Source organism: Mangifera indica, chromosome 1 (assembly GCF_011075055.1).
Source record: "Mangifera indica cultivar Alphonso chromosome 1, CATAS_Mindica_2.1, whole genome shotgun sequence".
In the NCBI taxonomy this organism is placed as follows: domain Eukaryota; kingdom Viridiplantae; phylum Streptophyta; class Magnoliopsida; order Sapindales; family Anacardiaceae; genus Mangifera; species Mangifera indica.
The window spans coordinates 11,190,618-11,334,674 of record NC_058137.1 but is presented as its reverse complement, the minus strand read 5'-3'; the positions used below and the strand labels follow the sequence as shown (position 1 = coordinate 11,334,674).

General features: G+C 30.4%; 8 protein-coding genes across 14 annotated transcripts; 4 read left to right on the top strand and 4 right to left on the bottom strand.

Moving 5' to 3' along the window:
* Window positions 1–869: 869 nt before the first annotated feature.
* On the bottom strand, window positions 870–3,970 carry LOC123213319 (probable WRKY transcription factor 13). The gene is made up of 3 exons (XM_044632727.1): window positions 3,361–3,970; window positions 3,037–3,255; window positions 870–1,211 (listed from the first exon to the last, which is right to left on the bottom strand). The coding sequence occupies exons 1-3, from the start codon at window positions 3,663–3,665 to the stop codon at window positions 1,040–1,042; spliced, it is 696 nt and encodes a 231-aa protein (XP_044488662.1). The 5' UTR covers window positions 3,666–3,970; the 3' UTR covers window positions 870–1,039.
* Window positions 3,971–35,972: 32,002 nt separating this feature from the next.
* On the bottom strand, window positions 35,973–40,140 carry LOC123224037 (protein BRASSINOSTEROID INSENSITIVE 1-like). The gene has a single exon (XM_044647517.1). The coding sequence runs from the start codon at window positions 39,862–39,864 to the stop codon at window positions 36,286–36,288; it is 3,579 nt and encodes a 1,192-aa protein (XP_044503452.1). The 5' UTR covers window positions 39,865–40,140; the 3' UTR covers window positions 35,973–36,285.
* Window positions 40,141–55,496: 15,356 nt separating this feature from the next.
* On the bottom strand, window positions 55,497–61,419 carry LOC123223305 (UDP-rhamnose/UDP-galactose transporter 4-like). Of its 2 annotated transcripts, none has more exons than XM_044646448.1 (6): window positions 61,285–61,419; window positions 60,126–60,316; window positions 59,194–59,378; window positions 58,905–59,105; window positions 58,425–58,586; window positions 55,497–56,107 (listed from the first exon to the last, which is right to left on the bottom strand). In XM_044646448.1, the coding sequence occupies exons 2-6, from the start codon at window positions 60,253–60,255 to the stop codon at window positions 55,787–55,789; spliced, it is 999 nt and encodes a 332-aa protein (XP_044502383.1). In that variant the 5' UTR covers window positions 60,256–60,316; window positions 61,285–61,419; the 3' UTR covers window positions 55,497–55,786. The 2 variants fall into 2 exon arrangements, with proteins under 2 accessions (XP_044502383.1, XP_044502390.1); XM_044646455.1 differs by lacking the exon at window positions 61,285–61,419 and adding an exon at window positions 61,145–61,261.
* A 20,332-nt stretch (window positions 61,420–81,751) lies between these two features.
* LOC123210507 lies at window positions 81,752–84,992 on the top strand. Its single transcript, XM_044628906.1, has 3 exons — window positions 81,752–82,241; window positions 83,927–84,007; window positions 84,501–84,992. Exons 1-3 carry the CDS (start codon window positions 82,083–82,085, stop codon window positions 84,870–84,872), a joined length of 612 nt encoding a protein of 203 aa, XP_044484841.1. The 5' UTR covers window positions 81,752–82,082; the 3' UTR covers window positions 84,873–84,992.
* Window positions 84,993–90,766: 5,774 nt separating this feature from the next.
* Window positions 90,767–94,022, top strand: LOC123211369. The gene is made up of 3 exons (XM_044630059.1): window positions 90,767–91,248; window positions 92,957–93,037; window positions 93,530–94,022. The coding sequence occupies exons 1-3, from the start codon at window positions 91,090–91,092 to the stop codon at window positions 93,899–93,901; spliced, it is 612 nt and encodes a 203-aa protein (XP_044485994.1). The 5' UTR covers window positions 90,767–91,089; the 3' UTR covers window positions 93,902–94,022.
* A 16,096-nt stretch (window positions 94,023–110,118) lies between these two features.
* On the top strand, window positions 110,119–113,489 carry LOC123210743. The gene is made up of 3 exons (XM_044629218.1): window positions 110,119–110,484; window positions 111,984–112,064; window positions 112,941–113,489. The coding sequence occupies exons 1-3, from the start codon at window positions 110,326–110,328 to the stop codon at window positions 113,295–113,297; spliced, it is 597 nt and encodes a 198-aa protein (XP_044485153.1). The 5' UTR covers window positions 110,119–110,325; the 3' UTR covers window positions 113,298–113,489.
* A 4,873-nt stretch (window positions 113,490–118,362) lies between these two features.
* Window positions 118,363–126,027, top strand: LOC123211006 (probable serine/threonine-protein kinase At1g54610). 6 transcript variants are annotated; one of them, XM_044629507.1, is made up of 14 exons: window positions 118,363–118,430; window positions 119,243–119,383; window positions 120,213–120,441; window positions 120,521–120,759; window positions 120,946–121,312; window positions 121,379–121,465; window positions 121,552–121,776; window positions 122,037–122,602; window positions 123,001–123,285; window positions 123,389–123,706; window positions 124,217–124,435; window positions 124,594–124,688; window positions 124,968–125,079; window positions 125,281–126,027. In XM_044629507.1, exons 8-14 carry the CDS (start codon window positions 122,252–122,254, stop codon window positions 125,692–125,694), a joined length of 1,794 nt encoding a protein of 597 aa, XP_044485442.1. In that variant the 5' UTR covers window positions 118,363–118,430; window positions 119,243–119,383; window positions 120,213–120,441; window positions 120,521–120,759; window positions 120,946–121,312; window positions 121,379–121,465; window positions 121,552–121,776; window positions 122,037–122,251; the 3' UTR covers window positions 125,695–126,027. The 6 variants fall into 6 exon arrangements, with proteins under 6 accessions (XP_044485442.1, XP_044485466.1, XP_044485481.1 ...); XM_044629531.1 differs by lacking the exon at window positions 118,363–118,430 and having other exon boundaries at window positions 118,529–119,383; window positions 121,406–121,465; XM_044629546.1 differs by lacking the exon at window positions 118,363–118,430 and having other exon boundaries at window positions 118,529–119,383; window positions 121,379–121,441.
* Window positions 126,028–140,340: 14,313 nt separating this feature from the next.
* LOC123229971 lies at window positions 140,341–141,559 on the bottom strand. The gene is made up of 2 exons (XM_044656041.1): window positions 141,245–141,559; window positions 140,341–140,772 (listed from the first exon to the last, which is right to left on the bottom strand). The coding sequence occupies exons 1-2, from the start codon at window positions 141,505–141,507 to the stop codon at window positions 140,670–140,672; spliced, it is 366 nt and encodes a 121-aa protein (XP_044511976.1). The 5' UTR covers window positions 141,508–141,559; the 3' UTR covers window positions 140,341–140,669.
* Window positions 141,560–144,057: the final 2,498 nt, after the last annotated feature.

Below are 144,057 nucleotides of genomic sequence, written 5' to 3'. Positions count from 1 at the left end.
TATACATGTGGAATAATTGGCAAACCAATTATCCTCTTTGTTTTCATTCTCATCATTTATTTCTATGTGAAATAGTTGTTGTACATTTTTCACAAAATTTTGGTTCTGTATTCATTTGTTAGAAAAATCTCTTTTAGCAAAATCTTGGAAGATGTAAATCCATTTTCTCAATAGTATTAAAAAAGATTTAAGGACTTTCAAGTGACGATATTTGAACTTCAATATACATAATTTTAGAGTGTAAATATTTACAAACCATATCTAACTATAAGCAACATATCATACCAAAGATTAATGCTTAATAAAAAATCAAAATTATCAAGCTCATAAAGTGCTAAATGCACTTAACTTTTTTTGTTTTACGATGTTCACCGGTTTATGCTGATTGCCCTAAAAAATCTCTTATTTGTGGATTTTAATTGTTTTAACCCAAAAAAAATTGTGAGATTAATATATGAAAATTAGAACGCATACTTGAAATACTAAATTTTATTTAAAAAAAAAAAAAAGTATAACTTGGTTTTCATATGCATTGATAACTTAAAATTATATTAACTATTCCTATTAGTTTCAAGAAAAAAGCTTTCAAAATTAAAATTAATAAAATCTCATTTCCCTTAACCACAAAAAAAATATATAATTTAAATATATCTTTCTGCCTATATCACAGAGATTTCAGGAAGCCTTGGCGACATCTTGGTCAAATAAAAATACTGTTATTCAACGTACGTCCAGCCACTCCACTCAGACAGAATTCTTGATAATTTTTCCGAGAGCAATAGATCTACTTAAGAAGTGCTAGTTTCGCTCTTTTCTATTGCCGGATCTATATCACCATGCAGCTATATTTACATATAAGAATTCATGCATGCAAAACAACAAGGCACTATCATTATAAAAGTTACTGTTATTTCAAGGTCTTCAACGCTACTCATATTCATAATCAACACTTACAGAAGAAAGAAAGGAGAAGAGATCGAACGAAAGTATATACGTACACAACCCAGATTGCTCTTTAAACATTACAAATATTATTGTTCTACCAGAAGAAATTATTGAGGTGTGATGGCGACTGTGAATCTTCCTGATCATGCGATGGCGAATGTACGTGTCTTCCTTCGTAGGTGGTTATCACCATCCTTGGATCCTCCGCTAATCTCTCCACCCGTTTCTTCACTCGGCAGTTATCTTGCGTACACCGATAATAGCTCCTGCGTTTTCTCCATAAAACAAGTTTATGAGAAAATTATTCATTACTTTGTCTTGCACGTAAACTATATTCAATTAGACCTATAAATATAAAAACTTGAAATGTAATATGCATGAAGAAACCCAGATCCTGAGCTCATAAATGTTTGTACTTCGATATTACAATCGCATCTGACTTCCGATAAATACTAGAAATTGAATGCCAAAAATCTGAAGATATAGATTCACAGTAGTAAGAGGACAAAAGGCTACAAGAGCTGAAAATTACAATAATGCATGAAGAAAGTGAGTTTCCAAACTCTCAAAAACAAGTATTTTTCTATCACTGACATGCAGACTAGCATTTGCAACGCTGGTTCACGGTTTACTAATACCAATAAATGTTATAAAAACAACGATTTAGATAAACTTTCTCGAATAAAGAATTGTAAGAGTTTGAATGATGGATGGACTGTGAAATGGCCAAGACAAGCATGAAATGTTCTTCTGCACAGTGTTTCCCTGAAGAAGCGACAATATTATAAGGTGCTATGATCACAAAAAACCAAAAACTCTTCTTGTTATTTGCAATTGTGAACGAAGCCAAGCCTCATTCTTCAGTGAAATTAATTAACGGTTTTGAATTCAGAAGTTACAGGAAATTTTCAGAGCACTTACCGATCATCTTAATAGAACTATAAATAATTTACAAGAACTCTGTCTTCTACTTCTTCGTTGTTTTTTTTATAAGAATTTGATCAAATCCATGGAATTCAATATTACCAATCAATTAATTTACCGTAATTTTAAAGACAAAAGCGAGCCGTCCACATGACCAGATGAACACTGTAGTTAAAGCCATATAACAGAAATTGAATTGGTTGTAAATTAAAGATGTTGAACTAATTAACTAAAGTTGAGGAAGAATTTCATTTTTTGATTTTGAAAGATTAATTTGCAAATATTTCAATGAAAACCCACAATTTCAAAGAACACATATAATTGTAAAAACAAAAGTGTATGATGAATAATGATGTGCTAAACTGAAATTATAGCACACCATAATTTTTCCTTGACTTCGAAAAAAGAAATATGTTGATTATTTTTATTTCTATCTATATATGGTCACAATATTTAACAAATATATATACTCAATAATTTTAGAGCTGATTCAAGTGCAAAATTGAAATTAAGAATTAATACAGGCATGCAAATGAACACATGCAAATATAATTCATTATAAAATCAAATTTCTATCCTTTATGGAATATAAATAAATAGATAAACATTTATAACAATATCTAGCCAAGATCATTGATTCTAGGAAAGTTAAATCAGTTTGCCAATAACTTTTATTACCTTTATATAAAGATTCAAATTTCTCTCTGGTTTCCTTGTCATAGTACATTATTATTAATCAATTGTTCTATATCTTCTTGATCATTGTATTCTGATTTTCATCTTTTAAACCTAATTATTTCTTCTTTTTGGCTTTTTCGCCGTGGATTATTATTCATACTTGGTGTTCTTCACCATTAACATTACTCACATACTTCTATATTATTTATTTATACTTTTTTTTTTACCCATTAAATTACAAAATCTTCCTCACCAAAACTGTAAAGCCTCTTAGAGCAATCATATCAACAATAATAATAATGAGAGAGAAAGATAAAAAAGAACTAAGAAAAACATAGCATGTGTATGGGGCACAACTAAGCCTAAAATCCAATGTGAAATAAACTTTTCAGAAGATTATTAACTTATATAAGCAAAACGAAGAAAACCCAGAAAATTAAAATTTCGAAAAAAATTTAAAGTTTTCAATTTCGATATAAATTAATTTACCTGGGATGTTGAGTATTTTTCACCACTTTCTGGCCATATTTCCTCCACTTATATCCATCATCAAGAACATCAACTTCGCTCATGGTTTTGAAGCAGAATCTTGGCTCTCTAACCTTCCTTCGTGCTTTTATTTTCTTCATTTTCATGGCTGTGACACCCAAATGATGATCTTGAACCATTCTCTTGTTGTTATAGCACTCGTTTACATCTCCATACGACCTAATTTTGCACGAAAACATCACAAAAATTTTTGTTGATTATTTCAAGAAAAAGTCAGGAAAAATAACAAAAAATTCATGCATGAAAGCAAATAAGTAGTTTTACCAGAGATTTGTAGATGATCTTTGCACTGAAAGGAGGTCGTCCTCTCTGTGCTTGAAGGTGGAATTAGGTGAAGACGAAGCAAGTAGGGTTTCAGAGAGATGATTATTATTGTTGTTATTATGATGAGATGAAAGTTGAGGAAGAGCAAAGGATTTGAGAGATGGATGACAATCCAATGAAGAAGAATTATTATTATTATTACTACTAAAGTTCAAGTTTGAAGGTGAAAATGGAAGAAATCCAACTTGCGCTGTAGATGCAGCTATCCCTTGATGATCCTCAAACATGCCATGGTTGTTCAACATCTCTGAAACACTGAATAATCGACAATCTAACCCTTAGAGATTGATCTTTCTATATGGCTAGCTAGCTCTCCCCCTCCAAATAATAAGACCTTACAAGTCTAGATTAAAAGAACCATACAAAGAGACTCTCTCTCTCTCTCTCTCTCTCTCTCTCTCTCTGTCTCTCTCTCTCACTCAAAGTTCTCGACAGATAAATGTATAAATAGAGAGAGAGATAGAGAAGGAGAAGGAGAGAAGAATTTGGAAAAGATCATGAAAATAACAAAACACCTATAAATTTGTAAGACATATAACTTCTTTCCACTTGGCTCCTTCTTTCACTTTCCCTTCTGTGTGAGTGTGTGTGTGTGTATATATATATATATATATATATATGTATGTATGTATGTATGTGTGTGCTCCTAAATAATAATAAAAAAAGGGGTTCAAATTTTGTAGTTGGTGATGATTTTTAAGCTAAATTGAGAAATAGGCATTGTGTGTGTCTGTGTGAGCCTCTCTCTCTATCTCTCTCTCTCTCTCTCTGTATATAAAAGAAACAAAAGAAGAATCTAAAGACGCAAAGAGGAGAAGAATTAGAAGAGGGGTAATTAATTTAAACATTCAACTGAAATATGAAATATTTTATGCATATATTTTTATATATAGAAGTAAAGAGGAATACATGGAAAACATATGTTAATATAAACTGACCTGCAAGGTAAGAAAATTTGAAGGCTCATTTTTTTTTAGTGGAATTTTCCTGTTTTTGAGAGACGGTCAACAATCGACAACGAAGAGATGAACACCTACTCTTTTTACTCTTTAGCTTCTTTGTGATTATATGTGAAAGAATTCATACACCTTTCTGTCACCAAATATAAAGGGTATACTTAAATGAGTACATAATTATAGTAGTAAATATCCACTAAATAAATAAAAATAATATTTGATAATAATGAGAAAAACTAAAAGAGGGTTTCGAAAATCTCTAGCTACTGTCACTTTCTAGAGTTATTTTCTTTTCATTTCTTTGGTTGGGATAATTATTTCTTTTAGGGTTTAATTTTGTTAAATCAGAAAAATATCATAATATATTTAATACGAATATGTTATCTTTATAAGAAATTTTTTAATATTTGTAAGAGATTTTTCAATATTTTATTAAAATATATAAAACTTTTGGAGTTGTCAAAACATTTGAGACCCAACTTACAATCTAAAAGCGAATAATGGACGAAAGAAAAAGAAAAATAAAAGAATTTATGAATAAATAAAGATAAAGGGCTAAAAGCAATGATGAGAGATCTAGGGTGCAAATCTAAATTCTGAATCGGCGGTGGAGATATCATCATCATGATTGATTGATTTAATTATTTTTATTTTTTATTTTATTTTGTATTTTATAAATGGAGGCTCTATTTGACTTTTGCGGAGAAAAAGCTTCTCACCTTTCTCATCTCTCTTTTATAATAATTAATTGTTTAAAGTTTTTAATATATTAGGCTGAATTACCATGTCCCACCCAAACTTTGATGAAATACTGTTCTATCCTTCAAGTTAACCTTTGCTAAAAACTTTTCCACCATTAAAGTTTGAAATTTCCCATCAGTTATTTTTTAATAGTTAAAAAATATTTTTTATCAATTCTCATAATAAATATAATGGGATTAATATATATACTTACACCTTTAATATTAATTATATTTTTATTATAATTATTTTATATTTTTCTTTCTTATTTATTTTTTATTTTCTTCTCTTTTTTCATCTTTTTAATTATTGAAAAACATGTAAAGAGTGTCAATAAATTTGAAAATAGAGATAGTAATTGTAGGTTAGAGGTTAGGCCTAGTGTGACATAACTAATATTTTGTGGGCAACTCAAACAACACTCCACACATGTTATTTCCCAAACACCTTATGAGCAAAACTAACACTAAACTTATTCTTATTCCATAACCACAATCAATAATCCAAACAAACAATCAAACAAAAAAGAACATCTCACAACAAACAACAAGAATCGATTGTCCAATCAACCCAACATAAACAAATCTGTGAGAAGTTGGAGGTATAGAACTGCAAGTGAAAACAAACAATGAAAGTATAATGGAATAATTGTGAGGTTGATAGAGTTAAATAATAGTAGTATAAGCGCGAATAAAGATAATGCTTGTGAAAAGTGACGAAATGGGTCATAAGAGTAAGAGATACATGACGTTTATAGAATGTACAACACAGGAGTTGCATGACTTTTTTATGCGACAAAATAGAAAAAGCAAAGTGCAATTACGCTTCTAAAGATAAATGGAAAATGACATAAAATTGAAATATTGGTCGACGAATGGGAAGGAACTGTTGTGACTGACAATTGGTGTGGAACTTTCAAAACATAAAGTCGGTGATGACGTTTGGGTTCATCTGCAATTAAAAGAAATAATGCACTAGTGTTGACAACAATTTTTTTAATTTTTAGTTTTTATAATTATTAACTAAAAATGGATAGATATTTTATAAAATTTTGAGGGCAGAGATAGATAATATTTTTATCTTTTTAATAATATTATAAAAAAAATAACAAATTTTAAAAATGGGTTAAAAATGGATTTTTCAAACTCAAAATGTGCAAAATTCTTTCATCAAAGTTTGGGTAGAAAATAGTGACTCTGCCAATAGACTATTACTTTTTCTGAAATTACCCCACAAGAACAGCCCACATCTACCCACCATTTTCTCAAATTCCAAACAAGATATTATAATTCTAAATAATAATAATATTGTTATCATTAATCTCTTCAATTAAAAGTAATAATCCTTGCTTTGTAACTTTTGAAATTAATCTTTAAAAAATAATTATATTTGGCTTTCTGGATAACTTTACTTTATGAGATTAATCATCATACTAATTACATAATTTAAGCCATTATATAAGCTAAGCTATTCTTATAATTCAATAATAATAATTTTAATAATGTTGTACTTGGTCGAATCAAATCCATGGTAAATTATATGGGTACAATTTTTATTAATCATACTGAAATTAATTTGTAAAGTTTAGAATGATAAGTAGCTAGCTAGAGAGTAGTAGGGATTCAAACAATTAGAAATAGTAACTTATAATTATTGTTGCATGAAAGATAAATAATAATAATATATATATATATATATATTATATAATATATATAATTTTTAATTCGTAATAATTTTAGATCTTTATTTATTATTATAATTTTCTTTCATAGTATTTCGTTTTACCCACTCTGATTATTTGCTATCATTTCTTCAACTTAATTAAAAAAGTTATTAATTATAATTAAGTTCCAAATATTTTTGAGTTACAAAGAATCTACACTCTTTTGTAGTAACTAATAATTAAGAAGATAATTATGGTTCTCTTTGTTTTTTTTTTTTTTTTTTATAAAAATCAAGTGGATATAGTAGAGAATCTTTATTTAAAATAATTTGTTAGGGAGATGAATTATAGGGTAAAATTATCACAATATTGATTTTGTTGTATTTATATAATATTATTTAATACTTGTAGGCATTTTCTTAGTAAAAAGGAGCTCAATAATTAAATTATTCTAACTTAATTAATAAAGATTAATTATTGTGTCTGTCAAGTAAAATTCAAGTTGGAATCAATGAAAGAGATAATTATCTAATTGACTCTCCTTGTAACAACAATACCCTTTAGCCCTTTAGTAGGTGAAATGGAGGTAGACGAGTCTTATATTAAAATATTTCCTAAAATTGAAAATAAATTGGAAATATTAATCCTCTTAATTATTTAATTATTATATTAATTTTATATTTTAAATGTTAAAAAATAATGTATACAAAATCCCATTTACAATTTTTGTTTGTTTCCTTTCTTTTTGCCCTTTTGGTATAGATATAAAATTAACACACACAATGATAAATTTAAAAAATAAAATATTTTAACTAGATATTTATAAATATTTTTAATATAATGCAACACTACTAAGTGTTTAAAGATTAAATATTATTAGAAAATTTCCCCAACCCATTTTTTCTAAATATAATAAAAAGAAGAATAAAGTGCTTTTAACTTACATATAATTTTACCAAAAATAATAGAAATTATTATTTTATTGTAAAAATATAAAACAAAATAAAAATAATAGCCCATAAAGGGAAAATAATATTATAATTATTTTTGAAATAAATCTAAAATAATTTTCTAAAAATTATAACTTCAATTAATTGCTAAACATATTTATTATTCATAAAATAAATCATTTTGATGACGTGGAGATGACGTAGAGGTGACATCAGACTAGTACGTACAAAGAGAATAATAGCTTTCATCGGGTACAGAGAGAATCGATAGCCTTTTGGTTTAAACTATTCTATTAATAATAATTAAGTAATTAAATAAAATAATTAATAATAATTATATTTTGTTTTTTATTAAAAAAATATGGGCCCTAACTTCTAAGTTGGGAAGAGATGCGGGGTGGCAAGCTTCATCATTTCTTTTTTGTCTCTGTTTTATAGGTGGCCACCCATCATGCCACTTACATTTTCTTTCTTTTTACTATTTTCGAAATTCATCAAAAAAAAAAAATTGTATGCTTTTACAAAGTTTTAAATACCATATTCCAATTGCTATAAAAATATTATTTATATAAATTAAAAATATCACGATGACGTTGTAGTCATGAATTTATACTTTAAAAAATAAGTTTCAAATTACACAAAAAATAGAATAATTAAAATAAAAATCAAGCTTGTTTTTGTCGAGGGAGTTTAAGTGACTTTTGTGTGGAATTTCTTTTAACAATTTAATACAAAATAAAATGCAATTTAAATTCCATGAAATCATTACAAGTCACTATACCCACCAGGGGCCAATTATGGTAGAGACCCAAAAATTAAAATAAAAAGTAAATAATAAATATTTAAATATAATTATAACCTGAGAAAAAATCCAGTCTCTTGCAGAAAAATTAGCATGCCATCCCCAGTTCTAAGCTGTCATTGACAAGACCTCTCTAGCCCTTTCTTAAATGTATTTATTTATTTATTTTAAAATTCTTATTATTATCATTATTATTTTTGTCCGTTTCTTTGTACTTATTGCCCAGGAATCAATAGAATTATACTCATACTTTTTAATATAATGTTAGTTAATTCTGATCTCCACACATGCTTCTGCTGCGAGTAAATCGATGCATATAAAATGTACAAACATCGATTGTTTTAAAGGAAAATGTTATTATTTATTATATCTATATATTCTCATCTCATGTCAGTATATTCTATTAATTTCAAATGTTAGGAATTTATATAATTTAATTATGAAATTTTAAGGGGTCAAAAATTTTTAATATATTAAATTTTATAAAATTTTCAATTATAAACGGTCAAAATAGCATAAAATTTCAGCAGAAAAAATTCTACTCATTCAATTGTAACAGAATCTAAAAAAATATATACATTAGCTCAACGAACGATAGCTTCAATATCTTCTGGTGCCTTTTTTCTTACTGGGTTTTGAGAAAGGAACACTTAGGGCTCTCTTAAAGTTTTCCTAATTCCGTTAACACAAGCTCATATCTTGACAATTATTATTCAATAAAAAAATTATTAATATCTACGTATAATTTGAGTTTAAATCTTATAATTACGTTACTGAAACAATGGTAGCTTTTTAAACGACAATTCAATGACTCAAATCAAATGGGTGGGTAGTGTCTTCCCTAATCATAACGTTGCGCTTATCTTCTTAAAATTCAAAGTGTATGTGCAAGAAAATGGAGATAGCAATATCACATAACCCGTGAATCACATCTATTAAAAAGTCATTGTTCAACCATGATGTGTGTGCATAATTTAAATACTCATCCCATCAAAGAATTTTTTTATTAAATTATACATCTTCCAAAAAGTTTGAAATGTAAAATGGTCCATCTTAATATTAATTTCTGCATAGTACCATAAAATTTGCCCTAACTTTCTTCATCCTGTTAACTTAATGCATCAAGTGTCGCGTCGAAATAATTATGGGAGTTTGTGTGGGTTGTGAGAATGACTCGTCAATGTAAAGGAGAAGCATAAGATGGTAATATCCTTGTGTTTTTTTTTTTTTTAAATATATATATTTTTCTCACCGATGACATGTTTTTTGAGCATTAGGTGATGATTGAAGACTGGTGGGTTTGTGAGTGAGTGATGTTGTTGTTGGGAGAGAAGACATGCGAGCACCATCACCCACCAAAACACACTTTGTCTTAGTTTCATTGGCTTACAGTCTACAATATAAGAGATGTGTAAAAACGTTTTTCCTTAAATTTTGTGAAACTAACATCAATAGATTCCTCAAAATAAAGCTTAATTAGTTCGATTCATCAGCATAAGAGATAGACCAAAAAAAAAAAAAAAAACATGGTTAATTAGTTAGGCTTAGCAGTGTACGAGATAGAAACAAAAAAACATTTAAAGTAAACTATTGACGGCTTAATTTGATTAAACAAATAATTACTTTTACATTGTAGAATTATAACAGTATCAAAATAGACAATGGTTTCATCAAAACTGCTATCTATTAGATCAAAATAATGAATCAATATTAATATCTAATTGATGAATTGACACAATAAATTTAACCCACGAGGAATATTATAACATCATTTTACCATATGTATAAAAGAAAAAGAATGGTAACACGATTCAAATTTTACTTTGTACCCAAACTCAAAGTTTTCCAACTGCTAACCCTAATTTCTAGGTGAGGTGCATGTGGGTAAGATCAAAATATAATCCTGTAATCATTAATATTAAGCTTAAAAGATTAGCTGCTAATTGCTGATTTAATTATTAAAGAGAGATATTGATATTACAACTTGGAATCTTGCACTAACTGGGTTTCTTTTTGTTTGTACTTTGGAGTGAATGTGATATATAAAGTGCTAACTTTAATAAGAGTAAAATTTTTTGTTCCAGTCTAGACAACCGACCAAGATTTAAAAGTAGATTTGCTCATTAGACGAGGTAAAAAGGCTTTGTTTTGTCATTAAGTCAGCTTTTTCAGTTAATCACTTTTTCCATCTATTGCCAACAAAGTAGTTTGATAATTAATTCACAAAATTTTGAGCGTAGTAATGTGATGAAGGATGGATAAACTTGGCCTTATAATAATCAGTAATGTATTCAAGCCCTCTGGAAAATATTGAAATCTCTTAGACATGATTAGAAATCCTCCCTTTTTAGAGTTTTTCATAGTTTTGAAAAAGTTTCGATACTTTTTATATCATTTTTCAGAAGACATAATCCCTAAATGATAATAACCCAAATGTATATATGAATAATAATTTGTAATTAACACTATTGCTAATGTCTTTAGAAGCATAAATGGTGAACTAATAATGATGCAATTTCAGACAAAATTAATTTATAATTTATCTTAATAACCAAAGTATATTCACATGAAATCATGATTAAAGTTACCTTAAATGGATTTTAGTATAGTTATTGGGAGTTGGGTAACATGCTTATGGTTGTGATTTTGTTTTTGAAATTGAATCCAAAATTCCAATAATCTTAATGTCTATTGGCTCCTTTACTTATACACCATTAAGGGTTCACTTTTGCCTCAGAAAGTTGCCTAAATTATAACTTTTCTTTTCTCTTTTCTTTGAATTTTTAAATTTGAAGTCTTAATTTCATCTTCGAATATGTTCCTAAGTCAAAATTTATGGAAAACTAACACTTGATATCAACTTTGGGACCAAATTGGCACTAACAAATGATTGGAAATCACAATGAATTGATCATTTTCTTTTAGCTTTACATCTTTTCATACATTTAATCTAGTAAGAGTCTAACATATAATCAATTTACTATATCACTTTTTATCTCAAGTCATCAAAGTTTTATTGTATAAATATAGTTTAAAGTTATTGGCATTAATCTTTAAAATGAACCATGTAATTAAATTTATTTATTAAGTAGTCGTGAGTAAATGTTTCCCAAATGTTTATATTGTATGAATCTATTTGTTTATGATTATTGTGAAATATATGTTCAAAATTGTTATTAAACAAGACGAAATATTATTTGACATATACTTGTCTTACCTCTTCTCACAGTTTGATATACTAACTAAAATATAACTTGACATACGAATGATATTCTATATATAGGGATAGACTCAAGAAGGATAAGAATGGTCACTTGACCCTTTTAGATTTTAAAAAAAATATGAATTATCTTTTTGAGTATAAAAAATAAGTATTTAATATCATTTTAAACTTAAAAAATTACTAATTTAATATATTTAAAATTTCAAAATACCTTTCTTAAATTTTATTAATTCTTAATTAACTTTTTTATATTTTTATTTTTATTCAATTTTAATTGTTTTATATTGTATCTCTAATCTATTCTTGTATATATAACAAGAATGTATATATATAAATTTATTGGGGGTATATATGCGTAATGTGATATTGTAGTTGTGCTTTAATAATATTTTTCTACTAAAAAAGGAGCTATTGAATTTGGCCCTACCTTTGAAAGAGGGAGATGAATTATGGCATAAAAGTCTTTTGCCATTATAACTAATGTATGCCATTGCAAGTTAGCATGTGCTCATTTTCTAACAACGTAATTATATATGATATAATAAGGTTTGACATTGGGGCATACACCAATATTTTATAACAAATTTTCTTATTCTTTTCTTTTTAGACTTTGGATACCATTTGAAGAATTCTAATGGGTTTTTCATAAATTTATTCCTTTTGTTTTTCTCTTTGCTTCAACTGTCTAAGTCATTGACTTGCTTGCTAGGCCTCCATGAATTGACTTCTAAGTGAACAAATTAATTTAATTTCACTATTAAAGTTATAAAATCATAACATAAAATTTATAATTTAAAACTTGTAAAATGTATTTGTATAGTGTTGTCCCATCGTTGGACTAAGATTACCCTTACTACTAAATTTTTCATGATAAAAATGAGAGTTGAATGAAAAGATTTATTGAAGAATTAATACCCTAATTAGAAATATATATGAGAAAATAATGTCCATCTCTTTATCGCAAAAATTTCAAAAATCATCTTAAACGTTTTAAAAATTATATGGGTCAAATAGGTTTCTATTCATTTAACAAATTAGGAAGCGACCCAAAATGGCTCCACCAAAGAACCTGCTTAAAAAATGTTCCATGTGCTCTAACAAAAATACCAAATGCATGCATAAAATTGATTGATGAAAATTTGGGCACACATGATTGAAACAAGATTTGTTAGTTGAAATTTGAGCATGAATTTCTACTCATTCCTTCTGATATAGATTATGTTATATTTTTACGATCTTATTCTTGAGGCTTATAATTTATTTACAAAAACTTTGTTGCACAAATGGTTTATACTTGTATAATTATTTTCAATTTCTATGAGAGATATATGAAGGATGGTGATTGAATTAGAATCACACGAATCAATTTTCTAAAAAATATTATCTTAAATTATGTGGAAATGATAATCAAAAACTAGTTTAATTAGTAATTTTTATTTTTCATTAATACGAATATTAATTTCCCCACATTATTATAAATAAGTTAAACATCAAAAGGGACCCTATAGAAAAGTGAAAATAATTAAATAAAATAGTTATTCAAATAAATTATAAGGAAAATTTAAAGCACAATAATCATATATAATTATAAGTTAAATTGTAATCATCTTCTAAAGTGTCCCACTCCATATGCCTCTAACTTTATTATCAAATTGATGGTAACACTCAAATTAATTTGTTGTGATAATAATTAATTTACTTGATTGATATTAATTAAAACTCAAACAAAAATAAATATTATTAGAAATAATTAAAATAAATTTAATTTTCATCAATCATTAATTTTCTTAATGATATGTTCCCATGTGCATTGTTGCATTTGATAGTCCTTGCATTTGAAGTGAAATCCATCAATATTTGGCCTCATCTCTCAACTCATTTTTATTAAGAAATAACACATTTCTATTGTTCTTTTTTTAAAGCAAAATGTATTAAAAAAAGGAAAAAAAATCGTATGCTCACAAAAGACAACTGACTACAATCTAAGCACGCTCTATCAAAAGATAGGATAACAAGAAAAGAATAATGACAAAACTAACAAACACCATAATCTAAAGTCAGATATCTTAGTTAACTATGAAAATCTCTTTAAAAATCAAGCTCAAAAGGGTCACAAAATGATTAATAAGACCCATAGAGCAAATGATACAAACATGCTTGCCTCAAAACAACATACCATTTCAATTGTTTCAATGTACTATATCTTCGAATTTACTTATAAATTTTATGGATATAAAAAACTAATAATAAGGGGCTACTGTTTTAAGTATTAAAAGATTATTTTGTATTATATCTTTTTAATACTGATATTATTTTATTTGATTTATCAGATAATAAAAAATTATGATAATCTTTTATTATCACTAATAATATAGTAAGTAATATAAAAAGTAATATATTACCAACTTCACTTTAGGTATTAAAAAATTATCAAGATAATCTCGATTTTATTATAATTACTTATTATTTATTATTTTTTAAAACAAAAATAATATTATTTTAAATTAATATAATAAATAACATGAAAATATTTTAGTATTATTTTGTTATGTCTAATCAAATATAATAATTATTTATACTTATCAAATTTTAAATATAATAATAATTTATACTTAATTTTTTTTTAAATCTATCTTTAAGATAATCTTTTATTTTTTATAATAAAATATTGTTGAAACTAAACCTATACTAATTATAATAATAAGGCAAGATCATTTAATTTTAACACACTCGAGCTTTTCTCCTTGTAATTATTGAAAGCCCCTAGATTGAAATTTCTTGTAATTTGGAGGCAGTTTTCAAGTCTGATATGTATAACATCAAAAGGATTTGAACTTTTATTTATTTTATTAATATGTGAATTAATTTTTTTTTTTTGGTGAATGAATCAAAAATTTTAATTTTTTATTAAAAAAACTAAATTTATATTTTATCACATAAAGAAAAAATCTAACATATAATGTCAATAAAAATTAGTTATGTGATTTTTTTTGTTTTAATTTAAAAATATTGATCGAGATAATTCATGATTGACATGGATAATCCTTTTCTTTTCAAAGGAATTGAACTTTGAAATTAGTCTATTAAATATGCATTTTTTCTGACTTTTCTATTACATATTATATTTATATGAAATTCTTTTAATTAAAATGATGTTTAATGATGCGAGACATTGCTTCTTTTTATTTGAGAAAAAAGTATGATTTGATATTTTTTGTGCCCGAGAAGTCCATGTCAACACACAAATGATCTAAATCACCACATAAATGCGAAAAACTCAATCTTTTAAATTAAAAAAAAAAAAAGATAACTTTAATTGTTTTGGTCATTTAAATCAACCCACGTTGTAACTTATAAGTTATGAAATAATAAAATTATACATACATATTTTTAATATATAATTTAAACATATTAACGATATGTTATTATATGATTTGATGATTTAAATTAAAAATAAAATAATATCTAATTATATGAAAATATATAATTTATGTACTTAAATTATATATAAAAAATGTATATATATAATATTTTTGTTATGAAAATGGGAAATTGACCCAAAAAAAAAAATTATAAAAGTGAAAATTATATAACTAATGGTAGATTACCAACTTTTATCTTTTTTCAGCAAATAAGATGTCTAGAAAAAATTATAAAAATTAAACTTGAATTTATTTTTATTTTTTTCAAAAATAAAAAAATCTAAAAAATTTCATATCATATGGTAAATGATCTAAGGTATGTTTACCAAGATTTGAACATGAATAAGGTGTTACACATTTTATTAAAATTTAATGTCAAATTAAAGATGTTTGTGAAATTGCATGTTCAAAGATTTCAAGAAAATCAAACCCTTTTTTTTGTTCACTCTTTTTCTTTTTCTGATTCAAGGTTTTACACATTTTATTTTCATTTAACGTCATATTAAAGCTAGGCGTTTCTGATTTCAAGCTTTTTTTTTTCTTCTGATTATTTCTATTTTATTTTGTTATTTTACATTCAGTAATTGAAGAAGGAACAAAAAATGAATTTGGGTTTGTTCACCGATTGGTATAATAGGCTTTTTTACTGGGCCTAAAAATGAGAGGAGGCCCAAAAAGTCTCTAATCCATTAAATTTGAGAAAAAGGCTTAATTGACGCATAAATTAATATTCTAAAATAATCTTTATCTGTAAGATAAAAGGTTAAAAATTATAACAAAATACCAAAATAATTTTTAGTTCCATCAAAATTATTAGTATCATCAATTTTTATAATTTTTTTTTATTTTTTAATTTTTATTCAGATAAGTTTAACTTTAATGAAAATTAGTAGAGTGCACATAATAATTTCTAAATACATTTATACTTTATTTTATTTTATTTTTATTGGGAAATAGGTATAAACAAAAATCTAATAAATCTTGAAATTAAAAAAAAAAATTGATGCAAACAAAAAACCTTATTTAAATCTAATTAAGCATGATTATATTAGATATCAAACAATATTTAAAGGGGTTTTATAATAATAACAATATAGTATATTTAGTTGGGAATATTAGAAATGTGTCGATATTGTATATCAATATTAACCCAATCAAGTCATTAGGTCCTTGCATTAAAGGCATTTCAAAATTCCTTCTCAACATTCAACTTTTGATCTTGTCTCAAGTGACCCAAAATGTGAAAGCATCTAATGCCAAACTTTTATATTCTATATTTACATCTTATGTAATATGGGTTCAGTGCCAAAGTCTCATTTTAAATTGTGAAAACATCTACCACCAAACCTTCATATTCTAATTTTATTCCTGTAATATATATTTTAGATAAAACACAGCTTAGAAAATTTAAGTTGATTTATATTTTGTAGCTCTGATTCTTAAATAAAAAATTGTAATAACAAACTTGTAAACTAGGTTTGATTCATGTAACTTGATCCATAAATCTGAACAAAACGTTAAACATTTAGTGTTGAGCATTCATTTCTAACTTTATATGAATTTAAAAATACTTATTCGTTCATAACAATAAGCTCAATATAAATTTCATTACTCCAATCTTCTATGCGAACTTTCTATGACAACGAATTTAAACAATGGATCTCTATATGGTAAAATAATAATTGTTGGACCACAAAAATTTTATGTGAAGATTTGACTTTGGGCTTTAATTATTGCAAGCTTCAGCCCAATTTAAGCTTAGTATGCTGCTAATTTTGAAAACATTTTGCAGCAAATTTTGAAAAACCCAGAATATATTTTGTACTATCACCACAACAAATATTCTAAGTTAGAGAGGATTTTAATTCGGTTATTTTATGAGACAGAAATCTTAATTTCGTTCCCTAGTAAGATAAAATTTACTTTTAAGGCCATTTTTAATGCCGTCCCAAAATAATTATTTTAGAAATAATTTTAATTTTGTTCAATAATGTTTCTCTTTTGGATGAAATTTTAATTTTATCCTAAAATAATTATTTTAAAGGACGAATTTTTAATTTCATCTCTAATAAGTTAAGATTTACTTTTAAAGACGTTTTTAATATTGTTCCAAAATGATAATTTTAGGGATGGTTTTTTTTTGTTCCAGAATGATAATTTTAATGAACAAAATCTTAATTTTGTCCTAAAAAATATATAATTTATTTTTAGAGGGGATTTTAATTTCATTCTAGAATGTTACTTTTAGAGATGAAATCTTAATTTCGTCTCAAAATGATTATTTTAGAGGATAAAACCTTAATTTCATTTCTAATAAGTTAAAATTTATTTTTAAAAATATTTTCAATGTCATCCTAAAATGATAATTTTAAGAATGAAATTTTTCTCCTCGATTCACAATACAATCAAGGACAAAATTTTTTGTTCTCGATTTATGACACAATTAAGGACATAAAAAATTATCTCTAATTCACTATTTAATCAAGGACAACAAATTTTGTTCCCAATTCATCATACAATCAAAAAAAATTTTCCCCAATTTTTTACACAATTAAAGACAAAAAATTTTGTTTTCAATTTATTATATAATCAAAGATGAAAAATTTTATCCCTAATTCATAATATATTCAAGGACAATAAAATTTGTCTCTAATTCAATGTATAATCAAGGATGAAAAATTTCGTCTCTAATTTATTATATATTCAATGACGAAAAAAGTTATCCCTAATTTATTGTATAATAAAGGATAAAAAATTGTCCCTCAATGTGTTGTTTTCGAGACAAAATTTAATTCATTTATGGATTAAAAATTTTATCCTAAAATATGTGTTCTTTTATGATGAAATATCATACTAATTTTCAAAGACTATTTCTCTTTTTGTAGATATTACTCTTTAGTAATGTATACTTTTTGACATTTAATTTTTTGTTATGATTAATTTTTTGGGAAGAAAATTATGATCACCTTTTATAAAATTTATTATAGTGTTTATTAAGCTAAATAAAAGAGAACTTTGTAAAATTATCACAGATTCCAAAGCTGGAAACCTCCTTAAAAGCCTAAACGTAAATTAGAATATTTTTAGATCTTTGTCATAGATTTTATGGTTTTGGGTGCTACATTAAAACAAAAGAAAGGCCAGAAGACTTTTTCCCACCCAAGGTATAGTGAATTCCCAAACTCCCACTCTCTATCTTTTAAAAATCCAAACACCTACTCATAATTTAAAAAATTAACACCTACCCTCTAAAATTAAGTTAAGCTTAAGAGTAAAATCATTATTGAACAATAATATTTAACGTTTATATCATTTTATCCTCTTAATTTGAAAAACTAATAATTTCTCTCAAAATTAAGTTTTGAAAAATGATATTTCCCCCTACCTAGGGTTTCCAATTTCATTGGTGAATTTTCGACCAATGATGGCCGATCTCTCTCCCTCCCGGTGTCGTCTCTCCCTTTGATGTTTAATATCGGATTGACAATGTCTAGATTTGACGGAATCCAAACATCCAAATGAAGAGTCGAAACTCATCATCTGGATCTGACAATCCAGATAAGGAGATCGGTCTCTTTTGAACAATCGTCATCATCTGGATAAAGTTCATTTGGACGAGGAAGATCCAAACGAAGAGTTTCAACTCTTCGTCTGAAGTTCATCTGGATTTCATTGAATCCAAATATCATCGATCTGATATTGAGCACTGGAGGGAGAGATGACACCGAGAGGGAAAGAGATAGGCCATCGTTGGCCAGAAATTCGCCTATGAAATTGGAAACCCTAGGTGGGGGGGGGGGGAATGTCACTTTTCAAAACTTAATTTTAGGAGAAATTGTTAATTTTTCAAATTAAAAGGTTAAAATGATGTAAATTTTGAATATTATTGTTAAATAACGATTTTACCTTTAATCTTAACTTAATTTAGGAGGGTAAGAGTTAGTTTTCCAAATCGTGGATGGGTGTTTGAGTCTTTAAAAGTTGAAGGGTGGAAGTTTGGGAATTCACTATACCTTGGGTGGGAATAAGTCTTTTGGCCAAAAAAAAAAAAAAAGACAAACAATTTTTGGTTGTCTATTTTGTAAATTTTATGTTTAATTTAAAAATAATTTTAATCAAATATTAAGATATAAACCAAGAGTTTAAATCGTATTTAAAATTATTTATTGACTCGGTGAATTAATTATCCCATATTGAGTCGAATCATGGACACAAAATTGATTGCTTAATATATTAGATTAAACTCGCAGACTTGAAGAGGAGATGAGTTGGTTTATTTGTCTATTTGTAGTTTTTTGTTGGTCTTCTTCCAATTAGATTGAGTTTAGTTTGTCTTCACATCTTCTTTTGGGTGTTTTTTATTTTTATTTTTTAATAATAGTACATATTTACTTCCAAATAAATAAAAAAGATTAGACCTCTTTGTAAACTATAGCTTTTTGTGTGATGTAAATCAAATGGAAGCTAATTTTCCTGCAACGTTCGGAACTATTTAACTAATTTCGTTTCTTTCTATATATCTATAAATATTCTAATTTGCTTCAGCCTTCACACCACTTACAATTACGATAAATAAATATACAAAACAAAATTAAATTGTTATAAACACATTTCACAACAGGAACCATTTAAATATTAATTAAAAGAGACGAAAAAAAATCTAATCCATTAGATTATATATTGAAATTAATATTGTTGCTTATCTTTTGTTGAATATGTGTAATAAAAACATGATGCTTCAGTTATTGTTGTTCAAGTAAAACAATAAAACACAAACTCTCACCTCTCTTTTGAGTGTCCTCTAACCTAAAATAACAGTATAATGATAGTATTTTCACAGACTTTTTATACTGATTAAGTTAGGGACCTTTCATTATATGGTTAAAAAAAAACGTTTTCTACTATTAAGAAAACATAATTGATGTATTAGGTCTTTAATTAACTATTAGTTTAATGACTATTATTAACTCTTAAAAATGTTACAAAAATAAACCTAATGCCCATTAACTCTCAAAAAAGTGTTACAAAATAATAAACATAATGGTCATTAACTCTTAAAAAAGAGTTACAAAATTTTAACATAATGACCTTCAAAAAAGAGTTATAAAAAAATAATGGTTATATTAACTCTCAAAATAGAGTTATAAGAAATTAACTTAATAACAATCTTTGATTCTTTAAAAGAGCAGTTATAAAAATTAAAATAAATTACAACGCTCAATAAGTAGCCCACTTTAAGTCTAAAGTTCTCCCACTTGGTCTACTTGAATAAATTGATAGTTGAAAATTATTATGACTATTAATTAAAACTCTAGTAATAATAACGAAATGGTCCATTCAAAATTTTGTAGACATACAAAATTTCTTTTGTGCACAAAATAATATTTTCTTTATCTTAATTTTGTTTTGCAAAATTCTTAATCTAAACATCCAAATAAGAAGCAAAATAAAATCAAAACTTGAACAAACTAACAAGTCTCATACAATCCATATGATCTTTATACTATTTAGTCGGCAATCCTTTTGTCATGGGATCTGCAATCATTAGTTATGTACTAACATATTAGATACCCACTTTGTGCTTCTTAATATGTTAGTGAACATATTAAGATAGACACACATCTCTGTCTTAACCTCGAGAGATACTGATTGACAAAAAGATTGAATTGTACGTAACCATATAGTTGACAAAGTCGAAAGTAGTTTACATGACACTCTATCAATCCAGTAGCCATCATGCCTTACTAGAGGCCAATTTTGGTTTATGTCTAAATTTAAACCACATTTAGATACTACCAATTAAATAGAGAGTTTGTGAGTCACACGTATATAAAAGTTGATTCGAATTTTAAGGGATTACGTTGTTTAGTGATAATCTTGGTGTATATGGGATGGTAAGAATTTTGGAATGAACTAAGCTTATCTGAAAGGATTAATTCTACTTGGTTTGACTTTTACTTAACCAAAAACGATTGATCATATGACATGAATGACCGTTCTTGTTAAGTAAAAGGGAATGATTATGAATACAATCAATGCACGACTATTTGTGACATTTTCTATTTTTATGAACATAATTTCAAAATTCAAAAGTGTTCGTTGCAAACCCTAGTTGTCATGCATGACTCCCAATCACATATACACTATCCACAAAGCCCTGGCAACATTTTGTGAATAGTTAAACCTATCCAAGTTTGTGTTTTACATGAATACCAAGGTGCTGCCTCATTTATGGGTTGGATAGCAATCTCAACAACTACATAAAGCTTCTGGAGGAGCCATCAAATGCATATATTGATCTTAAAACACCCTATGGTTGTTTTTGCATGTTCATGAGATTACTTATTGGACCATGATCTTGGTGAGATACTCGAGGTTTCTTTTTGTTTGTTAAAATTTTTTTAACATATTTTATTGCCTTACTAACATCTGGTGACCTCAAAACTTAACGTACAAACCTTGTAGCGTAGAGGAATAATTTGCCTACGCCATATTTCCCTAAGGATTTGTAACTTGCCTTGGAGCATACCTTTTCCTACACTCATTGGTAGTGTGATTTCGTACCCACATATTTGGCATAGTACTTTGTTCTTGCAAGATCTAGAATTATTGTCATTATTGTGTTGACTTAATGAGTGATTATGCTCTTATTTTGATAATAACAAACTAATATATCTCTAAGTATATTGACTAATGACTTTACTTGAGTGTGAGTTTAGATTCCAAGAATTTACCTAATGCACTTGAAGAAGTTTCAAGGTCAAAGGACTATTTCCTACCCAAAGTATATGTTTTTCTCAAGTTTCTCCCCATTAACTTTGAAAATACCATTTACCCACCCATGGGCTGTTAAATTTAATGGAACTCTAACCCCTGAAAAATTTATCTCATTTCCCCCCCTAAAATTTCAAAAACTAACAATTTTCTCTAGCCAAAGTTTTAAAAAACAACATTTTCCCCTTTAGGGTTTTCAATTTTTCAGAGTTAGATTTTCGACGCCATTTCTTTCTCTCTGACAACCTCCAGGCAACTCCTCTTCCTCTCTGACGCGGCCTCATTCTGGCTATTATGCTAGGCACGATCGTCAACTTGTCTTTGTCGAGATGAAGATGACTTGTCAACGAAGACAAGTCATCTTCGTCAACAACAATTCCCAAGACAACCGTCGGAAGGAGGCCACACCAAAGAGGAAGAGGAGTCGCCTAGAGGTCGTCAAAACGAAAGAAATGACGTCAAAAAACTAACTCCAAAAATTGAAAACCCTAGGGGGAAAAATGCATTTTTTAAAACTTGAGTTGAGGGAAATTGTTCGTTTTTAGGGTTTAGGGGGGAAAATAAAATCAAATTTAAGTTTATTTTTAATAATACAAACAAAATGATGATTTTACCCTTGAAACTGTTAATTTTAACCGGTCATGGGTGGATAAATGGTATTTTCAAAGTTAATAGGGGGAAACTTGAGAAAAACACATACTTTGGGTGGGAAATAGTCCTTTGGCCCCAGTTTCAATATGGAAATGAAAGACAAGACTCAAGTGAAAAATTCTTGAAAATTTGAAGAAAAACTCAAGTTTAGATAGATATGTTTGTAATTTGGAGCATTCGTTTTGATTAGAATATTTATTTGTATGTGATAGTTCACTTGAAAACTTATTCTCATATCTTTCAAATTTTGAGTTAAAATGTTGTTTTTCAAACTTATTAGGTTAAGTCAATTTTTTTATCAAAGTTTATTCACTCATTTAAAATGATAAAGTTTTGTGAACTATATTTTCATATCTTAAAGTTAGTTTTGAAAGAATTTTCAAAAATAGGTTAAATTATCACTTTTCAAAGGTTTAGGGGTTAAATTATAATTCTTAAAAATTCAAGAGGTAAAATGTAATAAAATTTGGTTGACCAAATTTGACCAATCATATTCTTCGATGACAGCTTTCAAATTATCCAGAAGCCGTGCAATTTGGCTTTTAAAAATTCGGTTGATCGAATTAAATCCGATCAACCAAATTTTGTTTTGAATTTTTTAACAGCTAGTGACACATAGACTCCATGGAAGTGCCATGTCATATTTGGTTAATCGAATTACATTCGATCAACTGAATTTTACACTTTTTGGAAAATTAAAACAGCTAGTTTTTGTGCACAACGATAACTTTTCTCATTTTTTCCTATATAAACCCAAACAAATTCTTTTGTAAAAAACTTTTGCCACCAAGAACTTTCAAATATTTGAGAGCAAATTAGTTTTGAACTATTCATTTGCAAAATCTCTTCTCTAATCAAAACCCTTGCTTATACACTTTGTAATTTCATTTGCATTGGGTTGTACTAAGCTTAAACTTTCATATACACTCTTAAGAGAGATTATATTTTGAAGTCATATCAAAATTCGTACTATAAAATAGTGAAATTCACTCTTGGAGAGATTAAAAAATTTGTAGTGAGAGAAATTGAGCTCTAACATTTGTAAAGGTTAATAGCACATTGGAAGCTATTTTATTGTGAAGAAAAGTTTGGTTGAGTTTTTGGTCAACCAAAGATTAGTGGAATACTCCAAAGGAAATAGCTCAGAGGAGTGGACGTAAGTTAGGTTGTGCCAAACCACTATATATCGCGTGTTTGATTTTCTCTTCCCTTAAACTTGTACTTTGTGTTATGTTTTTTTTTTATTGTATTGATTATTTGAAATATTCTTGTTATTTTCATAAATTGCATTAAAAATAGGCAACATTCATTGATTTGATTAAATTGGTTTAATCCTTTAATTAGGTAAAAATTATTTTAAATTGCCTTATTCACCTCCTCTTTTAGGCCATTCGATCCTTTAATTGGTATCAGAGCAAGGTTGCTCATTCTCATAAACTTAATCATTTTAAGCAATGGCCATAAACTTAGAAAAATCTCATACCGTTAGTAAAGGGTTTACCTCTAATAGACCGCTATTGTTTGATAGCATCGGATATACTTATTGGAAAAATCGTATGTCAATTTTCCTTCAAAGTGATTATGAATTGTGGGATGTAATGCAAGATAAACTTTTTGTTCCTATGAAAGAAGTAGATGGAAAACAAGTGCCCAAAACTAGGGAAGAAATGACCTCTCAAGATAAGAAAAATATCACCATTAATGTTAGAGTTATGAATGTGTTATATTGTGCATTAAATGAATATAACTTTAACAAGGTACAAGCTGATACCTGGCTAAAGAAATTTGAGAATTATTGATGGTGTCAAATGAGGGAACTTCACAAGTCAAGGAGACTAAAATTAGCATGCCCACACACTCATATAAGTTATTTAAGATGAATGCAGATGAAACTATTAGTGACATGTTTGATAGATTTATTACTATTGTGAATGAATTGAAAAATCTTGGTAAAATTTATACTAGCCAAGAAAATGTCAAGAAACTTCTTAGGTGTTTGCCTCCTTCTTGGGATCCTAAAGTGACGACAATCGAAGAAGCAAAAGATGTCAAGATTTTACCTCTTAAAGAGCTTTTAGGTTCACTTCTCACTCATGAGTTTACTATGAAGCAACAACAAATTGAAGAAGTGGAGAAAAAGAAAAAGAGCATTGCCTTCAAATCATCCATCAAAGAGAATGAAAAGTTCTTAGAAGAAGAAGAAGAGACATCAAATGATGGAGATGAAGACATTGCACTCTTGACTAGAAAGATTGGAAAGCTTATAAGAAATTGAAAACTAAGAAGAAATGGAAACTTTACAAAAAGGGTAGTTTCTAAAGGTGAAAGAGGAGAAAGACAAAGGAGAGAACAAGTTGTGTGCTATAAATGCAAGAAGCCGGGACACATCAATTATGATTGTCCTCTCTTCAAAATTGCTAGATCGAAAAAGAAAGCAATGAAGGCTACGTGGAATGATAGTGATGAAAGTGAATCCGAAAAAGAGGATAATGAAGTAGCCTACATGTGTTTCATGACAATTACAAATAATGAGGTAATTAACTCTAGCTCATCTAATACTTGTGATGATTTATATGATATAGATGATAAGATAGATGAAAACCCCTTATATGAAGAGTTATATGATACACTCGAAGAGATGAATGAGAAACTTGCTCTTTGTATGTCTAAAATGCAACTCTTAAAAAGAAAAATTTTAACTTGGAAAAGGAAAATGAGTATTTAAAGAAAGAAAATGAAACTCTTAACTAAACAATCTTTAAGCTTAAAGGAAAAGAAAATAAAGAAAACAAGTGTTCCATTTTTGAAAAGAAAAACAAAAGTTTGAAAATGATCTTTGCATAGCTAAAAAAGAAAATGAAATTATAGAAAGTGAAATTGAAGTTTTAAAAAGAAGGAGCAAAAGATTTAAGTGAAATAGTTTTAAAATTTAAAAATGAAAAGGATATTCTTGATAAAATACTTGGTATACAAAAGGGAGTTTTAAACAAAAGAGGACTTAGTTATAAACATTTTATCAAAGCAAAATACTTAAAAATTTATTTTGTTAAAGCCTCAACTTCAAGTGAATCAAATATAACTTGCAATTATTGTAAAAATAAAGGTCATATCTCATCATCTTGACCAATTCAAAAAAAACATTATATGGACACTAAGAAAGTGTAGGTTCCAAAGGGAACAAAAACTAACCACTAAGGACCTAACATGATTTGGGTACCTAAGACAAATTCTTAAATCTCTCGGTATGTTTAGGAACAAAAAACAAAAGGAAGAAAAACAAATAGTTCCTCGATAGTGCTTGCTCAAGACACATGACCAGAGATATTTCACTTTTCTCGACAATAAGCAAGAAAAATAGAGGATATATCACTTTTGGAGACAATTTGAAGGGTAAAATTATTGGCATTTGAGATATTGGTAACAACTCTCACATTATCATTGAAAATGTTCTTTTGGTGGATAGTCTTAAGCATAATCTCCTTAGCATTAGTCAACTATGTGATAAAGGATTTAGAATTATTTTTTAGTCAAATAGTTGCATTATAGAAAATATGAATTATCGAAAAACAATTTGTGTAGGAAATAGAGATAGAAATGTTTACACTATAGATATAGAAAATGCATCTCATGAAAATCTATGTTTCTTCGCATTGCATGAAAATAGTTGGTTGTGGCATAGAAGATTAGGTCATGCTAACATGGACTTGATTTCAAAAATCTCTAAAAAAGACTTTTCAAAGGTCTTCCAAAAATAGATTTTATTAAAAATAAAATTTGTGATGTATGTCAATTGAGCAAACAAACAAAAAATTCTTTTAAAAGTAAAACTCATATTTCCATATCTAGACCTTTAGAACTTCTTCATATTGATCTTTTTGGTCCTTCAAGAATCGCAAGTCTAAGTGAAAAACATTATGTTTTTTTATTGTTGATGATTTTTTAAGATTCACTTGGGTACATTTTCTTATATCAAAAGATGAAGCTCTCATGCATTTTCAAAATTTATCAAGAAAATACGAAAAAAAAAAAAGAAATGCATATTTCTTGCATTAGAAATGATCATAGAGGAGAATTTAAAAATCATTTATTTGAAAACTTTTGTGATGAGCATAGTGTTGAACATCAATTCTCTTGTCCTAGAACTCCTTAACAAAATGGTATTGTTGAAAGAAAGAATAGGATAATTTAAGAGATAGCTAGAACCATATTAAATGAAAAAACTTTACCTCAATATTTTTGGGAAGAAGCCGTAAACATCGTATGTTATGTTTTAAATCGTGTTTTAATAAAACCATCTTTAGATAAAACTCCATATGAGCTTTGGAAAAACAAAAAATCAAATATTGGTTATTTTAAAATTTTTGGATGCAGATGCTTTATTTTGAACACAAAAGAAAACTTAAAAAAAATTGATTCAAAATCAAACATTGGCATCTTTCTTAGATATTCATCATCTAGTAAAGTATATAAAGTGTTTAACAAAAGGACACTAGTAGTCGAGGAATCCATGTATGTCATTTTTGATGAATCTAATCCTTCAACTAGTGTGCAAGTTGATATTGATGATAATCAAGTTAAGAATGGAGACCAAACATAAATTCATGATTCACCAAATGATGTTAAGGATGAAACAACATAAGAGCCAAAACATGAAGAAGATAAAGATAAAGATCTTCTTAAGGCTTGGAGGTATGCAAATGCTCATTCTAAAGAATTAATTATTGGTAAGAAAAATCAAAGTGTTAAAACTAGATCATCCATTTTGCATTTCTTTCGCAATTTGAACCAAAAACATTTCATAATGTATTAAATGATGAGTTTTGGATTTTAGCCATGCAAGAGGAACTAAATCAATTCAAAAGAAATAATGTTTAGGAACTAGTCCCTCGTTCGGATCATCAATCCGTTATTAGCACAAAATGGGTTTGTAGAAACAAAATGGATGAATCCGGAGTGGTTGTTAGAAATAAAGCTAGATTAGTAGCTCAAGGCTACAACCAAGAAAAGGGAATAGATTTTGAAGAAACCTTTGCACTAGTAGGTAGATTAGAATCTATTAGGATGCTTTTGGCATTTGCATGTTTTAAAAATTTTATTTTATATCAAATGGATTTCAAAAGTGTTTTCTTAAATGGATTTATCATGGAGGAAGTTTATGTCGAACAACCTCTCGGGTTTGAAAGTCATGATTTTTCAAACCATGTTTTTGAACATCAAAAAGCTTTTTATGGTTTAAAACAAGCACCTTGAGCATGGTATGAACATTTGAGTAAATTCTTGCTTGAAAAAGGCTTTTGCATTGGAAAAGTAGATATTACATTGTTTATTAAGAAAAAAGAAAATGATATACTTTGGTTCAAATTTATGTTAATGATATCATCTTTAGCTCTACTAATATCTCTTTGTGTGAAGAATTTTCTAATCTCATGAGCGAAGAATTTGAAATGAGCATGATGGGAGAATTTAAGTATTTTCTCGGACTTAACATCAAGCAAAGCAAATAGGGTATCTTTATTAACCAATCTTCATACATCAAGGACTTATTAAAGAAGTTTGGCATGGAAGGACTAAAATCCTCAAGCACACCAATGAGTTCAACTATCAAGCTTACCAAAGATGAAAGTGGACCAAACGTTGATGTTAAAATGTATAGAGGTATGATTGACTCTTTTTTATATTTAATTGCAAGTTAACCCGATATTATGTTTAGCATGTGCTTATGTGCTCGATTCCAATAGTGTCCTAAGGAATCTCATTTAAAAGCCCTTAAAAGAATCTTCAAATATTTACATGGCACTAGATTTTTAGGCTTGTGGTATCCTAGAGAAACTTCATTTGACCTAGTAAGCTATTCGGATGTCGACTTTGCTAAGAACCAAGTAGATAGAAAAAGTACTAATGGTATTTGTCATTTTCTAGGACATGCATTAGTTTCATGGTTTTCAAGAAAACGAAACTCAATAGTTTTATCGACCACGGAAGTGGAATATATTGCCGCTATTAGTTGTTGTGCCCAAGCCTTGTGGATGCAATAAACCCTTAGGGATTTCGAATTAGCCTATCTAAAACTTTAATCTTGTGTGATAACACAAGTGCTATTAGCTTATCCAAAAATCTCATTCAACACTTTCGAACCAAGCATATAGAAATTAGATATCATTTTATTCGAGATCATGTTCAAAAGGGTGATATTTGTCTTGACTTTGTATCTACCGAAAATCAACTTACAGACATTTTTACAAAACCTCTTGGGGAAGAACCTTTTTGCAAAATTAGAGGTGAGCTTGGGATCATGGAATCACCATATTAGCATTTGCACTTAAATATTATTATGATTGTGGTGTTTTGGTTGAATTAAAAGTGTCAATATATGATTTATGCATCATTTCATGTTCGACCATCTTGATAGTTTTCTTGTACCAATTATTCTTGCATTGATTTTTAATGTGTTTGATTTAAATTTTCATCATATTTTTGCATCAATTTATATTGCATTTCATGCATTTTGAATCAACATTGCATAGTTGAATCATTTGGACTCATTTATGTTCATATTGAAACAACAAAATGCATAAAAGATTGACCTAGATTTTGCATAATTCGGAAGCTGAATAGCAAAATTTGATCAACCGAATGCTGAAAAATTTAGTCGACCGAATTAGCCGAATCCCCGTATAAGGGCAGCATACTTTCATTTTCTTTTCTCACAAATTTTCAACCCTCTTCTGTTTTCTCTCAACTGAATTACTCCAAGCTTGCCTAAATCTACTTCAACTCTATATTTTTTGCATTAACTCAACTAAAAATCTTGTTTCTATTTGTTTTAAGCAAAAAACCCTTTCCAAAAACACTATATTTTGCCCCAAATCATTCCAAATCTCATTAAACCCTAAACCTTAGCTTTTTAAATTTCATCCAAAATCACCTTAATTTTGTTGTTTTTTCATCAAATTGGCCACAAAATCATCACTCCCAACATCATTCTTCCAAGTTCCAAGCATCAATTTTTAAATTTTGGTTTCACATCAAAAACCCCTAAAATTCCATACCCATTTTCAGTTTATTCACAAAAACACCCCTTACGATCGACCGTTTTGACTTTCGAATATACTATTATCATCATATCATCATTTACAACTATGGTATGCACTTAGTTTTCCAATTCGGATTCGTTTGTGCAAAATTATAATTCTGCATTTGACGTAGCTTTTCATTTTGTCATATTCCATCGCGTTTTGTGTGGTATTTCCTCTCTTACTCTTTGTTTTATCTTTTAAAATTTTCAGTTTGTAATTTGTTAGCATAAGTTGTTAGATTTTGTCATATATTCTTATATTTTGCAATTATGGTTAACACTTGTTGTAGTAGTTCTAGGCGTACCCCTAGGTCTTTAGCACCTATCAATTAAGCCGAGCCTTTAGAGGCTCTCTTTAATTAGACTCATTTTCATTCCTCTCGAGCCGCTGTAACTTATGCTGATCACTATAGTCATCATGGTTTGTGTAAAACTTGTCGAGTTGATTTTAATTTATTAGCGTAATTCAACCTATGACTCTTTTTGATAGATTCTGATGGACTCGTTTTGTCACTTTAGGTGGTTATGTTTATTCTACCCTTATTCGTGAATTTTATGCAAGCATGGAGTTTAATCAGCTTCATAACGAAGCCACCTCTTTTGTCTGAAGCCATAATATTCATTTCTCTCTTGCCAGCCTTCGTGTCACCTTGGGTCTTCCCGTTGTTCGTGATCCTTTTCTTCCCCCTCGAGGGTGGCATTTCACTGACCCATTATATCTTGATGCCTTTCGATCTATAAAGGGCAATCCTGACCATGATGTCATTATTCGTCCGCCACATAAGCATCTCACTCCATCTACTCGTCTCATTCATAACATTATTGGTTATACTTTTGTGTTGAAATCCAATCACTTCAATGAAGTTATGACAGTTGACTTCTATCTCTTCTTGCATCTCATCCAGGGGTTGTCATGTCATTTTTGATCTGATGGTCTTTACTCTCTCTCATCGCACCTATCATCACATTGATTCTTTTGGAGGCGAAAGTTTCCTTTCTTGAGGAGTCGGATGTTGAACCAACTATTGATCCACATACTTCTTCTAACCTCCGTGCTATGGGCTTTCGTTAGCACAATGATATATAGCGTCACATTTTTTAGATTGTACCTAGTGGAGATGAAGCTGTCGACGATCTAGGCATCAATATGAATGCTAAGCCTCAGACATATGATGCTCCAACTAATGACACTAATACTGATGACAATGATGCTGAGGTAGATGAGGACCCAGATTCTTTCGAGTTACAGGCTCGTGCTTCTGGCAAAAGTCTAACATGATGAACCAACATACAAAAAAGGTTAGATTTAAGATCAGTTTATAGCGTTGATACCATGTTTGAATTGTAATATAATTGTGGAAAAATGTTTTTTGTATTGAATGATTGATACAATAAGGTACAATGTTATTTATACATACATAAAGATGAAGATAAAAATTACAAAGAGATAATAAAAATAAAGATTACAAAGAGATAAGAGATTAGATATAGATAACAAATAAGAGATAATAATAATACAACTAATCCTTTAACAAGGATGACTATGAGGAAGGAATCGTTCATGATAAGAAAGGGATGCACATTTGTTCACACAAGTTGTATAGTTATGCATTAGAGGAAAAGAATAATGGACATTTATAACCCATGTTCATTCATTTGTAGTGATATCCTAACAGTATAAAGGAACAAATAAGGTATGTAGTAATATCAAACCATGTCATGTGAGTGTACACACAAATTAGAGCATGATAACAATATGAATTAAGGTGAAAGCGAAATATGCACCTAAGTCGTATGTCAAAGGGCTTGAATGAATGCACATAGTTTTCATGAGAGCATATCACATCAAAGTTTTTCATGAGGCCAATTTTATGCATGTTTTCTCAGTTTAGGGTGTAGCCATGTTTTAAAACTGATCTCGAAGGACATATGGGTAACTAGTAATTTGTTGTTAATGTGTGACACCCAATCTTGTATGACACATGAAGACCTAAAACATCTACAAATATGTGTGGGATAGATTTTGTAATTTTAATTTTCAAAACTCCCATGGAAATATGATCTCTTATAACAATTTCTAGATTTGTTTTTATAAGAGTTATTACAAGCTGCGAGATTTTTTCTATACATGCTCGTAGTCGAGCATAATAGTCCAATAGTGTGTGTGTTAAAAAAGAAGACTACATAGTTATGCAACTCATTTAGCCAAGATATTAAATTCCTGTCTCAACCCAAACTAATCAACAAAGAGAAAAGGTCTTCATAAAATATTTTTAAAAGAAAGATACTTTCACCAACAATTTCATACATTGCATATAAAACATTATCACGATATAGAATCTAGAGATGTATCCTAGATGATCGAGAGAAAGTCATCAAAATTATGTACTGAAGGTGTTCTCTAAGTGGCTAAGTTATAGGAGTTAGGTCAGGATTTCACATCATCAAGGTTAAGAGTCCAAAGGCATACTCTCGATGACTAAAATATGGTGGAATAAGAGTTTAAGTAATGAAATTATTAAACGATAGAAATGTAGGATCAAGTTCTCTTATTTACTAAGTGACTGTCACTGACTTCTTATTCTTTATGTTTTGTAGGTAACAGGTGAGGATGACTCCTACAATGCAAGATCAGTCAACATGAAGTTAGCATAAGGGTAGTTTGGTCATTTTTAGTCTTATTATGTTTTTGAGTTGTAATTTTAGACCATTTATTTTTATAACTTTATGTATGGATACTACACACATTGTTATGTTGTTTCATGGATTCTTTTTACGCTTTTATTGTTAATGAATTTTCATGGAAGGTATTTTAGTATTTTTACATTATGAGTTGTAACTTTTTACAATTAAGATTAGTGTTATCATGCTATTTTAGTCAAGTGTAATAGCGCTTCTGTCTTAAGAGCAAAACTTATAGAGAAAGGTGTTACAGTAAACTATTATTGGACTATTCAATTAACCAATTTTATATAACCAATATTATATTTGATGAGTATCTACATCAAGAAAATTTCTAACATTCTCTTACTTATGTAATATTAATTATTTTATTTTTCAGAAAAGGAAAACAATTTTTTGTTTTCAAGTAACTAATAAATTATCTGTAAAGTTGTCACTATTTTAAGAAAACAAAATAGTCCACTAAAATCATTGATCTAGTTTAATATGATTATCAATAACAGACCAAAACATTTCTTATATTTTCAATGGCGTAAGATCATTCATAATCACAATTACTAATAACCAAATTAATTGGATTAGTGATCTAGTAGTGTGTGAGAAATAATACCTAATCAAATTATCACAAACAATATTATCTATTTGTCAGTCCTTTTATGGCCTTTGCTTTAAACTTTATATTTAAAAAAAAAAAAAGCAAGCATAATCTTGTTTTCTCTTTAAGCTTTATGTTTCAAGGGGAATTAAAAAAAAAAAAGAAATTGCATTGCTTTTAAAAAAAGCCAATGACTTCTAATAAAATTCATATGTTTCAACTTTTTCCTACATATTACAAAACATACACATACAACTATTATACTTAAAAGAAAAACCAAGTATTGAGACATGTTGTATTATAACCTTAAATATGCATGCACACGCACACAGAAATAAGTATATCTAAAGGATCATGATTAATCATCTATTAACTTAAATGGAAATGAAAACATTAAGTCAATATCTGATAATACAAAACTCTCACTAGCCCTAAATTTTAAAAGACCTAAACATGCTTATGTTTTCAACATAGCCTTAAAGGACACGACCTTAAAGGCCATGTCTTAGTCCTTTGGTTAGGAGATTAGTCTACATCAACTCTATATTTGTATATTCTATTATAATATATCTCTTTTATAAGATATTTTGTTTTTATGTCTTAATCTAATTGTGGTCTTGTTGTTCTTAGTGAAGAACATAGTTGCATTACTAAGAGTAGATTGCGTTCACAAGTAATCAAAAAATATAATCCTCCAATTACATAACTTGAGAAGCTAACATGTAGCAAACTACAAATTCAATGTATATGGTCAAGGATGCTACTAAAGACTACTTAATGATTTCCAAGATATGACCCCTTTATGCGAGTAAAAAATGTCTCCTAAAGTGGATTTCAAGTCATCATCATAACTACCAAAATTTTGATATTTTGCAAGTATATCATTACCTCTTTAGTTATAACCTAAAGATCAAGACCTTGGTTTGAGAGGTATCAATTGAGAATCTCAAATGTAAAAGTTATATTAAGTCTCATACATAACTTTGTATACATCAAGTTTGCAATGGCAGTAGCCAAATGGACATTTCTCATGTATTCCCTTTAAACCCAACTAATTGGACAATGTTTGATGTTAAACTTATCTCCTTTCACAATAGACACATCACTTGCCTTGCTATTCTTGATATTGAGTCTCTTAAACACATGTTCCATGTAAGCCTTTTTAGATCAGTCAAGAAGTTCACGAGTCTTGTCATACTGGTTCTCAATACTACGAACAAATAATGCATTTCCAAAATCTTTCATATCAAGAGTCTTGGACGAAAAGTACTACCAATATAAAGAGTCATATCATGAAGATATATTTGCTCCCATCAGTTTTCATATACACATGCTGGTCCAATTTGTTCTCTATAAAGTCATATGAAGTTACAACATCATTAAATTTGAGATACTATTATAAAGAAGTCTACTTCAAACCATAAATAGACTTCTTTATTTTGCATATCACAAGCTCTTTTTGTTATATTTTAGATCAATTTGATTTTATCATATAAACTTCCTTAATAAGATTTCCATTCAAAAGCTGATTTGAGATATATATATATATGTCTCTAAACCAGCTGAGCTATTGAGGTCATAATGATTTTGAATTAGTTTTTGATAGAAATTGGGAGAAACATTTCATTAAAATCAATGAATTCTCTTTGAATGAAGCTTTTTGTAATCTATCTTGTCATATACCGGTTTATGCTACCTATGAAGTCTTTTTTGGCATGTAAATCCAATCACATTAGATGGGTTTATAACCTTCAAATAGATCCATATAAGATCTCATTCCTTATTATCAATTTTTTTTTCTTTCATGCATTAAACTACTTCTCAAATTGAGAACTCATGACAATTTTAAAATAAATTGTAAGATTCAATGATTTAAACAATATTATAATCTTCCTAACTGAAATACACATAATAATATTTAGTGATAACAAATCAATTTTCTCTAGTAAATCTTCTCAAAAGAGTCTTTATAACTAAGTTATATGTAATTGACTTATCTAATATAACATCAACTATCAATTATCTAGTGTGAACATCCTTTATTGTGATCTCAAGTTCTATAGGATTTGTAAACTTTGTTGACTCTCTCCATTTATTAATTTAGCCACAACACCATCATGCCTTGTAAATTTTGAAAAAATTAAACGAACCTACTTCCTCTTCCTTCAAAATGAAAAGATACCACTCACAACAATGTCAAGATTTGAGAACTTTATTGTATTAGAGTCATTTACTTCAGAATCTCAGTTGAGGCAATAGATAATATATATTTTGGAATGTTTTAGATGACCAATGAGACAGCAACAAATTTTTCCTGGATCTAATTTTTTTTCTCAAAGATTTTTTGACTTATACCACTAAAATCAATGATTTGAAACCTGTATCAGATCGATTGGTTTAATTGATTGGATTAGGACTCAGAATTGATCATAATCAAGAAAAACAATTCATCGATCAGTTCAATCGGTTAGATTAGCATTTAGAATTGATCACAATTAAGAAAAACAATCTATCAATTGATTTAATTGGTTGGATTAGGACACAAAGTTAATCACAATCAAGGAAAATGGTCCAATCTCCAATAACATCATTTGACCATTTTGAACTATAATTTAACCAAATGAGACACATTGTGTCATGATTCAACCATCGGTTTAAAAGCCATGCTAATGTCATGCTTTCTCTTTTGTAATGGTTAGGACTCAAATCAAATCCTAACCATTGATATTTAATAATTGTTGCGACTTAAACCCAAATTATAACTACTGATAGGTTAAAATGCAAGCCACTAAAATTCTGTTTTGTATTTTTTTTAATTTAATTTCTTTTTAAATATTATTATATTAATATATAAATAGTATTCCAATCTCATCGATCAGTCAGACAGAAGAAGAATTGGACCAGGCTTAACCGGTCAAAGCCCAGACCCTTTATTAAAACCAAGGCTGAAATGGCAAACAGGCCGAAACAATTCTGCACTCGGTCACAATCAATCACTTAGAAAAGTAACAAATATAATTTAATCAAGAAACCAACTTAAGAAGACAAATTGGCATTGTACATTTATGCATTTTATGGCAAAGTTAAACAACATTTCATGTATAAATAACAAATTTTAGAAGGGATACAAGAGATACATACATTAAACTAGTAGAGATACAAAGGCAAATTTTCATGCCACATTTTTGAGTTCTTTTTTTCAAGTGGGAAGGAAGAGGGCAAATTTTTGAGGCAGCTGAATGGAACTATTACCATACCACCCTCTTTCTTCGCTTCAAAGAATTCTAGTTGAAAATTGCTGGAATTCGCATTCAAACGTGGTTTGTTTGTTCTATGCATTATTGCTTAGTTCAGGGGCTTCGCTTATGGTCATGTCGACCATTTCATCTGTACTGAAACCACCATCATCAGTGGCAATGGTGGATTGTGAGTCAAGCCCGGAACCAGCTTGAATCTCCTTGAACATTGCCATAACCTGAATCATTGTTGGTCGTTTCCGTGGTCGATCCTCTAAGCATGCACACGCTACCCGCAAGTGTTGAAGAAGCTCAATCTCAACGCTTGAATCTTCTTTCATTAGTTCTGGATCAAAAACGTTGCTTATTTTGAGTTTTGCGTGCTGCTTCACCCATCCAACAAGGTTATTGTCACCAAAATCTGCTGAATCTGTTGGCCTTTTTCCTGTCAGCAACTCGAGCAAAACTACACCATAACTGTAAACATCGCCTTTGGCTGAACATCTAAAGCTTTGGTAGTACTCAGGAGGGACATAACCAGGTGTGCCTGCTAGTGTGCTGACGCTTAGATGTGTATCCATTGCACTCATAAGTCTAGCCATTCCAAAATCGGACACTCTGGCTTCGAGGTGTTCATCGAGTAGGACATTACTCGATTTCATGTCTCTGTGTATAATGAGTGGGTTGCAACTGCGGTGAAGGAAAGCCAGCCCTCTTGCAGCTCCAATTGCAATTTTCCTCCTTGCAGCCCAGTTTAGCTTGATCCCAGCTTTCTTCTGATCATGTAAAACATCTTCTAAACTTCCATACCTCATGTACTCGTAAACCAGAAGCCGCTCATCTCCTACCTTGCAATAGCCCAAGAGAGGTACAAGGTTCCGGTGCTTGATTTTCCCAATAGTTTCCATTTCAGCTGTGAATTCACGATCACCTTGTCCACTGATATGTTTGAGTTTCTTGATGGCTACAATGCTACCATCTTTCAGTTGAGCCTTGTAGACATCACCGAAACCACCGGAGCCTATAAGACTATCATTGTGGAAGCCATTGGTGGCTTCAAGAAGATCTGCAAAGGTAAGCTTCCTTAGGGGCTTCTCAAATGTAGCAAGATTAATGCTTAATGCTTCACGAGCACCAGTTAGCTTCCAACTAGTGTCTGCAGTACCAGAATGTGAGTGACTGTCTATATAAACATCAAGAGTAGAATCTTTCTTTTTCCTCCGTTTCTTCATTTCCAGACCAACTATGATCAAACCGATGATGCAGAAGAGGGAGAACAACAACCCCATTGCAATGCTCCGCAGAAGAGTAGCCAGTCTCCTGTCTGACTTCTTATGCTGAGACTTCGCACTTGCCTCCACATCTTTCCCACATAGAGGAAGAGGCAATCCACAAAGGCCTGAATTGTTGACAAACTTCCAAGGTGGAAAAGTTTCGAGCTGTCCACCTTCAGGAATCATTCCACTGAGATGGTTGTTTGACAGATCAACCTCAGAAAGAAAACTGAGAAAACTCATTGATTTTGGAATTGTCCCTTCAAGTTTATTGCTTGAGAGGTCAAGAATGCTAAGACGCGTTAAGCTTCCAAGCTCCGACGGAATAGTACCCGAAAAAGAGTTATGCCCCAAATTCAAGACATAGAGATTTGACATGGTGCCTATCTCCTTTGGAATGGTTCCTGTCAACATATTGTATGAAATATCAAAAAACATCATCGATCCATTGTTGTTAAATGTGGGCTGAGTGAGACCATTATACACTCTAGTGAAGTTACAGGGATTCCCCACTGAAATTCTGTTCAACTGTTCCTGTCTAATTCCTGCAAACTCAAGCAAATTTCCTGCTCCATGGCACTCCTTACTGCCATCATTCTTAATGTACACAAATTTCTTCCCCGCAATGAAATTCACTGCAATTTTCCCAGATTGTTTGAACAATGCAGGAGGAATGGATCCATTTAAGTTATTGGTATTAAGATCCAACCAAATCAAGCTCCTACAATCACCAAGCTCCGGTGGAATGCTACCATAAAAGGAGTTGTTACTGAGCTTGAGAATCGCAAGGTTCGAAAGGGTGCCAATCCACCGCGGAATCTCGCCACTCAAATGGTTATTCGACAATGAGATCCAAGTCAAATCGGTGCAGTTGCTTAAACCAGAAGGCATCGGTCCCGACAACTGGTTGAAGTCAAGGATCAATGTCTGCAATGTTGGAATGTTACCAAGCTCCTGTGGGATCTCCCCATAGAGATTATTCAACCAAAGCTTCAAATCCTGCAGCTTGGACAAAGCCCCCAAGCTAGAAGGGATAGTTCCAGAGAGAGAATTGAAGCTCAAATGGAGAGAAACAAGCAGTGAACAGTTACTGAGACTTGCAGGAATTGAACCAGTGAGCAAATTGTTAGCAAGATACAACTCTTTCAAGTTACTTCCGGTATTTTCGCACAGATTTGAAGGAATAGAGCCTGAGAAATTATTTGAACTCAGATCTAAAGTCTCCAAATTGGTGAGTTTTGACAAGGATTCAGGAAGTATACCAGAGAAATCGTTAAAAAATAAAACAAGCTCCTTCAAGCTACTCATTTGCAAGAAAGTGTCGACAGGCAATTCACCTGATAATTTGTTGGAAGAAATATCAAGAGAGGCCAATGAAGAGCAAGACCTGAAGCTACTCGGAACCGTACCGGACAAATTATTCAAAGAAAGATCGAGCTTGACAAGACTTGAACAAGAGTCAGCTAGTTGCATAGGAATCTCTCCTTGAAAAAGATTGTTTCCCAGAAGAAAATACTGCAAATTTTCTGCTGAAGGGAGTACAGGAACTTGACCTCCAAATTGGTTGCTAGAAATGTTCAAGAAAGTGAGCTTTTTACAAGGAGAGATTGTATGAACAATATCAAAATTGAATTTGTTTGCTGAGATATCAAGGTGTTCCAATGCTAAACAATCACCAAAAGCAGGCACAGTTACTGAGATATTGTTCGCAGAAACATCCAAGAACTTTAAATTTTTGCACTTAGACACATTTATCTCTCCTGTAATTTTGTTACCCTTCAAAGCTAGCAACTGTAAGTCCTCACAACCATTGTAGACAATCCATGGAACAACATTGAGGCCTGAAATCTTATTGTAAGAAAGATCAAGAGACTGCAAACTGAGCTTCAACCCACCAGTCTCTTTCCCTGAAAAATCAAGATTGTTGCTTGAAAGATTGACACTTTTCAAGCCAGAACAAGAACCCAAGTTGGACAAAACGGAAAGAGGCCCTGATAAGCTGTTGTAAGATAGATCTATGGAGGTCAGATATGAGCTGCACTTGGATCGAGGAGGGAGAGAAATGGAGCCTGAAAGATTGGTGTTCTGCAATGAAAGAGTTTGGAGATTTTCAAGAGTCAAAAGATGGGAAGCAACAAGGTGAAAATCAGTGTTTAAATGGAGGGAAGTGAGGTCTATTGAAGAAACTCTCGTTTCATTGCATTTTACGCCACGGAAGCTACATGGGTTCTTATTTTGCTGCCAGTCTTTCAACACAGAAGGGTCCGGTAAAGCAAGTTTGAAGTTGATCAACTGTTGAGCATCCGGGTTGGTTGCAGAAGTTGAAGAAGAAGAAGAGAGAGAAGTCTCAGAAAGAAGTAAAATGGAAAAAAAGAAGAAGAAGGTGGTGAGCATATCCATTAGAGAGCTCAGTCGAAGAAGCTTAAAGCTAGAAGCTTTGAGAGGAGAACTCTTTATGGTTCAGTTACAGCCATTAGAGAAGGCGGAAGATTGAGGAAGAAGGAAGGGTGTGTCTGTGGGTTCTTGGTTGGTTGTTGTTTTGTGTTTGAGAGCGGTGTGTTGAAAGGAAGCCGTGGAGAGGAGAAGAGAGAGAACAAGAGAAGAAAGGATCTAAAAACTAGTAAATGGAATTAACAAAAACAAAAAGGGACGAAAGTGTAAGAAATCAAAGTAGTCAGGGGATGAAATCGTGATAGTGAAAGAAACCAAAGTTGACAGAGGGACGAATGTGGAAGGAATTGAAAGTTCTGAAGGGAGTCGAGAAGGGTATATGTCAAGTTGAAGACTGGACAAAACAGCTGTTGTTCACATGCCATGTCACAATCTTTGTTTCGTTTGGTTTGGTTTAATTTATTAGTTAAATGTTTTTAATTTTTAATTTAAATTAAAGTTATTTTGATTTTAATTTATTTTTGTTTATATATCTAAGAAAAACTCTCGACTAAACTGGGTTTTGCGTCTTTAAGTCTTTATAAAATAATTGTGTGATTTAGGTTACAAAGAACGTGAGAGCGTGAGATTATGATTGTAATCAATTTCTTTATTATTACAAGACTATTTTTCCCACCCAAAGTTTGACTGAATTACATTTTCCACCTCTTAAATTTTTATACTATAATTCTCACCCAAACATCTCTTTGTTATTGGATAAGGGTAATCACATAGTGTCAAATAGGTGAATTAACTATTTTAATTTCATGAAATTGACATATTTTCTTTATATATAAAATTAAAGTAAAATATTAACACTTGAATTTGATTATCTCAACTCAAGAGATTAGCTGATTAAATTTGTAATTTATTAAAGAGGTATCGTTTTTGGCATCTCAAATTAATATTTGGAAAACAAGATATTTTAATTTAATTGAATACTGGCTTTGACTTAAAGGGAAAATAGTACAATAATTTAATTTAAATATTAGAATGAATGAATTTTCTCTCTCTAAAAATGTGTCTTTGTCTCTCTAACTTTTCTGAGCGTACGTGTGACCCTCGATTGATCCATCACTGTCAATTAATTGAGATTCCATCTCTTAGATTTATTACTATTATTATTATTATTATTTTAATTTCTCTTTTTGTCTTCTAATACTTTTTTTTTTCTTTTAATTTTTTTTTTAACCAAAAGAAACTAGATAGCAAGCAGCATTACAACAAGAGAAAAATTCATTTCAAATTATTGCAATAATTACTTTATTATATGTATTTTGGTTATCTGTATGCAACTAAATAAGGCCCCTAAATTTTTTTTATTTTAATTATAAAGATTTTGCAACATTTTTTTTTTAAGATTATTAAAAATTAGGGTAAAAAGCCATTCTCTATCTGGCTTCATTGATATAATTAGTGGTTTTGTTTGCTCATTTAAGTGCACCATTTTCTTTATTGGTATTTCCTTAATTTTATTCATTATTATTACTGTGGCTCTTGTTTAGTTATTTCCATTTGCAATGAATGTCTTTTACATTTATTTCATCTCTCATCAAATACGAGGTTAAAACTAACTAATTTCCCACATAAATAATTAAATTTTTAGGGTTGGTAAATATTTTGTAATCGATACTTTTCAATGTTATAATTATAATAAAATTATATACATAAATAATGATATATTATTATATAATTAAATAATTTTAAATTAAAGATAAAATAATATTTAATTACATAATAACGTATTAATTTAAATTATAATTAAATATGTGAGTCAGTTTAAAATACAAACAGAATATCTTTTTATAAAAAACGTTGTGATAAGGGTTAGATTCCTACCATCTTCTTAGTATTTATTTAATAGCAAATTTCTATTTAGATAGAATCACTTGTTATTCATTGCAATTACTCTACTGTTATATTATGGGCAGATCATTGCACCGTACAAGATCCTAGTAAGGTTGAGGAGAATGGAAAAATATGTAAGTACTTTATTGTGGTTGCTGGGTTGGTGCAAATTTCACCAATCGGTGAACAAAATTTTAGTATGAAATGACAGAATTTCATGGGTGGGACGGACGTACAAACAAATTTCACCATCGTGATGGCAACACTGTTCCATCCTCACACTTGGACTCGCGCTCCTGCATTAATAATACTTTAGCAAACACTGACCATATTATTAATTATTTCCTTTCACACTCTCACTCTCACCTGTTGCAATTGTAAGTCACGTTCCAATCACCCTTGGGCCTGGGAATTCGGTGAGTGACAAAACAACATCAATTTGCTCTCAGGTTCAGCCTCCTCGCCATGCACCTGATAAGTTTTTTTTTTTTTTATAATTATTGTATTAAATAAATTAAAATTTTAAAAAAATGATGAAAATTTAAACCTAATTTATTTTTCCTAGAAATTTCAGGTGGTTTTAGCCATTTTATTTTACTAATATGTGGCAGGCATCCACCTGATAAGTTACTTCGTTGTTAAATAATCGCTCTGTAACTAGATTCTCTTTCCTGCATATTTATGATTGTACTTTGGCAGAATGGACCCCTGAACAATCGGGTCCAGTTCCTCTCGTGATTACCGACCGTTGATGGGATCGACGGTGGAGATTAATCTGGTAATGTTAGAAACTACCAGTGCTTGTCTTCACTGTATCCAATAATAAATCTAGTATTCTTGGCCCTAATTACTTTACTACCCTTGACAGCGAAAGCTTCTTATTCAGTTCTGAGGGTTTTCTAGTATATTCGTGTTTCTCAGGTGGGGTTTTCGGCCGAGTAGACACATGTACGGAAGACAAGGTCCAATCCAATTAAATAATTTAACTGCGGTTGATATTACGTACTTGTCAGTGTCGTTAAATACATGCGGATTTAGGAAATGTTATGAAGGGTGTAATAGTAAAATGGTTAATTCTAATAAGCTTTGGAAAAATTAAAAGGGACGAACATAAATTGCATTTCATATTAGGCCAAAAAAACTTAAATCAAACTTTTATTTGTTAATTTTAAAAAATATAACTACTTATTTGTCTATTTATTTGAGTGTTATTATTAGGAATAAAATCCTTATTAAAAAAATTTATTTAAACTCATATTTTAAAATTACTCTTAAATTTTAAAATTTTATTTATTTCCTCTAACCTCATATTTTTTAAGTTTTAAACCTAACTTAGGGGTCTAATCTCTAATCTTTTCTCATATAAAGTCGTCCTCCTACTTTTTGAAAAATCTTAATTTGACTCTTTCTTCAACTTTAATTTCTAAATCGGTTTTGACGTCGTTCTCCTTTCATTTTTGACATTCCTCTATCAATACCGAACCGTCGGCATCCTTCTCCCTCCCAAGATGACTCGCGTTGATGCAAAATTGGGTTGAAATTGAGCGAGAGATCTCGCTTGATTTTGATTAAATTCACACCACTGCAAGTCACCAAGGAGGAAGGTTAGCGTTGGCAACGAGATCTCTATCTTATTTTGTTTGAAAAACAATAAACTAACTATTAATTCATACTAATATCCTAGTGACATGATTATCATCATCACCTACATTAATATCATTTCATAATATTCAACTTAAGTATTAAGTATATCTACTATGTGATATTATTATTTAACTAATATCATGTTCATAGGGAACAATTTAATAATAATGTTTGACTGATTAAGTGAATTATCTATAGAGTTCACATGCATACTTTATATTTAAACAAACAAATGAAGCAGTTTACGTATATAAACAAAAAAACTTTTTTTTATTAATAAATCATACTTACATGTATACAAGATAAAATGTCTTAAAACTAACAACATAAATGGTTTTTAATGCATACACCAACAAAATTTTCACTTGCCCTAGAGTCATTCACTATTGTATCTCATACCCATCTTTTCAAAATGATAGTCCAACTGTTTCAGTGTCTCTCCTTAGTCAATGGGTCAACAACATTGTTTAATAATGGTGTCTTCTGTATCAATATCTCTTCAGTTCTAATGAATTCTCTCAAAATGCGATATTTTTGTTTTATATCTATATATACATATATATATATATATATATATAAAATTAAATAATGACATACTATATAATTAAAGATCACATAAATCATAATTAAATATGTGAGCCAATTCAAAATACAGACAGAAGATTTTTTTATCAAAACGTTGTGATAAGGGCTAAAATCTTGCAATCTTCTTAGTATTTAATAGCAAATTTCTATTATGATAGAATCACTTTTTATTCATTCCAATTACTCTGCTATTATATCACGGGCAAATCATTGTGTGGTAATTGTTGGAATTCCTAAAAATTCAAGATTTTAATAAGGTTGAGGAGAATAGAATTCCTTTTGTCTCTGGCATCCTCCTTTACAGATACCGAGCCATTGACATCCTTCTCTCTCCCATGGTGACTCGCGTTGATGCAAAATTAGGTTGAAATCGAGCAAGAGATCTCGCTTGATTTTGGTTAAATTCACACCAATGCGAGTCACCAAGGAGAAAGGTTGGCGCTAGTGACGAGATCTCTATTTTATTCTATTCGAAAAATAGTTTACTAACTATTAATTCATACTAATACCCTAATGACATGATTATCATCATCACTTGCATTAATATCATTTCATGATGTTTAACTGAGGTATTAAGTATATCTACTGTATAATATTATTATCCAGCTAATATCATGTCTATAGGAAATGATTTGATAATCATATGTTACTGATTAAGTGAATTATCTACATAGTTCACATACATATTTTATATTTAAACAAACAAATTAAGTAGTTTACGTATATAAACAAAAAAACGTTTTCTTTTATTAATAAATCATAATCATATATATACAAGATAAAATGTCTTAAAACCGACAACATAAATGGTTTTTAAGGCATACAATAACAAAATTCCCACTTGCACCAGAGTCATTCACTATTGTATCTCATACCTATATTTTCAAGATGATAGTCCAACTGTTTCAATGTCTCCCCTTAATCAGTAGGTCAACAACATTGTTTGATAACAGTGTCTTTTGTATCAATATCTCTCTAGTTCCAATGAATTCTCTCAAAATATGATATTTTTGTTTTATATATATATATTGATAAGTTATCAATTCTTATAATTTTTTGGATTTTTCCCTTTTATTTTTAAATGGTGATTTGGTCATTTGTGCTTGAAGAAATGATTCACAAGTTGGATAGAGTTTACAACCCAATAGACTTAAAATCTCATTATCTTATTGTCTCCTATATAACCTAATTGATGATGCCAAAGTAATCTTGGATTAATTTCTCATCGAGATCTCTTATTTATAACAATATTCATGATAGTCAGATTATTCAATTCTAAAACATACAAATCATTTTTATTTACTGCTTTGTCAACTAGAGAATTTTCAAAATGAATCAAACAACTTATAACTACACAGAAGGGATTGCAAAATCAAATTCACTTTGAGTTTGTTAGGCATGACAACTTCATATACATCCAACTACTTTAGGATGTTTATCATCTTTATGATATGATCATCTAGAGGTATTCCTTTCCTCAAGCTCATTTTGAAAAATGTCAAACACAATTCATACTTAATTACTTGTGAATTTTCACCATACAACTCTTGTAAAGCAACAAAGATATTGTACGCATCCTATATGTTTTTGTGCTTTGTCTAAAGCTTTTTATTCATTGAAGCCAATATATAGCTTCAAGCTCTTAGATTATCCTCTTGTCAAACTCCAAAAACTTCATTTTCATGTTCTATAACATTTAGAGCCAAGTCAATAGGAAAGAGGGCTTCCCAAACATATTTGAATTTTTTGAAATTAGAACAATTCTCAAATTTCTGAGTCAATCCTTAAAGTTTGCTTTGGTTAAAACATTGTTATCCAAGATGCGTAATAAGACATTATTGGCCAATTTCAAATTATCACAAAAACAGAGAGACTACAAAGAAAATTATAGTTTCATTAGTGTTTTGTATGTATTTAAACTTTTTAATGCATAATAATATTAGCTCTCACTATTTTATTCGAATCTCACACTCCCTTAGGTAGGATTTGAATATTTTCGTCAGATTAAATTTTTAATGCGAAATCGAATTTTTATTAAATTCATTTAACCTTGCATAATAGAAATTTTGGTCAATTAACTTTAATAAGTAGGAAACAATTTCCTTTTATATCCATATATAAGACTCGATTCATACATACAACATTTTACATCTCTAACTTATATTATATCAATATATTTAACTTTATGTCAACTTTAAATCAATCCTTACATTTAATCACCATTAAATGCAAGTTAACATATATGCATAATTTAAATACATTTCATACCATTCATTATGTCATCCAAAGCCCATTTCACCATGCATCCATATTCCACGCAAATGTAATTACATTAATTACACATGTTTTATTCTTCACCCATAATCACTTTAATCAACATTAAAGCTTGCACATTTAGCATGTTTAATTCAAACTTTTAATCTCAACATTTCAAAATTAAATGTATGTTAAATGACATGTCTAAATATATTTGATGTTACCTCTACATATATCATACATCATGCCTTTAAAACACATGTTTCATGTACTTTACATTAAAACATCACCAAAATAGGAACTTATATCAATCATATACAACCATGGTTGAGACATGCATGATATCGTTCATGTTGAAAAATCAATTTTCAAGCCAAACAAGCACATGCATGTGGCATTCAAGGAGATAGTCATGCATTCTATGAACCATTCAACTCTTTATGCATTTTAAAACATCAATACATGCTTTAAACCTTGTGTTCTTCAACTCAACATCATTAGAACACACAAAGAAATAAAAATCCCAGACATGTAAGTTTGGTCGAGAGTCAAGTCTCCTTGTAGAAGCTCTAAAATGTGATTTTAAGGCAAACCAAGCACATGCATTTATACCCATGTTAGCTACACATACTATTATGTATAAATAACACAACATTAGCTCAAAATCAAACATACAAGGAGCCTAAAATGACTCTAATACCATTGGTAAATTAGAGGTGAAGATGACGATGGAAAAAACACTTGCATTTAGGATAAAAGTAACTACCAATGCTATACATAAAACCGTGAAGAAAGTTAGGATTTATACCTTCTCCAAGCTAATTTATTTGATGGAGATGATGTAATGAAGCTTCCCAAATGCAAAGCCTCTAAAAATTGCACTAAACCAAGCCTAACTAGCTCTTGGCCGAAACTTAGAGAGAGAAGTGAGGTGAGAGATTTGATTTTAGCAAAATGAGCTCAAGTGTTCTAAAATAAAACTAATTTTGGCTTTTTATATTGGTGGACTTCGTTGGAAATTTATTAATTGTTGCATGACACCTTGCAAAATTCTTTATTTACATAATAGTTATGCATATATATCTTATAGATACATTAGTCACCCTAATTTTATTTCAGAAACATCTTAACTCTTAAAATGTTACTTTCATACTCAAATAACATTTTATATGATCTTATATTTATTACCCTTCAAAAGGTATTAGTTAACCCTAGATAATCAATTCTCACTATCTAAAATGCTTAATTTATTAGTATGACATTTTAGATTCACCATGATATAATCGTGAGGTCTTTTTGGATGATCCAAAAAACATGTTTGAAAACTTAACTACTATGGAAAACATTTAGAAATGTGTCATATTCCCTAAATCACAATAAAAACACACTCCATCAAACTTGTTTTTTGATCGTACATTCTATGTAAATAAAACCCTTTTGTTGTCAAATCTTGATTAAGTACAAGTTCATGGTTATCAAAACTCTAATCTCAATATTCTATAAATCGTCAATTGATATATTTGAAACATGTCATCATAAACATCTTTCGTATAACTTACATTATATTATGGCCAAAGATTTTTTATTTTCAATATTTATCAATGTTTGTACAGGAACTCAGAACTAGATTATTCTTGAGTCAGCAGATACTTCGAATCTAACAACTTTGAGTCAACAGATTCCCTCTTGATTATCATTCGTTTCTGTATATGAACAAATTATGACCAACTTGGCTTATATCATAAGAAACATGACTAGCTCTATATTTGTGCACCATATTAATCAAATGCATTTGTATTAAATCTGACTATGATATCTCAGGTCAAAAGATTAATTTATACACTAACACAATCATATGATAAGTTATTGACTACATTGCAATGCTCATATGACTTATCGTAATTGGTCACATTTGAATAACAAGTCACTAATTATTAATTCATACTAATGCTCTAGTGACATGACTATCATCGTCACTCACACTAATATCATCCCATGATATTCAATGAAGATACTAAGTATGTCTACTGTGTGATATTATTGTCTAACTAATATCACGTCCATAGGAAATAATTTGATAATTTTGTTTTACTGATTAAATAAATTATCTAGACAATTTACATACATACTTTATATTTAATCCAACAAAGGAAATAGTTTATGTATATGAACAAAAAAACACTTTTTTTATTAATAAATCATAATTGCATATATATATATATATATATATATATATATATATATATATATATATATATAAAAGAAGAAATACCCTAAAACCAACAACACGAATGATTCTTAAAGCATACACTAACAATGCATGTGTAGCCTATGTAAGTAACATTTTTCATTAGAAGGACTTTTTATGTGGGGTGTTACATATTTGGGGTGTTAATGTAGTTCATATAGAATTGTGTGCTTGGAAATAGAAAACTGTGTTAGTTATTCCTCACATGGTCAACAAGATACTTCAAGTATGTGCTTATGGTAAGGACCATCTTTGAATGGCTTTTTATGGGAGTTCATATATGAATTGGGTACATAGAAAGAGGGGCTACATCAATGATTTCTCTCATGTGGCCAAGTTGTCGATGTGTATGCAACCTAAGCATAGCCAACATGTGCTTTGTGAACCTAATATATGAAATATAGACATCTGGGATGTCAAGATGAGATATATCATGCTTTCATGAGACATATCGAATATCAAAGTTGATATGACAAGGTACTTGTGTGATACTAAAGATTCGAGATCTAATCATTTGGGATGCTAAGATCCTATGGGAATAGACATCTTGGATGTCGTTGATTCATTTTTTAACACTTTTATATGAGTTTGTTGATGCTTTTATTTAAGGTTATTTATGTTGCATTGAATGAAGTGCGTGCATGTTTTAAGAGTTTTAAATAAACAACTCTCTTCAAATTTACATTCTCCTTGGAGGGTACATGTATGAAGATAGATGTTACATATAATATCTCGCAGAATTCTTCTAGATGACTTTAATTAAGGGATTTATCTATATTCCTAAATCATTAAGAGATATGAAACAAGTCCATTCATTGTTCTGATAAAGAGTTGTTGATAGTAACGAACGAGATGTTACATATAATAGCTAGTTGTTACATATAACTAGATGTTATATTCTCCTTGGAAGGTATATGTATGGAGATAAATGTTACATATAATATCTTGCAGAATTCTTCTCAATGTATTTAAGTAAAGGATTTATCTGTATCCCTAAATAATTGAGAGATATGATTCAAGTTCGATCATTGTTCTGATAAAGAGTTGTTGATAGTAACAAACTAGATGTTATATATGCGAATTTGAAAGAGTTTCACCATATAACAGTTTATAACTATGAAATACATATACAATATACATTTAAAAAAAATAACAAAATAAATATGAAAAAACAAGTTGTACACCTAATTATTTATTGAAAATTTTTGTCAAATATAGTTTTATACACACACACATACATATATATATTTTAAAATATGGTTTGTAGTTTATATCGATTTGAAAATCACTCAAATTATAACACAAAGTAAAAATTGTTTTTCAAAAATTTATTAGCCCAAATAAAACATTTTATAAATCAAACCAAACTAAATAGTAATTTTTAAGTGGTTTGATTTGGTTTTACGATTTAAACCAAATTATACACACTTCTAACAAACCTTAATAAAAAATACTTTCAATAAATTATAAAAAGTATTTTACTATGGATGATTGGAGATAATAAAAAAAAAATACAAACAAATAAAGAGAGTGTAGCCATTTTAAACAACAAAGCAAGTAACCCACTCAAATAATCAAACATCGTGTCACTCATGTCAAATCAATCTATGCATTAATCGACGCACAAATCAATTAACACAATCTATGCGTCACACAAATTCATGCCTCACCTACAAATTGTCAGTCGACCTTTTGTCAATCGATGATTTGTCCTCATCCGAGAGATGGGATGGTGGAAGTTGGTCGACTCTGGTCACCACAGAAGCAGAAAAGAAAAAATGCAAACTCTAGGGGGAAAGTAGTAATTTTGAAACTTTGGTTGATGGGAAGATTAGGGGAGGGGGGAAGGGGAGGGTTAAGGGGTGAATTTTTAGTTTTTAAATATAGGGGAAATGTGATGATTTTATAATTTTTATTAAATAACGATTTTATCTTTGATAATAATAGTGAAATTTAACAAAATGGTGGATTGACGGATTTTCAATAGTTAACGGGTGGGAAATTAAATTTGCACCAAACCTTGGGTGGGAAATAGTGGTTTGGCCTAATATATTTTGATAATTCTTTATAGACAATGGTGAATTGGTAAATAATAGAGTAATGTTATATATATAATTTTGTGTATAAACGACAATGTATTATCGTATAATTAGATAATTGAAATTAAAGATAAAATGATACACAATCATATATAATACATCATTATTTGTGTAAATAATATTATTATAAATAATATTTAGTAATTTGATTTCTATTATCACTTTATCAAAATAATCTTAATTTTATTATTATTTTATCTTTATTAAATTTTAATAGAGAAATACTCTTATTTTTATTTAAAATAATAAGTATATATTGAATATTTTAAATAAAAATATATTAACAATTAGATAACAGCTATAAAAAAATAATTTAATTAGATCAACAACATAAAAAATATCTTAATATATTATTAAGATAGAATATACTTTAAAAAATATATAAATCAAATATTTAACATAAATATGATAGTTTAACCAATTATTATAATAATTTATAATTAATAATATTTTAATTTTTTATTATTTCGATTAAATATAATAATTTTTAATACGTTTTAAATTTTATTAAATATAATAATAATTTATACTTAATAATCTTATAAATAATTTATTTTTATAGTAATTTCTATTTTTATTAATAAAATATTAATAGTGTTGAACATTTAAACATTTATAATAATATTAAATTTATACTATTTAAATAATTAACAAAAAAAAAAAGTTAACCGAAAAGCTTATATTATATCATTTAATTTCAAAAAATCTTAAGGGACATTTCTCACACTCTCTCTCACTCAAGGTAATTTGAGCCCCAAAACAAGCTATTTGTTGGGGTCGACTCTCATCCGATTTTAAATAATTTAGCATTGAAACTTTGAAAATTACATGATAAATGATATTTATATCGTTTGATGATGATGGGTGATGATGCTGATGATAAGAAAGTTTTGAGTCTCATGAGCTACAATCAATATGTGCTTTTGTCCAGTCTGATAACGTGAACCTCATATCCAATATAGATATCTATAAATATATGGTTAATTTTTTATTTTTGATTTCTTTGACCGTCTAGATAATCGACAGTTTAGTGTGACTATCATTGTTACGATAGCAAATATTATTTGGTTGTGTCTTAAAAAAAAAAATTGTTTAAATGTTGGCATAAATGTTAATTAATTTTTTGATTAACTTTAATAAAATATTATTTATCTCTTTTATATTATTACGGTATCAATTTTTCAAATATTTATACTCTAATTTTTACATATTTATAGTAAACTCTATAAAACATTACTAAAACTCTACACCTAAATTAGGTGATTTCAACCTAAACAAAATATACAATTTTAATTAATAAGGAAAAATGTTAATAAAAATTTTACAATATCAACACAGTAAAAAAAATAATTTTTAAAACATTTCAACAAAAGAAGTTTTTAAGAAAGATATAAAATCATGAATAATATAAAATAAAATAAAATAAAACATGGTCCGCTAATTAAGAATTTCTCATATTTTTGTAATTATTTTTTTCTTTCATCTTAAAATTTCACAAAATGTTCATATAATAAAACAATTTTCAAACGTTTTCTTTATGTAAACCAAAAAATAAAAATAGGCCTACATTTTTGTTCTAAATTGCATTGGCCCAACCAACCAACCACCAAACAAAGTTTAAAGAAAGAAACACCACACGTGTGAAAACACGGGGTACACAATTATTGAGGGGCCATCAGGCCCACTTGTATGGTGGCCCTGGCCCATTAATTTTTGGGTTCTTTATGATAATTCTAGAAATTTATAAAGGTTGAAAATAAGTTAAAATTTTTTTTAAAAATAGTAGACGAGATATAAATAAACTTAATGGGTTCTGAAAAATAAACAATGTTTTTCTTAACACTATTTATCCATCATGAAAGAAAGAAAGATGGTTAATATTTTTTTACAAAATCTTAAAAACTACTTTTTATTTTTATTTTTTTTAAATATATATATATATAAATAAATTACTTAAAATTGTGGGGTGGTGGCATGGATAAGAGAGATATAATTAAGTAATTAAAATAATGAATGAATGAATGAAAAGAGAGGAGTGTGGTGTGGGACACTCAACTCTTTTTGGTTTGCAGGAAAGTACAAAACAAAAAAGAGATGAATATGAAAATTTTAATGCCACACGGGGAGAAGATTGGAACCCTACTACTTAATTATTAATTAATGATTTGTCTGCCATTATAAAAATGAATATTAATTTGAATAATAATAATAATAATATAATTAAATATTAATTTAAAATTATTTAATTATATAATAATAATATATAATAATTATTATCTAAATTAATATTCATTATTATAAGTGAATTATTTATTTTGCTTTCAATAAAACAAAGTTGAATTTGGTTTTTGCTTCTGCCCTCATAATTGGGCTTCTGGGCCATTCAAAAGCCCAAAACATTTTGTCTATAAAATTATAGAGGATTTGCTGTTGGCCATCAAAACTATATATGGTGTACAGAATTTCTATTCATATTTCTTCAAACTAAGATAACTACTTTGTATTTGGTCAAATCAAAAAGCATGTTATTTCAACTGACAACAGAATTAATTGTTCATGGAAAACAAAAACAAAGTGCTTTTCAAATGTTGGTGAGATTTCAATACAACGAATCTCTGATTTTTAAACTAAAACCCTAGACTAGATCCACCAATTAAACATTATTTTGTGGCTGTTCCAAAGTATTTTTCCCCAAACAAATATAGCACCAATTATTGAATGCATCTACACCAAATGGGTCCCAAAAACAGCCTAATTTGAACAAACTTCTCGAACAAAATCTTTCTTTGAATTTTATGCATCAAATGTTGAATCTTCTTCTTAGTTTCCACATTGACTTGAACAAGTTTATTGAGGTGGTAATAAGGAGAACACTCAAATCAGTTGAAGGTCTTTTTATAAAAAAAATACTCAAGTATATATAATTTGGTTCAAACTTTTCAAAAATTATAATTTGATTTGATAAATTATTTAAAAATAATTTATGAGTTGGATTACTGTTTGGACAATTTCTAAATTAAATCAAACTAATCGTAAACCGTATTTTTTAAATATTTATATAAGTCAAATGACTATTTTTCACCTAAGGTTTGGTAAAAAGACAAATTTCCTCCAATTCAATTTGAAAAAGGTTATTTTCCTACCCACATGTTTAGTTTATTAAAATTGGTCGTTGAAAAGATATAAAAACCTTTAAGTTAACTAACATTTTGTCTTCAAATTTTTATTAAACCAAACCGAGCATGTCTTAAGAATATATATCAAAATATTGATGTAAAAAGATTAAAAAGAAAAAAATCCTATTCAAATAAGTAATTTAATTTTTGTAAAACCCTGAAAATTAAATTACCTTTTTGAGTTAACAGCAGCATGACATCAACAGTAAAAGTATTGGGAAACAGGTCATGTTGTCATAATAAATCAATGTCAAATTATTATACAGTGAAATCATTTAAAATAACTAGGCCAAACGGCTATTTCCCACCCAAGGTTTGATATTTTCTCAAATGTCCCCCATTTAACTATAGAATTATCCAATACCCACCCACGGCCGATTAGATTTAATAAAACCCTAACGCTTGAAAATTTTATCTCTTTTTGTCCCCCTAAACTTTAAAAACTAAAATTTTCCCTCAGCCTAAGTTTTAAAAAATGGCAGTTTCACCCTAGAGTTTGGTTTTGAAATCTCCGGTGATCGTTCCGGCTCCATTGCCGACGACCTCTCCCTCTCGAAGCAACCTCTCCTTCTGGCGAATATTTTCCTCCCATTTGGAGGCTCGATTAGCGTCGGAGACGTCTTGGGAGACGAAGAACTTCATCGGGGAAGACGAAGACGAAGCCGTCGTCTTCGTCTGGGAAGACGATTGTCTCCCAAGGCGAAGACGAAGCCGATCGAGCCTCCAAATAGGAGGAAAACATTCGCCGGAAGGAGAGGCTGCTTCAGGAGGGAGAGGTCGTCGGCAATGAAGCCGGAACGGTCGTCGAAAATAAAGCCGGAACGGTCGTCGAAGATTTCAAAACCAAACCCTAGGGTGAAACTGCCATTTTTTAAAACTTAGGCTGGAGAAAAATTTTAGTTTTTAAAGTTTAGAGCAGCAAAATTAGATTCTATTTTAGTTTATTTTTAATATTATAACAAAAATAACGATTTTACCCTTACCACCGTTAAAGTTTTGTTAAATCTAACCGGCCATGGGTAGATATTTATTGTTTCCATAGTTAAAAGGTGGAAACTTGAGAAAACATCAAACCCTGGGTGGGAAATAGTTGTTTGGCCAAATAACCATATCAATTCAATCCCAAATTCATATGGGATAAGACCCTCAAAATTGTTTCTGTGGTATGGTCGTTTGGCCACAAATAAATTCTGAAAAAGAAGTTGGGTTGGCTTTGATGTCATAATAGGAAGATATTGAAGAAGAGCTCTAGTATTATACAACTACTGTACAATAAATAATATTTATATATTTCCGAAATTAATTAAATTGGGGCATGAGAGAGTACTATTTGTCAGTACAAGTTCCATCATCATCATCGTCATCCGAAAACACAAACAATCAACCCAACACCACCACGCCACTGCCTCATGACCAGCACTTGATACTCAAACCTGAAATTAAACAGAAGCAGGAGCCCCACCAACCACATGCACCTAAGCCATTCATCACTCTGAATTAACATCAAAGTTAAGACAGCTGCACCAATATATCATTCCCAATGCCTCAAAATCAGGTTTTATTGAAGGGATTTTTTTTTCCCCTTCAGTCCTGAATGGGTTAATGTTGTTTAGTCTAAGTAAGTGAACTGGCATTAGTTGACATAATATCAAGTACTCGCGAAAACCCAGAGTTAGTTAGGTTTCATTGTATGTGTCTCAGAACGTAAAAGCTTACGCAGGATAACTGTACTATGTTAACCAAATATTGACCTGAAGTGGGCATTTTTATTAAGGAAATAAATTACTTTCAAAAAAATTATTTGTAAAAAATAATGAAACTTTTACAGAGAACTTGCTCCCACTCAACAGCATCTTTTCCCTAGAATAAATTCTAATACACAAAAATGAAGAGTATAAATTAAAAAGATTTTTTTAAAAAAGAAAAATCATTAAAGATTCTGACCTTTTAGGTATAAGATATTCCAGGCATTTGGTGAGTAAGAAGCTCAATTTTGCTTTGTCTGTTTTTTATAACTTTCCAATCTTTAATAAACTCTACACCTTCTCATCCAAATTGGTGGACTCTGCATTTTTTTGAGATTTGTTGTTAGGCATTGAGTAGCTGCGACGCTCCTTTCCACCAGGCTTGGATGAGGCATTGCCATACCAGATCATCCCCAATACTGCAATGATCATACCCAAAATCACATGGAGATTGAGACCCTCTTTGCCAAAGAATGTGAATCCTAATATAAGGACGAGAATGGTCTTCATATGGCCAAGAACTTGGAATGACACAGCAGTGAATCTGCCTATGCAGATGAATTGGCTGAGATTGGTCCCAACTGCAATGCTACATGACAATATTATGAAGAACTGCAGTCATGAAAGAAGAGTTAATGTCATTTACAGTAGACCAAACCCAAAGCGAAATAAATGACCATACATATGCATATTCATATGGATAAAGAAGCACATGTCCAGAATTAAAAAACTAGTAAGATTGCACAAAGTGATCCTGCTTTTTTATGTCAATCATAGCACATATAACAGACATAATCATACACCATTTTTTGGAAAAGAACCAATCAAGAGGAAACAACCTCACCATTAAGAAAACAAACCAGGTATCCATGTTGTCAATATGCATATGTTTATATCAAACACTCACTACCTCATGCAAAACATGGATATATGCATATATCACCTCAAAACATGGATATATCCATGTTGTCACTACCTCAATATGCATATATCAAATACCCAAGCAAAACCCATGGTCACAGAAAGACATAACTAAATGTTATATCACCTCAAAAAGCCAATGCCATCTTAAAGAAGGAAATGAAACATGGTGTTAAATGGCACCTGTCCCGGTATGTGAGAACATACAAGACGACAGTAATAAATGACCTTACTCCTCAAAGCATGTTCATGTGCATTTGTTACAAATCCAACACAATGATTGGAAAAAAAGCTTATGAAATATTGATTAATAATTCGAGGATGGAGAAGTAGAATGCCTCTCTTTACCATTTCTTGTAGTAAACTCACACCCTTAAAGATAATTACAATGTCAATAAAGGACATAGACGAGACATGAAGAGATAGGCAACAAAAAGATTCTTCTGCATATATCAAACTCTAGAAGCTTCACTGAGACAGTTTCATAAGCACCACGGATAACTTGGTAGATAGAAATTTCAGTTCAATAAATTGGATCATTTTCTCCCTAAGTTTAGTGCAGCACTAGCCTAAATGGCTGGTATGTCTTTGTTAAGGACCCAGCCAATATTCAATCAATCAATAGGAAACACACCCAACACAACAACTAAAATGAAGAAAATAGCTATTCTAGTCATAAAAGGGGTTCAATACTTACAATAAATGGATAAATCAACAATTCAAGGAGCTGGGGCCTCCCAATTCTGGCTATTCGAGGGCCCAAAAACCTCCCAAATCAGCCTAAAAGGCTACCCAAGAACAAAGCTGCCTAAACTCTAATTTCTTCCTCCCCCTTTTACAAAGCTGACCACTGTTTATACAATAAGTCCTACCCTTTAGAATTGGGATATTTATCCAAAAAAATTAGGTTTCAATATTACCTGCTCATCTGGGAATCACCTTGTCCTCAAGGTGGCAAAATTGGAAATTTTTTTTGGACATATATTTTTTCTACATAAAGTAAATAAATAAAGAACATAAAGTATATAGAACTAGGTCAAATTAGAACAATGTTAATCACATTTGAATATAGGCTAAACTACATATGGTAAATAAACAAAGGTTAAATGGAAACAGATTCAAACCAGAACTAGGTTAGTTTTAAAATAGAACAAAAAGTGTCCAAGCTTTGCATAAACAAAATCCAACAGAAGGGCTTATAGAGTGACTGGACAGAATGCAATAGCAAATTTAGTTAAAGACTTGTATATTAGCAGTAATTTACTCAAACTGCCACTGAAACAGCTTTGATTAACTAGTGAACAGATGAATTTCTATAACCATAGTTCAAATTTTGCTAATATCCTTGTATATGTACATTATGGCAACGAATTTTGTTCAGGTGCAAGTTTATTAAATGACCATTACAAGCCAAACAACAGCCACCAACTAATGATATAGCCTGAAGATTCTGTTATTAATTGCAAGAAGCTGCTTAATGGCTGCCCAACAAGACTAGGAATTCCTTAAAAAGTGCCCAACTGAACAATATATTGGGTCCCTTTCATAGATATTTCTCACATTTCTTTTTGTCCATAATAAGTTTCCTCTTGAGCATGATTTTGAACTTCCATGTGAGGCAGTCTAAATACATATCAAGGATGCCCAGAAATTCCAATTGGATCCTCACTTGCCATTTAAGTGGTTGAGCATTGGCTATTTGTGACCAAAGGTCTATTTGGTTTCTTAATGGTCCACAGTTTATATGCTAACTACCATAATAACAATATCAGACATTTTTAGAATCAAACATGTAGTCACTGGCATACATACAACTTGAAGCCTTTATAGATGCCAGCACAATTATAGATTTGCAAAGACATTAAATCATAATAAATAAACATGAACAAAGGGAATGAGAAAGGGCCATGCTGACTAAATTAGCAAATACAGGCTTCTAAAGCAGAGAGAAAAAAATCATTATACCAGCTAAACTAAGACAAAACTGATTAAAAAAACAAACACTTACCATTGATGTTAAAGTATAGTTATAGGCATCAACTCTTTTATTTGTCAACCAGTAGTCCAGAAAGGGCCCAACCAGCAGCAGAGACCCTGCTTGTGCAGGTGCTGTATGCCCCAACAGGTTGAAAGATCCAAGAGAATACTTCCTTTGAAGATAATGTACATACTGCACAAACACAAAAGATTGAAATGATATCTTAAATTCACCAACCAAGGAATAAATAAAAGACCAACATCTGGGTCAAGAATGGAACAGCACCATCCAAAATCATTAAGAACTGAAACACAAAGTCATAAATCCTTCCACATGCAGAAAACATAGTGTACCAGGTTAAAAAATTAGAAGCTAGACTAATAACTGATGCATGTATATAAGTGTATGAGCAAATACCAGAAGTAAATTTACATTACCACCTTCCATCTCCAGTCCACCTTAGTCAAATTTATATGTAGGATCAAGGGGGTTGAATAGAGGATTACTCACATACTGCTGCAAGGCTGTGCTCCAAACAGCTATGAAAGCAGCTATAAAACCTTTAGCATTAACACTCACATCTGTAACAGTACACACTGCAACACCAAGCAGAACCAACACTATGCTAAGCTTTGTGTCTCTAGAGTATCGCACCTTGTCCAATACAACTTCCAGAAAACAAGATACCGGGATCATACTCAATTTTGCAATCTGATGACAAAATTTGAAATCAACAAACATTGGAACTTCCGATAATCAAAATAGGAAAAAGAAACAAATCATTATATTGCTCACTGACCTGATAGAAACCCACTGAGTTCCACATTAAACTCACATTCATTCCCACAATAGAAAAGTTTGCAAAAAGAACAAATTTTACAAGCTCAGATATTGGCAGATGAGAGGACTGGATATATCCCAACCATTTAAGAAAAATAGTCAAAATGGTAGTTGTGGCAAAATGTAGACCGGTTAATGTTGTAGCTGCACAGTATCAATATAAAAAACAATATCAGAGTTTATGCACAGTGCAAATGATCAAGTAAATTTTCAATGGATCTATGAGTTTCACCTAGAGCAAACATTACACAGTATAAATAATTCTCATGTGCTTTTTAATTAAAAACACAATATACATATCCTTCATCTTTATCACAAACCTTTCTTCATGGTATCATCTGATTCTCTTTACCAATTTTTCAAACAAATGTAAAAATGATTATAAGTCTTCCATGAAATTATCCATTACTGCATCCTTTAACCAATACCTATTAGTAAAGCCTCATGTATCAATATTACACTTGTTCAATGAGAATTATAGTTCAGTTCTTTTCCATTTATTTTGATTAAAAATTAACAAAACATGTCTAATTCTGAAAATTACTATAGTAAAACTATAGTAATTTCAACACAGCAATAAGAAGTGTTAAAATGGGTATAAAGTTCCATATATTTTCCTTTTTCAACACAGCAATAAAGAAGGAAAACTAAAAAATGACTGAATATAAACCAAATCATAAAATTAACTTTAAAAAACCAAATCATCAATAAGAAATGCAAGAGCAAAATATTTCATTTCAGAAAAATGAAGGACAGAAATTGACATGAAATGCAAGATTCCCGTCTACTTTGGTTTTCTAAAGCTATTGGTAAAAAAAAAATAATAATAATAATAATGCAAGAGCAGAAATTGGTAAAAGTTTCTGAATGATATAATCAACTGGGATGTACCAAAACTGAAACCATATGTGGCCATCAAGGCTTTATTGACAATGATAATTCCAACAGATGTGACGACATTGAACATCCATGAGGCTGCATCTAGGGTTGCCTTCTTGTCAGCCTTGGTTGTGGAAGACATTTTTGTTCAATAGCTTCCAATTTGTTGGCAGAAGTCACTACTCAAATCTTCATGCGAACAACTAATACAATCAAATGTAAAAAGTCAATCATGTTTCTGAAAGTAAGAGATTATCTGAAAATACACAATTGAAGAAAACACCAGAATTAATAGTTTCCCCTAAAGAAAAAATTGAGAGACAACTGAAAAAATGAATTGCAAATTCTATCACATAGATGAAGAAACATAAGTTGATCACACATGGGATCTCACCTGACTTGCAATGTTTAGACAACTCAATTTAACACTAAAATCAAATAAGCAAAAACCCAACAATAATTTCAACCTCATATATATCCCCTCAGGCACAAGCCTCAATTTCATCATCAGGCTTGTTAGATGAATAAACAAAATACTTAATTAGTACAGATGGAAGCGAGATTCAAGCACAATGCTTTTTGGTCAAACTCGCCAGGGTACCATGTTAAGCAACGTCATACTCCAAAAGCTTCAAAAAGCTGAAGAAATAAGTTAACTGAACAAAAACAGCTCTAGGCAGTGCGAAATAACCACAAAAAGTTCAGAAAAAAAGAATTCAACGAAAAAACTAAATCCATTGACAAAATCAACTAGCGCAACCAGCACATAGTAGAATCTAATGCTTCAAAACATACAAATTCAAAACACAATAAATAAATTCTATCAAAATTTTCCAGCTATTAGGTTAATCAAATTTCAATATCTTCCTCAGTTCAAACGATCACAGGCCACGATCAAAGAAGCTACAGTTAACACATCAATTAAAAACAAAAAGACGCAAAATCAAACAATTTCCAATCAGATCCAGCACTCTTCAACACAATATAAAAAAAAAAGCACAAACATAATTAAAGAAATCCGCATCCTTTACATTCATTGATTCAATTACTTCACTTTATTCACACAGTTTCAAGGCAAAACTAACTCCTTCAGTGAATTTAAAATTTTTTTTCTCGAGAAAATCCTTAATTCTCACGAGAAACTAACGGAAAGAGAGAGTGTTGAACTGACCTTGGAAGATGGCTGAGAGAATGAGAAAATTGTGGCCCTTTGCTTCGAAATATAAATAAATAAATCAATCAATCAATCAAAGGAGGAAAAAGAAATCGAAATTCGAATTGAAAATGGTAATAAAAATATTTATTCTGTTTTTGCAGATTATTTTTGTATTTTAAGAGTTTCATTGTCGCCATTAAAGTAAAAGAGACGTGGAATTTGAAAAAACACATTTGTGTTTTTGTAGCTTCTTTTTCAAAGAGGGATAATTTCAGAAACATTCCTTAATGTTTCATAACTGTTTAACACACCCTTTAAAGTTTGAGAAAGTTAAGATTTACCATTTTTGAATTACAAATTGGCCAAAAAAAAGAATTTAATATATTAATGATATTATTAATGATACCCATTTTCTATATTTATATTATGCATTTTCATATCAATAAAAATTACCTAAATAACAAACCATTGAATACTATTATTGGTGTAATTTTTGTTAAATCATGACCAAATTAATCTTAGATTAATAAAAAATAAATAGTATTTATATCTAAAATTAAATAGACTCAAAAATATGTATTCTAGTTCACATATTAGAAAGATCGAAATACACCTCCCCTTTAAAGGATGAAAAAATAGTTGTTTTTATGATAACTAGGGGAAAAGGTACTAAAGATTAGGAATGTTTTTGAAATTTGTTGTGGTTAAAGGGGAAGATTAGTCAAATTTTATTGCTGATTAATAAATTATAGTTAGGCAAATAAATTATTAATTATGGCAACACTCCTCGGACTTAAAAAGAGAGACCAATTAAGAATATTTTTTTGGGATCTTGTACTTCGTAGGCAGTAGACAAGTAGTAGTGAGAGGTTAACTTAATCTAATTACGGATCTCGTGGCATGTGAGTGGGGCCATTTTAATATTTTATGTGCTGAGAAGCAATGTTATTTGAGTTTATTTTGAATATTTATATATATTAGTATGTAATTAAATTTTATTTATATTTAATTTAAAATTATTAATTATTTAATAATATATATTAAATATATATTTATTTCTATATTTAAAATAGATAAACGTAATTTTATTATTATAAAAAACATGTCATTATTAGTATAGTTGGGTATTATAATTTAAATTAATATTATATTTATTTATGTATTTAAAATATATATTATACAATTTTATTGTATAATTTATGTAACTTTTGTGAGAAATTAACTCAAATGAATACAAATTTTATTGTTTAAATTTATTTTTATTTATAGGCAATTTGTGTAGGGTTTTTGTTATAATATTATTTTGAAATTGAATGAAAGTTCAAGAAGGGTTTTGATTAGTTGATTTGAAAAGTTAAAATAATTGTCCAAATTTACAACATTTAGTGTCAATCAAATGTATGATTTATTTTAAGATTTTACCTCTACTATTTTGTTTGGTAAATTTTGGAATGTTTCTTTTTTTCTTTCTTCTAATAGTTTTGAATTATAAAAAAATATTTTAAAAATTATTAAAAGAAAGGAAATCCCATTTCTTAAAAAAAAAAAATTATACATGCTCATTTTTAAATATATAAATAAGTATATATATGATAAATTATTATATGATTAAATAAAAATTTATTTTTAATTTAAAATTATTTAATTATTTAATAATATATATTAATTTATAGGTTTAAAATGGATAAATAATAATAATTATTATTATTACAATAATCATCATAATTATGATTAATAATAATGATAAGTATAAGATATGATTGATTACTAAGAAAAAGAAAGGAGAAATGAGTAGGGCCACAAATGTCATTTTCTTTGCTCTTGTTAGGGTTATTAATTAACTTTGGTTAAAATTCAGAATTGGAAATTGTGAAAGTGAGAGGCTTATGGCCCATTTTGGTCCGTTGTCACTTTAAGATTAAGGAAAATTGTGACATTTGAGGGCAAGTTGCGCAGAGGTTGGTAATTGATTTACAGCAGTCAAATTTCTTGATTTTATTCTTTTGAATGTTGTAAATTGAATAAATTTTAGCCAAATTGGCCTTATTCCCATCCAAAATATGTTATCCTATCAAATTCTTACTCTTTAACTTTAAAAAACTTATTTATTCACTCATAGATAGTTACATATATTAGTTTTAAAATAAAATCATCATTTTATCTATAATATTAAAGATAAACTAAATTTTTATCTTTTTTTACCACTTAAACTCTAAAACTAACATTTTTCCCCTTAAAGTTTAGTTTTCAATTTCTAACGATGGCATCGGAGATGTTGTTAAGAATTGAAAACTAAACTCTAAGGGAAAAAATGTTTTTTTTTTTTATATATATATATTTGTTTAGAGAAAATTATTAGGTTTTAGAATTTAGAGAAGAAATTAGATAAAATTTTAAATAATTAAAGTTTCATTAACTTTAACCGTATATGAGCAGATCAATAGGTTTTTCAAAGTAAAATGATAAAAATTGGGAAAAGTTGTATGCTTTCAGTGGGAATAAGTCCTTTGACCTAAATTTTAACAAAGGGAAAAGGACTATTTCCCACCTATTTTTTAGGCCTATCTCAAACTTATACCTACAAGAGATGAAAAACCAGTTTTCCCACTCATGACCAAATTGCCATCGAATTTCTTAGTTAGGGACAGAGGCAAAATTGATATTTTACTATTTATATTAAAAAGTTATAAAGTTTATTACTTTTCACCTCCCTTAGGTTTTAGAAACTAACATTTCATCTTTAACCAAAGTTTTTAAACTTTGAAAACTAACATTTTCACCCCCAAACCTAGGGTTTCCATATTTTTCAAAATGCAGCCGTCCCCCATAACTTTCAAAAATAGTAGTTTCACCTTCATTCTTCAATTTCATCTTCCAACGTCGTCTCCAGCATCTTCACCGGCCTCCTCCTTCTCTTGGTGCGACGACGGTGGTGCGACGAAGATCTCTTCGTCGCATCACCGTGCGACGAAGAGGTCTTTTTTCGTCGCTCCACCCAGACAACATCGTTGTCCTTCGTCGCTCGTTGAGTCGTCCTGAATGATGCTTTGTCGTCCAGATCTGGGCGACGAAGGGTCGTCCTTTGTAGTCGGAGATGCGAGATCGGTGGAATGCGTCGGCCGTCGGTGGTGGCCGGAGAAGGAAGCAAACCCTAGGGGTGAAATCTAAACTTTTTAAACTTTGAGGATGAGTTGAGTTGTTAGTTTTTAAAATCTGGAGGGGGAAAATGGTGAAATTTTAAAGTTTTAGGGTTTTAAACAGTAAAATATTGATTTTATCCCTGTCCCTAACTGAGAAATTGGACAGTAGTTTGGTTATGGGTGGGAAAACTAGTTTTTCATCTCCCGTAGGTATGAGTTTGAGATAGGCTAAAACATGGGTGGGAAATAGTCCTTTTCCCTTTAACGAAAACTAACTTTGGATTGGGCTAATAGTAAGTACAGAGTTTTTGTGTGTGTTATGTGAGAGAGAGAGATAAAATGTAATAGGTTTTTTCAATAAACTATTTTTCATGTAAATAATATATTAGGGTTTTTATAATGTTGTCTAATAATAAAATTAATTAATTAAATTATTTTTTAATTTAACATATTATCAAAGTAATAAAATTAAATAAATTATTCGTTGGACTGTTTATTATTTTAATTGAAAAAGAAATGTAATAGGTTTTTTTAATAAAATATTTCTCATGTAAATAATATATTAGGGTATGTTATCTAATAATGAAATCGGGATATTAATCAAAATAGGTAGCCACTTTCCCACTTAAACATTTTTCGGCAGCAATTCATATGTTTTACCTTTTTAAGCAAATTGAATTTTTCATTCCAAAAATACCCTCATTTAATTTCTCAACGTTTACCGTAGTATTTCGCCGATTTAACTATACGCATTAAAATTAATTTACCTGTAATGAATAAAATTGAAAAACACATTGAAAATCTATAGATTGAATAAAATTTATGAATAAAATCTACAAATTTTATAAAATTTATTTTATAAAATCTATAAATTTATAAAATAATTAAATTTAAAATTGATTGATATATATGAAAAATAATTGATATATCGAAAACGGTACGTTTTTTTTTAAAACGGTGCATTTTCTCAAAAGGGGTGCAGGAAAGTGTTAAAGGGTGCAAGAAGGGAATGAAAATACAAACGAGTGTGTGAAAATACAAATGGACGCGTGAAAATACAAATAGGTACATGAAAATACAAAAAAGTGCGTAAAAATATAAACATGTGCGTGAAAATGTGAAAGAGTGGTGTAAAAATACAAACGAGTGCGTGAAAATGTAAAAGGGTGAGTGAAAATATGAAGGGGTGCGTAAAAATACAAACGGGTGTGTGAAAATGTGAAAGGATGCGAGAATTGACTAAAGGGTACGGGTGTGTGAAAGGATGCGAAAATTGGTGCAGGTACATGAAAAGGTGCGGAAATTTACTAAAAGGTGTAGGTGTGTGAAGGGTGCGAAAAATGTGTAAAGGGTGCGGGAAATTGTGGGGTGCAGGGTGCGGGGGATCCCCCGCACCCCTTTACAATATATATTAATTATTATATATTATAAATATAATATATTTATATTATAAATATATTATATTAATATATATTATATTATATTATATAATATATTATTATAATATATTATATAATATAATATAATATATATTACTAAATATAATAATATATTATATAATATAATATATATTAATATAATATATTTATAATATAATATATATTATAATTCTCCTGTACCCTTTTTATAATTTCCCCGTACCTTTTTTGTTTTTCCCGCACCCTTTTTGTTTTTCCCGCACCCTTTTTGTTTTTTACGCACTCGTTTATATTTTCACGCACCCCTTCACATTTTCACGCACCCGTTTGTATTTTCACACACCCCTTCACAATTTCAAGCATCTGTTTGTATTTTTACGCACCTGTTTTATATTTTCACGCACCTGTTTGTATTTTCACGCCCCTTTCACAATTTCACGTACCCGTTTGTATTTTTACGCACTCGTTTTGTATTTTCACTCACCCCTTCCCATTGTCAGGCACCCGTTTGTATTTTTACACACCCGTTTTGTGTTTATTATTTTCACGCACCCTTTTTCTGAAAGGTGCAGGAATTATAAAAGGGGTGCGTGAAAATAATAAACACAAAATGGGTGTGTAAAAATACAAACGGGTGCGTGACAATGTGAAAGGAGGGCGTGAAAATACAAATCGGTGTGTGAAAATACAAAATGGGTGCGTAAAAATACAAACAGGTGCTTGAAATTGTGAAGGGGTGCGTGAAAATACAAAACAAGTGCGTAAAAATACAAACGAGTACGTGAAATTGTGAAGGAGTGTGTGAAAATACAGACGGATGCGTGAAAATGTAAAGGGGTGCGTGAAAATATAAACGAGTGCGTAAAAAACAAAAGGGGTGTGGGAAAAACAAAAGGGGTGCGAAAAAACAAAAAGGGTGCGGGGAAATTATAGAAAGGGTATAGGAGAATTATAATATATATTATATTAATATATATTATATTAATATATATTATATTATATTAATAAATATATTTATAATAATATATAATATAATATATTTATAATATATTATATAATATAATATATATTATATTTATAATATATAATAATTAATATATATTGTAAAGGGATGTGGGAGATCCCCCGCACCCCGCACCCCGCAATTTCCCGCACCCTTTACACATTTTTTGCACCCTTCATGCACCCACACCCTTTAGTAAATTCCCGCACCTTTTCATACACCTGCACCAATTCTCACACTCTTTCACGCATCCGTATCCTTTAGTCAATTCCCGCACCCTTTCACATTTTCACGCATTTGTTTGTATTTTTACGCACTTGTTTTGTATTTTCATGCACCTATTTGTATTTTCACGCACCCATTTGTATTTTCACACATTCGTTTGTATTTTTATTCCCTTCCCGCACCCCTTAACACTTTCTTGCACCCCTTTTGAGAAAACGCATCGTTTTGAAAAAAACGTACCATTTTCGATATATCAATTATTTTTCATATATATAAATCAATTTTAAATTTAATTATTTTATAAATTTATAGATTTTATAAAATAAATTTTATAAAATTTGTAGATTTTATTCATAAATTTTATTCAATCTATAGATTTTCAATGTGTTTTTTAATTTTATCCATAGATTAACATTTTCAATCTGTAGATTTTATTCATTACAGGTAAATTAATCTTAATGCGTATAGTTAAACGTAAATAATTAATCGACGAAATACTATGGTAAACGTTGAGAAATTAAATAAGGGTATTTTTGGAATGAAAATTTCAATTTGCTTAAAAAGGTAAAACATATGAATTGCTGCCGAAAAACGTTTAAGCGGGAAAGCGGCTGCCTATTTTAATTAATATCCCAATGAAATCAATTAATTAAATTATTTTTTAATTTAATATACTATCAAAGCAATCAAATTAAATAAATTATTCATTGGATTGTTTATAATTTTAATTGAAAATAAGATTACTTATGTAGTAAGAAATTAATCAATTGATTTTAATAGTTAGAGGTGAGGTGATAATTAGATTATCTCTTATATTAATTATTAGGTTATGTTGTTAATAAATAATTATTAAAATATTTTATTACTTAATGAATCAAATAATTTAATATTAAAAACAAAATATAGATTAATAAGATAATCACATATTTATAGGGTTTTCTATGGAACTTAAAATAAAATATAAATAAAATCCTGCAGTATTAATCACAAAACCACAAAAAACTCAATCCCAGGGTCAAGAGCTAAATATATATGCAAAAAGAGAAGATTAGAAACTTTCATACCTGTATTTGAAAGCTTATTGTCTTTGAATTCGCCCTAAATCAGTCTCAAATTAAAAACACTTCCTTTGTAAGCTCTACAAGGCCCTACTTGCTTACACAGAGACTCTACCATGATAAGGGAGCACATACGTGCTAACCTGTGATAATATTATGAGTATATTGTTGGCATGATGAAAAAATTCTGAAGAAAAATGTCTTTTAAGGAGGGAGAGAGTGACAACAATAACAAAGGAAAATGTGCCTTTCTCAAGTGGCTCTCTCTTCTAATCTGTTACTTACACCCGGAATTACGTTAGGGTTATAAAAATAACATGAATTTATAATATAATCCTAATGCACCTTTTATATATTTCACTTTAAGTCTTATTGGCATTTGCACGAATGGCTCAAACCCTTTAATTATATCAATTAAGCTTGACAATATTAATTGGGCTTTAATTATGTTTTAAATATTCTTAAACATAATCTTAAAAATTAAAATCCACCAACCAATTTGATTCACTTTTTACACTTGACACCCTAACAATTTAAGTCATATTATATAACATTTTTATGTGTGTGACCCATAAGTTCACTGATATATTGATAGTGAATTATATTCATGATTAATTTATAATTAATAATCTATTTATTCACTAATTACAAGTGTTTTTTAACAATATATCATGACCATCTAATATATTAGAAATTAGTGTTAACTGATGTACTCTTTCAATGTTATGATTTTTGTACATTCAAATCTTTTTATCAATTGGTATTTTGTCAAGACTGACATATAGAAATAATGTCTACCTTAGTTTATCTTTGACATAAATGTTTGATTAGTTAAGTAATGATTGTGTCAACATTGGATTGGACACCACTCGTTCCCATTATGACTATAGATTTTGATTTGTCGTTATAACCAAAAGGTGCATTGAGATACTTGTTCTCATATTTGAGAGTGATGAATCCTTTGTAGATTCACATAGTCTTGCTACACCTCTTGACATAGACAATTACCATCGTTCTAACAACCCTTTAAAAAAAGTTACATCAGACTAGTGTCAAACTAAGGCAATTGGTACATAAAATGGTTTGGTGATCTTAAGTCTAAGAATCATATGCACCATATCCATTAAGAAGATATATTTCATAAACATTGATGTTATCATTCGTCAGTTTAGTAGACATGTTACTCACATGCACCCATGTATTACATCATGTTAACACCAACAATTTTGACACATGATATCTGTCGCTACCTTTCAGTACGATTGTTCAATACTATAATAATGTTATTATATTATTTGTTCCCTTGGTTATGATAATATTAAGACTATGTACAGTTTTAGATTGGTCATTATATATACTCATAAGATTCTCAAAATCAAATTGTTTGTTGATCCCCTTGTCATGTTTCTGTCAACCTAAAGACATTTGTCCAAGTGTATAAGTAAATATATACACTTATATATAAAGATTGTAATTTGAATGTATAATATGACTCTGTATGAATTTATATTATCAAGAAAATTGACTCTATAACACTTACTCCAATAATATTATCCAAACAAAATACTCCCTTTAAGATATAAGTAATACTAACCTTACAAAGTGATAAAAAAATTTTTAACTATTAAAATTAATATGTGACTTTGACAAATAAATTGGAAAATGAATCTTCAAATTTAAAGGCTAATTCATCAAAGTTCAAGTGGAAAAAAGTCATTCGACCTATACATAACTAAAATGCTTTAAAAATTAAAAAAAAAATACATATGTTTTATACAAGAGGATTTATAATCCTAAATGTTTATTTATGTTATATGAATAAATATTTTTTGGCCGAAAAAGTATTTTAAAAATTTTAAATGTTATACATAAGGGTGCTTCCTATTACAAGAACACATTAATACGGATAAGTCTCCATAGTAATGCAATATGGGGAGAGTAAAAAATTTGGGCTCATAAGTCAGTGGCTCACCTTATAAATATCCCCTTCTCTCTTCCTTTGTAATACACACACCCTTCCTTCATTTAATGAAATTTTCTCACATTCTGCCTTCAAGAAACTTGCTTCATGTTTTTGTTTCTAAAGCCTTTAGGCTTCCGGTTCTTTAGCTCAAATTCATTTATATTCTTTTTCTTTTTAATTTATTTAATTTTATTTATAACATGTTATCAGCACCATCAGCTCATATATATTTTTATATTAGTTATTTTTCAATTATGTTGTTGTTCTGTTTGTATTATGCAAATAGAGATATCATAATTATGATATTATCCTATTTACAAAATACAAACCATAACTATTTCAATTATTATTATTATTTTGTTTAACCTTTCCATTATATTCTGTTTGTGAAAAGCAAACTGTACTTATGTAAATTTTTATAATTGTTTCATATTTGTAAATACAAATTATAATTATATCTTATTTGTAACCAAAAGTTTACAAAATCATGAATCTAGACCCAAAGTCTTGACTATCATTTGAATATATATTTGTATTATAATAATTATATTCAATTTATAACCTGAAGTTTACAAAATCGTAAGAATATATATATATATATATATATATATATATATATATATATATATATATATATATATATATATATATATATATATATATGAGCTCGAAGTCCCAAATTTTATCAAAATATTTATTTATTTCAATCCGAAGTTTGCATAAATTGTGAAAAAATATGGACTTGAATCTGAAAAATAATCATAATTAAAGTTTTAAATACTATAATATTCTGAATATTAATTACAAAGCCAACTATTTTGTAAATATGAGATAATATTTAAACTTGAAGTTTCAAAAATTAAATCTCAATATTTCCTCTACAAAACCAGCTATTTTGTAAATATGAGATAATATCTAAACATGAAATTTCTAAGATTAATCTGAATATATTCTTTATAAAACTAGAAGTTTTGTGAATACAAGATAATATTTTAACCTAAAATTTCTAAAATTATATGGATAATATCAAATGAGCTTTTTACATGATTCTCCACCTAAAATTTCCAAGCTTTGAAAAAGTGATTATATAAAATATCCCAGAGGACAAATCTAAGGCCACTATTTTATCGACATCACATCTCCGAAGAATTGCAAACCGAATATGTAGATAAAATGATAAATCCATTAAATTCATGGAAAAATTTAAAAGATAAATTTGAACAACAAATTCAATAATACTCCTAACCGTTTTGTAATTTAGTACAAAAATTTTTCTTGATTGAGATAATATGGAAAAGAAACTTCTCCACCTTTCATTTTTTTTAATATGCTCATGTAGTAGCAATATTGAAAAAATAAATTTTAAATTAATGTTATATTTTCTTGTTAATGAAAAACTATCAAACTCATCCCACAAATACTACATCATTCTCTAAAGTGAAGGCAACTACGAGAAATAACTATAATGGGTGTGAGTAAAGTCATAAATGAAATAATTTTGGATTCGAAGATAATTATAATAAAAAATCTTAATCATACAACTAAAAGTGAACTAAGACTATAGTAAAAGAAAGAATAATGCAGAGTAAACCACAAAACAATAGTGTAGTTGTAAATATTATTAGTTGTGTACCTATAATACACATAAACATTGAGTGAATCTATATTAAACATTCGTAAAAAATAAATTTATTGATGATTTAAATCCTACCGATCTAATAAATTGTGATGTTTTAAAACTTCTTTCAAGAATAAAAATATAGGTCACTTGACTAGTGACATAAATGTCCAAGATATCTATAATTAGAATCCATCATATATAATTATTTTATAGTCGTGAATATTATTTTGTATTTTATTATCATGTTCTCTTTTATTTCACTATTTTGTGTACGTTATAACTAACGTAATTTTTAAATAAAATGATATAGACTCCAAAATTAATGCATTAAATTCAAAAGCTGAAAATGGAGATATGTGTTTGGTAAACAATGCAACAATGCACATAATTCTTAAGGGAAAACAATTTTCTTAACTTTTGCACCGATCAAAGCTAAAATAAATACTATATCAGAATCAATAAATCTAATTAAAGGCTTTAAAAGAGCCACAATTTTGTTAAAATATTAGACCAAATTAAGTATTAATAATGTATTATATTCAAGTAGATCTAGAAGAAATGTATTTAGTTTTAAAGATATAAGAAATAATAATTATCACATTGAAACCATCAGTGAAAATTGTGCTGAATTTATCTGTATAATTAGTAAAATCTTTGGAAGAAGACTTATACTAGAAAAATTGTCTGTTTTATCATCTGGATTATATTATACAATTATAAAGATAATTGAAATTTACGTAGTATTGAACTTGAAGTTCTCTGATCCAAAAGTTTTTATACTTTGACATAACCATTTATGGAACCCAAGATCTATAATGATGTATAGAATTGTTAAAAATTCACATAGACGTATATTACAAAACTCATAAGATTTCATTGTCTAGTGAAAAATTTTGCACCACTTGTTCACAAGGTAATTAGACCATCTCCTTCCAAATTTGGAGTTGAATCCTTATCATTCCTACAAGAGATTCAAGGGATATATGTGGACTCATTCATCTATCAAGTGGGTCATTTCCTTATTTTATAATCTTAATTGATGTATCTGCACAATAGTCCTATGTTTGTTTATTATCAACTAGAAATGTTGTGGTTGTTAAACTATTAACATAAATGATCAAATTAAAGATACATTTCGCAGATTATTCGATCAAGTCAATACGACTAGATAATGTTAGTAAATTTACATATAAGAATTTGATGATTATTGCATGTTTATAGAGATTAATGTTGAACATCTAATCCTACATGTCCACACTCAGAATGAATTAGCTGAGTCTCTTATTAATTGACTCTAAGTAATTGCACATACTTTATTACTAAAAACTCAATTACCAACTTTTATGTGGAGATATGTTATATTACATGTTGCAACATTAATTTGTTTGCGACCTTCCTCTTATCATCAATATTCTCCTCTACAATTGGTTTTTCATCACTAACCTAATATGTCCTATATGATGATATTTGGTTGTACTGTATATGTTCCTATTGTGTCTCCTCAACGCACAAAAATCAAACCCCAACATCGTTTGAAAATTTATTTTAGATATAATTTACTATTCATTATCATGTATCTAGAACCATTAACAAATGATATTTTTACTGTACGATTTGTAGATTGTCACTTTAATTAGATAACATTCTCACATTTGGGAGAAAAGAAAACATCTTCTAAAGTTAGACATAAATTTACTTGGTATGTACCTATCATGTCTCATCTAGAGTCTCATATGTCCCAAAGTGAAACTGAAGTGTAGATGATAGTTCTTTTACAAATTATTACCAACTAAATGTCTAATACATTTGTAGATACAACAAAAGTGATAAGATCATATGTACTAGTTGCCAACACCTCAACAAGAATTAATGTGACTATTGAACAATCCATTTGAGTTATGACTAATCAATCTACTACACGTTAGAAACATAATAGATCTGTTGGATTGAAGGACACTGTTCCTAAAAAAAGAGAGATAAATAATTAAACAAATATGAATCATGATGATCTTAAAATGAATGAAAAATTCATACTCTCTAATATTCCTCCCAAAGAGACTCAAGCCCTTGAAGTGGCATAAACTCCTAAAGAACAAAAAAATGAAATACTAAAATATCTTTAAATTATACGAGATATGGAATCATGAAACGGTTAACATATTTTCATTTACAGTAGTTATTGAAATTATGAATGATAATGATTTTGAACCATATACTATGGACGAGTGTAAATAAAGACATGATTGACCTAAATGAGAAGGAACAATTTAAGTAGAATTAGTTTCTCTAGCAAAACGTCAAGTGTTTAGAGCTATAGTTCCAACACTTAAGGATGTACAACCCGTTGGATATAAATGAGTATTTGTGAGAAAAAGAAATAAGAAAAAAGAGATTACTAGATATAAAACAAGACTTGTAGCCTAAGGGTTTTTCAAAGGTCAAGTATAAACTTTGATGAAACATATGCACTTGTTATGAATATAATCATATTCAGATATTTAATCAGTTTAATAGTCTTTGAAGGACTGAATATACATCTAATACACATAGTTACTATTTATTTATATGGAAATTTAGATATTGAAATTTATATGAAACTCTCTAAATGATTTAAATTGTTTGAAACAAAAGGGTTAATCCAACAAGTATGTACTTAATTAAATTACAAAAATCATTATACGGATTAAAACAATTTGGAAGAATGTGGTACAATCGTCTCAATAAATATTTAAAAAAAGAGGGTTATATGAATGACCATATATACTCATGTGTCTTTATGAAAAGCTCGAAATTGAGATTTGTTATTGTAGCAGTTTATATTGATGATATGAATTTAATTATGACTCATGAAGAACACTAAAAAATTGTTGAATATTTGAAAAAAGAATTTGAGATAAAAGATTTGAGGAAATCAAAATATTGTCTTGACTTGTAGATCAAACACAATTCAAATAAAATACTTATTCATCAATCAACATGTATTGAAAAATTGTTAAAACATTTTAATATAGATAAGACTTATCCTTTGAGCACCTTAATGATTGTTTGATCTTTCAATCCGAAAAATGACCCATTTTGTCCTAAGAAGAAGATAAAAAAATACTTTATCATAAAATACTGTATCTTAATGTCATTGAAGTCCTATTATATTTGATCCAATGCACTAGACTGGATATATCCTTCGTAGTAAATTTATTGACCCGATTTAGCTCTACACCAACTTGTCGCTATTGAAACAAAATCAAACATATACTTTGTTACTTATGTAGAACTAGGGATTTTAGATTATTTTATTCTATCAAATCACTTAAAAATTCAAGTTTGGTTTGATATGCAGATACTGATTATCTTTCTGACCTTCATAAGGGCCACTCACAAATAAGATATATTTTTACTTATAATGATACAACGATATCATGACGTTTTATCAAACAGATTTTGATTGTAACATATTTAAGTCATTCAAAGATTCTAGCTCTCTATGAAACCAACCAAGAATGTATATGATTACGGTCTGTCATCCATCATATTTGGAATACATGCAGTATTCTTTCTATAACAAACACTCATTCCATATTATATGAAGACAATACATTATGTATTACTCAAATGAGAGGTGGATACATTAAAAGAAACAAAATCAAACATATCTCACCGAATTTCTTTTATATTTATGAGTCCCAGCAGAGCCAAAAGATTGATATCAAATAAATATGATCTAGTTAAAATCTTGTAGATTTGTTCACTAAGACATTATCAATATCAATATTTGAAAAGTTAGTTTAGAAAACTGATATGCAGAGGCTCAACAAGTAACCAAATTAATTTTATTATAATTAGAGGGAGAATTCATTAGAGGGAACACTTATCAAAGGGAGCAAATTTTTTAAGTTTGTCACATATTAGATAAAATAAGCACTATACTCTTTTTTCTTTTACTAGGATTTGTTCTACTAAGTTTTTCTAATAAAGTTTTTAATGAGATAGTTTAAGCATTCCCAATCTCACTTTATAAGACATTAAATAATTATGTTTATTTGCTTTGGTTTTTATCTCATTAGGTTCTTTCTTAGTAAAATTAATATAATTATTTATAAGTGATGGAAATAAAAAAAAGAGTGTTATACATAAGGTGACTTTCCATCACAAAAGGACATTGGTATGAATAAGTCTACGTATATAACTTTGAGTGTGAATACATTTAATGCAATGGTAAAAAATTTGGACTCATGAGGCAGTGGCTAAGCCTATAAACACAGACCCTTCCTTCATTTAATGAAATTTTCTCACATGCTGCCTTCAAGAAACTTGCTTCCTGTTTTTGTTTCTAAAGCCTTTAGGCTTCCAGTTCTTTAGCTCAAATTCATTTATATTTTTTTCTTTCTACTTTATTTAATTTTATTTATAACAAATATGTATTTATAATATTTGACTTTGATAGATAGAAAAGGTGTAGGGACAAAATTAAAATAAAAAATATTCAAAACACTTTATATAAAATAATTGATTTTGGAATTGAAAAGGCATTAATATTCTTTTAGATAAATATTTAATAAAGATTTTAAAAATAAAAATTCTTGTGAAAGAAATTTTGTTTTTCCTCTCAAAAAGTGTGTTTCTGCAAAATCAGTTCAAAATTTACTTCAATTCAAGCAACAAAACAATTTATTCAATAAGTTGATATATTGATTAGATTTTAGGAAATATTTATCCAATTTTATAATTTTTATCTCCTAAAATATATTGAATAGTCAGATTACTATTTTAAAGTTTCTTAGGTTAAATTTTTAAAATATAATTTGAGAAGATATTTTTTTAACCAAAAAAGAAAAATAATACTCTGTTTTTCATTGGATAAATTTAAATTATCTAATAATTAATAGTGTTAAAAAGAATTAAGCCAAGATTATTTTATTAAAATAACATGGAACATTTTTTACGTTTTAAAATTTTAAATAAACTGAGAAAATTCAAAATAATTCTCTGATTTTAACCCGAATTTATATATATAACTTCAAAATTAATCCTCACATCTTCAATGGTTAATAAAAGAAATAAAATTAAAATAATTTTGTAAATTTTATTAAAAATTGAATTTTTTTTTTGTCAACAATAATAATCCTTAATTAATACAATAATATTCTCTAATAACTTTATTTGAGCTCAAGAAAACTTTTAACTTTGCTTGTAAGTAGCACGAACTTGTAAAATTTAATTTTTATATATTTTATTATTAAGTGAAGTTAGCCAAGGTGACTCAGCAAACTTGTACATCACTACATGAAACGGCGTCGTTATATTTCAATACCGGAAAGGAGTATTATGAGTCAATTAATTTGATGAGAGAGTTGGATTGGTATGATTCATAATATATAATTAAAATTTTAATCCGAACCAAATTTAATATCTATTCCTAATTGAATCGATTGATTCAATCTCAATTTTAAAACACTACACTCCAAGGGTTAATAAAATTGATAAAATATTAAAACTTTCAAAATAAAAATTTAAATTTAAACTTCTACTACGCTTATAAGAACTTGACTTATTTAGTATAATAGTTATGAGTCTGATCACTATGTTCCAGATTTATCTGTTCAACAAATATGGGCAGAGCCTCTAGTTAACCAAAAAAAAAAAAAAAAAAATTTAAAACACTACATGCAATCCAACAATATTTAAAGACATTGAACTCTATCATTTAATGGCAGCAAGTGCCAAGTGAAGAATGCCAAAAAATGTAACAACATAATGATCTTAGGAGCTTCATGGAGTTTTAATTTTTTTTAAATTCTAAACAAAGAAATGTTAAAATTTTAATTTATGGGATAATGATTATATTTAATTATTTTTTGTTAAATAACTACAATTATGTTGTGCATGGCTTCGATATAAAATTTTTTTTTCAATATATTTAAATATAAAAAAAAAAAAGTTTCCTTTATTTCTTCATTATTCACTCTTCAACAAGTAAAATGGTTGTGTTAATAGACTCACAAAATTTAAGTCATGACATATTTTATCACTAAAATGTGAATGTATGAAAAATACAAAAACCATAAAATATATGCAAGAAACACTCGTTCCAAGAAATTGATATACCCAATCAAATATTCTAAGTTTAGGGTTGTCGTTCAAATAAATCATTATAATTTTAAAGAAAATATGAACTTTAAAAATATAAACTTATAGTTTTGTTACTATAAAACGGTTTACAAACAAAAAGACAACCACATCATTTATAAGATAACCATACAAGGAGAAAGATTATTTCCCCTTTTTTTCTTTAATAATAACTTCCTCCATTGAACTTTAAAAATGGTATTTTCCTATATTTTGTCATACTTCTCTTAGTGAATTTCGTTAAAAATTATAATAAATGTATTAAAAAGATGAAAATGCCCTTATTATTTTTTTAAATGGTTATTAAAACTAAATAATATTTTGCCCAAGCAATTTATTAAATGCATTTCCCCATTAGTTTATATAAATTTTAGGTTAATAATTATTAATATATAAATTTTAAATAGTTCACCTATGGGCGAATGCCATTCATGAACTAATCAAGTTGAATTCTAACAAAATGATATTGGGATTGTAAAATTTGATTAGAATATTAACAAGATGATGTAATTACAATTAAAATTAAACCATTTCAATGCAGCTTCAATCATAATCACATTAAAGTAATGTAATTCCAAACAACTTTTAACCCCACTGTCGCTCAACTCCCACTTTTTCCCAAGAAGAAGTCATCCAAATGCACCATAGAAACCACATATAATAAGAAATTAAAAAAAAAAAAAAACCAAGCATAGATTTTACCTTAAATGAGATTAAGCAGCCACTCGCAAACACCATGGAATCTACCATCGGTTTGACTTTGAAATGACTAGCCATTTATATAAGAAAAGGGGAAGAAGAATGAAGCAAAATGGACATGCATGTGCATAAAGGTAAGAATCAAAGCAAGAAGGAGAACCACATGAGAAGGATGAGAGTTTATACCTACTCCTTTGCTTTGTTTCTTGATGTAGGATGATGAAAGAAGTCTCTCACTTGAAAGAATCTCCAAAGGATTGCACCATTAGACATTTCTTCCTCCTTGGCTAAGACTTAGTTAGAGAAAGGGGAGAGGATTTTTGGTTACGTGAGAGAGTGAATTAGTTAGAATGAACTTGGTTCCTCTAAAAAAAACTAAATGCATACTTATATATTGATGGCTAGTTAACAATTATAAAATTGTTAATTGGTCCCTTTAAAATTTTAATTTAAATTATGACTATGCACATATATCAATTATATAATTTAGCCACTCTAGTTCCACCTCACTAATATTTTAACTTTTAAAATGTTACTTTTAACCCGTATAATACTTTATATGATATTAATTTTAATTATCCTACTGAAGATACTAGCAAACCCCAGATAATTAATTCTCGCTTTAAAAAATTTGGTTTATTGGTATGACCTTTCAGATTTACCATGACTTCACTGTGAGTCCTTTTTTGGATAATCTAAAAGTATATCCAAAAACTCTATGACTATGGTAAACATTTACCAATGTATCATAACTCCTAAACTACGATAAAAAAATATTCCATTGAACCTAATATCCCCTATTGTAATTCCATATAGTTAAGACATTTCTGTTGTTCAATCCTAGTTGATTTTAGACTCATAGTTTGTCAAAGTCATAATTTTGATTTTGTACAAATCATCGATTGATGTATTTGGAACACGTTATCACGAACATCCTTTGTATGAATTATATTATACTTTGATCAAAGATTTTGGTTTTCAATATTTATCGACTTTCTTTCCAAAGCTTATATCAGGATCGAATCAACGGATATCCTGAAGCCAACATTTTTTGAGTTAACAAATCTTATTTTGATCATCATTCATCTTTGTATTCAAACAATGCATAACAATATGACACTTCATATGGAATATGGTTATCCCCATATTTACACACTATATGAATTATGCACATCCTATCATATCTGATCATGATATCTCAGGTTAAATGATTACTTCATACACTAGTACAATCTACAATAAGTCATTAATTATAATTTAATGACTATGTGACTTATTATTATTACTTACGCTTGAAAATTAGTTATTTAATCGTTAATTCATACTAATGTCTTAAGGACATAACTATCATCATCATCTACACTAACATCATCTCATAATATTTAATAAAGACGTTCAATATACCTATTATGTAATATTATTGCTCAACTTATATCATGTTTGTAGAAAATAATTCGATGATTCATTTTATATACTAAATGAGTCATCTAAACCGCTCATGTACATACTTTATATTAATACAAATAAAAAAATAGTTTACGTATATGAACAAATGAATTATTTCTTTTATTAATAAATTATTATAAATGAAGATATAAGATTAAATACCTTAAAATCGATAAAATGAATGTTTTTTAAAACATACACACACAATTTACAGATTGTGGACGACAAAGGTTCATGCCCATGAACAATGCAAATGGCAAAAAAAGTTGAGGGAGTCGTTCGAAAGTAGAGCTCCACAAAATGCTACTTGGCGTCTTGAGGAAGGGGAAAGATAACGAGAGGGCAATGAACATAGTGATACTCAAAATTTTTGAAATCTTTTAATTGAACGAGAAGAGGAAGAAAGAAAAAAAGGGTAGAAAGAGGAATAAAATTAAATCTTTTTATTTTTTCAAAATAATTTTAATGAAAAGATGACTTTGATATCCTCTTGAAAAATAGAAAAATATGAACTTTCATTGAGAGAAAAAATGAGTGGGGAGAAATAGTTATTCTCTCAAGTCTCAACAACAGATTTATCTTGAAAACTTTGATTCATACAAATTCTAGGATAGAGGAAGGAAGATTAAAGTATATGCCATGAACTTGACACGCTATTAATCATTATCGCATCTTTCACTGCATTAACTCAACATTTATATTATTAGCATTATAAATATATACCCATGATAAAATTTAAAATATGTCCAAAGACAATTGCGGCTAAATATTTATAAACAATTGATTGAAGGCCAAAAGAGTTTTTTCCACCCAAGATTTACTTAAAAGTAATTTTGAGATTTAGTTATTAAATTCAATCAAATTTATTAATTGTAAAAGATAAAATCATTATTTTATTAGTAAATTTTAAAAATCTTAATGTTTATATTATTTTCTTATACTGATTTAAAAAATTAATAATTTTTTTTAAGATTAAGTTTTGAAAAATTTATTTTTCCCTTAACTTTAAAGTTTTATACTTTTCAAAATTTTCCTTTTACAACTACCCCCAAACATTTTGATCCTTTGTTTCACCCCTCATTTTTAGGTTTTATTTTCAGTGACTCTAAGGAATTCAGTTGTTGATTGATCCTCATCATCAAATTGTTAGCCTTGAATTGGTTCATCGTCTAGAGTATGCTTCGTCATCCAAAAACATAGACAAAAGACGATGCTTTGTAGTGTAGAAGAGTTGACAAAAAACCACATTTTATAGTTCAAATCTAGAAGATGTTTCATAATCCATATCTAAACGACACTTCTTCACCTAAATGCCTTCTTTTCCTTGGATTTTCAAATGACACTCTTTTTATCGAATCAAAAGACGTTGTCCTTTCATCATTCAGATATCGTCCATTTATTATATTAGTTTTTTAAACCCCAAAGAGAGAATGATAACTTTTTAAAATTTAATCTTAAAAAAATTATTATTTTTTCAAATAAATAAGAAAAAATGATATAAAATTTTAAAGTTTTAGAGTTTATAAGTAAAATAATGGTTTTACTTTTATATTTAACTAAAAATTTAAAAGTAAATTGGTGTTTAAATTTTTGAAGTCTCGTGGTGAAACTTCGTGAATAGACTAAAATTTGGGTGGGAACGACTCTTTTGGCTTTGATTGAAGAATTGGGAATCGAAAAAGTGATGAGATGGCAGTGGGATGCAATAATAATAATACAGTAATCCACGTGTCAATGCACGTGGCAGAATATCCACAAACACAAGCAGAAACAACCATTGCCCTTTTCTACTCCGTCTCTGTCTTTCTTCTATTCTCTCTCGCTTCCTTTCTCCAGTCTCCACCCCACCAAAACTTTCCCTTTAGCCATTTCGTAATTAAGTTCGTGCAACAACGAAAAAAAATAAAAAATAAAAAAACACACGCAAACGCAAAGGCCTCGTCGGTTTCTCTCTTTCACGCCCCCACGCAATTCACAACGCCAAACGAACGAAACTTGCACAACAAAAAAGAATAACGACGAGAGAAATTTTAAACTACTTGGGCAGTTACAAGGTAAAATAGTGAAGAGGGTTTGATTTTTCTGTGGGGCTTGCGTTTCTTCCGGGGGGTTTTTTCATGGCGAAGAAGCGGAAATCAGACGTCACGCGCCTTGATGAAGTTGACCGTGCCATGTATACCACCTTCTGCAGCGCCGCCAACTCGCTTTCGCAGCTCTACTCACAGGCGATGAACCACCAGCGCCTCAGCTTTCAAGGCGGAGAACGCCACGCGCTGGTGTGCTTTCATTTCTCATCTAAAAGTTTTATTTTTCAAATTTTTCTTTTTTGATTTGATGTGTTTTTATATCAATTCTTTTTTTTTGCTTTAATTGTTTTTTGATTTTTTGAGAAGGTTGGGAATTTGTACGTTTCAGTCCTTTTATTTGATGCTGGTTCATTAGCTGTGTTAATTATCTGATTGATGAGCTCGTGTCTATTTGGTTGGTAAGAAAATGGAAGAGAAAAGTCAATATTTTGTATGTTTTTGGCCATTCTGTGTTAACTATTTGTGTTCATTATCTGGTTGATGAACTGGTATCTGCTTCGTTGGTGAGATAATGGAAGAGACAATATGAGAAAAGTTAATGTTTTATGATTTTGAATTTGTTCTAAAAAAGCTTGGAAGTTGTTAAAGGTTAAGCTGTGCCAAGGTTTTTATTTTTATTTTTTTATATTTTTGGGCGTAAAACTTTCATGATTCTTGTCGGTGAACAAAAAGTATTACTTTCTGTGCACTTGCCTGGAAGCATAATTTTTTTGAAGTCATCTCTCAATTTCATGTTTTTTGAGCAATTCTGTAAAAGTATGTCTCATTCCTTGCAGTGCCAGAGATTTATTTGGTACTTAAAAAAGGGCCTTTGGTTTTAAAAGTATGTCTACTTCCAAGATTTTGATGTGAAGTTTTGCAACTCATAACTATTTAGGCTTAATTTAGTGATTTGTGGTTCTTTTGATTGTTTGTTATATTGCTCAAATTCATGAACATTTTCCTGCAATAAAAAAGTGCAAAGAGATGCAGAATGATGTAACCGTTGTAAAGAGTTAAAGTTTGTCATGTTCAGTTAATAATTTTAATTGGTTTGTTTAAGTAGTGATAGAACAAATTCTAGGGTGTTCAACTTAGTGGTTGCTTGCAACTTTCTCTCCCACGTTTGAAATAGCAAAGAAGTTATCACATTCGTTAAGCTTCGCCTTGTTCTTGTTTCTGCATGCATAAAGAGAGAGGAGAAGATGCATATTGAAATTCGCTCTGTAAATGAAATTATGAAATTTTTTATCTTGTTGAAATTGGCTAATCCTTTTCTTTTTAAGGTTTTGCATTTTTTTTCTGACCTTTTTTCACTTTAACCAAGCAGCTTTTTGCTTAAAATTAACTATGAAGTTTTGCACCTTTTCCTTGGCTTGGAAATTTCATATCTTTTTTTACTTGTATATGTATTCTTTACTCTTTGATTGGTCATTTTCTTAGGTACTTACAAAAGTATATTTTACTTTCCTTGTGGATGAGGCATATTGGATGTTGATTTTTTTAATGAATTCAATAACTTATAAAGAAATGATTTCTTAGCTTCCACATTGATGGTGCAATTTAGCATCTTATTACTTTGATGCCTTTCCATGCTCTTGTTCACCTTAGTTTTCTGTATGAATAAGTTCCTTCTCAATGTTGTTATATCAACATATCTTTCTCATGAATTGAGTTATTTACTGATGTATTTCCAAATGAAAGAAAGCATAACCGCAGGCTCCAGTCTGTTATTGTATTTCCCACTTTGATGATTCTCACGAACTGTTTCTCCTTCATTTGACATGTTGGTGTTGGCTATAATTACTTTTATACTTTTAATTGCCATTTTCTGTTTTGGTGGATGCCACCTGTTTACTTATTTTATTACTTACGCATTACTCCTGTTATTTCAGGAGAAACTTTATCAATGGATTTTGAGGCAGCAAGAAGAAGGATCACAAGTAACAACCATAGATATTGTTGCTTATTTGCAGGTTTCTTTAATTAATCCTCATTTAGTGATTTTGTCACATGCTTTTGCTGTCCTGATACATTGATAATATTGTTGTCTTAATATGTGTCCTAAGACAATATTTTATAGGCATTTAGGGAGGAGATTTTCATTTCAGATGCATGTTTCATTCTGGTACTAATTAAATTGTACATGGTTATGGAATCATTTGCAAGGTATTTAGGACATAAATTTTATCTAAAAGGGTAGTCGGTCCTTAATATATTCTGTATTCATTGCATTGATTGATGTCCATATTTCTTGTAGTAGTGTCTCAAAAAGAGATGAGGTATTGTGTTTGGCTTTATAATTTTTAGAAATACCTGAGATTGTCTTTTGTTAGGTTTTATTAATTTTCATTGATATGATTTCAGATTTCTTGTGTGATTATCCAGATCTTCAAAGACAAATAGAAGAATTTGATTCACTTGGTGAAATAGATTTACCTCTGAAATGGTTTTCTGATGTTTTTGTAGAATGAGCTCGAATATGGAGCAGAGGAGCCTCCTGTGTCTCCCAGGTTACCTATTCGACATGAACATCCCCAAAGTGGATTACATAATTTAGGGATTCCGATGGCTTCTATTCCATGGATGCCATCAGCGGCAGGGCCTGGTGTCCGTTGTGGACAACCAGATCATCAAGTGAAGAACTCAGTTTTCTCGAATGCTCTCTCAAGCCCTGTTGGCCACAGCCTTCAACAGTACCAGTTGTCACAAGGAGGCTACCAAATTTCATCTGGAAATGGTTCTTGGAATAGAGACGCTAACAGTTTACATCCCAGTTCTCCCAGTTTTGAATCCATGGACATGCATGCAGATAGTCCGGGCCACCAATTCCCTTACTGAAATTTATGTGCTTTCTTCATGTATTTTCTTGTTGTGTGATGATTAGAAACTTTGAAAATTCACTACAAATGTAGTACAATTTCCATTTAATATATTAGCTATATCACCCCTCTCCATGAATGACTGCATTTTCCTTAGAGTGGGTCTGATGAGCTTGTGGCAACAACAGAGGAAAAGTTCCTGTTCGTACAACTATTTAATAAGTTAATAGCATATTATTATGTGTGATGCCGTAATTTACTTGTAAGAACTTGCTTAGTTAAATTTTATGAGGACCATGTCTAAATATTATTGAATTGAAAAGATATTCTATGGATTCAATGTAAAGATATTTACGTTCAAATTAAAAAAATTATTTACGCGTGATATTCATATGGTTATTTTATATTAAAACTTGTAAAGTATGACTTAAAAGTTATCAGAGGGTAGTTTGGTTATTGTTTAATTTTGTATGCGCTATGTGGTCTTTTAGCGTCTGAAGGACAGTATAGTCTTTTATTGGTTTTTTAACCCAAGTATAAAATGTTTATTTAGAGAGTTAGGGTAAGTGGTGGTGCATTTTTGCCTTTTCTCTTTTGTTTCTCTATTCTTTGTATAAAAGTGTTGTGTTTTGTGCTTTAGTCAAGCCAGAGAGAAATCCTCTGGTTTTCTCCAGTCAAATGAGCGGTTTGAGTCTAGTGGAAGGCTTGTATTGGAGTTTGGTTTCACGACAGGCTGTAGTCATGTGTGGTTTCACAGAAGGTCTATAAGTTGTACTTGTTTATGCTTAATAATGGATTTGATTATAGCCTCATCTCTGCCTTGAACCAATTATTTTCAGTGTTCTTTTTCTTGCTAATCTGTTAATGTCCTTGCATATGTTCTTGCTAATCTTGTTTATTGCTATTTTTATTCTTGGCTAAAATATTCATAAAAAAACCTACTATGAAATTAACAAATGGTATCAGAGCCAATATGGTTCTTTATTTTGAATATTTTGTTGAATCTTGGTTGATCTTTAGTGTTATTGTACAAATCGTTGTTTGTATATGCTTTCTATTATTGTTAATCTCGTTTCTCGTTAAAAGATTGAAAGAAAATTGTTAGTGAACAATTATGGGTCATACCAAAATTGATATTAAGAGCTTTGATGGCAAGTGTGACTTCAACATGTGGAGAAAGAAGATGCATGCAGTCCTAGTGCATTAGAAATACCTAGGGGCTTTGGGAAAACAATTTGATTTCCTTGAAGGAATGACTAATCTTGAGAAAGCTGAGGTAATGGAAACAGCTTATCATTTGCTTATTTTGCATTTATCTAATAATGTCTTGCGTAAAATTGATGATGTTGATACTGTTGCGAAAGTTTGGTTAAAATTAGAATCCTTGTGTATGATTTACTTGAAAGAATAGTTGTTTGGGTTTAAAATGGATTTTGCTAAGTTTTTAGATGATTACCTTGATGATTTTCATAAAATTATTATTGATATGAATAGAATTGAATTAAAAAAAAATCAGATCAAAATCAGACTATAACAAATTTGAATTCTTTACTTGAATCCTTTAGGAATGTTAAAACTACTACAAAAAAAAATCAGGCTCCATAATGATCTTAGGAGCTTCATGGAGTTTTAATTTTTTTTAAATTCTAAACAAAGAAATGTTAAAATTTTAATTTATGGGATAATGATTATATTTAATTATTTTTTGTTAAATAACTACAATTATGTTGTGCATGGCTTCGATATAAAATTTTTTTTCAATATATTTAAATATAAAAAAAAAAAAGTTTCCTTTATTTCTTCATTATTCACTCCTCAACAAGTAAAATGGTTGTGTTAATAGACTCACAAAATTTAAGTCATGACATATTTTATCACTAAAATGTGAATGTATGAAAAATACAAAAACCATAAAATATATGCAAGAAACACTCGTTCCAAGAAATTGATATACCCAATCAAATATTCTAAGTTTAGGGTTGTCGTTCAAATAAATCATTATAATTTTAAAGAAAATATGAACTTTAAAAATATAAACTTATAGTTTTGTTACTATAAAACGGTTTACAAACAAAAAGACAACCACATCATTTATAAGATAACCATACAAGGAGAAAGATTATTTCCCCTTTTTTTCTTTAATAATAACTTCCTCCATTGAACTTTAAAAATGGTATTTTCCTATATTTTGTCATACTTCTCTTAGTGAATTTCGTTAAAAATTATAATAAATGTATTAAAAAGATGAAAATGCCCTTATTATTTTTTTAAATGGTTATTAAAACTAAATAATATTTTGCCCAAGCAATTTATTAAATGCATTTCCCCATTAGTTTATATAAATTTTAGGTTAATAATTATTAATATATAAATTTTAAATAGTTCACCTATGGGCGAATGCCATTCATGAACTAATCAAGTTGAATTCTAACAAAATGATATTGGGATTGTAAAATTTGATTAGAATATTAACAAGATGATGTAATTACAATTAAAATTAAACCATTTCAATGCAGCTTCAATCATAATCACATCAAAGTAATGTAATTCCAAACAACTTTTAACCCCACTGTCGCTCAACTCCCACTTTTTCCCAAGAAGAAGTCATCCAAATGCACCATAGAAACCACATCTAATAAGAAATTAAAAAAAAAAAAAAACCAAGCATAGATTTTACCTTAAATGAGATTAAGCAGCCACTCGCAAACACCATGGAATCTACCATCGGTTTGACTTTGAAATGACTAGCCATTTATATAAGAAAAGGGGAAGAAGAATGAAGCAAAATGGACATGCATGTGCATAAAGGTAAGAATCAAAGCAAGAAGGAGAACCACATGAGAAGGATGAGAGTTTATACCTACTCCTTTGCTTTGTTTCTTGATGTAGGATGATGAAAGAAGTCTCTCACTTGAAAGAATCTCCAAAGGATTGCACCATTAGACATTTCTTCCTCCTTGGCTAAGACTTAGCTAGAGAAAGGGGAGAGGATTTTTGGTTACATGAGAGAGTGAATTAGTTAGAATGAACTTGGTTCCTCTAAAAAAAACTAAATGCATACTTATATATTGATGGCTAGTTAACAATTATAAAATTGTTAATTGGTCCCTTTAAAATTTTAATTTAAAATATGACTATGCACATATATCAATTATATACTTTAGCCACTCTAATTCCACCTCACTAATATTTTAACTTTTAAAATGTTACTTTTAACCCATATAATACTTTATATGATATTAATTTTAATTATCCTACTGAAGATGCTAGCAAATCCCAGATAATTAATTCTCGCTTTCAAAAATTTGGTTTATTGGTGTGACCTTTCAGATTTACCATGACTTCGTTGTGAGTCCTTTTTTGGATAATCTAAAAGTATATCCAAAAACTCTATGACTATGATAAACATTTACCAATGTGTCATAACTCCTAAACTACGATAAAAAAATATTCCATTGAACCTAATATCCCCTATTGTAATTCCATATAGTTAAGACCTTTCTGTTGTTCAATCCTGGTTGATTTTGGACTCATAGTTTGTCAAAGTCATAATTTTGATTTTGTACAAATCATCGATTGATGTATTTGGAACACGTTATCACGAACATCCTTTGTATGAATTATATTATACTTTGACCAAAGATTTTGGTTTTCAATATTTATCGACTTTTGTTCCAAAGCTTATATCAGGATCGAATCAACGAATATCCTGAAGCCAACATTTTTTGAGTTAACAAATCTTATTTTGATCATCATTCATCTTTGTATTCAAACAATGCATAACAATATGACATTTCATATGGAATATGGTTAGCCCTATATTTACACACTATATGAATTGTGCACATCCTATCAGATCTGATCATGACATCTCAGGTTAAATGATTACTTCATACACTAATACAATCTACAATAAGTCATTAATTATAATTTAATGACTATATGAGTTATCATTATTACTTACGCTTGAAAATTAGTTATTTAATTGTTAATTCATACTAATGTCTTAATGACATAACTATCATCATCATCTACACAACATCATCTCATAATATTTAATAAAGACGTTCAGTATACCTATTATGCAATATTATTGCTCAACTTATATCATGTTTGTAGGAAATAATTCGATGATTCAGTTTATATACTAAATGAGTCATCTAAACCGCTCATGTACATACTTTATATTAATACAAATAAAAAAAATAGTTTACGCATATGAACAAATGAATTATTTCTTTTATTAATAAATTATTATAAATGAAGATATAAGATAAAATACCTTAAAATCGATAAAATGAATGTTTTTTAAACCATGCACACACAATTTACAGATTGTGGACGACAAAGGTTCATGCCCATGAACAATGCAAATGGCAAAAAAAGTTGGGGGAGTGGTTCGAAAGTAGAGCTCCACAAAATGCTACTTGGCATCTTGAGGAAGGGGAAAGATAACGACAGGGCAATGAAGGTAGTGATACTCAAAATTTTTGAAATCTTTTAATTGAACGAGAAGAGGAAGAAAGAAAAAAAGGGAAGAAAGAGGAATAAAATTAAATCTTTTTATTTTTTCAAAATAATTTTAATGAAAAGATGACTTTGATATCCTCTTGAAAAATAGAAAAATATGAACTTTCATTGAGGGAAAAAATGAGTGGGGAGAAATAGTTATTCTCTCATGTCTCAACAATAGATTTATCTTGAAAACTTTGATTCAAACAAATTCTAGGATAGAGGAAAGAAGATTAAAGTATATGCCATGAACTTGACACGCTATTAATCATTATCGCATCTTTCACTGCATTAACTCAACATTTATATTATTAGCATTATAAATATATACCCATGATAAAATTTAAAATATGTCCAAAGACAATTGCGGCTAAATATTTATAAACAATTGATTGAAGGCCAAAAGAGTTTTTTCCACCCAAGATTTACTTAAAAGTAATTTTGAGATTTAGTTATTAAATTCAATCAAATTTATTAATTGTAAAAGATAAAATCGTTATTTTATTAGTAAATTTTAAAAATCTTAATGTTTATATTATTTTCTTATACTAATTTAAAAAATTAATAATTTTTTTTAAGATTAAGTTTTGAAAAATTTATTTTTCACTTAACTTTAAGTTGTATACTTTTCAAAATTTTCCTTTTACAACTACCCCCAAACATTTTGATCCTTTGTTTCACCCCTCATTTTTAGGTTTTATTTTCAGTGACTCTAAGGAATTCAGTTGTTGATTGATCCTCATCATCAAATTGTTAGCCTTGAATTGGTTCATCGTCTAGAGTATGCTTCGTCATCCAGAAACATAGACAAAAGACGATGCTTTGTAGTTTAGAAGAGTTGACAAAGAACCACATTTTATAGTTCAAATCTAAAAGATGTTTCATAATCCATATCTAAACGACACTTCTTCACCCAAATGTCTTCTTTTCCTTGGATTTTCAAATGACACTCTTTTTATCGAATCAAAAGACGTTGTCCTTTCATTATTCAGATATCGTCCATTTATTATATTAGTTTTTTAAATCCCAAAGAGAGGATGACAACTTTTTAAAATTTAATCTTAAAAAAATTATTATTTTTTCAAATAAATGAGAAAAAATGATATTAAATTTTAAAGTTTTAGAATTTATAAGTAAAATAATGGTTTTACTTTTATATTTAATTAAAAATTTAAAAGTAAATTAGTGTTTAAATTTTTGAAGTCTCGTGGCGAAACTTCGTAAATAGACTAAAATTTGGGTGGGAACGACTCTTTTGGCTTTGATTGAAGAATTGGGAATCGAAAAAGTGATGAGATGGCAGTGGGATGCAATAATAATAATACAGTAATCCACGTGTCAATGCACGTGGCAGAATATCCACAAACACAAGCAGAAACAACCATCGCCCTTTTCTGCTCCGTCTGTGTCTTTCTTCTATTCTCTCTCGCTTCCTTTCTCCAGTCTCCACCCCACCAAAACTTTCCCTTTAGCCATTTCGTAATTAAGTTCGTGCAACAACGAAAAAAAATAAAAAATAAAAAAACACACGCAAACGCAAAGGCCTCGTCGGTTTCTCTCTTTCACGCCCCCACGCAATTCACAACGCCAAACGAACGAAACTTGCACAACAAAAAAGAATAACGACGAGAGAAATTTTAAACTACTTGGGCAGTTACAAGGTAAAATAGTAAAGAGGGTTTGATTTTTCTGTGGGGCTTGCGTTTCTTCCGGGGGGTTTTTTCATGGCGAAGAAGCGGAAATCAGACGTCACGCGCCTTGATGAAGTTGACCGTGCCATGTATACCACCTTCTGCAGCGCCGCCAACTCGCTTTCGCAGCTCTACTCACAGGCGATGAACCACCAGCGCCTCAGCTTTCAAGGCGGAGAACGACACGCGCTGGTGTGCTTTCATTTCTCATCTAGAAGTTTTATTTTTCAAATTTTTCTTTTTTGATTTGATGTGTTTTTATATCAATTTTTTTTTTTTTTTGCTTTAATTGTTATTTGATTTTGTGAGAAGGTTGGGAATTTGTACGTTTCAGTCCTTTTATTTGATGCTGGTTCATTAGCTGTGCTAATTATCTGGTTGATGAGCTCGTGTCTATTTGGTTGGTAAGAAAATGGAAGAGAAAAGTCAATATTTTGTATGTTTTTGGCCATTCTGTGTTAACTATTTGTGTTCATTATCTGGTTGATGAACTGGTATCTGCTTCGTTGGTGAGATAATGGAAGAGACAATATGAGAAAAGTTAATGTTTTATGATTTTGAATTTGTTCTAAAAAAGCTTGGAAGTTGTAAAGGCTAAGCTGTGCCAAGGTTTTTATTTTTATTTTTTTATATTTTTTTGCGTAAAACTTTCATGATTCTTGTCGGTGAACAAAAAGTATTACCTTCTGTGCACTTGCCTGGAAGCATAATTTTTTTGGAGTCATCTCTCAATTTCATGTTTTTTTTTGAGCAATTCTGTAAAAGTATGTCTCATTCCTTGCAGTGCCAAAGATTTATTTGGTACTTAAAAAAGGGACCTTTGGTCTTAAAAGTATGTCTACTTCCAAGATTTTGATGTGAAGTTTTGCAACTCATAACTATTTAGGCTTAGCTTAATTTAGTGATTTGTGGTTCTTTTGATTGTTTGTTATATTGCTCAAATTCATGAACATTTTCCTGCAATAAAAAAGGGCAAAGAGATGCAGAATGATGTAACCGTTGTAAAGGGTCAATGTTTGTCATGTTCAGTTAATAATTTTAATCGGTTTGTTTAAGTAGTGATAGAACAAATTCTAGTGTGTTCAACTTAGTGGTTGCTTGCAACTTTCTCTCCCACGTTTGAAATAGCAAAGAAGTTATCACATTCGTGAAGCTTCGCCTTGTTCTTGTTTCTGCATGCATAAAGAGAGAGGGGAAGATGCATATTGAAATTCGCTCTGTAAATGAAATTATGAAATTTTTTATCTTGTTGAAATTGGCTAATCCTTTTCTTTTTTTGGTTTTGCATTTTTTTTCTGACCTTTTTTCACTTTAACCAAGCAGCTTTTTGCTTAAAATTAACTATGAAGTTTTGCACCTTTTCCTTGGCTTGGAAATTTCGTATCTTTTTTTACTTGTACATGTATTCTTTACTCTCTGATTGGTCACTTTCTTAGGTACTTACAAAAGTATATTTTACTTTCCTTGTGGATGAGGCATATTGGATGTTGATTTTTTTAATGAATTCAATAACTTATAAAGAAATGATTTCTTAGCTTCCACATTGATGGTGCAATTTAGCATCTTATTACTTTGATGCCTTTCCATGCTCTTGTTCACCTTAGTTTTCTGTATGAATAAGTTTCTTCTCAATGTTGCTATATCAACATATCTTTCTCATGAATTAAGTTATTTACTGATGTATTTCCAAATGAAAGAAAGCATAACCGCAGGCTCCAGTCTGTTATTGTATTTCCCACTTTGATGATTCTCATGAACTGTTTCTCTTTCATTTGACATGTTGGTGTTGGCTATAATGACTTTTATACTCTTAATTGCCATTTTCTGTTTTGGTGGATGCCACCAGTTTACTTATTTTATTGATGTGATTTATACTTACGCATTACTCCTGTTATTTCAGGAGAAACTTTATCAAAGGATTTTGAGGCAGCAAGAAGAAGGATCACAAGTTACAACCATAGATATTGTTGCTTATTTGCAGGTTTCTTTAATTAATCCTCATTTAGTGATTTTGTCACATGCTTTTGCTGTCCTGATACATCGATAATATTGTTGTCTTAATATGTGTCCTAAGACAATATTTTATAGGCATTTAGGGAGGAGATTTTCATTTCAGATGCATGTTTCATGCTGGTACTAATTAAATTGTACATGGTTATGGAATCATTTGCAAGGTATTTAGGACATAAATTTTATCTAAAAGGGTAGTCGGTCCTTAATATATTCTGTATTCATTTCATTGATTGATGTCCATAATCTTGTAGTAGTGTCTCAAAAAGAGATGAGGTATTGTGTTTGGCTTTATAATTTTTAGAAATACCTGAGATTGTCTTTTGTTAGGTTTTATTAATTTTCATTGATATGATTTCAGATTTCTTGTGTGATCATCCAGATCTTCAAAGACAAATAGAAGAATTTGATTCACTTGGTGAAATAGATTTACCTCTGAAATGGTTTTCTGATGTTTTTGTAGAATGAGCTCGAATATGGAGCAGAGGAGCCTCCTGTGTCTCCCAGGTTGCCTATTCGACATGAACATCCCCAAAGTGGATTACATAATTTAGGGATTCCGATGGCTTCTATTCCATGGATGCCATCAGCAGCAGGGCCTGGCATCCGTTGTGGACAACCAGATCATCAAGTGAAGAACTCAGTTTTCTCGAATGCTCTCTCAAGCCCTGTTGGCCACAGCCTTCAACAGTACCAGTTGTCACAAGGGGGCTACCAAATGTCATCTGGAAATGGTTCTCGGAATAGAGACACTAACAGTTTACATCCCAGTTCTCCCAGTTTTGAATCCATGGACATGCATGCAGATAGTCCAGGCCACCAATTCCCTTACTGAAATTTATGTGCTTTCTTACATGTTTTTTCTTGTTGTGTGATGATTAGAAACTTTGAAAATTCACTACAAATGTAGTACAATTTCCATTTAATATATTAGCTATATCACCCCTCTCCATGAATGACTGCATTTTCCTTAGAGTGGGTCTGATGAGCTTGTGGCAACAACAGAGGAAAAGTTCCCGTTCGTACAACTATTTAGTGAGTTAATAGCATATTATTATGTGTGATGCCGTAATTTACTTGTAAGAACTTGCTTAGTTAAATTTTATGAGGACCATTTCTAAATATTATTGAATTGAAAAGATATTCCATGGATGAAATGTAAAGATATTTAAGTATGGTCATTACAGAATTTACACAAAAACGTTCAAATTAAAAAAATTATTTCCGCGTGATATTCATATGGTTATTTTATATTCAAATTTGAAAAGTATGGCTTAAAAGTTATCAGAGGGTAGTTTGGTTATTATTTAATTTTGTATGCGCTATGTATGGTTATTTTATATTCAAATTTGTAAAGGATGGCTTAAAAGTTATCAGAGGGTAGTTTGGTTATTGTTTAATTTTGTATGCGCTATGTGGTCTTTTAGCGTCTGAAGGACAGTATAGTCTATTTTTGGGTTTTTAACCTAAGTATAAAATGTTTCTTTAGAGAGTTAGGGTAAGTGGTGGTGCATTTTTGCCTTTTCTCTTTCGTTTCTCTATTCTTTGTGTAAGAGTGTTGTGTTTTGTGCTTTAGTCAGGCCAGAGAGAAATCCTCTGGTTTTTTCCGATCAAATGAGTGTTTTGAGTCTAGTGGAAGGCTTGTATTGGAGCTTGGTTTCACAATAGGCTATTGTCATGTGTGGTTTCACAGAAGGTCTATAAGTTGTACTTGCTTATGCTTAATAATGGATTTGATTATAGCCTCGTCTCTGCCTTGGATGTAGGGTTTCAAATCGAAACTTGAACCAATTATTTTCGATGCTCTTTTTCTTGCTAATTTGTTGATGTCCTTGCATATGTTCTTGCTAATCTTGTTTATTGCTATTTTTATTTTTGGCTAAAATATTCATAAAAAACCCTAATCTAAAATTAACAAATGGTATTAGAGCCAATATGGTTCTTTATTTTGAATATTTTGTTGAATCTTGGTTGATCTTTAGTGTTATTGTACAAATCGTTGTTTGTATATGCTTTCTATTATTGTTAATCTCGTTTCTTGTTAAAAGATTGAAAGAAAATTGTCAATGAACAATTATGGGTCAGACCAGAATCGATATTAAGAGGTTTGATGGCAAGTGTGACTTCAACATGTGGAGAAAGAAGATGCATGCAGTCCTAGTGCATCAGAAATATGCAAGGTTTTTGGGAAAACAATTTGATTTCCTTGAAGGTATGACTAATCTTGAGAAAGCTGAGGTAATGGAAACAACTTATTGTTTGCTTATTTACTGTTGCGAAAGTTTGGTTAAAATTAGAATCCTTGTGTATGATTTACTTGAAAGAATAGTTGTTTGGGTTTAAAATGGATTTTGCTAAGTTTTTAGATGATAACCTTGATGATTTTCATAAAATTATTATTGATATGAATAGAATTGATTAAAAAAAAATCAGACCAAAATCAAACTATAATAATTTTGAATTCTTTACTTGAATCTTTAAGGATGTTAAAACTGTTATAAAATATGATAAAGAATCTTTATCGTTGGATGAGGTTTTGGGTGCTTTAAGGTCTAAAGATTTAATAATAAAATTTGAAAAGAAATCCATTAATGAGGGTTTTCAAGTTAGAGTTAGAACGGAAAAGAGAAATAACCAAAGGAATAAGAAATTTGTTAGATCTAAGTTAAGATCAAAGAAAACTTATTGGTTGTCATAAAGAAGGCCATTTTAAAAAGAATTGTCCAGAGAAAAAAAACATACATGCCAACAAACCCGAATATCAAGAACTAGCAAATTTTCTTGAAGGGCATGAATGTGTAAAAGTGTTAGTTCTTTTTTAAAAAGGGTTAGATGAAGAGTGGGTAATGAACTTTAGTTGTACTTTTCATATGAAACTTAGGAAAGAATGTTTTACTGATTTGAAATTTAGGAAAGAATGTTTTACTGCCCTGTCAGTGTGGTCTACCAGTTGGCAAATGTCATCTCGATATGTCTTACAAAGAACGTGTGGGCAGTCGTCCAACGTTGTGAAACAATTACATAGTGATCATCCTGGTGTCGATATAACATAGCCAAGAAAGAATCGACATGCTAAAATGGTATAAAAAACTTGATTGTGTTAGTTATTGACAAATATATAAAACTTTTAACCAATTTATATAGTTCACATAACTTAAATCGTCGGTTAGCCACTCGCGCAACCCTACCACAATCTGTCAGAAACTATATTTCGACTTCGCTCCAATGAAGTAAACTTTATGCTCATCAAATGTTGCAACTCCAGTGTACCATGTGAGGAAAGATTCCTCACGCTCTACAACAAAGGATGGAATGGTCTGGAGTTGTCATTTCGCCCTCGCTTTGATTGGATTTATATACGGGGTGCAAACGAGCGGATCCTTTCGTATGACCCAACCGTGTACAGTACGAACCAACTGCAAGTACATACAACTGTTAAATCATTATTTTATCTTAAGTAACAATTACAAATTAATCGATTAATGTTATCTTATCCATGTATGCCGGAGGAGGTTTGACTAGAGAATCCTCTATCATAGTCAAGTCAACCATGCGCACCCCTTCGACGGACTACAAAATGATAATTTTGAAATTATCAGTGATTAGTATGTGGGTATTTATATACTAATTATAATAGATATACCTTATCCTAGTTTACATTGAAAACATCCTCTTATAAGTCTTCCCCCTATAAACTAATATCTATTGCCCATTTGCTGGAGCTGGGGATATTAGTAAGTAACCACAACCACTTATCCTAAAAAAGAGACAAAACATTTTTAAATAAACATAATAATTGGAAAGACAAATTGATCAATGACATTTCATTAAAAAATACACTACCTCTACGATCTGGAAAGGTATACGAGGAGAACTCTCGATCGATAATACCTCGGGGCTAGTACACTGTACGAGTGAAAAAAACAAAATGATAAATAATATTTCATATAAAATATAATAACTATAATAATTTTCATATCTCAGGTGGGGAATCTAAAGTAACCGGAGGTCCGACTGAAACACCTTCATGAGTAGGACCCTATATGAATATATAAAAGGAATTAATCAATGACAATTAATTAAAAAATAGAGTGACAACGATAAATGACATACCCCAAATTAGAGAGGTGATGTAACAGAAAGGCCAATCGATATCCCTTTGTACAGACTACCCTAGGGTAATAGTAATAATAACTTGATCAATGACATTTCATATAAAACGTAATAAAAATATAATAACAACATTTAACATTAAATATTTCTAAGAAATTAAATTCAAACCTCATGTAGGTGATGAGATGGTATTGACCTTTCAATGAGGGAGGTTATCTCGACACCATTGTGCTTACCTTCTACAAAGTTAATATAGATGTTAGAGTAACAACGAAATACAATTTTTATAAGAAATAAATGATATGTGACTTTATAACCTGATCGACTAGAGCTGGACATGTACGCGTGACAATTTCCTCCAAATGAGTTAGATGATCCTTTAATCGAGTCATTTGAGAAGACATGTCATCGAGTAATCGAGTCATCTGTGAAGACACCTCCTCATGAAAATAGAAAATCTCACGTAAAATCATAGTGTCCTAGTATGCCAATATAACATCTATTATGGACCAAGTGAGTGATATAGACAGGGGACACTCCTGTGTGATAGGATGGGTAGTACGGTCCTCAACCTCAGAAAGGTCTGCGGTCTTGACCTCTGGGGTTTAAACTATAGGGGTACATGAAGGCTGCTCTATAACGGGGGGTTGAATAGGTTCCTCAAGTGTCCCAGAAGTACCAACCGGTATATCTAAAGGTGGCATGACTGGAGAAACCTTATCTTTTGTCGAGGGAGGCATCAAAGATAATGAGGAAGAATGCGGATCTGGCACACTAGTGTACTCACAAATGTTCGCATACCATGGTCTAGCATTCTCAATTGGTGACAGACGAAGTAGGAATGTGACATCATCCTATCCATTACGATATATAATTCAACATAATTGCAATATTCAATGAATCAATTAACTCAATGATTAACGATTACATACCTGATCATTGGTGAAATTAGTGCCTATATGACTCCAAGTAGGAACATCCTGAGTACACGACCTAAACATCCATGGAAACATATAGATATCAATCATATCAACCCAATCATATAGGGTGTCCAACATCTTCTATATCCAATACTGCAATATAGTCATTAATGCTTAAAATAAATCAATTCATATTTTTGTCGATTAATATATATAATCAATAAATATAAACTTACCTGAAATGCAAAAGGAAATCTATAGAGGTCATATTTATGCATTTTAGACATCCGTCTAGAACAGACTCTTGTGACATCGACTCGTACATCATCTGCCACACTGTAATGCCCTAAGGGTAGAAATTAAACCCATCCAGATGATAAACCAATTATAAGTATTTGACAAATACTTTCTTTTGTCGATCATTCCCTAACAACACTATATATAGGCAATATAGTAAGGTCATCTTGACAGCCTCAATATCTTCATCCCCCCATAGCCTAGCCAAAAAAACATGTTTGATGTCGTGACATTGCACCTTTGGACAACCCCAAAAGTAGGTATCTCTGATCCTATGTTTGGATGAGCGGAGAATATACGAGAAAAGTGTAGTGAGTCAATTAAATGATAGCCCTGTCATCAAGGAAAACTCGAACGAGTTGAATCTCACGTTAACCCCGTTAACCCTAAACCATAACTCATCTTTGACAAAGGGCTGATAAAGCTGACGCAAGAGAAATACATGCACTAACACTCTAGAAAATTTGATATCGGGTAGACGAAGGAGATGCCCAAAACATGTCATCTCAAATAGTTGAAGCTAATTCGAGTTAGTGTTGACCGAATCTTGGACATGGCGGTGCGCTGTACACGACATATAACCTCTGCCTAAAAATGTCTTGATTCATCGAGGATTCGTAGCTCATCTTCGACATGTTTCCTTTTATGAGGAGTATCCTGCAAAAAATTTTGAAAATTGGTAAAAATTTCATAAAAAACATATATATATAAAATGTGGAAATAACAAATAAAAAAAACATAGAAAGATAAAAAATGAAAAAACAATCAAAACAAAAATGAAATTTGAAATCTATACATTTAAATACCTCAGAATGTTAACAATCAAAAAATGATTCGAAAATATGAAAAGTACAGGTTGATACTTCTTAGAAATGACAGAAAATTGAAAAACGAAACTAAAATTTGAATTTTGTATGCTGAAATACTCTAGAATATCAATAATCCAAAAATCACTTAGAAATCTGAAGAATATGAATTAATACATCCTAAAATTGCAAACATTGAAAAAACGAAAATGAAATTCAAATTCTATATGTCAAAATACCTTAGAATGCTAACAATAAAAAAATGACTCTAAAATCTAGAAAATACGAGTCGATATTTTTCAAAAAGAAGAAAAATCTAGAAAATAGAATTGAAATTGGAATTCTATAAATTGAAATACCCTAAAATGTCAACAATCAAAAACTCACTCAAAAATATGAAAAATACAAGTCGATATATTCAAAAATGGTGAAAATAAAAAAAAGTGAAACTGGAATTCGAATTCTATATGTTGAAATCCCTTAGAATATCAACAATTAAAAAATCCTTCGAAAATTTGAAAAATATGAGTTCATCTATCCTAAAATAGTAAAAATCGAAAAAACGAAACTGAAATTCGAATTTTATGCGTTGAAATGCCCTATAATGTCAACAATCAAGAAATTGCTCAGAAATCTGAAAAATACGAATCGATATATCCTAAAATGATGAAAATCGAAAAAACGGAACTAAAATTCGAATTTTAAGCATTGAAATGCCCTAAAATATCAACAATCTAGAAATCGTTCGAAAATATGAGTCAATATATCCTAAAATGATAAAATTCGAAAAAACAAAATTAAAATTTGAATTCTATACGTCGAAATACCCTAGAATGTCAATAATTAAGGAATCGCTTGAAAATCTAAAAAATACGAGTCAATATATCTTAAAATGACGAAATTTGAAAAAACGGAATTGAAATTGGAATTCTATACGTTGACATACTCTAGAATGTCAACAATCGGAAAATCGCTTAGAAATTTAAAAAATACGAATCGATATATCTTAAAACTGTGAAAACCAAAAAAAGGAAACTGAAATTCGAAAACTAAACATTGAAATACTCTAAAAACAAAAAAACCGAAATATCGATTAGAAATTTTGTCATTACATTGTAAAATATGCGTAAAAAAGCACAAAAATGAAAAACCGAATATCAAATTTGAAAACTACATATTATGAAATTCGAAAACTATACTCGAAAAACCCTAGATATGAAAAATATCAATTTACCCCCTTAGAAAATTTCTACTAGGAACAAGTTGAATATTTTTCTTTTACCCCTCAGCAATTTTCTAATCTCTTAGAACCCTTACAGTTTAAAAAAAGTCAATTTCCTCTTAACCTACAGTTTTCACGACATTAGCCTAGGTTTCATGTAATATTTTGAAAAGGAAAATTATCAAAAATGGCCAAAATACCCTCCCACTAAGCAAAAATGCCCAAAGTCACTCTTTTCAAGCAAAAATGCCCAAATTCACTATTCTTAAGCAAAAATGCCCATGACTTTTTCTAAAATGCCAAAATTACCTTTCTCTTCATTTATATAAGGCCAAACGACTATTTCCCACCCAAGGTTTAGCGTTTTCTCAAATGTCCCCCCTTTAACTATGGAAACACCAAACACCTACCCATGGCCGGTTAGATTTAACAAAACCCTAACGGTGATAAGGGTAAAATCGTCATTTTCTCTAGAATATTAAAAATAAACTAAAATAGAATATGTTTTGCCCCCTAAACTTTAAAAACTAAAATTCCCCCAGCCTAAGTTTTAAAAAATCACAGTTTCACCCTCCCGAAGCATTGCCGACAGTCTCCGGCTCCATTGCCGACGGTCTCTCCCTCCCGAAGCATCCTCACCTTCCGGAGATCTCTTTCCTCCCATTTGGACTTCCAATCGGAGTCGGAGAAGCTGTGGAAGACGAAGAACTTCGTCGGACGAAGTTCTTCGTCTTCCTAGTCGTCGTCGTCGTCGTCTGGGAAGATGATGTCTTCCTAGATGAAGACAAGACGACGAGACGACTCGTCGTCCTCTGGGAAGATGAGTCGTCTTTATCTGGGAAGACGATTTCTCTTCCCAGACGGCTTTTCTCTGCATCGGATACGTTGAGGTCGAGTTGAGAGGGGTTGTCGGTGGAAGAGAAACCGTTGGGAGGGGAGGACGGCTGGTGATGGCGTCGGAGAAAGCGACGGAGAAGGGTTTGGAAATAAACCCTAGGGGGGAAAATGCAATCTTTTCAAACTTAGCTTAGGGAAAAAAATGTTAGTTTTTAAACTTTTAGGGGGGAAAATGAGATTAAATTTTTAGGCGTTAGGGTTCTGTTAAATCTAACCGGTCATGGGTGGGTGTTTGGTGTTTCTATAATTAAAGGGGGGACATTTGAGAAAACGCTAAACCTTGGGTTGGAAATAGTCATTTGGCCTTTATATAAACCTCCTCACTCACTAGAAGGGGTTAAATGAAATTTTATTAAAATTAGGGAGGTATTATAATATTAAACATTATAAGAGCATTATAAATTTCTCAATGAAATTTTAGTAATAGATAATTGAGAGGTCAAACGAAATGTTATTAAAATTTGGGGAGCATTTTGATATATCGACTCGTATTTTTCAGATTTCTGAAGAATTTTTCGATTGTTGTCATTCTAGGGTTTTTCAACTTTTAGAATTCGAATTTCAATTCCGTTTTTTCGAATTTCACCGTTTTACGAGATATCAACTCGTATTTTTTAGATTTCTGAATAATTTTTCGATTGTTGCCATTCTAGGGTTTTCCAACTTTTAGAATTCGAATTTCAGTTCTGTTTTTTCGAATTTCACCGTTTTACGATAGATCAACTCGTATTTTTCAGATTTTTGAAGAATTTTTTGATTGTTGTCATTCTAAGGTATTTCAACTTTTAGAATTCGAATTTCAGTTTTTCGAATTTCACCGTTTTATGATATATCGACTCGTATTTTTCAGATTTTCGAAGAATTTTTCGATTATTACCATTCTAGTGTATTTCAACTTTTAGAATTCAAATTTCAATTCTGTTTTTTTGAAATTCACTGTTTTATGATAAATCGACTCGTATTTTTCAGATTTTCGAAGAATTTTTCTATTATTGCCATTCTAGGGTATTTCAACTTTTAGAATTCGAATTTCAGTTCTGTTTTTTTGAAATTCACCGTTTTACGATAGATCGATTCGTATTTTTCAGATTTTTGAAGAATTTTTTTATTGTTACCATTCTAGGGTATTTCAACTTTTAGAATTCGAATTTCAGTTCTGTTTTTTTGAAATTCACCGTTTTATAATATATCGACTCGTATTTTTCAGATTTCTGAAGAATTTTTTTATTATTGTCATTCTAGGGTATTTCAACTTTTAGAATTCAAATTTTACCATTTTACGATACATCACTCAAATCACATATAGAATGAAATCAAATACATATCTATATATAATGATAGATGAAGTACATCGTACACATACGCACATACAATAAATATATACATACGAACATATGAAGAACGATAAACAAACAACGAGGTAACTAAATATACATCCGTGAGCTACTCGATACAGTAAAAATACAACTGCGATGCTAAACGTCGATGCATAGAGGTAGACGACTCTTGGGGAAAATCGTAGCTCCGTGACAACGGCAAACACTAAAAAAAACGTAACATAAACACGCCACAGTCACCGAAGCCCAATCCCTACTGAGGGACATTCGTCGCTCGATACAAAGCAAGGGAATCACGTCGTGGAGTCCTCCCAGAAGCTATCCAAAAACTTGTCGCGTCTAATAACGTGAGAATGAATGTCAAATACGGTCACATACGCTGCTCAAGAGACCCCATATTCCCCAAATATGATACCTCCGAATCGTATACCGTAATCGACCACTCACGGAAATCTATAACTCCGATGACCCAATGTGAGTTGTTGAAGTTTATAGGGATGTAAACCTATAAATAGTGACAAATTTTAGTTAATTATCGTTGTCGTCAACCAATTCAATGTAATAGAAATATATATATACTATACCTGATCGACCATCTCCCATGGTTTGTACAACAATCCCGGGGTATATGCTGCCTCAACCATCCTCGTGAAGAGCCCCGAAAACTCAAACTCGTCAATCGGTGTGGTTTGCCAACTCTTCCAAGCCATCTCAATATGACCTCCGAAGAATGTGTGGGCAGTCGTCCAACGCTGGGAAATAGTCGCACGGTGCTCGTCCTAGTGCCAACGTAATAAAGCCAAAAAAGAACCCATATGCTAAAATGGTATAAAAAACTTTTTACCAAATTATATAGTATTGACAACTCACATCATCGGTCAACTACTCGCGTAACTCTACAACAAGCCTCCAAAAGCTATCCTTCGACTTCGATCCTATGAAGTAGACATCATGTGTGTCAGAAGCCGCAGCTCTGGTATACCATGTGAGGAAAGATTCCTCACGCTCTGACGCAGAGGATGGAATCGTCGTAAGTTGTTGTTTCGCCCTCCCTCTGAGTGGATTTGTATGCGGGGTGCGAACCAGCGGACCCTTCCGAACGATCCGATCATGTGCTGTACGAACCAACTGCATGATACAAAAAACTATTAATTCATTATTTCATTCTACAAAATCATACACATTATTCGATTTATATTACCTTCTCTATGTATGTGGGATGAGGTTTAACTGGAGAATCCTGAATCACGGTCAAGTCCATAGCACGTGCTTCCTCGACAGACTGCATAATTATATATAAAAACATCTTAGTGGCATATATTTGTCAATTATATTTATTTATTAATTATAATTGACAAACCTCAATGTGGACGGTCTCAGAAACATCCTCCTGGACGTCCTCCTCTTGTGAACTAATATCCACAAGCTTTTTGGTCGAGCTAGGGATATCAGCAAATAACCATAGTCGCTCGTCCTGAAAAAGAGACAAAACATCATTAAAAAAAATATAATATAATATATTATATATATATTGATCAATGATATTTCTTAAATCCCCATAACCTGGACTTCCGGGGAAGGTATTCGGAGATAACTCTCGATCGATGATATATCAATGTCGATTCCCTATATGCATCAAAAGGAAAAAATGGTAAATGATTTTTCATATAAAATATAATATGAATAATAATTTTCATACCTCCAGTGGAGGATCTAAAGCGATAGGCGATCCGATCGGTTGGCCTTCATGGCAAAGACCCTATACAAATATATAAAATGAATTAATCGATAACAAAACAATATTAAAAATTAAGTTCTATTGATAAGTGACATACCTCAGGTCGGATGGGTGAAGTCACCGAAGGGTCAACCGGTGCCCCATCCTGTCGACTACCCTAAGATAATAGTAATATTAAATCTATTCAGTGACATTTTATATATAACGATATTGTAATATAATAACAACATTAGGGCATTAAATATAAATTTGAAATTACATATGTACCTCATGTGACTGATGGGATGGTATTGCAGTATCAATGGGGGAGGTCGTCCCAATAACATCGTTTATCTCCTGTACAAATGTAATTATAGTTGTTAGAATAATAAGACTCCGTACATTTTTTATAAGTAATAAATTAGAAGTGGGTTTACAACCTGAGTGACGGGTGCTGGACATATGCGCGTGATGATGTCCTCCAAAGAAGTCATACGATCATGTAATCGACCTACATCATCACGTAATCGAGTCATCTGGGATGAGATATCGTCACGAAAACTCGATATCTCACGTAAAATCGTAGCACCCTAGTGTACCAATATAACATCTAATGTCAACGTCGTAGATTGTATAGATGGGGGACATTCATCGGTGACGTGATGGGTAGTACGATCTTCCACTCCAGGATGGTCAGTGGGCAGTGGGCTCTGAACCCCAGGGGGACATAGAGGCTCCTCATATGTCTCGGAGGTCTCCACAGGTATATCTGAATGTCCTGAGATAGGAGAAGCCCCGTCTCCAGTGGCGAGAGGAATCGAAGATGATGAAGATGAATCAACATCCCCTAAACTGGTGTACTCACGGATGTCAACATACCATGATAACCCCTTCTCCATCGGGGACGGACGAAGCGGGAATGTGACATCATCCTAACGATGAAGAGATGTAAGTTAAAATAATTACAACATTAAATGAATTAATCAACTTATTAATTAATAAGTACATATCGGGCCACAAGTGAAAATAATGCCTATATGAGCCCAACTAGGAACGTCCCTCGTACGCCACCTAAACATCCGTGGAGATGTATAGATATCAATAAGATCAACCCAGTCGTGCAAGGTCTCCAACGTCTCATATATCCAATACTGCAATATAATCATTTACGATTTAAATAAATCAATTTATATTTTTTGTAAATTAATATATTATATATATAATATTATAAAACTTACCTGAAATGCGAAAGGAAATCTGTAAAAGTCATATTTACGAATTTCAGGTATCCGTCTGGAACACACTCTCTCACTCGCTTGTGACATAGAATCGTATGTCATCTGCCACACAGCAACGCCCTAAGGGTAGGAATTAAACCCGTCCAGATGATCAACTAACTATAAATAATCTGTGGACACCTTCTTTCGTCGATCATTCCCCAACAAAACCATATGAAGAACATACAATAATGCCATCTTGACAGCGTCAATATCATCATCCCCCCATGACCTCGACAAGAAAACACGCTTTATGTCATGATACTGCACCGTTGAAAAACCTCGAAAGTAAGTAACCCTGATCCTATGTCCGGAGGAGCGAGACATATATGAAGAAACATCAGTCTGTCGACTAAATGAAAGACTTGTCACTAGCGCAAACTCAAACGGGCTAAATCTCACATCAACCCCACTAACCCTAAACTAAAACTAGTCTCTGACAGAGGGTCGATGTAGCTGTCGGAGTAGAAATGCATGAACCAATATCCCAGAGAATTTGATTTCAGGTAAACGAAAGAGATACCCGAAACATGTCCTCTCAAATAGTCGTAGCTGATCCAGGGTCAATGTAGAAGTAATCTGAGATAATACAGTACGTTGTGCACGACATATCGCATCTGTCCGAAAGTGTCTGGACTCGTCGGGGATTCGCAGCTCGTTGTGAACCCGTCTTCTTTTGCGATAAATATCCTGTAACAATTTTAAAAATTTGTTAGACATTCATAAAAATAAATATGTAAACAAATGTATTTGTGGAAAAAACATAAAAAGATGAAAAATACCAAATAATCAAAAAGAAAATGACAAAACTTAACAAATAAGAACTGAAATTCGAGTTCTATACATTCAAATACCCTAGAATGTTAACAATCAAAAAATCGATCGAAAATAACATAATATGAATCAAGATATCTTGAAAGGATGAAAATCGAAAAAAATGAAACTGAAATTTGAATTCTATACTTTGAAATACCTTAAAGTGACGATAATAAAAAAATCGTTCGAAAATCTTGAAAATACGAGTCGATATATCCTGAAATAGTAAAATTCAAAAAAATGAAACTGAAATTCGAATTCTATACGTTGAAATACCTTAAAGTGACGATAATCGAAAAATCATTCGGAGATCTTAAAAATACAAATCGATATATCTTGAAATGGTGAAATTCAGAAAAACGAAACTGAAATTCGAATTATATACTTTGAAATACCTTAAAGTGACGATAATCAAAAAATCGTTCAGAGATCTTGAAAATACGAGTCGATATATCCTGAAATGGTGAAATTCAAAAAAGCGGAACTGAAATTCGAATTTTATATATTGAAATACCTTAAAGTGACGATAATAGAAAAATCGTTCAGAGATCTTGAAAATACGAATCAATATATCCTGAAATGGTGAAATTCAAATTTTAAACGTTGAAATACCTTAAAATGACGATAATCGAAAAATCGTTCGGTGATCTTGAAAATACGAATCGATATATCTTGAAATGGTGAAATTCGAAAAAATGAAACTGAAATTCGAATTCTATACTTTGAAATACCTTAAAGTGACGATAATAGAAAAATCGTTCGGAGATCTTGAAAATACGAATCAATATATCCTGAAATGGTGAAATTCAGAAAAACAAAACTGAAATTCGAATTCTATACTTTGAAATACCTTAAAGTGACGATAATAGAAAAATCATTCGAAAATCTTGAAAATATGAGTCGATATATCCTGAAATGGTGAAATTCGATAAAACGGAACTGAAATTCGAATTCTATACGTTGAAATACCTTTTAATGTTAATAATCGAAAAATTGATCAGAAATGAATCAATACGAGTCGATATATCCTGAAATGGTAAAATTAAAAAAAAGGGAACTGAAATTCGAATTCTAGAAGTTGAACGGTGAAATTTGAAAAAACGAAAATGAAATTCGAAATTTATACGATAAAATACCATAGAATGTGAATAATCAAAAAATCGTTAGATAATTTGAAAAGAAGACTCGATTTATCCTAACACGGGAAAAATCGAAAAAACGGATTTGAAATTCGAACTCTATCAGTTGAAATACCTATGAATGTCACTAACCGAAAAATCATTTGAAAATTTGAAAAAAACGAATCGATATATCATAAAAAGACAAAATACGGAAAAACGCAACTGAAATTCAAAAACACGAATCAATATATCCTATAAACGAAAAAATCGAAATATTAAGTTGAAATTACGTCATTACATCGTAAATTGTGTCAAAAAGCACCAAAATTCGAAAACTCGAATCTCAAATTTGAAAATTACTTATGGAAAAACCCTAAAACAGAAAAAATGGATATAAAATTCGAAAACTATATGATCAAAAACCCTAGATAAGAAAATTTTCAATTTACCCTCTCATGAAAATTCCTTAATTGAAAAGGTCTACTATTATATGACAAATTTCAAAAAAAACCCGCTGTGTTCTAACGAATCTCATCCGACTCCCCAACATTTTAAAAAAGCCACTTTACCCCCCCAACCCATGGTCAACGTCTGCTGCCGTGGGATAAATCGTTTGCTGTGGGAAATGCTGTTCCCATGGTCGGACTACCGATCCTTTCGGCAACCATTTTTGGCCAAATTTTGGTCATTTCTACCTCCAATTTTCACATAAATCAAATCTACACGTTGTATAACACAAAACCCCTCAATCAATTCAACGAAAACAACCAAAAATCAAAATATTTTAAGCATTGTTCAAACCGTAAACCCTAAAATTTTAAACCAAAAAATCTCAATCAAATCTCAATAATATGAGCAATAACTTGATCTCAATCAAACCTTTTTTGCCATTTGCGGTTGTCGGAAAGCAAGAAAATCGGTGGAAATGAGGTTTGACCGTGGGAATGGAGAAAGTTTGAATTTTCTTTGAATTTGCACAGTAAAATGACCGTGGGAAGTGATGAAATTTGTTGTGTTTATATATGAAGGCAGTTTCGTCATTTCACAAAACCTGGGCATTTTTGCTTAAACCTAAATTTTTTGGACAATTTCACTTAGACCCCCTTAATTTTACCTATTTTTGATAATTTCCCTTTTGAAAAAGCTAACCTCCCTTTAACCCACAGGCGATCTCTCTTGCCCGTGGGAAAATTCATTCGGTCCGTTGGATCTATTGTTCCCAGGGACCTAAGCGCCAGTGATTCTAACCCATTTTTTGGCTAAAAAATTGTCGTTTCTTCCTCCAATTTTAATACAAATCAAATCTACACATCCTATAACATAAAACCCCTAAAGAAATTCAATCAAAACAACCAAAAATTAAAACATTTTATGTATTGTTCAAAATCAAAACCCTAAAATTTTAAACCTCAAAATCTCCCTCAAATCTCAATAATCTTAACAATAAAATTGATTCAAACAAGAGTAGGGAAGATATATTAACCTTCTTAGCCATTTTCGATTGCCAAAAAATATGAAATGTCGACATAATTTCTTCGCCCATGGAAGCCTCGTGGGAAATGCGTGGGAGAGAATTTTTCTTTGGTTTCAACAGTGGAACGTGTGGGAAATTTCGGGGAAAATCAATAAAAATTCTTGGTTTATATATAGGGGTAATTTTGTTATTTTATAAAATTATGACATTTCTACTTTTTCTCAGTAGTTTTGAGTAATTTCGCTTAGCCTTCTTAGTTTTAGACATTTAATTTAATTTCCCCATACCATATTAACTCAAACTAAATTTTATATAGAAATAGATCAACCATATCCTAATATTTTTTGAATTGTATATAATCAAATTAATAAATTGTATTAAAAATTACTTGATCTAAATAGAGACGATAAACCTCTATTTTTGGGTGATCCAGCCATTAGTTCTGCCTGCAAAATTATGAGCCACATCGGACGCAGCATGATCCATGGATTCCGTAATAAAAATATATGAAAATTAATAAATTACAAATGGGTATAAACAGCCCAACAGATATTGTCTGTTTTGGCTTCAAGCCCGTATGGTTTTGTTCCTAAACCGCATCTCTTGGGTCAAGCGCTTCTGACCCCTGTTTATATACAAGCTCAGTAGACTGCACGGAAGCGATGTGAGACTTCAGGTCACAATACACCCCCCATCGCGATTGTTCCTAAAATGCGTCTCTTGGGTAAAGCGCTTCTGACCCCTGTTTATATACACGCTCAGTAGACTGCACGGGAGCGATGTGGGACTTCAGGTCACAACACACCCCCCCATAGCGAATCGTGCTGGCCTCTGTTTATATACAAGCTCAGTAGACTGTACAGGAGCGATGTGAGACTTCAGGTCACAACACACCCCCCATCGCGAATCGTGCTGATATTATAAAACAACCCAATAGATATTGTCCGCTTTGGGCTTCAAGCCTGCACAGTTTTGTTCCTAAAACGCATCTCTTAGATAAAGGGCTTCTGGCCCCTGTTTATATACAAGCTCAGTACACTGTACGGGAGCGATGTGAGACTTCAGGGCACAACACAAATAAGTTAATTTATGCGAGCGCACCCGTGCTTTCGGTTCGGCACGATACGACACTGCCATTGCAGGCTTAGTTCTAAAGAAGACCGATTAGAAAAACCAAAAGAAAAAAATTGCAAGTGTAAAAGAAAACAGTGAAGAGGGTTTGATTTCTCTTCAGGGTTTGCGTTTACTTGGAGAGATTTTTCATGACGAAGAAGAGGAGATCAGATGCCACACGCCTTGATGAAGTTGACCGCACGATGTACGCTACCTTCCGTAGCGCCGCCAACTTGCTCTCACAGCTATACTCGCAGACGATGAACCACCAGCGCCTTAGCTTTCATGCCGGAGAGCGTCATGCGCTGGTATGCTTTCATTTCTAATGTATATATATTTTTAATTTTAATTTGCTTTTTTTTTTTTTTATTTTGGCTCATGGGGTTTCTTTGATAATAAATTGTTATTATAGTGATGCGAAAATTTGAAAATTGTATGTTTTTTTTGGCTTTTTAATTTGATACTGGGTTAATTTTTTAAGTTAATTATCTGGTTGATGAGCTTGCACCTGTTTGATTTGTTAGATATGGAAGAGAATGCATGGGATGAATTAATGTTTTATCGTTTATAATTTGTCCTATATAAGCTTTGGAAGTTGCTGTGGGCTTGGTTTAGCAAAGCTTTTAGATTTTTTTAAAAATTTTCGGTGTAAAAGTTTTATGATTTTGAGAGGGAATAAAAAATATTGTTTTCTATGCCTTTGTCTACAAGTATAAATTTTGTGGAATCATCTCGCAAGATCATGTTGATTTCTGGCTCTCATGTTTAACTATGCCTTATTACTTATAGTGTCAAGGTCTATATGGTAGTTGAAAGGTTCTTAGGATGTAAGTTCTTCTCGATATTGTAAGTACAAGTGTTTATGTAAGTTTGGATAGCTAAGAACGATGTCTATTTCTAAGATTATGATGTGAAGTTTTGCAATTCATAGTTATTTGGGCTTAATTTAGTGATCTATTGTTCTTTCAATTGTTTGTTGTATTTCTTGAATTTGTGAATGTTTTTCCTGAAATTAAGATTGCTAAAGAGATGCTGAATGATGTAACCGTTGGAAAAAAAAGAGTTAACGTTTGGTTATGGGCCGATTCCTGATGTTCAAATAATAAATTGAATTGGTTTGTTTAAGAAGTTGATGAACAAATTCTTTTCTGTTTATCATAGTGGGTGCTTGCAACTTTCCTATCTTGTATCTGAGTTGCTAATCCGTTAATTTTTAAGGTTTTGCATTTTTCTGACCTCTTTGACCTTGAACTGAGCTGCTTTTCACCTAAGCTAACCATACAGTTCTGGACCTCTTTATCTTGACATGGAAACTCCATATCTTTTTTACCTATACTGTTGTACATATAGTATTTACTTTTTGATCTTCAGGTGGTCATTCTGCTTGGGACTTGTGAAAATATATTTTAATTTTTTTGGGGATGAGGCAAATTGCATTTCACATTTTCTAATGAACTTAATAACTTTCAAAGAAATGATTTCTTAGCTTCCAGATAGCATTTGCAATTTAGTATCTTATGATTTTGAACCCTTTTCCATGCTCTCATTCTTCGCATTCTTGTATATGAATTAATCTCTTCTTGACATTGATATTTCAATGTAATTATCTCTTGATGTTTTTTAAAATAAAGGAAAGCATAAGCTGAGGCTCCAGTCTGTCATTGTGTGCTTTGATGATTCTCAGATCTGTTGCCCTGTTGTTTGACATTTTTGTTATAGTAATTTTCATTTTATGATTTGGTGGATTCTGCCTGTTTAAATTTAGGCATTGGCTTTGTATACGCTCACGTACTCCTTTAATTTCCAGGAGAAACTTTATCAATGGATTTTGAGACGGCAAGAAGAAGGATCAAGAGTAACAACAGTAGATATAGCTGCTTATCTGCAGGTGCTTTGATCAACCATCATTTTGTGGTTTTATAGCTTGCTCTTTTTATCCTTATACATTTATAGTGTGGCCTTAAGGGCTTATGTTAAGACTAGAGAAATAAAAATTTCGAATCTTAATTCATTAAGAAATATTATTTTTTTGTCTTTTTGTTAGATGGAAAAAAAAAAATCAAAAGTTCAGTTTTTAGAACCATTAATATGTGAACAATTTGAAATACAAAATCAGAATGTGTTCTTACTGCAGTTGGCCAAGTAAGAACTAAATCATGATGATGGCTTATAATTAGGAGAGGATTTGAGCTACACCAAGCTTGAGCTTGGGATTGCTCAAGTTTGGCTTGGTTCAAGGGAGTTGAGCTTGAGCTTGAACTTGAACTTAAACTTGATATGATGAGTCAAGCTCAAGCTTGGTTCGGTTTTTTAAATTTAAATTTAATTTTAAACTTATTAATTATTATATTCTAAATCTAATAAAAGAAAGCATAGAAGGAAGTTAAATTGTGATGAGACAGGGGATTTTGTGCTTCTCATGTCTGTCTCATATATATATATATATAAATAAAATTATGTGGGTAGAAATTTCTTAATATAATTACTTCTGTTGAGCTGATTGACCGAATTTGAAATCAAGTCCATACTTTTTATGATAAAATTAGACTACGGAAGGTCAGGCATGGTGATTTTTAAGTGCTTTGAAACACCTGATATTTTCTTTTGTAATGTTTTGTTGATTTAGGAGTCATCTAATTGCTTCTAAATGTTTTTTGCATCCATTCTTCCTATGTCATCCAAAATTTGGGAAACAAATAGAAGAATTTGATTCACTTTGGTGAATTTGAATCATCTCTGAAATCGTTTTTTAATGTTTGTATAGAATGAGCTTGAATATGGAGCAGAGGAGCCTCCTATGTCTCCCAGGTTGCCTATTCAGCACCAACATGTTCCCAATACTTATATTCCATACACGCCACCAGCAGCAGGGCCTGAAGTTCGTTCTGGACAACCAGATCATCAAGTGAAGAACTCAGTTTTCTCAAACGCTCTCTCCAGCCCTGTTCGCCGCAGCCTTCAACATTATTACTTGACGCCGGGAGTTGACCAAATGCCATCGGGAAATGCTCCTCAGAATAGTGACATCAGCAACGTCTATCATCAGAACAGGGATGCCAATTCTCCGAGTTCTGAATCCATGGACATGCATCCTGATAGTCCAGGCCATGAATTCCCTTAATTAAATTTGTGTTTGGTTTTAAAGCCCCTGTATCGTTAGGAGCCCTGAAATTGAATGCAAAATGTAGTGCGAGTTTCATTCTATTTTCCAGCTAGCATTTGTTTGTGACCATAATAGAGTAAAAAATTGTGTCCCGTGGAATACATTCTTATGTCTGTCAATTCATTATATGGAAAACGTATATGCAACAAACATGGTTATGACCCTAGCTAGTAAACAAGAGAGCTTAAAAAAATATGTTATGAGAATTATATGAGTATACTATAATAAATGGTGAAAAATATGTTTGTGAAAAAATAATCATAAAATTTGGATATAAAAAAGATACCAAAATGTGTATTTATAAGTTTGATATGATATATTATTAATAATATGTTTCTAATGATATGGTAATATCGATCATAATTTTAATATTTTTCATAAATTTTTTAGTGAAACTGAATAGAACAATTCAATTCAAATATAAAATATCGGATGACTATTAAACTTAATATAACGTAATTTATAATCAAGATTTAATCATCATTAATTATTATTATTTCATTATTTTGTTATCAAATGTAAAGTATCTAATTGACTATTCAAATGGATTTTAAATTTTTATTTAATGAATTTTTTATCAAATTATTTCTAAAATATTATGATTTGTTGAGGTTTAATTTAAAAAAATTAAACGAATATATATAGGAGATAGATGAAATACCTTCATGGTACTGTGCTTTAAGTAAAACTGATAAAATAGAAAGAGATATGAGGTCATTGTCCATAAATATTATGAGGAGAGGTTTTTGGTTTAAAAAATTGACGCACTTTTCCATCCATCATAATAAAGGTTTGACATTTTTCTAACTGTAAAGTCTTCAACAAGGGTAACAAAAGATGAGTTCATAAAAGAATGTGATGCAAAAAACAATGAAAACTCACATTTATGGAGAATTTCAAAGATGAAAAGTGAAGTTTGGCAAAGAAACAATGCCAATATGGTGAAGAAGAGCTAATGAAAAACATTTGTGTTACTACTATGAAAGTCAAAAGTAGAAGAAATTAGGGATTTGAATGACAAAAGATTGAGTTTTTTGTTTTATATAATTATGACATTATGGTAATTAATTACAAATACAAAGGACATTTTCGTGTTTTAAAAATTCATGTAAAACGGAAAATATATAAAATAACAAAAATATACGTTTAATACGAGAAACGTGTAAAATACGGATTAATTCGTTTTCAGTTAAAAAAATTTAGAACGATGTATTTAAAAAACAAATTAAACAAGAATGTAAATAATTTGCATTTTCACTTACTAAGGTTATGACTACATAATTGCAATACATTCAATTACTATGTAGATACACATGGTACATCTAGCATATGTACATATAGCCATTTAAGGATTAATGTAGTATATAGTATTTGGTAGGCCAAAAGACTTATTTCCACTCAAGGATTGGTGTAAACCCAAACTCCCACCTGCTAATTTTCGAAAACCTAATTATCCACCTTTATGTTAAAATTTGTATTATAAAATAGTAAGATTCACACTTAGTGAGGCTATAGATTTCTAGAGAGAGAAAGTGGACTATAGCATTTATAAAGGTTAATAACACCTTGAAAGCTATTTGTATTATGAAGAAAAACTTGGTTAGAGTTTTGCCAATCAAGGATAAGTGGAATATGCCAAGGAACTTAGCTTGGAAGAGTGGAGTATGTCAGGTTGCGTTGAACCACTATATATTGCATGTTTGATTTTCTTATCCCTTAAACTCAGATTTTGTTTTGTATATTGTTTTGATTATGTTGATTAATTGAAATATTTCTTGACATTTTCACAAATCACATTAAAAATAACCATCATTCATTGAGTTGCATAAATTGGTTTAATTCTTTAACTTGTTAAAAATTGTTTTAAATTGCCTAATTCACCCTCCTTTTAGGCCATTCGATTGTTCAACTTTAGGGGGAATAAGTCGTTTGGCATATTTGGTGTGAGAAATATGAGACAACTTGGAACAAAATACTTATCATATAGTATACAATTTTGTAGTACTCGCAAATTCATCCAAGATTAATTTAGTCATTTGGATTTGCTTGATTGTGCTTAATAAACTGAGTATGTGTGGATTTAGGCTTGCACGGTCGTGTGGGAAGACCATATGCCCATGTGTTTGATGGCAAAGACAAAATAATATTTTCTTGTTTAATGCATGATAATTAGTTAAGTATGGATGACATACATGCCCATGATACACACTCGTGTTTGAGTGGGCACATGCCAATGTGTCATGCTTGTGCATGATCAGTATATTTGAATTTTGGATAAGAATGTATTTTGTGGGGATTTCGAAACATGCCATTATTGGGCAACAACATATATGCCCATGTGTGAACAATACATATCTATGTATCGTGCGTTTTAGTTAAAAATAAAAAGGTTTTAAATACATTTGGTTGCATTTTTTTGCCATTCCTTTCAGCAAACAAAGAGAAAAGAGAGGATTTTGAGTGTTTTAGAGGTCGTGGATGCAAAAGAAGGTCACAAGAGATTTATCAAGGCCACGTGAAGACTTTTTGCATCATCGAAAGAGAGGTGAGTAGGCAAACCCCAACCCAAGTCTTATGTGTTTGGATTGCTCTATAGCTTGTTAAGTTTATTTGTGATATGATTTTTTTATGAATGTGTTCATAGATTGAGGAATATATGTGTGTGTGTGTGTATGTGTGTGTTTGTGTTCATAGATTAATTATGTTATTTGATGCTTAGTTTATATACATTCTTTATTTATATAAGTGTATATATGATTGCTCTTGTTTGGATAATGAAAGAAAGGTGTTAATATGACTGGTTCAAGTTGTTGTGTGTATATAATTGATATCTTTCATGGTTTCAAAAGAGGAAATTGAACCATATCTAAGCTGATGGGGAAAAGTTACTATTAAATGGTTAAGAATGTTTATTATGCAATCTTAAGTTGTTAAAACTATTGTATTAGAATATTTGGTGGCAGAATTTAGTTGGTATGTGATTAGTAGTGGTTTGTAGAGGTTTTAAGCTTCGTGTATGTTGTGGAATCAAAGGTAAAACACTGAAACTAAAAGTAAAAAATATGGAAAATTATGACACACACTGGTGTGCTTTTAGGCAAAATTCTCCCTATGTGAATTAAACCCATGCGAGTGTGGAATTAAGAATGGACACGCTCATGTGATACGGGACATACAACATTATGCCCTGCCCTAAGGATACACCCCCATGTGTCTTGTTGCATGCCCACGTGGATGAAGTAATACACCCTTGTGCGTGATGGATACATAGTCGTATACTTTTGGGAAATTTTGGAAATAAAGACATGTGAAGTATATAAAGAGTATATGAAGTTCCAATGTGAGTATATGGGTTTGAAAACAACTAATTGACCCCTATAAAGGATGAATAAGAGGAAAATATGAATTAAGGCTCTAATGAAGGCAATATGAGGTTAATATTAGATAAATAAGTCAGATTATGTGGAAGATGACACAAAAGGAATTTTGGGTGCTTAACTGTATGAACAATGACATGGATCTTGATCGAAGTGGTTTCAAATAAAAAATTAGAAACAATGTACTATGATATAGCTATTTGTTACCAAACTATATGTAGTGTAACATATAACCAAGCTATGTGTAGTGTAATCGAGCCATCAAACTATGTACGGTGTGACAGTAAAAGCATCAAGGCTAATCTGTGTGATCTTGTTACTTTTGGATAATTATGTATCAACGTAGGGTGCCTTACTATCTGGGATACTCGTGCACACATTAATGTTAGGTGTCTTAGCATCCGGGATGCATGTATGATAACAAGAGAGGCTCAAGGTCTCACTACTCTTATGATATGATATGTATAGCCTGAAGCTTGGTCGACATGTGCATTAAGTGCACATTATGATTGACATCTCGAATGTCTCATGCTTTTACCAAATACTCGAGACGTCGATGTATATCATTTGACACTAATAATCCAATATGACACTGTCATTGAAGATTGGGCGTGGCCATTGAAATGATTATGATGGGTATTGGGGATGTTGGGGAAACATACGTGATACCATAAGAAGATTGATCAAAGGACACATATGAGATTGAGATTATCCATGATGTATGTTCATATATTGAATATTATAGGGTCATCTACTTACTGAATGTGTTTCACTCACCGTCTCCCTTTGTGGTTTTGCATGTAGTACTTTTGGAGCAACGGGGCAACAACAGAGACAATAGCATTTTGGTCATTTTATATGTTGGACTATATTGATGTATTTGAGTTTATCTATGATATTTATATGCTCTATTTTATGATTTTGGATTTCAAACATTGGAATTTGTATTATATTAGAATAGGTTTTACACTTTTGAGATTGTGAGAGAGAATTGTTTATCATGCTATTATCTATTACTATATGTGTTTGAAAAAAAGTTTTAGATAACACATATCTTTAAATATCTATTCTAACTAAGGAGATATGTATCTAGAAAAGGGTGTTATAAATTTGATATGAAATTTTAAAGAAATTTAAATTTTATTTTATAAACTTGAACTTCATTTATTGTTATATGTTAAAATCCTATTCAGTAAATCAATATTAACAACTTTTTTATATTCTCTTAACTATGGTTTATTAAAATTTTCATTGACGTAATATTTTTTATAAATTTTATTCTAATAAACCTTTTTCTATAAGTTATACCAAACTATGGGTAATATTAAGTACATAATTTTTATATATAATTTATAAATAAATAATAATATATTATTATATGATTAAGTAATTAAAAATTAAAAATAAATAAATATCTAATTATAAAATAATATATAATTATTTATACGTAAAATTATAAAATTATACATATATAACTTCTGAAAAAAGGATTCAAATGTTTGGTTTAAATTTGTAAATTAAAAAAAGAATTCAGCCTTATAATTTGGGCCCAAACAAAACAAGGTCTGGTCCATAAACTGTTGACCCAAAATGATCCATTATCTTAATAAAAATGAAAAGCTAACTCGGCCCATTAATAGCTCTTTCTTCGATTCATTCCCGCCAACATTTTCTGTCGCGCTCCGAACACACTCTGAATCGCGCTCCATTTAGGGTACGCGATCCGATTCGATAAAATGTTTTGTTTTGTGATTAAACTGTAAAAAGTAAAATTTATTTTAAGAAAAATTTAAATATTTATTTTTTGTTGGAAAGAATTCATCATCTCAACGTTGCTGTTTTGAACTTTGATGTCGTTTTAGTAGCTGAAATTTGATTGAATATAAACTCGATTTTTATTTTTCTTGTGCATAATTCGAGTTATTATTGTGCGGACTTGATAGCAATTAGGTTAGATTAGGTTCGTTTTAGTTGTTAAGATTTTTGTTGAAGTGAAGTTTTAGATAAAGATTGAAGCAATAGTGAAAAGAAATTGAGATTGGGATTGAGTTTTTTAGTTATATTTTCTATAATTTGGGTTGTTTGTTTGTTTAGAGTTAAATTATAAGAGGATTAAGTGTTTATTTTGAAGGATTTGAAGTGGGGGTGCAATATTTTTTTTGGTGGGAGATTATAACAATTTATGTTTTTTCCGTGTTCATGTTTTGGAAGTTGTGATGATTTTAGGCGGTGTAGGTTTTGTTGTTCAAGACAGATGAATATTTTGATATACTAAGATACAATTTAGAAGTCAGAATTATGTTTCCTTCTTGTTAATTTCTTTTATGGTTAATCATGTTTTTAATTTTATAAATATCTGAAACAAGTTGGACGGATAAGAAGACAATGGGAAAGCGGGAAAAGGAATTTTCTTTGATTTATTATTTATCATTTTTGGACTTTTAACTAGTTTCTAGGATTTGTCTTACAGTTCTTTTTGATAACATGAGATATTGGATTCAATGTGTCTAACAAACGGCTATGCAGAAGGCTGAACTGCCACGACATTTTCAAAAAAGGGAAAGGGGAAGGTAGTCAAGGCTCCTGGAAAGCAGTATATGGGTGCAGTTGCCACTGGAGTCATGCAATCTGCAAAGAGAACTTATGGGAAGCACCATAAAACAGCAGGTATGATATCTCATCCATCTTTTGTGCCTTTGAAGCTTTTTCCTAGCAATCTCTTCTTTAAATAAATGCACTATTATGAACTACTTACGAGAGAGTTTTCATATTGAACTTTATGGGCAGTTAGCCTTGTGGTGTGGTACAGGGTTAAACACTTATAAATACTCTTCTTATATCAAGTAGATTTGTGTAAATCTAATTTTCAAATTAATTCTGGATTCTGGCTTCAAAAGAATGCGAAAAGGCTTCACACCACAAGCTAGTAAGACTAAAGTGCAAAACTAATCGTTAATAATGAAATTGAGAGATGACGGTACTCCTAGTTCATCCAATATCTCTTGTTAATTTTCTATGGCAGGACATATAAGCTTGTCTAAAATTTGTTAAAAACCTAATTTGGTGGGTCCATACAGAAACCATAAATAAACAAGGCCATCCTCTGCAAGCTTTTGACTTTTTGCACCAAGAACTGGTATACGTTGAATTTATCACATCATCCATTAGTCCACCATGTCTGCTTTTGTTTATTTCATTGGTACTCCAAATTTTTTCATTTGGAATTGGTTTTGGATCTTCTCTTTTCTGGGGAGGTGATGATTTTTTGGTTATAAATGATAAGAATTGTTCACCCACTAGCTCAGCTGTAGCTGTGAGTCTGCAGCATCCAGGAAAAGATACATGCCTCTTGGAAACAAGTAAAAAACTAGACCTTTTTCCAGAATAAATTTTTAATCCATCTACGAAGGTAGAGTTTAAAAAAAAATACTAACCTTTGAACAGATTATTGGCTTTTTATGACCTATTAAAAATATTATTGTTTTTTTCTCTGTAGGATGGATTTCATCGTTATTTGGAACTCACTCTAAGCAAACTGAAGAAGATATCTTCTGTGCTTATGTGTCTTATTAGCAAATGGGATGGTTCAAATGTTACTCTTGGGGAACCCATACTGTTCTCGTACAATGTCGTGGAAAACTTTGCTAGTTATAGATGGAAAATGAATGACATTAGCATCAGTGCAAGAGATGTCTATACAGCTATCCCACCGTTTTCCACTGAAGGTCAAAGACCTGATCACTTTCTCTTCTTCTAGGCTTGTTGTACTTCAGTGCAAGATTCTGATTCTGTTTCTGTATCAAGGTATGCCTGCTCCTCCAACACTGAAGCTTCAACCTCGAAATGCCTTCTCCACAATTTCATTAGAGGGGTCATTAAAATCTGAAGTACAGCAAGGTTACAGCAGTAACGTGGCCAATACATTTGGCTAAGTAAAAGAAATAGAAGCAACAAGTGAAGAACATGAACATATAATTGGAAATGGAGCAACAACTGCAGTGCTGGCACAGAACATGTCTTTTGATAGACCAATGAATTCTGAGGTATGAAATTAATAGCTATTGTATTATTAGTTTTTTACTGTTTGACCATATAAATCGAATATTTCTAAAAAATAATATGTTACATATGACTTTTTAGTATATATTCAAAATCTAGTAATTTGCCCCAAATGCATATTGATGATTGAATATTGATAACCATCTGGTGAATTATCTTTCTACAAGTAGGATAATGAAGTGAGAATGGATAGCAGTGTTGTGAATTATCTTTGGAGGCATGCCGTATGAAGCATCCTTGCAGGGCAGGCTCAATGCTTGTGATGTGAAATCAAACGGGAGCAATGCAGGCTTGCAGCCATCTCAACCAATTTATGATTCATTTGATGCTTTTCTTGCTCGCCGAATGAATCATTCTCAAGGTCCAAGGCCTCTGACTTCGACTCTGCCTCCTTATGTCTCACATTCATCTATTTGGGATGCTGAAGACACAAGTCATGCATTTGCATTTCGAAAATTCTCTTCCTCAGAGAAGGAATCTAGTTCATTCAGTCAGGGTGCTGGCCCTAAGTCATTCAAGTTCTCAAATGTGACCAAGGTTTGCTTGATTGAATTTATGTTGCAACATCATATGCTGTGTTATTTTCTTATCGACGTCTTGCAGGCCAATGCCCAACAGGTGCTTTCACAGGGCCATGCTTGTCCAGAATCCGAGTCAGACTTGCAGGTCGGTCTATCAGGCATCAAATGGGTATATTTCTTCTGGAAATTGTTTTTGCCACTTCACTGCATCAACTTTTCACGTAACTCGCCAGTTTTCTCTGTTGTTTTTCCCAGTTGAAATGTCTAAAACATGGAGATCGACACTGTGGGGACCTTCGGTCTTGGCTTATCATCCTTGCGAAAGATTCAGTGGAGACAAACATTAGCACGAGCGGCATTTAGAATTAGCAACCTCATCATTATTGTATCGAAAGGCGAACATATAAGAGACCTGAAATTCTTTACAAATGATTTGATATACAATCTTCATATAGCAGGAATTTCTATCTGCCTATTCTGGTACTTCTTTCTAGTTTTCTTTCTCGAAATTTTCTCAATTAAGATCCTCCAAAACGGCATACATACTAAAACCATACAAAAAATGGTCTTTTTATCTTGCAAATCAAAATTAAATATACTGGAAATTTACCAAACTATTTAATTTTAATCAGTTTCGATGATTCTAATGATTTATATTAAATCTCTTATTTGATAAACTAATTCATATAATTATCCTATTAGTTCTTGTATATATTAACACCAAAGCCTTGAAAAAACAGCCCGACTCTTTCACGATGGAGGAGCTTCTCCCTCAATTCCTCAGCCATACTTTAGCCAAAATCCAAAAAACTGCCGGCAAAAGGGCGGCTTCTGTATATGCTCTTTCACCCTTTCCACATACCTTGTTCGTCACGAACTAATAAGAAGAGTAAAACAAGAAACAAACTTTAAAAGAAGAAGATCAAATGGACCGAGTTCTTGAGAAGAAGATCAAATGGGGTGTGTTCAGACGAAAGAGTCAACTTATTCCCCGCCTCAGCTTGAGAGGATGAAGCATGAGAATAGGTATGTGAAGGTGGTGCATAAAGTGGTGGCTGTGGGGAGGGAGCATAGTGGGAAGTTGGTGAAAAATGAAGGCGGTGGGGAGGCTAAGGTAGGGCCAACTGGTGAAGGAGTGGTGGCGAAGGGCAGTGGAGGTGGCGAGCGGAGGACGGTGGTTAGAAAGAAGATGGAAGGAGATGAACTTGTGGGTGGATGGCCTAAATGGCTTGTTGAGAATATTCCTACTGATGTTTTGGCTTGTTTGGTTCCCAAAAGCGCTGATTCTTATGATAATGTAGACAAGGTTGGTATGATTTTTATGATTTATATTTTTGAAGAATTGTGTTATTTTAGGTTTGTCTTATATTGTGATATTCTCATAGATTATAGGAAGACCTGATGATAAAAATTTTAAAAATATGTGTCGATGTTATGATTATACACTTTTGTTTTGTTATGTTATTTAAGTTGTTTTGATCATGAATTGTTCTATATAAAGTTTCAGTGAGAAATGTTTTCCTAAATTGTTTTATGTTTCCCACTTCTGCTTGAAACTTGAGTGATTTCCCCTATTGTAGCTCATTTTTGCTAGTAATATGTCCTACCTATTTCCTCTTGTGAGATTCAGAGGATTATGATCATCACGTACTGTTCTCCTAAATTCTTGGCGACCCTACTAACTCAAGCATCGAAGCTTTGCAGGTAGGCCAAGGAACCTACAGCAATGTGTACAAAGCCAGAGATAGAGACACAGGAAAGATTGTGGCCTTGAAGAAGGTAAGGTTTGACACATCTGAGCCTGAGAGTGTCAAGTTCATGGCAAGAGAAATAATGATATTGCAGAAGCTTGACCACCCAAATGTCATCAAGCTTGAAGGCATAGCCACTTCAAGAATGCAATACAGTCTCTATTTGGTGTTTGATTTCATGCAATCTGATTTAACCAGAGTCATCTCTCGTCCTGGCCAGAGGCTCACTCTTCCTCAGGTCACTCATGATCCTTTGAGATATTTTACTCTTTCCATAAAAAATGACGAAAACAATTCTATCTGACAGCGGATAATCAAACTTCTTATTTTCATTTTTGCAGGTGAAATGCTATATGCAGCAGCTGCTTTCAGGGCTACAACACTGCCATGAAAGAGGGATTTTACACAGAGACATCAAAGCTTCAAACTTGTTGATCGACAAAAATGGGATGCTGAAAATTGCAGATTTTGGGCTGGCAAATGTTTACAATCCAAAACCAAAACGCCCAATGACGAGCAAAGTTGTGACTCTCTGGTACAGAGCTCCTGAGCTTCTCTTAGGCTCCACTGATTATGGAGTTGGCATTGATCTATGGAGTGCAGGTTGCCTCTTGGCTGAAATGTTTCTTGGAAGACCAATAATGCCTGGAAGAACTGAGGTAAAAAAAAAAAAAAAAGCTACTGTACCAAATTTACTTTTTTGGTTTACAAAATTTAAGTTTCTAGTCTACAAATTTTATGCAATTAGTTTACAAAATGTATGGGAAGAAATTGTAAATGTTAATTCCGGAATTATAATAGCTTGAATACTAAGCTATAATCAAATAGGGGTCAATTTTTTTTTTTTGGAAACTTATGAAAGAAAGCATGGAGGTTTCTAAATAAATTGTAAAGCCGTGAAACTACTTTAGATAAGGATATACTTAACCCTTGTTGAGGGTACAAAATGTAATTTGACAAGTTTTTATAGTTTTTAACAGATATTTATGATTTTTAATTTAATATAATTACAAATTCAAATAAAAAAAGCTTATATTTTTAAAAAAAATTTTCCATTAAATTCAACAATAACAAACTGTCCTTTCAGTTTTTTCAATATGCTTTGAAACCTTCAAACTTTATTTAATTTTTTTTTTCAAGTTTGTTGAAATTCCTTGTGCCTCCTCCAGGTTGAGCAGCTTCACAGGATATTCAAGCTTTGTGGGTCACCTTCTGATGAATATTGGAAGAAGATGAAGTTCACAACCACCTTCAGGCCACCATATTATAAGCCTAGTTTCCAAGAGGCTTTCTCCGAATTTCCTCGCTCCTCTTTGGGCATCTTAACAACCCTGCTATCACTCGACCCTTCATATCGTGGCACTGCTGCTTCCGCTCTTCAGTTTGAAGTGAGTATGAAGAAATCTACTATGGACACCACAAGAAAATTGATTTTAACAGAGGAACTCAAAACTCTGAGTATCATTGTGAAGACAATTATTTGGAATTGGGCTCCTCTGATAGCTCAGTTCGAAGGTAAAATTAACAATTTGTGTTTTGGTTGCAGTTCTTTAGTTCAAGTCCATTGCCATGTGACCTCTCAGGTTTACCAGTAATTTACAAAGAGGAAGATGAGCCTGCACAAACCACCAAATATAAGAAGTATGTTTTAAAGTTCAAACTCCTTAATGAATGTTATGTTTATTGAATATGTTTTTACCTCGAAACTTACAAATTTAGATCAAAACCCTTTTTAAATCTAGTGTCATGGGCGAGATTTAATCATAAGATCTTTTATGTATATTCTAAGAGAGAGATCCAATTAGTACTTAATGATCATACTAGCTCATAGAATACAAGTATGATACAGAACTAAATTCTTAATTTTTTATACTAATCGTGAGTGAGTGATTGCATGAATGTGGGTCTGAAATTTGACAGGAACAAGAGTTCAAAGGGAAAGAAATCCACTCACAAAAAGCATAGGCCTCATACAAGAAAGGATTCAACTTCAGAAGAATCCAAAGGATACCTGACTGAATCTTCTAGAGAGGTGAACTCAATATAACATCATCACTTTTAACTGCTTAATCACATTTATAACTTATTGTGATTTTAATTAATATAAATTTATCTTTTAACAAATTTTTTGTGGCTAGGTTGTATTTATGAGTACTTAGAATATTAATTATTAGCCCTCTTGAAAATTAAATCCTGGTTTCCCCCTGATTATTTCTTTCTTTTGGGGTTTCAGCTGGAGAAGAATTCAGACTCAACTTACATGCACATGGTTAGCAGTACAGCAAGTAGTTCGTCATCTTCAAAGCAAACAACAATTTTACATGAGAAAAGCTTCAATGATGCCTCTCTCTCTCCAATTGGCCATAATTCTCATGCAAAAAGAGCCCCAGTAACAGAAGGCCACCGTAATAGTAGTTACAATCCTTCAAAGAAGATGATTCAGAATTTCACTCTCACTGAAGGCCACCCCAGTGCCCTTAAAAACATCCAAAATTACAGTACTCTTTTGCAGGCCTCCATTGCCGATATTGTCAACCACAGACAGGGTAATGCCTTTGCTCCCTTTAGTAGGTCACTTTCTAACTTGGATTTTCGGACTCTTGATGCTGAGAGAATTGCTAAGCTCTTTGGAAACAACCAAGATTAGATTATTGTTAGTTTTGGTAATCCAGGACTCTCTCGAACCCGGGTGTGAACGAAATTGGAGCCCTGTCAAACCCTACCATGTCTTTAGATAAGATTAGGTCATATTATTGATTGTGTATCTTGAGTTTTATTTATTTTATATATTTTGGACTGAATTGTGAGATATGGTAGCTATATTTATACATATGCAATGCTAATGTTAATGAATTCATATCCGACATTACCTTGTTGAATTAGCAAAGCATATGAAGTAGTTTTGAAGGATCTTGAGACATTTGTTCCTTGTTAACAAAGTGGGTTCCAGATTTATAAAATTATCAGACTTTTATTATTATATGGAGATCTCCAAAACTGGCTTTGTAAATCCATTTCTTAACCGACAAAAAAATGAAATAAGGAAAATATATAAAAAATATTTCTTAAATTTATTGAATAATATAATTCTAGATGTACTTAATAAAATCCCTAATTTTTTTAAATTTATAGACACCCAATATTTTCTTTTTTTTTTTAATGTGTTTTTTTATTTGTAGAAGTAAATCAAAATAAGAGAAAATATGAGGTTAATTATTTAAATAAAAATATGATTTACTTATATTTGTACTTAAATCATATGGGAATGAAATAAATATTATACCTTATAAATTCATATTTTGGAAAGTGCTAAAATATACTGCATGAGATAGTGATTTTTCAAAACACAAAAAATAAATAAATAAATAAATAAATAGGAATAAAAAAAGACACGGAGAAGAAGAAGGAACAATTACAAATGACATTTCAATTTACAAGCAGTTTTTACTAAAATATGTATAACAAGCATTACCATTACATTTTGTCCCTTTAATTCATAATTTTTTGTAGTGAAATTCTCAGATAAAATTTAATCTATATATTATACCTGCCCCCACCTTATATTATATCCAAACTTCCATAACAAAATCACAAATTCATGTGATAATTTTCAATGGAATATGCAATAATTTTAATAAAAATTCACTCATTCATCATAATATCCATCACTGAACTTGTTCTTGATCCACTTGAAGCTGTTTCTCAATGAAGATTTGAGCTTACCTTCCATGGTGTACATATTGTAAGCAGCCACTCTCTTTCTCCTCTTCATCTCAGGGTTCCCGGATGTGGCAACCACCATGTCATTCCCAGAAGGGCCATTGAAGCTGTACGATTTTGCCCAGTCCTCGAATCCGAACCAGGCTTTGGTTGAGGAGCTTGAGTACCCTGAAAATGACTTGCTCTTCTCCATGATCAGAGAAAAATGTTTAGGGCTTTTGGTCTGTGAAATTACTCTTCAGGCTTTATAAATTTTAGGTTTCATTGCTTGTGGAGTTTGTATGGGCAATGATGTGGGCTAAAGTTTGGTGATTAATATTATTACAGAATTAAATTATTGAAGATTTTGATGATGATATATTTAGATCTTGTTTTAATAATTTAATGATTTTAAGATGTCTTACAGCTTGTATACATTAAGATTAAAAAAATAATAATAATGGTATTGGTGTTTTAAAATTTATAATTTTTATATATCAATTTTTTTTATTCATCCATAAGTAATCTTAAAATATATTTTTAAAACAACTTAATTAAATTTTGAATAGTGGGGATTAAGTAATATTTTATATATTTATAATAGATATAAATTTAAAAATTAATAATATTATATCATTATATAAATTATTTTATTTTTAATTTAAAATAATTATAATTATTCGGATTATTAAATGATGGGCAAAATTTGATGGAGACAAAGGAAAGCAATGGCGGTGGTGGGGGGCATAAAAAATTAGGTCTTGAAAAGATGGGAGTAGCGCAGCCCATGGAGTCCACAAATAGCCCATTAGTAGCAGTGGCGGTGAGCGGTGATGTGGAGCACAGAGGTCCAATAGATCCAAAAATTTGAGAGTGACGGTGACTTCCACTTTATTATTATGTTTTTTAATGTCAGCAATTAATACGTTTGCATTATTACTTCTAGTTTATATATGTTTTAAATACAATGATTTTGAGCAATTTTTTTCAATGAAGTGCTAATTTGGGCCGTTGAAACTCTAGTGATTGAAGCTGAACAAGTGAGTGATGTTTAGATCAAATCTTGGAGTTTTCAAATTGGACAACAAATAAAAAAGAAAGAATCAAATCTAAGCATGAAATTCAAGACAATTAAGCCCAACAAGGACAAAGTCACCCTGTTACAACACAACCAGTCAATGGGAAGAATCATGATGAACAGGACAGATGAAGTCTCAATAATCAAAAGTGGCTAGACATCTCATTCAGAATGGCATTGCTGAATTAGATATTGACACTGCTAAGGAAAAAAAATTATTATATTGTCAACCCTAAAATGCTTCAAATGTATATATATATATATACATGGAAGTTAAACGAAGAAGCACTACTTATCTCCACACATTGACTGGCAATTGGTTCACTTCAGCCATGCCTCTTGACACAGTGCATTCCAATTTCAAAAATGTTACAGAGATTTGCACTACATAATATTTTAAAAAAATTATATATGCTCAGAAATTAGCTCGATCACATGATATTAGCCCTAACTTTTGGCAGTATAGCTAAAAAGGTCAATACAGCTAGAATCTGAAGGAATCAGCACCATCAGTTTTGAGGGCCCCGCTTTGAGCCATAACTACACTATGCGCCCTCTTTGAGCAAACCTCACCCACCAATAAAAAAGATAACTTGATCATTTTATTGTTATTTAAATGTTTTATTTATCATTCAATTATTTTATTATTATTAGTTGTGTATATATATATATATACAAAAATTATATACACCAAGAGAGGACTCGAAAGAGTATCTCGTGACTATATATATATATATTTTTATAAATATCAATATATATATATATATATATGAATTAAATATCTAAACAAATATATATGTATATATATGCTTTTCGTTTAAAAAGACAAACAGATATGAGAATTTAGATGCCGCAAATAACTTTTTTAGAGGCGTTTTAAAAAGAAATCAACGCAAAAAATAGGGGTAGAGAAAGAGAAACGTTTCTCCTTTTACTAATAAAATGGAAATCTTGTCAATAATGTGGGTTGACAAAAAGAAAAACGACAGCGGGTTGCAAAGGCAAATGCTTTTGGTTTAAAATTGTCAATAATGTGGCAAGATTGTAAATACATGTGTGTGTATATTTGATAAGTATATACAGGTATACTTGAGAATTGTGTTTTAATTAATAGTAAGATTGTAATTAATTGTTTATATGATGGCAAGATTGTAAATGCATATATAAAAAAAATTAATGGCATAATTATAAACACATATAAAGTTAAAGATTTTTTTTTTTAAAATTTAAGGGGTTCAAGAGCCCAAGGAAACAGTGCGGGTGCACGGGAGAGCTCATTAAAATAGATATGCGACGCTCAAACAGAAAGCAAATATTTTGTACTTTATTGGCTGGTAACCGATCACAAAGGCTTGCAACACATGGCAAGCTCTAGTTTGGCTTGGCAGTGAACTTCAAGCACAATAAGTGGCAGATAATTTCATAAATTCCATGAGACAGACAATAATTAATTAAAACATGACAATGCAGTCCACTGTTGAGATAATTCTTGTCAGTGAAGGCATAAAACAGAACACGTTATAATACCATAAGCAAAACACTTAATACACAGCGTCAAAATACCGATCTGGAATTCTGCATATTATGGGCTAAATACCCAAAAAAAAAAAAAAAAAACACAGAGCAAAAGAAATATAGATCTTCTCAAAACAAATAACAGTGTCAGCTGAACCTATTTCAGATAAGATCGCCGGATAATCAAACAGAAGTTAAGACAAAACTTCCTTCAAAAATGCTGTCCATAAAATAGAGTTTAAATAAAAGATGTACTTAAATAATTGGACCTTTTGGATATGAGTCATTTAAAACACAAGAAATAAAAAGAAATATGCAATTACACAGTGATGGATGAAAGATTAAGATAATGCAGTTGGAAATATAAAAGATAAAACACATAACTATTAGAAACAATATAAATAGCAGTGTGCAACGCTTGATTATATTATATCTATCGGAAAGGACTTGATCTTTAAGTACTGTTTGGTATAATGTACTCACGAGGGGCTAATTTTAATTAAATTCCTATTAACAGAGGTCTCAAGTGATAAGGGACCAAGGCATTCCAATCATAGAGGAAAAAGAAAATTAAATTATAAAAGGAAAAGAGGTTGGTAAAAGATTCAAGGAAAGAAAGAGGTTGGGTGGAAAAAACGAACAAAGAGAAGGATGACATTAATGACATCAAAGATTGATGACAAGAAGGTGTGTAACTGCCCCATCTAAAAGTACTGCTCTCCAGGGAAGGATGCCATTAAATTGACTAATTTGAGCATGCATTTAAATAAAAAAACATGTAATAAGTTCATAAAGTAACTGAATAAACTCATATATTAAACTTTGTAAAATTACTAAAATACTCATTTTAAACCAAACCGAAAGCGTATAAAAGATGTTTAAATCATAAAACATAAATAGAAAAAAACTCATAATGTGTATAGCCAAATACATGTATAATAATGAAAACATGAAGTTTGATAACAAAATCAAAAGACATAAATGCCTCATTACTCTACACCCTCTGACCATTGCTCGTCCCACAACCATCACGATCAACTGTATCTGTACACATGCAAGTAAGAGAGTCAGTGATAAAATATTCAATAAGTAGGTGACTCTACTGTTATTTTTTACTTAAATCCCTATAATGCCCCTAGTCTCGACTTTTACTATCATTGTCATCTGGAGTTGATATTAAACTCCCTTATGGATGATGGTAGGTCCTATATCTCAACTTTGTGCTCATACCGTACTATAGGGAATATCTAGGTTATATTTCATAACTCTTAGGCCGAACTTTGTCCCACCCAATCACTAAAGGACCACTCTTTAGATTCCTATCTAGCATGACCATACTGAGCTTGGTGGAAACATCTAAGTTTGAAAGTTGTAATTGAAATTGTATACTAGATTGATTGGTCCGGATCAAATACAAGGATTTGAAACCTTAACCATTTGAGCTATCTCTTTATTCTACTACACCAAACTATATCTCAACTAGGTTATACTATGAGTAAGTACCCTATTGCAGGTATGGTATTCTATTGTAGATGTGCCCTACTCTAGGTAGTGTAGGGAATGTGTACTCACGGTGCCCACTCATAAAAATCTTATGATGTCTAGCATACGTGCATGTCAAGCCCTTACTTAACTTAGCTCATTCTTGCTTCCACCTAGGAATATATCTCATGCCATATTATAACTTAAATCTTAGGCTTGTAGGGTATTACTGCATACCCGATATGTCTTACTGTCACTCAGGATGACCCATAAGTTCACAGCCTAATTTCCTTTCTTTTTCTTTATTCTACTTTACAAATACTGGTTTGTGTCTATAGACACACAAGGGTGTGTCTTTTTATTTCTATGCACACGACTAATCCCTTATGGCATCTCCCCTTGTGTTAATTTTCTTATACACGCAGACGTGTGCCTCTTCAGATAATTACTTCATTTTCCTATTTTGTTTTCTTTTCAACTACACTACTTCTCAAAGGTATTATAGTCATTTCATCCCATACACAGTTGTGCTCATGTTATACACAAAAAATCTATATGTCCTGGTTGACTACTAACCGGTCAATGGTGTCTAAAAATTGTTAGAATGTTAGAAAACTCATCCAAAAAATTGGAACTTGCACACAAGAGCATGTGTCCTATACCACACGACCATATGGCAAATCCAGTATCCGAAATGTAGCACACATAGGTAAGTCCAATTGTATTTTAGTCTTTTCTTAGTTTTAAATTCAATGATTGATGGTTTTCTAAGGTACATGGCCATGTATGAAGGAGTACACGTTCATGTATGGTCAACAAAAAGTCAAACATTTGGATCAAATTGTGATCATGATGAAAGAGGAAATTTCCTTAGATATGCAACTAGACACACGATCGTGTATAACCTCTACACGCCCGTGTATCATGTCTTGGAAATAAAATAAAAACTTGACAACCCTAATTCCTCTCACTTTTACAAATAGCCGCTCATAGTCAAGAAAAAGAGAGAGCAGTGAGAAGAGATGAGTCTTGGATGTTAGGAGAGTGCTGTTAATTGTCGAAAACCATCATTCGTGCTGTGAAGTTTTTCACAAGTCGAGAAAGCCAAGTAAGTTGTGACCCTTAGGCTTGGTTTTTCACCTTACAAATATGATCTGATTTATGTGGTAAATTCATCCATTGATATTCAATTGGTGATGGCTGGATAAAGGCTATAACTATGTTAAACCTATGCTTGTATGATCAGAGTTATTGTTGTATGTATTGATATGCCTTTAATGCGATCTTTATGCTATATATGATTCCTAGGGAAAGCTTTTAGTCATTGTAAATGCTAATAATAATAGTTGTGGATTGTCTATGCATGATATGTGTGTAGATAGTATGCTGCTCAATAGAAAAATGTGTTTAAATGAAGTGTTACTATATGATTGATGCCTTAGAGCCATATAGGTATACTTTAATCAAATAGGTTATGTGGATATCATGCTTAAGGTTTGTAGAGACTTTTGTGTGTGCCTTGGAAAAAGTGATCTTGTTGGAATTGTAATTGGAGAAACATAGAAACCCTAGGACACAATTTTCAAATTGCAACACATGACCGTGTATGGCTCTATATGTACCTATGTGTAGTTCCAAAAATTTTTGAAAGTTTCAAAATCCCACACTCTTTCTGAGGGCAAAAATACATAGTCATGTGGTACGAGGCACATGCCTAGTGTATGGCTTTCCAAAAGTGGATGACGTCCGTCAGAAGACATGTGGCTCATACACGTGGATCTAAGTGCACGAGAGTATGTCCAAGTCTTCTTCTTGTATGCACCTACTTTATACACGACTGTTAGCTGAGTGTCACATGCCTATGCATATGAGTCAAGAGGCACACGAGCATGGGTTGAGAAGCACACAATTGTCTACCCCTAGACAAAGACAAAACACGATTATACCTAGGCTATGTGTATAGAATAAGAGAGTTATGTAAGAAGAATAATGAATTACTAGAAGATAAAGAATTCAAGAAAGACATAGATAAGGTGCTTGACTATGTGGACGATGACACCAACTCAAATCGAATAGAATCTAAGTCAAAAGCTAACAACTTTAATGCTAGTGTCATATAACTAGATAGTCACCAGTTGCCTATGTAAGTAATGGTAATTATGAAAGCAATAGGGCTAAATACCTATGAGATGTATCATGCACTCGACACCAAGTCAAGTAACCATCTAGTTCAATTTAGATAAGCATGGTAAGGATGTGGCTTTAGATATTCTTTATATGATCAACGAGATGTACCATATATTTACTCAAGGTAGGGGTCATCTCCAAATAGTTAGTTAGCAATTTTGATCAGTTTATATTTTATATATATATATATATATATATATATATATATATATATATATATATATATATATATATATATATATATATATATATATATATATATATATATATAAATATAAAATCTCAATTACATGAAGATGATTGTTATAGAATCCTTTAATATTTTCAAGATGATTCAATCAAGACAAATTTCCCCAAAACCACTGGCTCAAAACGATGGTGCAAGAAATTACGCAATCAAGATATCAAATTCAAAATCTTTTTCAGAATTACCCAAAGAAGGTGATGACCACAAAGCTCACCTGCAAACAAAAGTTAGCAAGATTATTTTAGAAAAAAAGAGTAAATAAAACATGTTTGCTAAAAGTCAAAAATTGTATGCTCCAATAATCAAAAGGTGCTTTGCCACCCGTTCCAAGATTCAAAAGATGCTCTACCATTTGTAGCCAAAATTCCAAAAGAAAAGACTGCAAAATCCCTTTTAACAGATTCACTTATGAAGATGCTCCTACAAAGTTGCAAAACTCTCAACAATTTCTTTAAGGCTGCAAGATTCCTCTGTAAAGTTAATATTTTTTGCAAAGTTACAAAGATTCGTCTAAGTTTCAATCATTCTCACAAGGAATTCAAGATTAGCAATGATGATGTTCTTGTAATATTTCAAAAAATTTTAGTATAAATCAATGTATGTTCTCAAATGAGACCCAGTCCTTTGTAATAGCATTCCTTTGATATCAATAAAATTCTCTCAAAAGTTTTCTCATTTGGATTTTGAAGATTTTGGATTAAAAAGTTGTATGTATTAAAATTTTCAATTCTAAAGTTTTCAATATTTTTATATTGCATCAATCAATTTCAAGAATTCAAAATCAATTTCAATATTCAATTATATATGTGTTTTCATAAATACTTGTTTTATTCTTGCCAAAACCATCCTTGCTTATTGGTAGTAGAGCCAAGTTGTTACACATCAAAAGCGTGGTGGACCCATAACCCATCCAGATGAGAAAACTTTTGAGTGAATTTTATTGATATCAAAGGAATGCTACTATAAAGGACTTGGTTCTCATATGAGAATATACATTGATTTATGCTAAAATTTGTTGAACTATTACAGGAACATCATCATTACTAATCTTGAATTCCTTGCAAGAATGATTGAAGCTTGGATGAATCTTTGTAGCTTTACATAAAACATTAACTATGTAGAGGAATCTTGCAACCTTGAAGAAATTGTTGAGAGTTTTGCAGCTTTGTAGAAGCATATTCACAAGTGAATCTATCAAAATCGATTTTGCAGTATTTTCTTTTGGAATTTTGGCTATGAGTGGTAGAACATCTTTTGAATATTGGAGCCAGTGGCAGAGCATCATTTGAATACTGAAATGGGTGGCAAAACATTTTTGATTATTGGAGTGTACCATTTTCTGCTTTTAGCAAACATGATTTATTGGCTTTTTTTTTTTAAAATAATCTTGTTAACTTTTGCTTGTAGGTAAGTTATGTGGTCGTCACCTTCTTTGAGTAATTTTGAAAAAGATTTTGACCTAACAAATAATGCTTGAATGAGTTCAAATGGCAAAGGATTTTTACAGAGATTTCTTAACACCAAATTTTCATCAAATTTTTGGAAATCTAAAAGATTTTGAATTTGATATCTTGATTAAGCAATTTCTTTCACCATTATTTTGAGCCAGTGGCTTTTTGGAAAATTTGTCTTGATTGAATCATCTTAAAAATATTAGAGAATTCCATAATAGTCATTCTCATTGCTTTGGGCATAACTGATTGATGAATTCAAACTTCCATTACTTGATTCCCTTTCATCATCCTATAATTGAGATACCAATTTTTTGAGTTAAAGTTTGAGTTCGTTTGATTGGGCTCCAACTAAGAAAGATGAAGCCATTGATTTGTTTTGTAGGAACCTTGCAATCTCTGGGGTGCTTATGTTTGTCATTTGGGGGGTATTTTACAAATACAATTGAATTATTTCTTTGGTTATGTGAGAATGGTCATATTTTTCCCACCATTTGACTTTGAATTTTGTAAGCAATTGGGGAATTTGGGTAGTTGATCCAAAACTCTCATAATCTCATGAGAGATGAAATTCTGATGAGAAATGGAGAGTTGGTTGGAAATAAGCTTCTTTTTTAGTGCATTTGAAATTTGATTTGAAAATTTTGTAGGACTCTTGTACAATTTCAAGGAAAATTTCTAGTATGAGACAAAATATTCTCCACTACTAGACAAACCATAATGGGAATTTGAAAATTATATTTCTTTTGAAGTAGATCATCCAGAAGTGCTTGAATTGATCATTTTGATAGAGCAAGATATGGAACCATGCATTTTGATAGTCTCAGTATGTATAAAAGAAAAGGTTAAATATTTGGGAAAATTTCTTTCGTTTTGAAAGATCTTTGCCCCAATCAGAAGGACTGAGGACTTTCATGATGTGTAGAGTTAAATGAGTTATGAAATTTAGATCTTCTTTGCTTTGATAATGTTTGAATTCACAAGAGTCAGAATCAACTAGAATGAATTCATAAAATTTTTGTGTTTTTCTTAAATCATTTGGGATATAATGAAATCCCTTTGGGAAAATATTTTTTATTAAAACTTTTGGATCTTCGATTTGAAATTCTTCTTCTAAGATTAGAACAATGGTTGAAGTTTCTTTTGAAAAAATTTTTTGTCCTAGTCTCAAGGTTTTTAAAGGAATTGCAACTACTTCAATTTCTTTGTTTTTTAAAAAGGCAATTTCAGCTAATTTTTTCATATTTTTATAAGAACTTTTTTTAACATTCTCATATTTTGAAAAATATTTGGAGAACAATTCTGAGAATTCTATCCAACCATTTTTGGAGTTTGTTAGAGAGAGTCTATCCATTCTTTTGATGTAAACATTTTCTTCAAATTATTCTTTTGTTGATATATGCATTGCAATGTCAAAAATGTTGTTGCAAATCTTATAACATCTAGCCTAAAGAGATCTTTCTTTCTTGTGAGTCACCTCATCATGTTCACCACACTAGACTGGTTATAGATATGCCCATTGAGAACAATATTTTTTTTCATAGTTCTTATAATAACAAACAATTTTCTAATATCCTCCAATATTAGATCAATACAATGTGCAACATAATGTGTGAAATACAAATGACTTCTCTTAGCTTGTAACAATTTTCCTAAAAAACAAATCAAATATTCAAATAACATGTAAATTTCAATACATGAACTATTGAATGGAAAAAAAATAAATAAAAGTTCATAAGTTTAACTTTTACCAACTAATATATTGCCTGATGCATTGTCGCTACAAATTGAACTACATGTTGTGCACTAATCTTCTCCACCATCTTATCAAACAATTTTCCCCCTGTTTTTGCATATGTAGAAGCATCAATATACTTAATTAAGATTGATTTATTATGGGAGTTCACAAAAAAATTTATTAGAGTCCTATGAGTCTTATTTGTCTATCCATAAACTATTATGTTGCAACCATATTTTGCCCACTCTTATGTTTTTTAATCGAATTATTCACCCTTTCACATTCTTTTTTTAGTAAGGGAACTCTCACATCATGATAACTAGGTGATTTCATCCTAATTCCATATTGTCTAATTAACTCAATCATAATCTTAAAACTAGGGTAATTTACAACAGTAAAAACCATGCTTGCATCATAACATCCACCTAGCAATATCTTGACAAACTTTGTCCTTAAATTCCTTCTTGTAAGCTTCATTTATGGTGGATTGTCTCATCGCATCTATCTTTTTATCTTGCCATATTTTCCAAGAGTCTTTAGTCATGTGTGCATTCATAGGGCCCTTAACATTAAATCATTGACTATTATATTGATCAAATTATTTACTCGCACCACTTGAAAATTTCTTTGTGAAAGAGATGATATTATCTTCGTCATCATCATCTCTCAAGTGATTGACATTACATATATCAACAAACAAGTTCCCATCTATGTTTGCTTTACTTGAAGCTTTAGCATTCAAACACTTTATAATCTCCTCATGAACAGGGGGAAGGGGTTGCACAAGCACTTTGTACACTTCTTCACAGCTTTATACCAACAAAAAAGGTGTTTTTTTGCTCTAAAGTGCACACTTTCTTCACATCTCTATCCCCTCCAACAAGGTGCTTCTTAGCTCTAAATATTCCCTTTTTGTTATTTTATCACAAAAATTGCATATTAAATTGCTTTTGTTATTAGGATCAACTAAACGAGCATACTTCAAAGCTAGATCTTTGTTAGCATTATTATGATCTTGAGAAGAAGCAATTTTAGAATCCTAAGTGTCTAACCATGACAAACAATTTATAAGATAACAATATTGTATAAATTATAAGACAATTTATAAGGTAATAAATTCAAGTCATAATAGAGTTATGACATATAAAGTATAAACAACATATACAAGTTCATAAATTTTATTAATAACACAGTTAAATTGATGTGATGTAATAGTTATTGTTAGTTGTCAAAAAATGAGATATTAATTAAAATAGACACAAAAATTGTTAGCTAAACCTTTTTAGGAAAATTTTTAATGAGTTTACTTTTTTAAGCAAATTTATTTTTTATTCTAATAATACCCCTCTCCACTAATTACCTCTTTATTTATATGTTTTTTCAATATGATTTTTCGTCAACAACCTTTTCTTTCAAGATACCCTTGTATCATCACATTGATAAAAGTTTGGTAACTTATGAATGAAATATTCGTAAACTTATTTGAAAACAAATTTTTTTTGTGTGATTGTTGATATGTATAAATCGAAATGAAAAGATGAAGATAAATGTGAAGAGTCCAAGTGTGAAAAGTGTGAGTGCGAAGAGCGCGAGTGCAAAAAGTACAAAAAGTTAGGAAAATTATGAATACAAAAAGTGCAAAGAATATGTGCTAATGCACTTGTCGCGCTCATATTTCAATTTAAATATTATTTATATATACATATATTATATTATATCATATATAATATAATATAATATAATATAATATTTTATAAATATTATATTATATTATAATATATAAATAGTATATTATATATATATAACATGAGTGGATGATATGTTGATGCACTTTTCTCACTCATGTTTTAACATAAATATATTTATATTTATATAAAATTATTTTTTATACAAATATATTTATGTAAACATTATATTTTATATATATTTATGTTCATACTCTCTTACACTCATGTTCTAAATATATTATATTATATATATATGTTATATTATATTATAATATATATAATATAATATTTATATTAAATCATGAGTATGAGAAGTGCGTTCACATTTTTCACACTATTTTTCATTCTGATTTGAATATATCAACAATCAAATCAAAAATCGATTTATTTTAAAACAAGTTTACAAATATTTTGATTCATAAGTTATCAAATTTACAATCAACGTGATGATGTTAAGATATACTGTTGATGAAAACGCTATCAAAGAAAAAATACAACTAAAGAAACATAATAACCAGAGAGGGCATTGTTGAAATAAATATTGAATTTGCTTAAAAAAATAAATTCAATAAAAGTTTATATAAAAAGGTTTAAACTTAAGATTTTGTGTCTATTTTAATTAATATCCCAAGAACTTAATATTTGCACTCATTCTTAGTGTTAGGTTCTTAGGTTGTGTGTAAAATTGTAATTGAAATATATAAATTGTGAAAAAAAGATGTTAATAATTAATTGAGAATATAAATATAACATCCAATTTATAAAAACATTATATCATATATTTACAAGAATATTATATCTTACATCAATTAATGAACAAAATTTGGTTGTGTTTTGTCTTTATAAAAGGTATAATGATTTATTATAATAAATAATAATAATAAACTTTTCTAAATATTTCAATTACAATTTTACACACAACCTAACCTTCAAAATGAACCTAAATATTAAGTTTTTTGACAATAACTCTTACACACATCAATTTAGTTGTGTTTTGTCTTTGTAAAAGGTATTATGATTTATTATAATAAATAATAATAATAATAATTTTTAACTTAGATATGATGTTTATACTTTCTATGTCATGATTATGCTATAACGTAAATTTATTACCTTATAAATTGTCTTATAATTGGTGCTTTATTGTTACTCTATAATTTAACTAGTAAATTATTTGTCATTGTTAGGTACTTAAGATTCTCAAATAGGCTTTGCTCAAGATCACAATGAGACTAATAGAGATTCGGCTTCAAAGTATGTTAGTTTAGCTAATCCTAACAATAAAAACAATTTATATGCAATTTTTAATATAAAGTAACCAAAAAAGGAATATTTAGAGTAAAGAAGCACCTTGTTGGATGGTATAAGGATGTGAAGAAGTCTACAAAGTGCTCCAATGTTTGTGAGGAGATTATAGAGTATTTGAATGCTAAAGTTTCTAGTAAAGAAACAAAGGTGGGAATTTGTTTGCTGATATATGTGATATCGATCATTTGGGAGATGACAATGATGAAGATAATATAATCTCTTTTGTAAAGAAATTTTCAAGTGGCGGGAGTAAATTTTTTTTAATCAAAGGATCAAGTTAAGTTAATGATCTAATGTTAAGTGCCCTATGGATGCAGACATGGCTAAAGACACTAGGAAAATAAGGTAGGATAAGAAGAAAAATGCGATTAGATAATCCACCATAAATAAAACCTACAAGAAGGAATTAAGGGACAAAGCTTGTTTAGATATTACTAGGTGGATGTATGATGCCGATATAAATTTTAATGTTGTGAATTATTCTAGTTTTAGGACTATGATTGAGTCAATTGGGCAGTTTATCATGATGTGAGAGTTCCCTTACTAAAAAGGAGTGTGAAAAGGTGAATAATTCAATTAAAAACCATAGGAAGAGTTGGGAAAATATGGTTGCAACATAACTGTTGATTGATGGACAGATAAGACTTAGAGGACTTTAATAATTCTTTTGGTGAACTTGATAGGTACCTAGAGATAAGCTAGACTTGTTATGTTAAAGACTTAGAATTGCACTTCAATCAACCTTTTTGTTGCTACCAGAAAAGCTTACTCAGTGGGAAGTTTGTTGGAAAATTGTATTGTGTTTAGGATTGTAAATATTTATTGTAAAATGAATTTCTTAAGTACTCAACAACTCAAATGTAAATATAAAGATAATTGTATTGAATATAATTAAGGAATGTCAATAAAAAAATATTTACATCAAACTCTCTATTTCATTACACTTCTAGCATACAAAACCCAAGAAAATAATATAGAAACCTAAAAAAACATTGTAGCAACACTCTTTCCAACTTGCGAGAGGTTAGAGCTCTCCTTTTACCCAATTTCTTCACAATACTTCTTTTCTCCTCTTTTCTTAGCCTAGGTCTTATTCTTATTTTCCTTTCTATAACTTCCTTTCAAATCTTAGTTTGCCACCTTACCATTGAATATCCTTGTAGTCCATTTTTTGGCTGCTTGTCTACAAGCTATTCCTTTGTTGTGTAATTAACATTTGTTGCCTCCAAGGTTTTGCCACTTGTGCTTATGATCCTTTTATCAATGAGATCTATCATCCACATAATGGCAACGCTACAATAACACAAACAAAATCCCAGTACTAGTAACCTAACATCTTTCCATTGGTAACGTGAAATGTCAGATTTCATACTAAATTTCTAATTACCACATGAAAAATAAAAATTCTAACACGATGTAATTTCAATAACACACTACAATGCACACATCAATAACTATCCGGGAACGTCAGAATCATAGTTCTCCAAAGTCAAAGACAGCAATCAATTAAACTCATTCTACAGCCTAAACAGCTCTTTAAAACACATTTTCTAAATACAGGCCCTATTAAAACTGCAAAAGTTCAATATTTTTTTACTTCACATATTCTCACAATCCCAATATAAAATAAATAAGGTATTGCTTAATTAAATCGAAAATTTAAATAAATTTTCATTTCTGAGATTAAATAATATTTGTACTTGGTAAAAATAGTTGGTGCGCAGAGTAACTAAAAATAAGCAGAGTTTTTATCAGAATTCGATACCCTAAATTGGGGATCAAGCGAAGAGGCCATGGTGCATTTGACGATAGCGAGGTCGGACATCGGAGCCTCGGTGACGAATGACGGCGTGGAGGAGAGTGAGGCGGCGGGACCCAGTTTTTGAGGGGTCGGATCATCATCAAGGGCCAGAATTTGTGTGGGTATGGGTCGCGTGGCCCAGTTCGGGGCTTCTTGGAGAGAGATTGAAGTGGTGTTGTGAAGGGGATTTGGTGTTCTTCGTCGGAGAGAATGATCGGCTGAGCCATTGGATGAACCGGAGGAAAGCGAACCGGAACGAGATTGAATGAGAGGGAGAGAGGATAGTTCGAATTATAGTTAGATTTGAACCGAATCCGTTCGAGTTCAAACTCAGCTCGAGTTTGCTCAACAAAGTTTGTGAATTAAAAATTTTGATATAACATTATGTCATTTTAACTAATATGTATTAAAATGATGTTATTTTAATAACAAATTAATTAAAAACTTAAACTCGAAATGAGTCGAGTCAAACTTAAACCAAGTTTGAGCTCAATCATAATGAGCTCAACGAGCTCGAATTCGAATTCAAATTTTATTATATTTAAGTCAGATTGAGTTTGAACTCAAACGAGTTTAAATTTAGTTTGACTCAAATCAACCGCTAATTCGAATAAGTCAAGCGAGTGCAGGAATTGGATGGCGGTATGTTTGGATACCCGGTGTAAGGTATTCTTAAACTGGGATCACGGCTTCAACAAAAAGACTAGGACCGACCAGCACAAAAGAGGCTAGATTGGGCAGACCTAGTTTGGGCTTGAACCAAACTTTTTGCCAGAAAAGAAATATGTGGAGCTATTGACACCCTGCTATTAGATTAAAATAAGATTAAACTCAATTCAAATTATTCGAGTTTAGATCAAATAAATTGAATTCAAGTTAAGTATTGAGTACATTTTCAAAAAAAGATTCACTTTTAAGCTAATTTTAATATTCAAGTTTGAGTCAATTTCGATTGAATTTCGACCCTTAATTTGTTAATCTTGAGCTGAATAATTTGGATTTAAGTCAATATCGAGTTAAACTTTACTCCAACTCAGCTCATATCGATCTAATTCTATACTAAAGAAATCTCACGTTTTATTAAATTTATTTTAACAAAATTATACCGGTATCAATTTATTAATATTAAGAATTTAATATTTTATTCTTTACAAATACCTTTGATTCGTTACCACTATCTCATAAACACTATTTTTTTAAAAAAATTAGTCTTAGTTTTTTTATCTATTGGTAGCTACTTTAATTTATTAGTTTTGTTTTTCATTGTTTAAATCTGTTATGTTCTTGAATTTATATTTATGCTTTTTTTGCCTAATCATTTTGTATTTTTTTAATTAGAGTATCAAATTTTATTTTTGAAATAATTAAACATATTGATGGGTCGGATCAGGCTTTAGGCCTGCATAATGATGGGCCTTTGGGCTGAGTTAGCCCATGAAAATTTCAAAGCCCAAGACTCAACCCTATATATATAGGGTTGGGGCTTAATCGGATCGGCTTATTTAAACAATTTTTTTTTAAAAAGAATTAATTAAAAAATTTAAGCATAAATTGTTTTTCAATTATTAAAATTGAAGACAATATCCCAAACATTTTATTTATAATCTCTTATTTGTGGTGAAAGAATATCATGATTACATGATAAAAAATATTATAATATAATACAAATAAATTAATTTACATACTATATAATTACAAACATAAATAAAATATAAATATCATATCATTTATCTAAATGGATTGAAATTGATTGAATTCATTTAACATTAAATATATTTGTAATATTATATAATGATAAAATTAAAATAAAAGCGAAATTATAAACATAGAGAATTATTATTTGTGAATTTAGATAGTTTTTGAAAAAAGTTAATGAGATAAAATGAGATTAAGAATATAATAAAAGAGTTAAGATTAAGAGATTTGTAAATAAAATTAGAAAATAAAGAAGATTTGGATTGTTTAAATAAAAGAAAAAATTTAAAAAATAAAACAACTTCTACCACAAGCAAAGGCTACTACAAGCATAAGCCAACTGTTATTTACTTAATTTTTTTAATTTTTTAAAATTCTCAATAATGATGGGTTAGGCCTAGTACGTTTCAGTGTTAGACCAAACCCTTTCAAGCCGGGTTTAATTTTGGGCTTCATGCTAAGCCTCCATTCGACACAGTCTAATTAACATGTTTAAGAATAATGATGCAAGGTATATAGTACATGTCTAGGAAATGTTAGATATATATATATTATTATATTAAATGCCTAAAATAAGGGAGGTTAAACGAAATTATCAAAACTATACAACTTAAGCAAAAATGCCCTTATTTTATGCAATGACAAAACTGCCCCTATATATAATTACATAATCCCACAACTTTTTCTCTTGGAATCACTGATTAAATAAAAAGAAAACGGGTCTTCCACGGGTGTGGCAATTTTTTGTCTTTTCCGTCAACTTTTCATTGACCAAAATTGGCAAAGAAGGTTAGTACATCATTCATAGTCTTGTTTGGGATCAATTTATTGGAAGATATTATTGAAGATTTGAGAGAGATTTTATGGTTTGAATTTTTAGGGTTCCAATTTTGAATAATGCATAAAATGTTTTGATTCTTAGTTTGTTTTGCTTGAATTTCTTTTGAGGGGGTTTGTGTTTATAGGATATGTAGATTTGGTTTGTGTTGAAATTGGAGGCAAAAACGACGATTTTAGTGCTAAAAAATGCATTAGAATCATCGGCGCTGCGGTCCGTAGGAACAGTACATCCCGTGAATCGA

What these genes read in the sequence shown, in the direction of transcription:
- LOC123213319 (XM_044632727.1), bottom strand. Translation starts at nt 3,665, where the DNA reads ATGTTGAACAACCATGGCATGTTTGAGGATCATCAAGGGATAGCTGCA. An exon ending in AGATCATCTACAAATCTCTG is followed by an intron (nt 3,256 to 3,360) that starts GTAAAACTACTT and finishes GTGCAAAATTAG; the next exon opens with GTCGTATGGAGATGTAAACG. An exon ending in AAAAATACTCAACATCCCAG is followed by an intron (nt 1,212 to 3,036) that starts GTAAATTAATTT and finishes GAGAAAACGCAG; the next exon opens with GAGCTATTATCGGTGTACGC.
- LOC123224037 (XM_044647517.1), bottom strand. Translation starts at nt 39,864, where the DNA reads ATGGATATGCTCACCACCTTCTTCTTCTTTTTTTCCATTTTACTTCTT.
- LOC123223305 (XM_044646448.1), bottom strand. Translation starts at nt 60,255, where the DNA reads ATGTCTTCCACAACCAAGGCTGACAAGAAGGCAACCCTAGATGCAGCC. An exon ending in CACATATGGTTTCAGTTTTG is followed by an intron (nt 59,379 to 60,125) that starts GTACATCCCAGT and finishes GATACTGTGCAG; the next exon opens with CTACAACATTAACCGGTCTA. An exon ending in GCACAGCCTTGCAGCAGTAT is followed by an intron (nt 58,587 to 58,904) that starts GTGAGTAATCCT and finishes GTGTTTGTGCAG; the next exon opens with TATGTACATTATCTTCAAAG.
- LOC123210507 (XM_044628906.1), top strand. Translation starts at nt 82,083, where the DNA reads ATGGCGAAGAAGCGGAAATCAGACGTCACGCGCCTTGATGAAGTTGAC. An exon ending in GCGGAGAACGCCACGCGCTG is followed by an intron (nt 82,242 to 83,926) that starts GTGTGCTTTCAT and finishes CTGTTATTTCAG; the next exon opens with GAGAAACTTTATCAATGGAT. An exon ending in ATATTGTTGCTTATTTGCAG is followed by an intron (nt 84,008 to 84,500) that starts GTTTCTTTAATT and finishes ATGTTTTTGTAG; the next exon opens with AATGAGCTCGAATATGGAGC.
- LOC123211369 (XM_044630059.1), top strand. Translation starts at nt 91,090, where the DNA reads ATGGCGAAGAAGCGGAAATCAGACGTCACGCGCCTTGATGAAGTTGAC. An exon ending in GCGGAGAACGACACGCGCTG is followed by an intron (nt 91,249 to 92,956) that starts GTGTGCTTTCAT and finishes CTGTTATTTCAG; the next exon opens with GAGAAACTTTATCAAAGGAT. An exon ending in ATATTGTTGCTTATTTGCAG is followed by an intron (nt 93,038 to 93,529) that starts GTTTCTTTAATT and finishes ATGTTTTTGTAG; the next exon opens with AATGAGCTCGAATATGGAGC.
- LOC123210743 (XM_044629218.1), top strand. Translation starts at nt 110,326, where the DNA reads ATGACGAAGAAGAGGAGATCAGATGCCACACGCCTTGATGAAGTTGAC. An exon ending in CCGGAGAGCGTCATGCGCTG is followed by an intron (nt 110,485 to 111,983) that starts GTATGCTTTCAT and finishes TTTAATTTCCAG; the next exon opens with GAGAAACTTTATCAATGGAT. An exon ending in ATATAGCTGCTTATCTGCAG is followed by an intron (nt 112,065 to 112,940) that starts GTGCTTTGATCA and finishes ATGTTTGTATAG; the next exon opens with AATGAGCTTGAATATGGAGC.
- LOC123211006 (XM_044629507.1), top strand. Translation starts at nt 122,252, where the DNA reads ATGGGGTGTGTTCAGACGAAAGAGTCAACTTATTCCCCGCCTCAGCTT. An exon ending in CTTATGATAATGTAGACAAG is followed by an intron (nt 122,603 to 123,000) that starts GTTGGTATGATT and finishes GAAGCTTTGCAG; the next exon opens with GTAGGCCAAGGAACCTACAG. An exon ending in AGAGGCTCACTCTTCCTCAG is followed by an intron (nt 123,286 to 123,388) that starts GTCACTCATGAT and finishes TCATTTTTGCAG; the next exon opens with GTGAAATGCTATATGCAGCA.
- LOC123229971 (XM_044656041.1), bottom strand. Translation starts at nt 141,507, where the DNA reads ATGGCTCAGCCGATCATTCTCTCCGACGAAGAACACCAAATCCCCTTC. An exon ending in CGCTTGATCCCCAATTTAGG is followed by an intron (nt 140,773 to 141,244) that starts GTATCGAATTCT and finishes GTGTTATTGTAG; the next exon opens with CGTTGCCATTATGTGGATGA.